The 107,500-nt window shown below is 43.5% G+C and overlaps 2 protein-coding genes across 2 annotated transcripts in view; both read left to right on the forward strand.

Moving 5' to 3' along the window:
* Positions 1-4,251, forward strand: part of LOC115178138 (collagen alpha-1(XI) chain-like) — a 7,893-nt gene extending 3,642 nt beyond the window's left edge. The window contains exon 6 of the mRNA XM_029739174.1: positions 3,306-4,251. Within this exon, the coding sequence (XP_029595034.1) occupies positions 3,306-3,452 (147 nt within the window). The 3' untranslated portion in view covers positions 3,453-4,251. The remainder of the gene's footprint in view (positions 1-3,305) is intronic.
* Positions 4,252-22,338: 18,087 nt separating this feature from the next.
* On the forward strand, positions 22,339-101,190 carry LOC115178367 (noelin-2). The gene is made up of 8 exons (XM_029739525.1): positions 22,339-22,587; positions 40,624-40,773; positions 42,867-43,022; positions 60,339-60,558; positions 62,515-62,621; positions 96,801-96,977; positions 98,808-98,981; positions 100,858-101,190. The coding sequence occupies exons 1-8, from the start codon at positions 22,450-22,452 to the stop codon at positions 101,176-101,178; spliced, it is 1,443 nt and encodes a 480-aa protein (XP_029595385.1). The 5' UTR covers positions 22,339-22,449; the 3' UTR covers positions 101,179-101,190.
* The last annotated feature ends 6,310 nt before the right edge of the window (positions 101,191-107,500 follow it).

A 107,500-nucleotide genomic window follows, 5' to 3' on the forward strand; every position in this document is an offset into this window, starting at 1 on the left:
GACAGTAACCTGTCCTAACGCCATCACTATATCACCAAACACTGTTGACACAACCTGTCCTAACGCCATCACTATATCACCAAAACACTGTTGACACAACCTGTCCTAACACCATCACTATCACCAAAACACTGTTGACACAACCTGTCCTAACAGCATCACTATATCACCAAAACACTGTTGACACAACCTGTCCTAACACCATCACTATCACCAAAACACTGTTGACACAACCTGTCCTAACAGCATCACTATATCACCAAAACACTGTTGACACAACCTGTCCTAACACCATCACTATCACCAAAACACTGTTGACACAACCTGTCCTAACGCCATCACTATATCACCAAAACACTTGACACAACCTGTCCTAACGCCATCACTATATCACCAAACACTGTTGACACAACCTGTCCTAACAGCATCACTATATCACCAAAACACTGTTGACATAACCTGTCCTAACGCCATCACTATATCACCAAAACACTGTTGACACAACCTGTCCTAACGCCATCACTATATCACCAAAACACTGTTGACACAACCTGTCCTAACGCCATCACTATATCACCAAACACTGTTGACACAACCTGTCCTAACACCATCACTATATCACCAAAACACTGTTGACCTAACCTGTCCTAACGCCATCACTATATCACCAAAACACTTTTGACACAACCTGTCCTAACACCATCACTATCACCAAAACACTGTTGACCTAACCTGTCCTAATGCCATAACTATATCACCAAAACACTGTTGACACAACCTGTCCTAACGCCATCACTATATCACCAAAACACTGTTGACACAACCTGTCCTAACGCCATCACTATATCACCAAAACACTGTTGACACAACCTGTCCTAACACCATCACTATCACCAAAACACTGTTGACACAACCTGTCCTAACACCATCACTATCACCAAAACACTGTTGACACAACCTGTCCTAACGCCATCACTATATCACCAAAACACTGTTGACACAACCTGTCCTAACGCCATCACTATATCACCAAAACACTGTTGATACAACCTGTCCTAACGTCATCACTATATCACCAAAACACTGTTGACACAACCTGTCCTAACACCATCACTATCACCAAAACACTGTTGACACAACCTGTCCTAACGCCATCACTATATCACCAAAACACTGTTGACACAACCTGTCCTAACGCCATCACTATATCACCAAAACACTGTTGACACAACCTGTCCTAACACCATCACTATCACCAAAACACTGTTGACATAACCTGTCCTAACGCCATCACTATATCACCAAAACACTGTTGACACAACCTGTCCTAACGCCATCACTATATCACCAAAACACTGTTGACACAACCTGTCCTAACGCCATCACTATATCACCAAAACACTGTTGATACAACCTGTCCTAACGTCATCACTATATCACCAAAACACTGTTGACGAACCTGTCCTAACGCCATCACTATATCACCAAAACACTGTTGACACAACCTGTCCTAACACCATCACTATCACACTATCACCAAAACACTGTTGACACAACCTGTCCTAACACCATCACTATCACCAAAACACTGTTGACTGAACCTGTCCTAACACCATCACTATCACACTATCACCAAAACACTGTTGACACAACCTGTCCTAACGCCATCACTATATCACCAAAACACTGTTGACACAACCTGTCCTAACGCCATCACTATATCACCAAAACACTGTTGACACAACCTGTCCTAACACCATCACTATCACCAAAACACTGTTGACACAACCTGTCCTAACACCATCACTATCACCAAAACACTGTTGACACAACCTGTCCTAACGCCATCACTATATCACCAAAACACTGTTGACACAACCTGTCCTAACGCCATCACTATATCACCAAAACACTGTTGATACAACCTGTCCTAACGTCATCACTATATCACCAAAACACTGTTGACACAACCTGTCCTAACACCATCACTATCACCAAAACACTGTTGACACAACCTGTCCTAACGCCATCACTATATCACCAAAACACTGTTGACACAACCTGTCCTAACGCCATCACTATATCACCAAAACACTGTTGACACAACCTGTCCTAACACCATCACTATCACCAAAACACTGTTGACATAACCTGTCCTAACGCCATCACTATATCACCAAAACACTGTTGACACAACCTGTCCTAACGCCATCACTATATCACCAAAACACTGTTGACACAACCTGTCCTAACGCCATCACTATATCACCAAAACACTGTTGATACAACCTGTCCTAACGTCATCACTATATCACCAAAACACTGTTGACGAACCTGTCCTAACGCCATCACTATATCACCAAAACACTGTTGACACAACCTGTCCTAACACCATCACTATCACACTATCACCAAAACACTGTTGACACAACCTGTCCTAACACCATCACTATCACCAAAACACTGTTGACCCAACCTGTCCTAACACCATCACTATCACACTATCACCAAAACACTGTTGACACAACCTGTCCTAACGCCATCACTATATCACCAAAACACTGTTGACACAACCTGTCCTAACGCCATCACTATATCACCAAAACACTGTTGACACAACCTGTCCTAACGCCATCACTATCACCAAACACTGTTGACACAACCTGTCCTAACACCATTCCTAACAGTTACCATTTCTGTGTCTGTGGGAAGAATTCCAAAAATGCTCATTCTAAATCGAAAAGAATCTGTTTGTCATTTTGAGATGTATTGTTGTTGTATGTCTGTGCATCTTGAGCAGTGACCTGTTGACCTTTGAGAAGGCGGAAGTTTCCATACGTTTTATTAAACAAATTCTGCTCTAATACAATTGAATGGCAGATGACTTCTATGGAGCTTCTGAGGGCCTAGCCAATGGTGAGCTATCTAGCTAGATTTATCTCCCCGGAGACCACCAAAGACAAATCCTCCTCAGGTTTTAAATCAGAATATCATTGAAAATAAGAATATAATCAAAGAATATCATTGTAATATTACTGAAATTTGGAAATAATTATATTTAAAAAAATACAACAATTATTTAACAAATCTTTGGTGTTTATCAACATCTCTCCGCTGTGTAGTCTCCTTCAGGTCAGGAACGGACACACACACTACACACAAACACACACTACACACACACACACACACCACACACACGCTACACACACACACTACACACACGCACAAACACACACTACGCACACACACAGAAGTACATGTGTAATATCTGTTGATGAAATGTTTCCCTCCATCTCTCCCTGTAGTCTGGTTCAGGTCAGGAGAGGACAGTGTTAGAGTTTGATGCCCCTCAGTCAGACTCTCTCCCCCTCATCGACGTCTCTGTCTCCGACTTCGGACACAACAACCAGAAGTTTGGCTTCCAGCTAGGTCCCGTCTGCTTCAACGGTTAACGGCAGCCCTCCCCAGCCGGTAACCGGGATGAGACGGCCGGTAACAGGACTAACATGCCTGGTAACGGGGTTGAGATCCACGGACATTTACACAGGGAAAACCAGGAGACTGGCTGATGCCACCAGAGAGATATTTATATACCTTTACACCAGGACTCATCCATTCATACTAACAGACACTCATTTATTCATTCATTCATACAGACACACATTCATTCATTCATCCATTCCTACTAACAGACACTCATTCATTAATTAATTCATCGATTCATCGATTCATACTTAGACACTCATCCATTCATCCATTCATACTAACAGACACTCATTAATTCATCCATTCATACTAACAGACACTCCATTAATTCATCCATTCATACTTAAACACTCATCCATTCATACTGACAGCCTGGTAACGGGGTTGAGATCCACGGACATTTACACAGGGAAAACCAGGAGACTGGCTGATGCCACCAGAGAGATATTTATATAGCTTTACACCAGGACTCATCTATTCATACTAACAGACACTCATCCATTTGTCATTCATTCATACTTACAGACACTCATTCATCCATTCATACCAGCAGACACTCATTCACTCATCCATTCATACTTACAGACACTCATTCATCCATTCATACCAGCAGACACTCATCCACTCATCCATTCATCCATTCATACTTACAGACACTCATTCATCCATTCATACCAGCAGACACTCATTCACTCATCCATTCATACTTACAGACATTCATCCATTCATGCTTACAGACACTCATCCATTCATTCATACTTACAGACACTCATTCATGAATTCATCCATTCATACTAACAGACACTCATTCACTCATCATCCATTCATTCATTAATTCTTACAGACACGCATTCATTAATTAATCCATTCATCCATTCATACTTAGCCACTCACCCATTCATACTTACAAACACTCATGCATCCATTCATCCATACCTACATTCATTTATCCGTACATTCATCCATTCATCCATACCTACATTCATTCATCCATACCTACATTCATTCATCCATACCTACATTCATTCATCCATACCTACATCCATTCATTCATTCATCCATACCTACATTCATTCATCCGTACATTCATTCATCCATTCATTCATACCTACATTCATTCATTCATTCATTCATACACACAGTACATTGTCCATTCACTCAGTTGCTCACTCATTTATTCATCCATCATTCCTACACTCACTCCTTCCTATATTCACTCATTCATCCTGAAGCCAAAGAAGCACCTCTATATCTGGGAAACATTTCCACAACGTGTAACTAACATTAATTAGATGCTGTATTCAAACCTCATGTTGTCCCAATTCTGTGTTGTTGATGTGTGTGTTTTTATATGAACAGTTTTCTGTTGTGTTCTAATGTATATTTGTGTGATACTCAACTATGGTGCTACAGTCTTTTACTTGAGTATGTTTCATTTCTTTTACGTCTTCCTTGTCAAAGGGAAAGGGAAGGCAGCCATTTTGTTTTTGTATTTGTAACATAATGATGATGATGAACAAAATTCTTGTCAGGACATTAGAGGATTATGATTTCACAATGCCATTTTATTCACACTTGTGGGAAAATGAAATAATGAATAACCTGTTTTAATAAAAGTACAGAACTGTTCACCCAACTTAATGAAGCAGAAGTCTAAATGTGTTGACATTAATATTGTAGAGCAGGACCACACACATCCGGAAACACATACACACAGAGGATCACACACACACACACACACAGATGATCACAAAAACACAAACAAACAAACACACACACACACACACACACACACACACACACACACACACACACACACACACACACACACACAGATGATCACAAAAACACAAACAAACAAACACACACAAACACACACACACACGCACGCACACACACACACAGAAGATTACACACACACACGCACACACACACACGCACACAGAGGATTACACACACACGAACACAGACGCACATATAACATTATAACTGTGATTAATAATTTTGATATGAACATCAATCAAGCAGACACAATGGTGATTACACTGTCTGCTTACTGCATAATGCATTCTCTCTCCCTATGTCTCTCTCTGCCTTTCTCTCTCTCTTCCCTTATCTGTTTATCTCTGTCTCACTCTGTATCTGTCTGTCTCTCTCTCTATCTCTCTCTTTCCCTATCTCTCTCTCTTTCCCTATCTGTTTATCTATGTCTCTCTCTCTCTTCCCCTACCTGTTTCTATCTCTCTATCTCTCTCTCTTCTCCTATCTGTTTCTCTCTCTTCCCCTACCTGTTTCTGTCTCTCTATCTCTCTCTCTTCTATCTGTTTCTCTCTCTCTCTTCCCCTATCTGTTTCTTTCGCTCTCTCTTCCCCTATCGGTTCTCTCTCTCTCTCTCGTCCCCTATCGGTTTCTCTCTCTCTCTCTCTCTTCCCCTATCTGTTTCTCTCTCTCTCTCTCTCTCTCTCGCTCTCTCTCTCTCTCGTCCCCTATCTGTTTCTCAATTCAATTCAATTCAAGGGTCTTTATTGGCATGGGAAACATAAACAATGAAAATTAACAGTAAACATTACACTCACAAATAGTTACAAAAGAATAAAGTCTCTCTCTCGCTCTCTTCCCCTATCTGTTTATGTCTGTCTCATGCTGTCTGTCTCTCTTGTTTCTCTCTCTCTCTTCCCCTATCTTTCTCTCAGTTTCTCTGTCTCTCTCTGTCTCATGCTCTCTGTCTCTCTCTCTCTCTCTTTCTGTCTGTCTCTCTCTCATACACTCACATGGCACACACACAAACACCTCACGCCCTCCTACAAAAATGAGTGGACCTCATTTCCCATGAGTCTGTGCTCTGTGATATTAAGTCAGTTTTGTCCTTGACTTCTCTCTGCCTCCCTCATTCGGTTATCTTTTCTCCTCTATAGTTATCTCCCTCCCTCTCTCTCACCACTCCCCGCCCTCCGTCACTCTCACTACTTCCCTTCCTCCCTCCCTCCCTCCCTCCCTCTCCCTCCCTCCCACCATCCCTCCCGTTCCTCCCTCTCTCACTCACCACTCTCATTCCTCCCTCTCTCATCATATTTAGTCATTTGTTGATCATTTAACCTCCTAGTCTCTGATGAGAGGATAGGAGGAGGAGGAGGAGAGAAGAGGAGAGAGGAGGAGAAGAGGAGAGGAGAGGAGGGAGAGAAGAGAATAGAAGAGAGGAGAGGAAAGGAGAGGAGAGGAGAGGAGGAGAAAAAGAGGAGAGGAGGAGAAAAAGAGGAGAGGAGGAGGGGAAGAAAAAGAGGAGAGGAGGAGGAGGAGAAAAAGAGATGAGAGGACAGGGGAGGAGAGGAGGGGAGGAGGAGAGGAGGAGGAGAGGAGGAAGAGAAGGAGGAGGAGAAAAAGAGGAGAAAGGAGGAGAAAAAGAGATGAGAGGACAGGGGAGGAGAGGAGGGGAGGAGGCGAGGAGAGGAGGAGGAGGAGAAAAAGAGAGGAAGAGAGGATAGTGGTTTGTGAATCCCTCAAAACAATTTACACTGCAGATGGAGAATGGACAAACATCACACACACATCATTAAACACGTGTTCTGATGTGTGTGTATGTTTGTTTGTTGGCTTGCATGTTGTATTGTGTCTGCAGAATCAATGCGTGCAGTAAATTGTGTGTGTGTGTGTGTGTGTGTGTGTGTGTGTGTGTGTGTGTGTGTGTGTGTGTGTGTGTGTGTGTGTGTGTGTGTGTGTGTGTGTGCATGTAAGGCACTCCGTATTCATTGAGCTCAGTAGAGTCAAATCATAAATCATTCATACAATGACAAGACCTCTCCTTCTGCCCTTTATGCTTTCTCTCCTCCTGCTCCTCCTCCACTCTTCCTCTCTTCACTCATTTCTCCCTTCTCTGTCACTTCCTTTCTTCCGTCTGCTTCTATCCCTCACAATGTCCCCTTATCTTCCCTTTCTCTCCCTCTAGATACTCGCTCACTCTCAGCGGGGATTTTAACATGAGCACATTGGTGGGTCAAGCTCATGTGATACCAGCACACGGTAGTCATTACACTGGCTACACATTGAATGCACTAATAACCAATCCCAGAAATTTGTTTTCAGCCACACACACAAGTATTCGTGCATTTGGGTTATGATCAGTTTTTTTGGTTACTTCCCATATCTTTAAGTCTTACTGCTCAGAAGACCATGGTAGGGGAGCATACTTTTATAGTGTAAACTAGCTAGTAATAAAGTAAACTATATAGTAATAAAATAAACTAGCTAGTAATAAAGTAAACTATATAGTAATAAAATAAACTAGCTAATAATAAAGTAAACTAGCTAGGAAAATAATAAACGAGATAGGAATTGAGTAAACTAGATAGTAATATAGCACACTAGATAGTAATTTGGTAAAATAGATAGTAATACAGTAAACTAGATAGTAATTTGGTAAAATAGATAGTAATTGAGTGAACTAGATAGTAATATAGTGAACTAGATAGTAATATAGTAAACTAGATAGCAATTGAGTAAACTAGATAGTAATTTGGTAAACTAGCTAGTAATTGAGTAAACTAGATAGTAATATAGTAAACTAGATAGTAATTTGGTAAACTAGCTAGTAAAATAGTAAACTAGCTAGGAATAGAGGAAACTAGATAGTAATACATTTAACTAGATAGTAATTGAGTAAACTAGCAAGAAATAGTGCAAACTATCTAGTAATAAAGTAAACTAGAAAGTAATTGAGTAAACTAGATAGTAATATAGTAAACTAGATAGTAATATAGTAAACTAGATAGTAATATAGTAAACTAGATAGTAATATAGTAAACTAGATAGTAATTGAGTAAACTAGCAAGTCATTGACTAAACTAGATACTAATTTAGTAAACTAGCTAGCAATAGAGTAAACTAGATAGTAATATAATAAATTAGATAGTAATTAAGTGAACTAGCTAGTAATTGACTAAACTAGATAGTAATATAGTAAACTAGATAGTAGTTGAGTAAACTAGATATTAATATAGTAAACTAGATAGTCATATAATAAACTAGATAGTAGTTGAGTAAACTAGATAGTAATATAGTAAACTAGATAGTAGTTGAGTAAACTAGATAGTAATATAATAAACTAGATAGTAATATAGCAAACTAGATAGTAATTAAGTGAACTAGCTAGTAATTGACTAAACTAGATAGTAATATAGTAAACTAGATAGTAGTTGAGTAAACTATATATCAATATAGTAAACTAGATAGTCATATAATAAACTAGATAGTAGTTGAGTAAACTAGATAGTAATATAGTAAACTAGATAGTAGTTGAGTAAACTAGATAGTAGTTGAGTAAACTAGATAGTAGTTGAGTAAACTAGATAGTAATATAGTAAACTAGATAGTAGAGTAAACTAGATATTAATTTAGTAAACTAGCTAGCAATAGAGTAAACTAGATAGTCATATAATAAACTAGATAGTGATATAGTAAACTAGATAGTCATATAATAAACTAGATAGTAGTTGAGTAAACTAGATAGTAATATAGTAAACTAGATAGGAATATAGTAAACTAGATAGTAGTTGAGTAAACTAGATAGTCATATAATAAACTAGATAGAAATTGAGTAAACTAGCTAGTAATATAGTAAACTAGATGGTAATTGAGTAAAATAGATAGTAATGTAGTGAACTATATAGTAATATAGTAAACTAGCTAGTAATTGAGTAAACTAGCAAGTAATAGTGCAAACTATAAAATAGATAGTAATATAGCAAACTAGATAGTAATTAAGTGAACTAGCTAGTAATTGACTAAACTAGATAGTAATATAATAAACTAGATAGTAGTTGAGTAAACTAGATAGTAATATAGTAAACTAGATAGTAGTTGAGTAAACTAGATAGTCATATAATAAACTAGATAGTAATATAGTAAACTAGATAGTAATATAATAAACTAGATAGTAGTTGAGTAAACTAGATAGTAATATAGTAAACTAGATGGTAATTGAGTAAAATAGATATTAATGTAGTGAACTATATGGTAATATAGTAAACTAGATAGTAATATAGTAAACTAGATAGTAGTTGAGTAAACTAGATAGTCATATAATAAACTAGATAGTAGTTGAGTAAACTAGATAGTCATATAATAAACTAGATAGAAATTGAGTAAACTAGCTAGTAATATAGTAAACTAGATGGTAATTGAGTAAAATAGATATTAATGTAGTGAACTATATAGTAATATAGTAAACTAGCTAGTAATTGAGTAAACTAGCAAGTAATAGTGCAAACTATCTAGTAATAAAGTGAACTAGAAAGTAATTTAGTAAACTAGATAGTGATATAGTAAATTAGATAGTAATAGAGTAAAATAGCTAGTAATACAGTAATCTATCTAGTTTTTGGGTAAACTAGCTAGTAATTTAGTAAACTAGATAGTGATATAGTAAACTAGATAGTAATAGAGTAAAATAGCTAGTAATATACTAATCTATCTAGTATTTGAGTAAACTAGTTAGTAATTTAGTAAACTAGATAGTAATATAGTAAACTAGATGGTGATATAGTAATCTATCTAGTATTTGAGTAAACTAGCTAGTAATTTAGTAAACTAGATAGTAATATAGTAAACTAGATAGTGATATAGTAAACTAGATAGTAATAGAGTAAACTAGCTAGTAATTTAGTAAACTAGATAGTGATATAGTAAACTAGATAGTAATATAGTAAACTAGCTAGTACTTTAGTAAAGTAGATAGTGATATAGTAAACTAGATAGTAATAGAGTAAACTAGCTAGTAATATAGTAAACTAGCTAGTAATAGATAAAACTGGATAGTAATATAGTAAACTAGCTAGTAATTTGTCTGAAATGTTTTGACACTGAATGCGTCTGCCTGCCTGTTGCAAAGGGCCCGGTTACCAATATGCAACATTTATAACATTATTCCCTAGCTTCATGTATTGCACAGTTACGTTTCCATCAAAGAGACGTGTAACTACCCTTCCTGCTACGTGTGGTTCCATGGTTATTACAGTGTGCCGTCAAACATCAACAATAAAACATCTAGCCTCCAAACAGCTGTTAGCCACTGCTCCACGATCCACCAACAACCACTCCACTTGAATCTTTCATTTCCAGCTTGCTTCATTTTAATGGATGGCCAAATGTTCAAGTTTAGGTGGCTAATGAGCCCCGAGACGTTTTATCTCTACATTTCCTTCATAACGCTACTTTTGAAAATGATTTGCTAGGAGATAGCTAAGCGTTCTAGTTTGAAGATGTGGCGACAGTGCGTGGTAAACCACTAGCTATCTATTAACTTGGCACGTCAGTCCAATCAAAGTTACCGGGCATGAGACGTTGATTTATCTGTGGCCAATGACAATGAGCCTTCTTGGGCGGGCACTACTATTGTAAATCAATGGAGCGCCGAAGAACGGGCTTTTGCTGACGAGCAGGTGCTGCGGTGACGTGGTGTCCCCATGAGTGACAGACAGCACCCTGAGCCAATCAAGTACTCTCTGTAATGTCTCTGTCTGCCCCTCCTGCTCAGAGAGAGAAACAAACAGCTGCATCATGGATCTGCTTTACTCAATGATAACTGACCAGAACAACAATACAACGGCAAAACAACCACGTATGCTTTATTAGATCAACAACATCAAAAAAAATGACATTGTTTGCTAACTGATATGATATATTGTTGTGACATGAAATAACATAATTTGCATGCACATCTCCTGGATATCCCCATCTGCCCCACATGACACATCACCACTGTTCACCACATCACATCACCCCATCTCTGTCTGTCTGTCTGTCTGTCTGTCTGTCTGTCTGTCTGTCTGTCTGTCTGTCTGTCTGTCTGTCTGTCTGTCTGTCTGTCTGTCTGTCTGTCTGTCTGTCTGTCTGTCTGTCTGTCTGTCTGTCTGTCTGTCTCTCTCTCTCTCTGTCTGTCTGTCTGTCTGTCTGTCTGTCTCTCTCTCTCTCTCTCTCTCTCTCTCTCTCTCTCTCTCTCTCTCTTCCTCTGTGCCTAAGTTTCTCTCTCTTTCTCTCTTTCTCTCTGCTTCAGTTTCTCTCTCTCTTCCTCACTCTCTCTCTCTTCCTCTGTGCCTAAGTTTCTGTCTCTCTCTCTCTCTCTCTCTCTGAAAACGTTTTACTGACCATCAACATGTCTGTGAAAGTGAGCCGGGAGAGGTCCAAACGTTTTACTGACCATCAACATGTCTGTGAAAGTGAGCCGGGAGAGGTGGGGACCTTCTATCGCCTTCTACATCAAAGAGAACAGTAAAAAGAGAGAAATGAAAAGTCATGCATCCCTCTTCCTCTGCCTCTTTCCTTTTCTATTTATGACCTTGTTAGATATATTCTACCACCCTCTTCCTCCCTCTTCCTCCCTCTTCCTTCCTCTTTCTCTCTTTCTCTCCCTGATTTGATCCATTGTTCTCTTCTGGTCATTACCTCTGATTCCTGCCACTATACTTCCTGTCCCTCCTTCTCTCCATCCTTCTCGACCTCCCTCCCTCCCTCCCTCTCTCTCTAGTGCCAATCACATCACTCATTCTTCTTTCAACTACACTCACCGCAGAGAAAGAAGAGAGGAGAAGAACAATTTGCTAGAAGAGGGAGAGAGATCTGGCTGACAGTGTGATAAGTCTGAAAGGCAGAGAGAGGGAAGGACAGACAAAGGGAGACAGAGAGTTAGATATACAGTACCAGTCAAAAGTTTGGACACACCAACTCATTCAAGGGTTTTTCTTTATTTTTACTATTTTCTACATTGTAGAATAATAGTGGAGACATCAAAACTATGAAATAACACATATCATATAGTAACCAAAAAAGTGTTAAACAAATAAAAATAGATTTTTGATTTTAGATTCTTCAAAGTAGCCTTGGGGACTCTGTTCATTTTTTATTGTTTGTTTCACTTTTGTTTATTATCTATTTCCCATGCCAATAAAGCCCTTTGGATTGAAGCGAGAAAGAGAGAAAGAGAGAGAGAGAGAGAGAGAGAGAGAGAGAGAGAGAAGAGAGAGAGAGAGACAGAGAGACAGAGAGAGAGTGAGAGAGAGTGAGAGAAAATGAGGAGCTCAAACAGGACATTCAAGTAGCTCTACATTAAAGACCCAGAGTATAGACCCTCCCTCCTTCTCTGTAGTAACTCCCCTTCGTTTACCGGACAGACAGATCGTATATTACACCTCCAGGCTCTGCTGTTAGAGCAGGGACAGGCACCAGAGCCCTGCGGGAGAAGACACACTCAGGCTGGGCAGACAGCAAACAGCAGCCCGCTATTGGTCATGGATCTCAGCAGGATAGAGTCAGAAAAAAATGGAATAAGAACAAATAATGTTATATAGTATAATATATACAGTATATACTTAGTACAGTTCAGATGTTGGGAAAAAATAATTGACAATTACCTTTAACAACGGGGTGGCCGGTGATTCGGTTCGGGTCTAGGCTAGGAGACGGTTATCCACGGAAAGACAGTCTCGCTCTCGTATCCGCGGGGTATCACTATCAAAGGGGAGAAGAAGGGATCCAACGCACGCGCAGCCAGGCTCCGGGAAAGCAGGATGGTCCTGTTACGTGCCTCCCGCGTGCAGCTGCTGATGTCGCTACTAACCCTCGTGCCGTGCGAGGTAGGGAAATCAACTATGCATCTATTTATCCATCATTCATTTTCCCCTTTTCCTCTGGACGGTTTGTTGTGGTCGCATGGTGATGGAAAGAGAGAGAGCGAGCCAGCGAGACTGTATGTGTGTGAACAGGGCGCACGCGAGTAGAGTTCCCAAGTGCCGTTCATGAGTGATTTGATCAACTTCTCCTGGTTCTCCTCTTATAAAGGGTAAACGGAGTTGGTAGAGCTGCTGCATGTGTCACAGTGTGTGTGTGTGTGTGTGTCTATGTGTGTGTGTGTCTGTGTGTATTTGTGTCTATGTGTGTGTGTGTGTGTCTGTGTGTGCAAGTGTATGTGTGTTTGTGTGCATGTCTGTGTGTTGTGTGTGTCTGTGTGTGTGTGTGTCTGTGTGTGTTTGTGTCTATGTGTGTGTGTGTGTGTGTGTGTGTGTGTGTGTGTGTGTGTGTGTGTGTGTGTGTGTGTGTGTGTGTGTTCAAGTGTATGTGTGTTTGTGTGCATGTCTGTCTGTTGTGTGTGTTTGTGTCTGTGTGTGTGTGTGTGTGAGTGTGTGTGTGTGTGTCTGTGTGTGTTTGTGTCTATATGTGTGTGTGTGTGTCTGTGTGTTCAAGTGTATGTGTGTTTGTGTGCATGTCTGTCTGTTGTGTGTGTTTGTGTCTGTGTGTGTGTGTGTGTGTGAGTGTGAGTGTGTGTGTGTGTGTGTGTGTGTGTGTGTGTGCACATGTGTGTGCACGTGTTTGTGAGTGTGTGTTTGTACATGTGTGTGTGTGTTACGTGGTGTCACTGTTAGTTGATGTATTCATCTTGTTCTCCACTACCATCTAACAGCCTCTGGTTCTGTCTGTTGGATATGTATCCTGAGGCTATGGCTTCCACTGAACACACACACACTCACACGTACAAACACACACTCACAAACACGTGCACACACACACACACTCACCCACACGCACGCACACACACACACAACACACACACACACACACGGACGCAGACACATGCGCACACACACACACTCACACACGTACACACGTACACACACCACTGATGATAATGTGTTGCATTGTGCTGTGTTATACACACACACACACACAGACACACACACACAGACACACACTCACAAACACGTGCACACACACACACACACACACACACACACACACACACACGCACAGACACACACACACACGCACACACACACACACACACACACACACACACACACACACACACACACACACACACACACACACACACACACACACACTGCTGACGTTACACTTTGCTGTGCTGCTGTCTCTGAACTCCTGGAGTATCCCATCTATCCTAATGTAGTGGTAATAGTAGTAGTAATGATGTGGGAGGCCCCAGAGAAAACATGCATTCACTTACTGCTCCTCAAGCTGCCAGCAAGACAGCTCTAAGATCAGGTCTACAAACTCAGTTGACAGGTATTCGTTAATTTAACTACAGCTCTAGGATCAGATTAGTAATGACCGTATCACCCCATCAATATGGAAGTAATGGTTTTGAGGACAAGGTGAAGCAAGAGGAATTTGCTCTCTGTCTGTCTCCCTTTTTCTCTCAGTCCAATTTCAATTACCTTTCTATTTAAAGGGCTTTATTGGCCTCTATGTAAACTGGAAACCAATTACCTTTCTATTTAAAGGGCTTTATTGGCCTCTATGTAAACTGGAAACCAATTACCTTTCTATTTAAAGGGCTTTATTGGCCTCTATGTAAACTGGAAACCAATTACCTTTCTATTTAAAGGGCTTTATTGGCCTCTATGTAAACTGGAAACCAATTAATTACCTTTCTATTTAAAGGGCTTTATTGGCCTCTATGTAAACTGGAAACCAATTACCTTTCTATTTAAAGGGCTTTATTGGCCTCTATGTAAACTGGAAACCAATTACCTTTCTATTTAAAGGGCTTTATTGGCATGGGAAACATGTTTTTAAATTGCCAAAGCAAGTGAAATAGATATTAAACTCTCTCCCCTTCTCTCGCTCTCTGTGTATCTGCTTCTCTCTGCTGGGTGCTGGCTGTTACTGCTACACCTTCAGGAATTCAGAAATGGACAGAGATTGTCCTAATGCCAATATGGATAAAACAGATAACAAAACCCACCAATCAAAAATGTACAAATGAATGCTCACAGCTGCATAGGACATAATGTCTAAGGCAGCGCTGCCCAAACTCTGTCCTGGGCCCCCCTTGGGTGCACATTCTGGGTTCTGCCCTAGCTGATTCAAATCATCAGAAATGGAATGAAAATGCTGTGTAGTGCTCGGACAAAAACAGTAACTAGTAGAGATACTAGATGTCAGGTAACCAGTAAGTAGTACTACCAGGTGACAGTAGCAGGGAGTCTGTAGTACTACCAGGTGACAATAGCAGGGAGTCTGTAGTACTACCAGGTGACAGTAGCAGGGAGTCTGTAGTACTACCAGGTGACAGTAGCAGGGAATTTGTAGTACTACCAGGTGACAGTATTAGGGAGTTTGTAGTACTACCAGGTGACAGTAGCAGGGAGTTTGTAGTACTACCAGGTGACAGTAGCAGGGAGTCTGTAGTACTACCAGGTGACAGTAGCAGGGAGTCTGTAGTACTACCAGGTGACAATAGCAGGGAGTCTGTAGTACTACCAGGTGACAGTAGCAGGGAGTTTGTAGTACTACCAGGTGACAGTAGCAGGGAGTCAGTTAGCCAGTCTGTAGTACTACCAGCTGACAGTAGCAGGGAGTCTGTAGTACTACCAAGTGACAGTAGCAGGGAGTCTGTAGTACTACCAGGTGACAATAGCAGGGAGTCGGGTAACCAGTCTATAGTACTACCAGGTGACAGTAGCAGGGAGTCTGTAGCACTACCAGGTGACAATAGCAGGTAGTCTGTAGTACTACCAGGTGACAATAGCACGGAGTCAGGTAATTAGTCTGTAGTACTACCAGGTGACAATAGCAGGGAGTCTGTAGTACTACCAGGTGACAGTAGCAGGGAGTTTGTAGTACTACCAGGTGACAGTAGCAGGGAGTCAGTTAGCCAGTCTGTAGTACTACCAGCTGACAGTAGCAGGGAGTCTGTAGTACTACCAAGTGACAGTAGCAGGGAGTCTGTAGTACTACCAGGTGACAATAGCAGGGAGTCGGGTAACCAGTCTATAGTACTACCAGGTGACAGTAGCAGGGAGTCTGTAGCACTACCAGGTGACAATAGCAGGTAGTCTGTAGTACTACCAGGTGACAATAGCACGGAGTCAGGTAATTAGTCTGTAGTACTACCAGGTGACAATAGCAGGGAGTCTGTAGTACTACCAGGTGACAGTAGCAGGGAGTCTGTAGTACTACCATGTGACAGTAGCAGGGAGTCAGGTAGCCAGTCTGTAGTACTACCAGCTGACAGTAGCAGGGAGTCTGTAGCACTACCAGGTGACAATAGCAAGGAGTCAGGTAGCCAGTCTGTAGTACTACCAGGTGACAGTAACAGGGAGTCTGTAGTACTACCAGGTGACAATATCAGGGAGTCAGGTAACCAGTCTATAGTACTACCAGGTGACAGTAACAGGGAGTCTGTAGTACTACCAGGTGACAATATCAGGGAGTCAGGTAACCAGTGTATAGTACTACCAGGTGACAGTAGCAGGGAGTCTGTAGTACTACCAGGTGACAATAGCAGGGAGTCAGGTAATCAGTCTGTAGTACTACCAGTTGACAGTAGCAGGGAGTCTGTAATACTACCAGGTGACAGTAGCAGGGAGTCTGTAGTGCTACCAGGTGACAGTAGCAGGGAATCTGTAGTACTGCCAGGTGACAATTGCAGGGAGTCAGGTAACCAGTCTGTAGTACTACCAGGTGACAGTAGCAGGGAGTCTGTAGTACATCCAGGTGACAGTACCAGGGAGTCTGTAGTACTACCAGGTGACAATAGCAGGGAGTCAGGTAACGAGTCTGTAGTACTACCAGGTGACAGTAGCAGGGAGTCTGTAATTCTACCAGGTGACAATAGCAGGGAGTCTGTAGTACTACCAGGTGACAGTAGCAGGGAGTCATGTAACCAGTCTGTAGTACTACCAGGTGACAGTAGCAGGGAGTCTGTAGTTCTACCAGGTGACAGTAGCAGGAAGTCTGTAGTGCTACCAGGTGACAGTAGCAGGGAGTCTGTAGTACTACCAGGTGAGAGTAGCAGGGAGTCTGTAGTACTACCAGGTGACGATAGCAAGGAGTCAGGTTACCAGTCTGTAGTACTACCAGGTGACAGTAGCAGGGAGTCCGTAGTACTACCAGGTGCCAATAGCAGGGAGTCTGTAGTACTACCATGTGCCAATAGCAGGGAGTCAGGTAACCAGCCTGTGGTACTACCAGGTGCCAATAGCAGGGAGTCAGGTAACCAGCCTGTGGTACTACCAGGTGCCAATAGCAGGCAGTCAGGTAACCAGTCTGTAGTACTACCAGGTGACAATAGCAGGGAGACAGGTAACCAGTCTGTAATACTACCAGGTGACATTAGTAGGGAGTCTGTAATTCTACCAGGTGACAATAGCAGGAGTCTGTAGTACTACCAGGTGACAGTAGCACGGAGTCTGTAGTACTACCAGGTGACAATAGCAGGGAGTCTGTAGTACTTCCAGGTGACAATAGCAGGCAGTCAGGTAACCAGCCTGTTGTACTACCAGATGACAATAGCAGGGAGTCTGTAGTACTACCAGGTGCTAATAGCAGGCAGTCAGGTAACCAGTCTGTAGTACTACCAGGTGACAATAGCAGGGAGACAGGTAACCAGTCTGTAATACTACCAGGTGACATTAGTAGGGAGTCTGTAATTCTACCAGGTGACAATAGCAGGGAGTCTGTAGTACTACCAGGTAACAGTAGCAGGGAGTCTGTAATACTACCAGGTAACAGTAGCAGGGAGTCTGTAGTACTACCAGGTGACAATAGCAGGGAGACAGGTAACCAGTCTGTAATACTACCAGGTGACATTAGTAGGGAGTCTGTAATTCTACCAGGTGACAATAGCAGGGAGTCTGTACTACTACCAGGTGACAGTAGCACGGAGTCTGTAGTACTACCAGGTGACAATAGCAGGGAGTCTGTAGTACTTCCAGGTGACAATAGCAGGCAGTCAGGTAACCAGCCTGTTGTACTACCAGATGACAATAGCAGGGAGTCTGTAGTACTACCAGGTGACAATAGCAGGCAGTCAGGTAAGCAGTCTGTAGTACTACCAGGTGACAATAGCAGGGAGTCTGTAGTACTACCAGGTGACAGTAACAGGCAGTCAGGTTACCAATCTGTATGCTACCAGGTGACAATAGCAGGGAGTCTGTAGTACTACCAGGTGACAATAGCAGGGAGTCTGTTGTACTACCAGGTGACAGTAGCAGGGAGTCTTTAGTACTACCAGGTGCCAATAGCAGGGAGTCTGTAGTACTACCAGGTGACAATAGCAGGCAGTCAGGTAACCAGTCTGTAGTACTACCAGGTGCCAATAGCAGGGAGTCTGTAGTACTACCAGGTGCCAATAGCAGGGAGTCAGGTAACCAGCCTGTGGTACTACCAGGTTCCAATAGCAGGGAGTCAGGTAACCAGCCTGTGGTACTACCAGGTGACAATAGCAGACAGTCAGGTAAACAGACTGTAGTAGTCATTCCTAGCCACAAGGGGGCAGTGTGGTCTCAGACATGGTGTAAGTAGGCTCTGGGTAGTCTCATATCATGTAGTACTGTGTGGATACTCAAGGGGGCGGTACTGAGTTATAATATATTCTGATTTTAGGTGTTCACACAGGGACACTTACACTTACACAACCACACACACACATGCACACACACACACACACACACACACACACACACACACACACACACACACACACACACACACACACACACACACACTGGAGACTCATATCTCCCTCACTAGCTTTAGAAGCTGGGAAAATACCATTAAATGGAACATTTTGTAAGAAGGAGAGCAGATAATGAAGAAGAGAGAGGCAGAGAGAGAGAGGAGAGAGGGAGAGGAGAGAGGAGAGAGAGAGAGAGAGAGAGAGAGAGAGAGAGAGAGAGAGAGAGAGAGAGAGAGAACCACTGCACAACAGCAGAACCTGAGACGGAGCTGCATTTCCTGACAAAATGTCAAAAATATAAAACAATTAGAGAGTGTCATTTCCCCAAATTTGAAATCCTTATTCAAGGTTTTAAAGACCTCTCTGATGAGGATAGGCTACCCATCCTGTTGGGGGAGGACGCAGAGAGCTGTGGGTTGGCAGTGCACTACATTGCTGCCTGCCATAAGTTGAGGGACAGTGTCTGACAGACCAATAAACCTGCACATGTCCTCAACTGTATGATTATTGTTATTGTTGAATGTATGGTTATATTGACCGTTGGTTATTGTTGTTACTGTTGTCCCGTTGACAATTTTTGATTCTCATTTTTATTTATATTGTAAATATCCAAAGTAAGCTTTGGCAATATGTACATTGTTACGTCATGCCAATAAAGCGAATTGAATTGAATTGAATTGAATTGAGAGGAGAGAGGAGAGAGAAAGGAGAGAGGAGAGCGAGATGAGCGAGAGAGAGAGAGAGAGAGAGAGGGTAGAGAGAAAGGAGAGAGGAGAGAGAAAGGAAAGATGAGAGCGAGAGAGAGAGAGAATGAGAGAGAGAGGAGAGGGAGAGAGAGAGAGAGAGAAAGAGAGAAGAGAGAGAGAAAGGAGAGAGAGCGAGAGAGAGAGAGAGAGAGAGAATGAGAGAGAGAGGAGAGGGAGAGAGAGAGAGAGAGAAAGAGAGAAGAGAGAGAGAAAGGAGAGAGAGCGAGAGAGAGAGAGAGAGAGAGAACCACTGCACAACAGCAGAACCTGAGACGGAGCTGCATTTCCTGACAAAATGTCAAAAATATAAAACAATTAGAGAGTGTCATTTCCCCAAATTTGAAATCCTTATTCAAGGTTTTAAAGACCTCTCTGATGAGGATAGGCTACCCATCCTGTTGGGGGAGGACGCAGAGAGCTGTGGGTTGGCAGTGCACTACATTGCTGCCTGCCATAAGTTGAGGGACAGTGTCTGACAGACCAATAAACCTGCACATGTCCTCAACTGTATGATTATTGTTATTGTTGAATGTATGGTTATATTGACCGTTGGTTATTGTTGTTACTGTTGTCCCGTTGACAATTTTTGATTCTCATTTTTATTTATATTGTAAATATCCAAAGTAAGCTTTGGCAATATGTACATTGTTACGTCATGCCAATAAAGCGAATTGAATTGAATTGAATTGAATTGAGAGGAGAGAGGAGAGAGAAAGGAGAGAGGAGAGCGAGATGAGCGAGAGAGAGAGAGAGAGAGAGAGGGTAGAGAGAAAGGAGAGAGGAGAGAGAAAGGAAAGATGAGAGCGAGAGAGAGAGAGAATGAGAGAGAGAGGAGAGGGAGAGAGAGAGAGAGAGAAAGAGAGAAGAGAGAGAGAAAGGAGAGAGAGCGAGAGAGAGAGAGAGAGAGAGAGAATGAGAGAGAGAGGAGAGGGAGAGAGAGAGAGAGAGAAAGAGAGAAGAGAGAGAGAAAGGAGAGAGAGCGAGAGAGAGAAATAGGTACATTTTGTCACTCGTTTTGTTCAATATCATGAAGTCATTTCACTTGGCAGAACGTCAGCCTGTTGGCCATTCCAATTAAGCAAATTGAGAAGGTGGTGTGTGTCTTTAGTCAGTCTCTGTGCTCAGTCAGTGTGTGGGAGTGTATACCAGCAGGAGGGAGGGAGGATAAAACCCAGAGCATAGCTGGCTCTGTCTCAGTCTTTCTCTGGCAAGCTACAGAGTACAGACCTTAGGATTACACTCCACACTCCTATTTTCAATCTCTCTCTCCTCTCTCTCTCCTCTCTCTCTCCTCTCTCGCTCCTCTACCTCATTCTCTCTCTCCTCTCTCTCTCTCTCTCTCTCTCCTCTCTCTCTCTCCTCTCTCTCTCCCTCTCTCTCCTCTCTCTCTCCTCTCTCTCTCCTCTCTCTCTCCCTCTCTCTCCTCTCCCTCTCTCTCGTTCCCCCCTCTCTCTCTCCTCTCTCTCTCTCTCTCTCCTCTCTCTCTCGTCTCTCTCCGTATGTGACTCTCTCAGTACTGGGATCTATAGGTTGCTACTGTTAGAAGACACTGTGGAAGCGGTAGAGGGAGTAGCTGGGACTTTTGCATCGATGCCTTCATAAGGACTGGAGCTCTATCGTTGTCTAGTGGATCGCTACCTGGACTGCACTAAGCTCTGGGACGTGGTTGAGGAACTGTTGGGACTTGGTTGAGGGACTGTTGGGACGTGGTTGAGGAACCATTGGGACGTGGTTGAGGGACTGTTGGGACGTGGTTGAGGAACCGTTGGGACTTGGTTGAGGGACTGTTGGGACGTGGTTGAGGAACCGTTGGGACTTGGTTGAGGGACTGTTGGGACGTGGTTGAGGAACCGTTGGGACTTGGTTGAGGAACCGTTGGGACGTGGTTGAGGGACTGTTGGGACGTGGTTGAGGAACCGTTGGGACTTGGTTGAGGGACTGTTGGGACTTGGTGGAGGGACTGTTGGGGACTTTAGCAGGTCTTCCAGGCAGATTTGTAGACTCTTTTGGAGCAGAGTGTTAAGGATCCGGTCCTGTCCTCAACGTGTGAGCATCTCTCTGTGGGTTCATGAGTGGATAGCAGGTCTGTGTGATTTGGTGTGTGTGAGTGAGTGTGTGACTTGGTGTGTGTGACTTGGTGAGGGTGACTTGGTGTGTGTGACTTGGTGAGGGTGACTTGGTGTGTGATTTGGTGTGTGTGTGAACGTTCCTGTGTGTGTGTGAGTGTGTGACTTGGTGTGTGTGTGACTGTGTATGTGATTCGGTGTGTGAGCGTGTGTGTGATTTGGTGTGTGTGAGCATTCCTGAGTGTGTGTGTGTGTGTGTGTGTGAGTGTGTGATTTAGTGTGTGTGAGTGAGTGTGTGACTTGGTGTGTGTGAGCGTTCCTGTATGTGTGTGTGTGTGTGTGTGTGAGTGTGTGATTTAGTGTGTGTAAGTGAGTGAGTGACTTGGTGTGTGTGAGCGTTCCTGTATGTGTGTGTGTGTGTGTGAGTGTGTGATTTAGTGTGTGTGAGTGAGTGAGTGACTTGGTGTGTGTGAGCGTTCCTGTATGTGTGTGTGTGAGAGTGTGAGTGTGTGATTTAGTGTGTGTGAGTGAGTGACTTGGTGTGTGTGAGCGTTCCTGTATGTGTGTGGGTGTGTGAGTGTGTGACTTGGTGTGTGTGAGCGTTCCTGTATGAGTGTGTGACTTGGTGTGTGTGAGCGTTCCTGTATGTGTGTGTGTGTGTGTGTGTGCTAGCTCAGCCAGGATGAGTGTTCCCATGTTAAAGATTGGAGCGGTGCTGAGCACCATGGCCATGGTGACTAACTGGATGTCCCAGACACTGCCCTCTCTAGTGGGGCTCAACGCCACCAGTCCTGATGGAAACCACCAGAGGATCATCAGCGTACGTACACACACACACACACACACACACACACACACACACACACACACACACACACACACACACACTCACACTCACACACACACACACACACACACACACACACACACACACACACACACACACACACACACACACGTACACACATACGCACGCACGCACACACACACACTTACGCACGCACTCACGCACACAAACACACACACACACACTCACTCACACACACATACACACACATACATACACGCACACACACACACGCGCACACTCACACGTACACGCGCACGCGCACACACACATATGCACGCACTCATACATACACAGACACACACACACACATACACACGCACACAGCGATGGACACAGAGTAATGGACACACAGGGACGCAGACAGAGACATACATAAAGACACAGACCTGAACCAGAAATCTCTCCTGCTGTGTGACTGGGTGGGACAAACACAGACCTGAACCAGACATCTCTCCTGCTGTGTGACTGGGTGGAACAAACACAGACCTGAACCAGACATCTCTCCTGCTGTGTGTGACTGGGTGGGACAAACACAGACCTGAACCAGACATCTCTCCTGCTGTGTGACTGGGTGGGACAAACACAGACCTGAACCAGACATCTCTCCTGCTGTGTGTGACTGGGTGGGACAAACACAGACCTGAACCAGACATCTCTCCTGCTGTGTGACTGGGTGGAACAAACACAGACCTGAACCAGACATCTCTCCTGCTGTGTGACTGGGTGGAACAAACACAGACCTGAACCAGACATCTCTCCTGCTGTGTGACTGGGTGGGACAAACACAGACCTGAACCAAAAATCTCTCCTGCTGTGTGACTGGGTGGAACAAACACAGACCTGAACCAGACATCTCTCCTGCTGTGTGACTGGGTGGAACAAACACAGACCTGAACCAGACATCTCTCCTGCTGTGTGTGACTGGGTGGGACAAGCACAGACCTGAACCAGACATCTCTCCTGCTGTGTGTGACTGGGTGGAACGAACACAGACCTGAACCAGACATCTCTCCTGCTGTGTGTGACTGGGTGGGACAAACACAGACCTGAACCAGACATCTCTCCTGCTGTGTGACTGGGTGGAACAAACACAGACCTGAACCAGACATATCTCCTGCTGTGTGATTGGGTGGAACAAACACAGACCTGAACCAGACATCTCTCCTGCTGTGTGACTGGGTGGAACAAACACACACCTGAACCAGACATCTCTCCTGCTGTGTGACTGGGTGGAACAAACACAGACCTGATCCAGACATCTCTCCTGCTGTGTGTGACTGGGCGGAACAAACACAGACCTGAACCAGACATCTCTCCTGCTGTGTGACTGGGTGGAACAAACACAGACCTGAACCAGACATCTCTCCTGCTGTGTGTGACTGGGTGGAACAAACACAGACCTGAACCAGACATCTCTCCTGCTGTTTGTGACTGGGTGGAACAAACACAGACCTGAACCAGACATCTCTCCTGCTGTGTGACTGGGTGGGAAAAACAAGCTTTGCATTTGTGTCGGTTCGATTTTGTGCTCTTTGTCTCCTGTGTATGAGAGACAGAGGAGAGAGAGAAAGAGAGAGAGAGAGGAGAGATGGGGAAGACAGACAGGATAGAAGGACGAGAGGGAGGGAGTCAGAAAGCGAGAATGAAAGAGTGACAGAAAGAGGGGGAAGGAGAGATCATGCATCTAAATATCTCAGGAAACACAACCATCCATCTGTGAGAGATACTATTACAGTTATGAGTCACACACACACACACACACACACACACACACACACACACACACACACACACACACACACACACACACACACACACACACACACACACACGCACGCACACACACAGAGCCAACGAAACGAGGTTTCTGTCCCCCTGAGGAATGGTGACTAACCCACATGGACTGGGTCGTCCTGGCAACCCCAGACCTGGCCGGTGGTCCTGTTGAACTCAGTTGGGAGAGCAGGGCACTTGCAATGCCAGGGCAGTGGATCTGAGTCCTATTACAACCCAGAAATAACATGCACACATGACTCTATGTCTCCTTGGATTAAAGTGTCTGCTAAATGGTATCTATTATTATGTTTCTGGTCACTGGCTGTAACACACACACACACACACGAACACACACGAACACACACACACACACACACACACACACACACACACACACACACACACACACACACACACACACACACACACACACACACACACACACACAGTGGATTCATAGTAATGCTATAGTGGTGTTATAGTGGTGTTATGGTGATGTTATAGTGGTGTTATAGTGATGTTATAGTGGTGTTATAGTGATTTTATAGTGGGGTTATAGTGATGTTATGTTATTGTGGCGTTATAGTGATGTTATAGTGATGTTATAGTGGTGTTATAGTGATGTTATAGTGGTGTTATAGTGGTGTTATAGTGATGTTATAGTTATGTTATAGTGGTGTTATAGTGATGTTATAGTGGCGTTATAGGGATGTTATGTTATAGTGGTGTTATAGTGGTGTTACAGTGATGTTATAGTGGTGTAATAGTGATGTTATAGTGATGTTATGTTATAGTGGCGTTATAGTGGCGTTATAGTGGTGTTATAGTGATGTTATGTTATAGTGGCGTTATAGTGGCGTTATAGTGGTGTTATAGTGATGTTATGTTATAGTGATGTTATAGGGATGTTGTTGTGGTGTTATAGTGGTGTTATGTTGTCCTGGTATTATAGTGGTGTTATAGTGGTGTTATAGTGGTGTTATAGTGATGTTATGTTTTTGTGGTATTATAGTGGTATTATGTTATAGTGGTTTTATAGTGATGTTATAGTTGTGTTATAGTGATGTTATAGTGGTGTTATAGTGATGTTATGGTGGTGTTATAGTAGTCCCGTGTGGCTCAGTTGGTAGAGCATGGTGTTTGCAACGCCAGGGTTGTGGGTTCGATTCCCGCGGTGTACCAGTATGAAAAATAAGAGAAAAAAAAAGTATGAAATGTATGCATTCGCTACTGTAAGTCGCGCTGGATAAGAGCGTCTGCTAAATGACAAAAATTTATGAAAATGAATAGTGATGTTATGTTATAGTGATGTTATGGTGATGTATAGTTATGTTATAGTGATGTTATGTTATGGTGGTGCTATAGTGATGTTATGTTATAGTGGTGTTATAGTGATGTTATGGTGATGTTATAGTTATGTTATAGTGATGTTAAGTTATGGTGGTGTTAGAGTGATGTTATAGTATTGTTATGTTATAGTGATGTGAGAGTGGTGTTATAGTGATGTTATGTTATAGTGGTGTTATAGTGGTGTTATAGTGGTATTATAGTGATGTTATGTTATAGTGGTGTTATAATGGTGTCATAGTGGTGTTATAGTTATATTATAGTGGTGTTACAGTGGTGTTATAGTGATGTTATGTTATAGTTATGTTATAGGGATGTTATTGTGGTATTATAGTGGTATTATGTTATAGTGGTTTTATAGTGATGTTATAGTTGTGTTATAGTGATGTTATAGTGGTGTTATAATGATGTTATAGTGGTGTTATAGTGATGTTATGGTGGTGTTATAGTAGTCCCATGTGGCTCAGTTGGTAGAGCATGGTGTTTGCAACGCCAGGGTTGTGGGTTCAATTCCCACGGGGGACCAGTACGAAAAATAAGAGAAAAAAAAGTATGAAACGTATGCATTCGCTCCTGTAAGTCGCTCTGGATAAGAGCGTCTTCTAAATGACAAAAATGTATGAAAATGAATAGTGATGTTATAGTTATTTTATAGTGATGTTATGTTATAGTGATGTTATAGTGATGTTATGTTATAGTGATGTTATAGTGATGTTATGTTATAGTGGTGTTATAGTGGTGTTATAGTGATGTTATGGTGGTGTTATAGTGATGTTATAGTGGTGTTATATTGGTGTTATTGTGATGTTATAGTGGTGTTATAGTGGTGTTATGTTATAGTGGTGTTATAGTGATGTTATAGTGATGTTATTGTGGTGTTATAGTGGTGTTATAGTGATGTTATAGTGGTGTTATAGTGGTGTTATAGTGATGTCATGTTGCAGTGGTGTTATAGTGATGTTATGGTGGTGTTATAGTGGTGTTATAGTGATGTTATGTTATAGTGGTGTTATAGTGATGTTATGGTGATGTTATAGTTATGATATAGTAATGTTATGTTATGGTGGTGCTATAGTGATGGTATAGGGATGTTATGTTATAGTGGTGTTATAGTGATGTTATGGTGATGTTATAGTTATGTTATAGTGATGTTAAGTTATGGTGGTGTTAGAGTGATGTTATAGTATTGTTATGTTATACTGGTGTTATAGTGATGTGAGAGTGGTTTTATAGTGATGTTATGTTATGGTGGTGTTATAGTGGTATTATGGTGATGTTATGTTATAGTGGTGTTATAGTGGTGTTATAGTGGTGTTATGTTATAGTGGTGTTATAGTGGTGTTATAATGGTGTCATAGTGGTGTTATAGTTATATTATAGTGTTTTTACAGTTGTGTTATAGTGATGTTATGTTATAGTTATGTTATAGGGATGTTATAGTGGTGTTATAGTTACATTTACATTTAAGTCATTTAGCAGACGCTCTTATCCAGAGCGACTTACAAATTGGTGCATTCACCTTAAGATATCCAGTGGAACAACCACTTTACAATAGTGCATCTAAATCTTTTGGGGGGGGGGGGGGGGCGTGGTGAGGCGTCGTGAGGGAGCTTGTTCCACCATTGGGGTGCCAGAGCAGCGAACAGTTTTGAATGGGCTGAGCGGGAGCTGTGCTTCCTCAGAGGTAGGGAGGCGAGCAGGCCAGAGGTGGATGAACGCAGTGCCCTTGTTTGGGTGTAGGGCCTGATCAGAGCCTGAAGGTACGGAGGTGCCGTTCCCCTCACAGCTCCGTAGGCAAGCACCATGGACTTGTAGCGGATGCGAGCTTCAACTGGAAGCCAGTGGAGAGAGCGGAGGAGCGGGGTGACGTGAGAGATCTTGGGAAGGTTGAACACCAGACGGGCTGCGGCGTTCTGGATGAGTTGTAGGGGTTTAATGGCACAGGCAGGGAGCCCAGCCAACAGCGAGTTGCAGTAATCCAGACGGGAGATGACAAGTGCCTGGACTAGGACCTGCGCCGCTTCCTGTGTGAGGCAGGGTCGTACTCTGCGAATGTTGTAGAGCATGAACCTACAGGATCGGGTCACCGCCTTGATGTTAGTGGAGAACAACAGGGTGTTGTCCAGGGTCACGCCAAGGTTCTTAGCACTCTGGGAGGAGGACACAAGGGAGTTGTCAACCGTGATGGCGAGATCATGGAACGGGCAGTCCTTCCCTGGGAGGAGGAGCAGCTCCGTCTTGCCGAGGTTCAGCTTGAGGTGGTGAGCCGTCATCCACACTGATATGTCTGCCAGACATGCAGAGATGCGATTCGCCACCTGGTTATCAGAAGGGGGAAAGGAGAAGATTAATTGTGTGTCGTCTGCGTAGCAATGATAGGAGAGACCATGTGAGGATATGACCGAGCCAAGTGACTTGGTGTATAGTGAGAATAGGAGAGGGCCTAGAACAGAGCCCTGGGGGACACCAGTGGTGAGAGCACGTGGTGCGGAGACAGATTCTCACCACGCCACCTGGTAGGAGCGACCTGTCAGGTAGGACGCAATCCAAGCGTGGGCCGCGCCGGAGATGCCCAGCTCGGAGAGGGTGGAGAGGAGGATCTGATGGTTCACGGTATCAAAGGCAGCAGATAGGTCTAGAAGGATGAGAGCAGAGGAGAGAGAGTTAGCTTTAGCAGTGCGGAGAGCCTCCGTGACACAGAGAAGAGCAGTCTCAGTTGAATGCCCAGTCTTGAAACCTGACTGATTAGGATCAAGAAGGTCATTCTGAGAGAGATAGCAGGAGAGCTGGCCAAGGACGGCACGTTCAAGAGTTTTGGAGAGAAAAGAAAGAAGGGATACTGGTCTGTAGTTGTTGATATCGGAGGGATCGAGTGTAGGTTTTTTCAGAAGGGGTGCAACTCTCGCTCTCTTGAAGACGGAAGGGACGTAGCCAGCGGTCAAGGATGAGTTGATGAGCGAGGTGAGGTAGGGGAGAAGGTCTCCGGAAATGGTCTGGAGAAGAGAGGAGGGGATAGGGTCAAGTGGGCAGGTTGTTGGGCGGCCGGCCATCACGAGACGCGAGATTTCATCTGGAGAGAGAGGGGAGAAAGAGGTCAAAGCACAGGGTAGGGCAGTGTGAGCAGGACCAGCGGTGTCGTTTGGCTTAGCAAACGAGGATCGGATGTCATCAGCCTTCTTTTCAAAATGGTTGACGAAGTCATCCGCAGAGAGAGAGGAGGGGGGGAGGGGGAGGAGGATTCAGGAGGGAGGAGAAGGTAGCAAAGAGCTTCCTAGGGTTAGAGGCAGATGCTTGGAATTTAGAGTGGTAGAAGGTGGCTTTAGCAGCAGAGACAGAAGAGGAAAATGTAGAGAGGAGGGCGTGAAAGGATGCCAGGTCCGCAGGGAGGCGAGTTTTCCTCCATTTCCGCTCGGCTGCCCGGAGCCCTGTTCTGTGAGCTCGCAGTGAGTCGTCGAGCCACGGCGCAGGAGTGGAGGACCGAGCCGGCCTGGAGGATAGGGGACAGAGAAAATCGAAGGATGCAGAAAGGGAGGAGAGGAGGGTTGAGGAGGCAGAATCAGGAGATAGGTTGGAGAAGGTTTGAGCAGAGGGAAGAGATGATAGGATGGAAGAGGAGAGAGTAGCGGGAGAGAGAGAGCGAAGGTTGGGACGGCGCAATACCATCCGAGTAGGGGCAGAGTGAGAAGTGTTGGATGAGAGCGAGAGGGAAAAGGATACAAAGTAGTGGTCGGAGACTTGGAGGGGAGTTGCAATGAGATTAGTGGAAGAACAGCATCTAGTAAAGATGAGGTCAAGCGTATTGCCTGCCTTGTGAGTAGGGGGGGAAGGTGAGAGGGTGAGGTCAAAGGAGGAGAGGAGTGGAAAGAAGGAGGCAGAGAGGAATGAGTCAAAGGTAGACGTGGGGAGGTTAAAGTCACCCAGAACTGTGAGAGGTGAGCCATCCTCAGGGAAGGAACTTATCAAGGCATCAAGCTCATTGATGAACTCTCCAAGGGAACCTGGAGGGCGATAAATGATAAGGATGTTAAGCTTGAAAGGGCTAGTAACTGTGACAGCATGGAATTCAAATGAGGAGATAGACAGATGGGTCAGGGGAGAAAGAGAGAATGTCCACTTGGGAGAGATGAGGATTCCATTGCCACCACCCCGCTGGCTCGATGCTCTAGCGGTATGCGAGAACACGTAGGCAGACGAGGAGAGAGCAGTAGGAGTAGCAGTGTTATCTGTGGTAATCCATGTTTCCGTCAGCGCCAGGAAGTCTAGGGACTGGAGGGTAGCATAGGCTGAGATGAACTCAGCCTTGTTGGCCGCAGACCGGCAGTTCCAGAGGCTGCCGGAGACCTGGAACTCCACGTGGGTCATGCGCGCTGGGACCACCAGGTTAGAGTGGCAGCGGCCACGCGGTGTGAAGCGTTTGTATGGCCTGTGCAGAGGGGAGAGAACAGGGATAGCCAGACACATAGTTGACAAGCTACAGAAGAGGCTACGCTAATGCAAAGGAGATTGGAATGACAAGTGGTCTACACGTCTCGAATGTTCAGAAAGTTAAGCTTACGTTGCGAAAATCTTATTGACTAAAATGACGAAAATGCTAGCTAACTAACACAACACTACACTAATCAAGTCGTTCCGTTGTAATGTAATAGTTTCTACAGTGCTGCTAGTCGGTAGAGGTTGGCTATTATACAAAAGCAACTTTGTAGCTAGCTAACATAACACTAATCAAGACGTTCCTTTGTAACGGATTTAGTTTCTACAATGCTGCTCGTCGGTAATAGTTGGCTGGGTATGGAACAATGGCGTCGCGGGGGACGGAAATAGCTGGCTAGCTAACCTAGCTAGCCTCGATAATTACTAAACTACACAATTATCAAGCTATGACAAAGACAGCTATGTAGCTAGCTAGCTAACACTGCACTAGTCAAATCGTTCCGTTGTAATGTAATAGTTTCTACAGTGCTGCTAGTCGGTAGAGGTTGGCTATTATACAAAAGCAACTTTGTAGCTAGCTAACATAACACTAATCAAGACGTTCCTTTGTAACGTATTTAGTTTCTACAATGCTGCTCGTCGGTAATAGTTGGCTGGGTATGGAACAATGGCGTCGCGGGGGACGGAAATAGCTGGCTAGCTAACCTAGCTATTACTAAACTACACAATTATCAAGCTATGACAAAGACAGCTATGTAGCTAGCTAGCTAACACTGCACTAGTCAAATCGTTCCGTTGTAATGTATTAGTATCTACAGCGCTGCTAGTCGGTAGCGGTTGGCTAGCTAGCGGTGTTGACTAGCTAGCAGCTAGCAGCCAGCAGTGTTGACTACGTTAGGAGGACGAAAAAATAGCTGGCCTCGATAATTACTCTAATTACTCTAAACTACACAATTATCTTTGATAGCTAAGAAAAAATTGTTCAGATCAAACAAACCAAACCGTTGTAATGTAAAGAAGTGTAATATTACCTGTGGAGCGAAGCGAAATGCGACTGCTCGCTCCGGACCGGAAGTAGAAGTGGTGTTATGTTGTTCTGGTATTATAGTGGTGTTATAGTGGTGTTACAGTGATGTTATGTTTTTGTGGTATTATAGTGGTATTATGTTATAGTGGTGTTATATTGATGTTATAGTGGTGTTATAGTGGTTTTATAGTGATGTTATAGTGGTGTTATAGTGATGTTATGGTGGTGTTATAGTGATGTTATGGTGGTGTTATAGTAGTCCCATGTGGCTCAGTTGGTAGAGCATGGTGTTTGCAACGCCAGGGTTGTGGGTTCGATTCCCATGGTGGACCAGTACGAAAAAAAAGAGAAAAAAAAGTATGAAATGTATGCATTCGCTACTGTAAGTCGCGCTGGATAAGAGCGTCTGCTAAATGACAAAAATTTATGAAAATGAATAGTGATGTTATTGTTATTTTATAGTGATGTTATGTTATAGTGATGTTATGTTATAGTGGTGTTATAGTGATGTTATGGTGGTGTTTTAGTGGTGTTATAGTGATGTTATAGTGGTGTTATATTGGTGTTATTGTGATGTTATAGTGGTGTTATAGTGATGTTATGTTATGGTGGTGTTAAAGTGATGTTATAGTGATGTTATGTTATAGTGGTGTTATAGCGGTGTTATGGTGGTGTTATAGTGATGTTATGTTATAGTGGTTTTATAGTGGTGTTATAGTGATGTTATAGTGGTGTTATTGTGATGTTATGTTATAGCGGTGTTATAGAGATGTCATATTATTGTGATGTTATGTTATAGTGCTGTTATAGGGATGTTAGAGTGGTGTTATAGTAGTGTTATGTTATAGTGGTGTTATAATGGTGTTATAGTGATGTTATAGTGGTGTTATAGTGGTGTTATAGTGATGTTATAGTGGTGTTATAGTGATGTTATAGTGATGTTATGGTGGTATTATAGTGGTGTAATAATGGTGTTATAGTCATGTTATAGTGATGTTATAGTTGCCTTATAGTGGTGTAATAGTGATGTTATAGGGATGTTATAGTGGTGTTATAGTGATTTTATGGTGGTGTAATAGTGTTGTAATAGTGATGTTATAGTGATGTTATAGTGATGTTATGTTATAGTGGTGTTATTGTGGTGTTATAGGGGTGTTATAGTGGTGTAATAGTGGTGTTATGGTGGCGTTATAGTGATGTTATAGTGGTGTTATAGTGATATTATAGTGGTGTTATAGTGGTGTTATAGTGATGTTATAGTGATGTTATGGTGGTGTAATAGTGGTGTAATAGTGATGTTATAGTGATGTTATAGTGATATTATGTTATAGTGGTGTTATTGTGGTGTTATAGTGATTTTATAGTGGTGTTATGGTGGTGTAATAGTGGTGTTATGGTGGCGTTATAGTAACGTTATAGTGGTGTTATAGTGGCGTTAAATTGTTCTGGTATTATAGTGGTGTTATAGTGGTGTTATAGTGATGTTAAGTTTTTGTGGTATTATAGTGGTATTATGTTATAGTGGTGTTATGGTGGTTTTATATTGATGTTATAGTGGTGTTATAGTGATGTTATAGTGGTGTTATAGTGGTGTTATAATGATGTTATAGTGGTGTTATAGTGATGTTATGGTGGTGTTATAGTAGTCCCGTGTGGCTCAGTTGGTAGAGCATGGTGTTTGCAACGCCAGGGTTGTGGGTTCGATTCCCACGGGGGACCAGTACAAAAAAATAAGAGAAAAAAAAATATGAAATGTATGCATTCGCTACTGTAAGTTGCTCTGGAAAAGAGCGTCTGCTAAATGACTAAAATTAATAGAAAATGAATAGTGATGTTATAGTTATTTTATAGTGATGTTATGTTATAGTGATGTTATAGTGATGTTATGTTATAGTGGTGTTATAGTGGTGTTATAGTGATGTTATGGTGGTGTTATAGTGGTGTTATAGTGTTGTTATAGTGGTGTTATATTGGTGTTATTGTGATGTTATAGTGATGTTATAGTGATTTTATAGTGGTGTTATAGTGATGTTATGTTATGGTGGTGTTATAGTGATGTTATAGTGATGTTATGTTATAGTGGTGTTATAGTGGTGTTATAGTGATGTTATAGTGATGTTTTTGTGATGTTATGTTATAGTGGTGTTATGGTGGTGTTATAGTGATGTTACGTTATAGTGGTGTTATAGTGGGGTTATAGTGGTGTTATAGTGATGTTATGTTATAGTGATGTTATAGTGCTGTTATACTGATGTTATAGTGGTGTTATAGTGATGTCATGTTATTGTGATGTTATGTTATAGTGATGTTCTAGGGATGTTATAGTGGTGTTATAGTGGTGTTATGTTATAGTGGTGTTATAGTGGTGTTTTCGTGATGTTATAGTGGTGTTATAGTGGTGTTATGGTGATGTTATAGTGGTGTTATTGTGATGTTATAGTGATGTTATAGTGGTGTTATAGTGACGTTATAGTGATGTTATGGTGGTGTTGTAGTGATGTTATAGTGGTGTTATAGTTATGTTATGGTGGTCTTATAGTGGTGTTATAGTCGTGTTATAGTGATGTTATAGTTGTCTTATAGTGGTGTTATTGCGGTGTTATAGTGATGTTATAGGGATGTTATAGTGGTGTTATAGTTATGTTATGGTGGTGTAATAGTGGTGTAATAGTGATGTTATAGTGATGTTATAGTGATGTTATTTTATAGTGGTGTTATTGTGGTGTTATAGTGATGTTATAGTGGTGTAATAGTGGTGTAATTGTGGTGTTATAATGGTGTTATAGTGATGTTATAGTTGTGTTATAGTGGTGTAATAGTGGTGTTATAGTGGTGTTATAGCGATGTTATGGGGATGATATAGTGTTGTTATAGTGGTGTTATAGTGACATACTATCATTGATGGTCCTGTTATATAGGGAACTACATTGAGTGTTTTTATGAACATAGGTTAGAATCGCGGGCCCTCTGTGGTTAATTGTTATTTTCTGTGTTCATATTGGTTCACATGCACTGATTGTACCAAACATTAAGAACACCTGCTCTTTCCATGACATAGACTGATCTGGTGAATCCAAGTGAAAGCTATGATCCCTTATTGATGTCGCTTGTTAAATCCAGTTCAATCAGTGTAGATGATTACATTTACATTTAAGTCATTTAGCAGACGCTCTTATCCAGAGCGACTTACAAATTGGTGCATTCACCTTATGATATCCAGTGGAACAACCACTTTACAATAGTGCATCTAAATCTTTTAGGGGGGGGGTTAGAAGGATTACTTTATCCTATCCCAGGTATTCCTTAAAGAGGTGGGGTTTCAGGTGTCTCCGGAAGGTGGTGATTGACTCCGCTGTCCTGGCGTTGTGAGGGAGCTTGTTCCACCATTGGGGTGCCAGAGCAGCGAACAGTTTTGACTGGGCTGAGCGGGAACTGTGCTTCCTCAGAGGTAGGGAGGCGAGCAGGCCAGAGGTGGATGAACACAGGGGGTGGAGACAGGTTAAAGAACCATTTTTAAGCCTTGACACAACTGAGACATGGATTGTTCATTTGTGAATGGGCATGACAAAATACACAGTATTTAAGTGCCTTTGAACAAGGTATGGTAGTAGGTGCCAGGTGCACCGGTTTGTGTCAAGAACTGCAACCCTGCTGGGTTTTTCATGCTCAACAGTTTCCTGTCTATCAAGAATGGTCCACCACCCAAAGGGCATTCAGCCAACTTGACGTAACTGTGGGAAGCATTGGAGTCAACATGGGCCAGCATCCTTGGGTTTTTGACACTTTGTAGATTCCATGCCCCTACTAATTGAGGCTGTTCTGAGGGAAAAAGGTGGTGCAACTCAATATTAGGAAGGTGTTCTTAATGTTTAGTATACTCAGAGTTTGAATGGTTTGAATGCCAGGTTTGCTGTTGATAAGTGGCCTAATGTGAGAGCGTGTTGTGTGTGATGGTTCATTCATTGCATGGAAACACATTTTTGTAAGGGAAAAGAGAGGAGACAAGGAGAGGAGAGTAAAGGAGAGAAAGAAGGGGAGAAGGTGAGAGGAGAGTAGAGGAGAAGAGAAAAAAGAACAGGGAGTAAGGAGAAGAGGAGCAGAGGATATAGAGAGGAGGATAGATAGAGGACAGGAAAAGGAGAGGAGAGGTAGAGGAGAAGAGGGGTTGAGGAGAGGTAGAGGAGAGTAGAGGTAAAGGAGAGGTAAAGTATAGGTAAAGGAGAGAAAAAGGAGGGGTAATGGAGAGTTATAGGAGAGGTAAAAGGAGAGGTAATGGAGAGATTTTACGAAAGGTAGAGGAGAGGTAAAGGAGAGGAGAGGTAAAGGAGAGGTAGAGGAGAGGAGAGGTAGAGGGGGAGAGGTAGAGGAGAAGTAAAGGAGAGGTAAAGGAGAGGAGAGGTAAAGGAGAGGTAGAGGAGAGGAGAGGTAGAGGAGAGGTAGAGGAGGAGAGGTAAAGGAGAGGAGAGGTAAAGGAGAGGTAGAGGAGAGGAGAGGTAGAGGAGAGGTAGAGGAGGAGAGGTAAAGGAGAGGAGAAGTAAAGGAAAGGTAAAGGAGAGGTTTATGAAAGGTAGAGGAGAGATAAATGAGAGGTAAAGGAGAGGAGTGGTAAAGAAGAGGTAAAGGAGAGGAGAGATAAATGAGAGGTAGAGCGATAAAAGAGAGGAGGGATGACCCTGTGGAGATTCTCTCCCTCCAATTCAAGGGGCTTTAATGGCATGGGAAACATATGTTGACATTGCCAAAGATGTAACGGTCGTCATATGAAAGGGACCAAGGCGCAGCAGGTTGAGTGCTCATTTTAACTTTTAATTTAGAACACTGAAAATTCAAAACAAGAAAACGCACAAACGCACAGTAATGCATGCTACGCACAGCAATGCACAAACAACTTCCCACAAAGGGACAGGCGAAACAGGGCTACCTAAGTATGACTCTGAATCAGCAACAACGATGTACAGCTGTTCCTGATTGAGAGCCATACCAGGCCAACACAAGAAATACACAACCTAGAAAACCATAGAAATACAAAACATTACCCAAAAACCCCGGAACACATAAATCAAACACCCCTCTTACATAAATACATATCCCATTAAACACCGAACCACATAAAACAAATACCCCCTGCCACGTCCTGACCAAACTACAATAACCAATAACCCCTTATACTGGTCAGGACGTGACAAAAGCAAGTGAAGTAGTTAATATACAAAAGTGAAATAAACAATAAAAATGAACAGTAAAAACATTAAATTCACAGAAGTTCCAAAAGAATAAAGACATTACTGTCACGTTCGTCGTATGAAGGAGACCAAGGCGCAGCGTGCGTAGAGTTACACATTCTCTTTAATAGTGAAACTTACAACCAAAACAACAAAGATATAACAAATGTGCAGTAATGCAGTGCACAAGCCAACAATACAAAAACAAGATCCCACAAAAAACCCAGTGGGAAAAGGCTGCCTAAATATGATCCCCAATCAGAGACAACGAAAGACAGCTGCCTCTGATTGGGAACCATATCAGGTCAACATAGAAATCCAAACATAGATATACATAATCTAGAATGCCCACCCAAATCACACCCTGACCTAACCAAATAGAGAAATAACAAGGCTCTCTACGGTCAGGGTGTGACAATTACAAATGTCATATTATGTATATATACAGTGTTGTAACGATGTGCAAATGGTTAAAGTACAAAAGGTAAAATAAATAAGCATAATATGGGTTGTGTTTACAATGGTATTTGATCTTCACTGGTTGACCTTTTCTTGTGGCAACAGGTCACACATCTTGCTGCTGTGATGGCACACTGTGGTATTTCACCCAATAGATATGGAACCTTTTTTGGAACACAATTATTTTTGTCTTACTGAGATTTACTGTCAGGCCCAGGTCAGGCAGAACCTGAACAGAAGATCTAGGTGCTGCTGTAGGCCCTCCTTGGTTGGGGACAGAAGAACCAGATCATCAGTAGACATTTGACTTCAGATTCTAGTAGGGTGAGGCCGGGCGCTGCAGGCTGTTCTAGAGTTTATGATGTCGTATGTTTTTCCCCCAACACCACTTTCCATCAATTTATATAGCAGACCCTCATGTATAGCAGACCCTCATATATAGCAGACTCTCATGTATAGCAGACTCTCATGTATAGCAGACCCTCATGTATAGTAGACCCTCATGTATAGCAGACCCTCATGTATAGCAGACCCTCATATATAGCAGACTCTCATGTATAGCAGACCCTCATGTATAGCAGACCCTCATGTATAGCAGACTCTCATGTATAGCAGACTCTCATGTATAGCAGACTCTCATGTATAGCAGACCCTCATGTATAGCAGACCCTCATGTATAGCAGACTCTCATGTATAGCAGACTCTCATGTATAGCAGACTCTCATGTATAGCAGACCCTCATGTATAGCAGACCCTCATGTATAGTAGACCCTCATGTATAGCAGACTCTCATGTATAGCAGACCCTCATATATAGCAGACTCTCATGTATAGCATACTCTCATGTATAGCAGACCCTCATGTATAGCAGACTCTCATGTATAGCAGACCCTCATGTATAGCAGACTCTCATGTATAGTAGACCCTCATGTATAGCAGACTCTCATGTATAGTAGACCCTCATGTATAGCAGACCCTCAAGTATAGAAGACCCTCATATATAGCAGACTCTCATATATAGCAGACCCTCGTGTATAGCAGACCCTCATATATAGCAGACTCCCATGTATAGCAGACCCTCATGTATAGCAGACTCTCATGCCAAATTGAGTCAAAGGCTTTTTTGAAATCAACAAAGCATGAGAAGACTGTGCCTTTATTTTGGTTTGTTTGTTTTGTCAATTAGGGTGTGCAGGGTGAATATGTGGTCTGTCGTACAGTAATTTGGTAAAAAGCCAATTTGACATTTGCTCAGTACATTGTTTTCACTGAGGAAATGTACGAGTCTGCTGTTAATGATAATGCAGAAGATTTTCCCAAGGTTGCTGTTGACGCATATCCCACAGTAGTTATTGGGGTCAAATTTGTCTCCACTTTTGTGGATTGGGGTGATCAGTCCTTGGTTCCAAATATTGGGGAAGATGCCAGAGCTAAGGATGATGTTAAAGAGTTTTAGTATAGCCAATTGGAATTTGTGGTCTGTATATTTGATCATTTCATTGAAGATACCATCAACACCACAGGCCTTTTTGGGTTGGAGGGTTGTATTTTGTCCTGTAGTTCATTCAATGTAATTGGAGAATCCAGTGGGTTCTGGTAGTCTTTAATAGTTGATTCTAATATTTGTATTTGATCACGTATATGTTTTTGCTGTTTGTTCTTTGTTATAGAGCCAAAAAGATTGGATAAGTGGTTTACCCATACATCTCCATTTTGGATAGATAATTCTTTGTGTTGTTGTTTGTTTAGTGTTTTCCAATTTTCCCAGAAGTGGTTAGAGTCTATGGATTCTTCAATTACATTGAGCTGATTTCTGACGTGCTGTTCCTTCTTTTTCCGTAGTGTATGTCTGTATTGTTTAGTGATTCACCATAGTGAAGGCGTAGACTCTGGTTTTCCGGGTCTCTATGTTTTTGGTTGGACAGGTTTCTCAATTTCTTTCTTAGATTTTTGCATTCTGCAAAAAAACATTTGTCCTTGTTGTTAATTTTCTCCGGTTTTCTATTTGAGATTTTTAGATCTGTTAGGGAAGCTGAGAGGTTAAATATACTGTTAAGATTTTCAACTGCCAAGTTTATACCTTCACTATTACAGTGGAATGTTTGTCCAGGAAGTTGTCTAAAAGGGATTGAATTTGTTGTTGCCTAATTGTTTTTTGGTAGGTTTTCAAACTACATTCCTTCCATCTATAGCATTTCTTAAAATTATTCAGTTCCTTTTGCTTTGATGCCTCATGATTGAGTATTGATCTGTTCAAGTAGACTGAATTTGCTGTGGTCTGATAGGGGTGTCAGTGGACTGACTGTGAACGCTCTGAGAGACTCTGTTTTGAGGTTAGTGATAAAGTAGTCTATAGTACAACTGCCAAGAGATGAGCTATAAGTGTACCTACCTTGGGAGTCCCCTCGAAGCCTACCATTGACTATGTACATACCCAGCGTGCGACAGAGCTGCAGGAGTTGTGACCCGTTTTTGTTGGTAATGTTGTCATAGTTGTGCCTAGGGGGGCATATGGGGAAGGGTGTGTGCTGAGGGTGTCAGGTTCTTGTCCGGTATTGTAAACTGTGTGTATTGAGAACTAGTGAAACCCCCTATTGTTTGCCAGAGATAGCAAAGACCCTCTCAATATGGTACCAATGCCTGCTGACAAAGTTAGGTGTGTGTGTGCTGCCATAGCAACTCTTTGCAAGTTCATCAAGTTCACACACACAGACACACAGACACACACACACACACACACACACAGACACACACACACACACACACACACAGTAATTGATGAGGAGCAGATGGAGAAGGTGTGAGAGGTGCTGTTTTATTAATTATAGACAGCGAGGAGAGAAATAGAGAGCACAACAACACCGTCTGCTTTCTATTCTAGTTTGACCTTTACACCTGAAATGATGAGAGAGATGTTTCAATACAACCCTTGGATATTGTCATTGAATAGGTTTGATTTTAAGGGTCGAGTTCTTCCTTTCTGGGTTTGAATCCGCTGAGCTAAAAGCTACAGATGAAGGATCTTAATTTGAGCCAGTTTGCAACAGCAAGAAAATAATCCTGCAGCAAGGAGGATTATTATGTGGATCATAATTAATGGACATTTTTGGAGGGGTTGATCAATTAAGGGAAAATCAAGTCTGAAATTTAAAATGTAAATTACTAACTTCAGAAGTTGTTTTTTTAACCTCAACTACACTACAAGTTTTAAATGTCCTGTTGTCCTGCAACAGGGTGATCAAATTAAGATCCTACATCTGTATGTCCAGTTGTCTTCTGTCATCAGTGTGATTATCAGGAATCAGAAGACATCATGACACACACAGTGACCTGTGTGTGTGTGTGTGTGTGTGTGTGTGTGTGTGTGTGTGTGTGTGTGTGTGTGTGTGTGTGTGTGTGTGTGTGTGTGTGTGTGTGCGGGGCCATCACAAAAGATACAGTATGTTCCCAAAACACAATTGTAGAATCATCCACACAACTGGACAGTTTTTTGTTTGTTTTGGGAACATATATGTTGTGATGTCCCCACAATGTGTGTGAGTCGAGGTATTAGCCTAGCCTATCCTTAGGTATTAGCCTAGCCTTAGGTATTAGCCTAGCCTAGCCTTAGGTATTAGCCTAGCCTAGCCTTAGGTATTAGCCTAGCCTTAGGTATTAGGACCGCAGTTTTCAGGCAAGGTTATCGCCTCAATTATCTATCTCTCTGTCTGCAAGTTTATAGCTCTAACTCTCTCCCTCCCCCCAGGCGTTGTATCCGGGTCCAGATGAAGGTTGGCAGGTGTACAGCTCGGCGTCAGACCCTGATGGGAAGTGTGTGTGTACAGTGGTTGCTCCCGCTCAGAACCTCTGCAAACGAGACCCCCGCAGCCGACAGCTACGCCTACTCACAGAACAGGTGTGTGTGTGTGTGTGTGTGTGTGTGTGTGTGTGTGTGTGTGTGTGTGTGTGTGTGTGTGTGTGTGTGTGTGTGTGTGTGTGTGTGTGTGTGTGTGTGTGTGTGTGTGTGTGTGTGTGTGTGTGTTTGGGATGGAAGCTCATGTCCAGAATCACAATGCAGAGAGGAAAGGGCAGTGGACTGGAATAAGATATTCACGGGTCTGAGTGCCGTTGACATGAACACACTTACAGGCCCCTGCGTCCTACTATCGACAGCATCATAATAGAGTTAGAGAGAGATAGAAAGTCAGACATAGTTTGGGAAAGAGAGAGAGAGAGAGAGAGAGAGATACTGGAGATAGACAGAAAGACAAAGACAGAGACACTGGAGATAGACAGAGAGACAAAGACAGAGATACTGGAGATAGACAGAGAGACAAAGACAGAGATACTGGAGATAGACAGAGAGACAAAGACAGAGATACTGGAGATAGACAGAGAGACAACGACAGAGATACTGGAGATAGACAGAGAGACAAAGACAGAGATACTGGAGATAGACAGAGAGCCAACGACAGAGATACTGGAGATAGACAGAGAGACAAAGACAGAGATACTGGAGATAGACAGAGAGACAAAGAGAGAGATGCTGGAGATAGACAGAAAGACAAAGACAGAGATACTGAAGATAGACAGAGAGACAAAGACAGAGAGACAAAGACAGAGATCCTGGAGATAGACAGAAAGACAAAGACAGAGACACTAGAGATAGACAGAGAGACAAAGACAGAGATACTGGAGATAGACAGAGAGACAAAGACAGAGACACTGGAGATAGACAGAGAGACAAAGACAGAGATACTGGAGATAGACAGAGAGACAAAGACAGAGATACTGGAGATAGACAGAGAGACAAAGACAGAGATCCTGGAGATAGACAGAAAGACAAAGACAGAGACACTGGAGATAGATAGAGAGACAAAGACAGAGATACTGGAGATAGACAGAGAGCCAACGACAGAGATACTGGAGATAGACAGAGAGACAAAGACAGAGATACTGGAGATAGACAGAGAGACAAAGACAGAGATACTGGAGATAGACAGAGAGACAAAGACAGAGATACTGGAGATAGACAGAGAGACAACGACAGAGATACTGGAGATAGACAGAGAGACAAAGACAGAGATACTGGAGATAGACAGAGAGACAACAACAGAGATCCTGGAGATAGACAGAGAGACAACAACAGAGATCCTGGAGATAGACAGAGAGACAAAGACAGAGATACTGGAGATAGACAGAGAGCCAAAGACAGAGATACTGGAGATAGACAGAGAGCCAAAGACAGAGATACTGGAGATAGACAGAGAGACAAAGAGAGAGATACTGGAGATAGACAGAGAGACAACGACAGAGATACTGGAGATAGACAGAGAGACAAAGACAGAGATACTGGAGATAGACAGATAGACAACGACAGAGATACTGGAGATAGACAGAGAGACAAAGACAGAGATACTGGAGATAGACAGAGAGACAACAACAGAGATCCTGGAGATAGACAGAGAGACAACAACAGAGATCCTGGAGATAGACAGAGAGACAAAGACAGAGATACTGGAGATAGACAGAGAGACAAAGACAGAGATACTGGAGATAGACAGAGAGCCAAAGACAGAGATACTGGAGATAGACAGAGAGCCAAAGACAGAGATACTGGAGATAGACAGAGAGACAAAGAGAGAGATACTGGAGATAGACAGAGAGCCAAAGACAGAGATAAGGATGGAATGGGTGAGAAAATAGAGAGAGGAAGAACAAGACAAAAAAGGTCTGCTGTTGGTGTTGATCAGTGAAGAACGGTGAAGAACAACGACAACAAACCGTTGACGGCGTGTTTGTCTAGTCATGTTCGTGTGTGTGAGAGAGAGAGGGAGAGAGACAGTGTTGTGTGCGTGCGTGTGCGTGTGTGTATGTGTGTGTGTGTGTGTGTGTCAGAAAGAGAGTTTTTTTGTGGTTACTTCCTCATCATCTGTGTGTTGTGTTTGTATTGATCTAATTTGCTTTAAGTGTTTGTGTGTGTAACCCTGACTGTGTGTGTGTGTTTAGGTGCAGAACGTGAGTCAGTCTATGGAGGTGATGGATCTGAGGACGTCTAGAGACCTGCAGTACGTCAGAGATACTGAACCACTACTGAGAGGAGTAGACGGACACATACACACCTACACCACCAACCCACGCAGACTCACTAAGAAGGGCCTGCAGGTACACACACACACACACACACACACACACACACACACACACACACACACACACACACACACACACACACACACACACACACACCACCACCACCACCAACCCCCAGAGCTTCCCATCTAAGGGACTGCTGGTAAACATACACGCTGGTAAAGCTAAGTGGTGTGTAATGACTGCTGTTGGCTCTACAACAACATCTCTCCATTTGACCAGTTTGACTTCAGATTCTGAAGTTCATCCACGTTTCTCCAAAACATCAAATTTCAAAAGTTTTTATCGACTGTCACGTTGGTATAAAGGGTCGGGAGACAGGTGCAGGAATGCGTAATAGTTTTTTTTTATTTCATCCAAATTACAGCGTGCCGTGTAAAGGCACGGGGACGAAGACCAAACAAACACGTAACAAAACACAGGGTTGAAACCCAAACAAAAGAGCGAGGAGAACCTTGAATAAATAACACCAGCGCACAATGATACCACACGAGACCCGTAATCATCTGCACAATACACATGGCACAAAAGCCAAAACAACACAGGTACTCAACGCACATTGGAACAATAATCGACCGGACAATGGTGAACCAAAGGGCACATTTATACAAATACAATCAGGGGAAATGGGAACCAGGTGTGGGTGATGAAACAGTTCAGTGACTAGAGGCCGGTGACGTAGACCTCCGTAACTGGTGCACGGAATGAGCAGCAGTAGCGCAGGGATCCGTGACATCCGTGCTGCGGTTTTGCCGCTCCTCCTTTCTGCGTCTCTCTCTGCATTCTGAATGGTTCATGTTTGGGGTTAAAAAAGAATCCTAATGAGTGTCTACCACTGGAACACACGACCATCGGAGCTCACGCCTATCCACCATCCCCGTCCACAACGCTCTAGCAAAACCCAGGTCTACTAGATGTAATACAGCTCACGCCTATCCACCATCCCCATCCCCAACGCTCTAGCAAAACCCAGGTCTACTAGAGGTAATACAGTTCACGTCTATCCACCATCCCCGTCCATAACGCTCTAGCAAAACCCAGGTCTACTAGATGTAATACAGCTCACGCCTATCCACCATCCCCATCCCCAACGCCCCAGCAAAACCCAGGCCTACTAGATGTAATACAGCTCACGCCTATCCACCATCCCCGTCCACAACGCCCCAGCAAAACCCAGGTCTACTAGAGGTAATACAGCTCACGTCTATCCACCATCCCCGTCCACAACGCTCTAGCAAAACCCAGGTCTACTAGAGGTAATACAGCTCACGTCTATCCACCATCCCCGTCCACAACGCTCTAGCAAAACCCAGGTCTACTAGATGTAATACAGCTCACGCCTATCCACCATCCCCAACGCTCTAGCAAAACCCAGGTCTACTAGATGTAATACAGCTCACGCCTATCCACCATCCCCGTCCACAACGCCCCAGCAAAACCCAGGTCTACTAGATGTAATACAGCTCACGCCTATCCACCATCCCCATCCCCAACGCCCCAGCAAAACCCAGGTCTACTAGATGTAATACAGCTCACGCCTATCCACCATCCCCATCCACAACGCTCTAGCAAAACCCAAGTCTACTAGATGTAATACAGCTCACGTCTATCCACCATCCCCGTCCACAACGCTCCAGCAAAACCCAGGCCTACTAGATGGTAATAACGCTCACCGTTGCCCTTACTGGCTGTTTGTTTAACATTTCTCATTTAGCCGACGCTCTTATCCAGAGCGACTTGTAATAGTGAGTGGATACATTTTCGTACTGGTCCCCACGTGGGAATCGAACCCACAACCCTGGTGAAGCAAGCGCCAGCTGAGGCATCTCCCAACGTCCTGGGTACATGGACGTACGTCGAACTTCCAAGTGGATCTTGAGCGACCTGGCTGCACACACACACACACACACACACACACACACACACACACACACACACACACACACACACACACACACACACACACTAACACACACACATCACTCCTGTTCTCCTCAGCGACAAAAACACTGCTTTCACATAATCCCTCTCCCATCTCACTTTCCCATCTCACTTTCCCATCCCTCTCTCCCATCTCTCTCTCCCCTCCCTCTCTCCCCTCCCTCTCTCCCCTCCCTCTCTCCCATCTCTCTCCCCTCCCTCTCTACCCTCCCTCTAGCCCATCCCTCTTCAAGCTCTCTCCCATCCCTCTCTCACATCTTACCCTCATGGGGTGTGTGTGTGTGCGCTCTGCGTGTGTGTGTTTGTGTGCATTTAAGTGTTTGTGTGTCTCATCGACCCCTTTGGTGGTCTGACAGTCCTAAAGTTACCCCACTGCCCACAGACACTAGCTGAACTGAATATTTATAACATGGAATAAAGCTTATCAATATGCAAAGACTAACCTGAGGGATTGAGAGAGAGAGAGCGAGAGAGAGAGAGAGAGAGAGAGAGAGAGAGAGAGAGAGAGAGAGAGCCCAGCAAACCAGAATTGGTTCTGTGAAAGTTCCCAGAACATTTGTTAGGTTGCAGCAAAGGTTCTCATAACACAAAAACTGTCTAGTCGTGGTGATGATTATAGAATGTTTGTATAAAACCTTCACCTGACGTTGCAAGAACATTCATAGAACACATTTATTCTGTTCTTTAAAGGTTCCCAGAATGTTTCATTAGGTGTGTGTGTGTGTGTGTGTGTGTGTGTGTGTGTGTGTGTGTGTGTGTGTGTGTGTGTGTGTGTGTGTGTGTGTGTGTGTGTGTGTGTATGTGTGTGTGTGTGCGGGCATGTGTGCGTGCGTGCGTGTGTGTGTGTGTGCGGGGACATCACAAAAGATACAGTATGTTCCCAAAACACACTTGCAGAATTATCCACACAGCTGGACAGTTTTTGTGTTTTGGAAACATATTTTGTGATGTCCCCACAATGTTCTGACCAGACTGTTCCCACAACCTAATGAAACATTCTGGGAACCTTTAAAGAACCGATTAAATGTCTTATAGGAATGTTCTTGTAACACCAGGAAAATGATCTATACACGTTTTATACAAACATTCTACAATCATCTCCACGAATGGACAATATTTGTGTTATGAGAACATTCACAGAACCAAATGTTGGTTTGCTGGAAAACATTACTGGTACATTGTGTTATTACACTTCCTGGAAACACAATGAGAACTTGGTGGTTGTTACAGATGTTGTGAAACCTAGGCTGCAGTCCAAACACGGTTTTTATTTTTCCACCTCAGCCCTCACGCGTAGCCACTTTCCCTTGGGAACTGGATGCAGTTTGATTGTTATCTCAGGTGGAGGTCCAGTTCACTAACGTTAACCTCTCTAGGGTAGGTGGGACGCAATCGTCCCACACTATTCAACAGCCAGTGAAAAATCAGAGCGCCAAATTCAAAACCACAAAATGTCATAATTCAAAGTTCTCAAACATAGGACTATTTTACACCATTTTATAGATACACTTCTCCTGAATCGAACCACGTTGTCCGATTTCAAAAAGGCTTTACAGCGAAAGCAAAACATTAGATTATGTTAGGAGAGTACATAGACACAAATAACCACACAGCCATTTCCAAGTAACTAGCATGCATCACAAATACCCAAAACACAGCTAAATGAAGCACTAACCTTTGATGATCTTCATCAGATGACACTCCTAGGACATCATGTTACACAATACATGCATTTTTTGTTCTATCAAGTTCATATTTATGTCTAAAAACAGCCTTTTACATTGGCGCGTGACGTTCAGAAAATATTTTGCCTCCAATACTGCCGGTGAATCAGCACTACAATTTACAAAAATACTCGTCATAAACGTTGATAAAATATTAAACTGTCATTCAAAGAATTATAGATGAACATCTCCTTTATGCTAATGCTGTGAAAGATTTCTAAATAACTTTACTGGGAAAGCACTTTGCAATAATCTGAGTACTGCGCTCAGAAAAATACACTAGGCTATACAGATAGCCGCCATTTTGGAGTCATCTAAAAATATTAAATAGCATTAGAAATATTTACTTACCTTTACATTTACAATTACATTTACGTCATTTAGCAGACGCTCTTATCCAGAGTGACTTACAAATTGGTGCATTCACCTTATGATATCCAGTGGAACAACCACTTTAGATCTATATATTTTTTGGGGGGGAGGGTAGGGGGGGAGGGTTAGAAGGATTACTTTATCCTATCCCAGGTATTCCTTAAAGAGGTGGGGTTTCAGGTGTCTCCGGAAGGTGGTGATTGACTCCGCTGTCCTGGCGTCGTGAGGGAGCTTGTTCCACCATTGGGGTGCCAGAGCAGCGAACAGTTTTGAATGGGCTGAGCGGGAACTGTGCTTCTGCAGAGGTAGGGAGGCGAGCAGGCCAGAGGTGGATGAACGCAGTGCCCTGCTTTGGGTGTAGGGACTGATCAGAGCCTGAAGGTACGGAGGTGCCGTTCCCCTCACAGCTCCGTAGGCAAGCACCATGGTCTTGTAGCAGATGCGAGCTTCAACTGGAAGCCAGTGGACTGTGCGGAGGAGCGGGGTGACGTGAGAGAACTTGGGAAGGTTGAACACCAGACGGGCTGCGGCGTTCTGGATGAGTTGTATGGGTTTAATGGCACAGGCAGGGAGCCCCGCCAACAGCGAGTTGCAGTAATCCAGACGGGAGATGACAAGTGCCTGGATTAGGACCTGCGCCGCTTCCTGTGTGAGGCAGGGTCGGACTCTGCGAATGTTGTAGAGCATGAACCTACAGGATCGGGTCACCGCCTTGATGTTAGTGGAGAACGACAGGGTGTTGTCCAGGGTCACGCCAAGGCTCTTAGCACTCTGGGAGGAGGACATAATGGAGTTGTTAACCGTGATGGCGAGATCATGGAACGGGCAGTCCTTCCCCGGGAGGAAGAGCAGTTCCATCTTGCCGAGGTTCAGCTTGAGGTGGTGATCCGTCATCCACACTGATATGTCTGCCAGACATGCAGAGATGCGATTCACCACCTGGTTATCAGAAGGGGGAAAGGAGAAGATTCATTGTGTGTCGTCTGCATAGGAATGATAGGAGAGACCATGTGAGGATATGACCGAGCCAAGTGACTTGGTGTATAGTGAGAATAGGAGAGGGCCTAGAACTGAGCCCTGGGGGACACCAGTGGTGAGAGCACGTGGTGCGGAGACGGATTCTCGCCACGCCACCTGGTAGGAGCGACCTGTCAGGTAGGACGCAATCCAAGAGTGAGCCGCGCCGGAGATGCCCAACTCGGAGAGGGTGGAGAGGAGGATCTGATGGTTCACAATATCAAAGGCAGCAGATAGGTCTAGAAGGATGAGAGCAGAGGAGAGAGAGTTAGCTTTAGTAGTGCGGAGAGCCTCCGTGACACAGAGAAGAGCAGTCTCAGTTGAATGACCAGTCTTGAAACCTGACTGATTTGGATCAAGAAGTTCATTCTGAGAGAGATAACAAGAGAGCTGGCCAAGGACGGCACGCTCAATAGTTTTGGAGAGAAAAGAAAGAAGGGATACTGGTCTGTAGTTGTTGACATCGGAGGGATCGAGTGTAGGTTTTTTGAGAAGGGGTGCAACTCTCACTCTCTTGAAGACGGAAGGGACGTAGCCAGCGGTCAAGGATGAGTTGATGAGCGAGGTGAGGTAAGGGAGAAGGTCTCCGGAAATGGTCTGGAAAAGAGAGGAGGGGATAGGGTCAAGCGGGCAGGTTGTTGGGTGGCCGGCCATCACAAGTCGCAAGATTTCATCTGGAGAGAGAGGGGAGAAAGAGGTCAAAGCATAGGGTAGGGCAATGTGAGCAGGACCAGCGGTGTCGTTTGACTTAACCTCCCTTGGCAAGGTGGGACGTTTGCGTCCCACCCTAGTCAACAGCCAGTGGAATCGCGTGGCGCAAAATACAAATACCTCAAAAATGCTATAACTTCAATTTCTCAAAATATGACTATTTTACACCATTTTAAAGACAAGACTCTCGTTAATCTAACCACATTGTTCGATTTCAAAAAGGCTTTACAGCGAAAGCAAAACATTAGATTATGTCAGGAGAGTACCCTGCCAAAAATAATCACACAGCCATTTTCAAAGCAAGCATATATGTCACAAAAACCAAAACCACAGCTAAATGCAGCACTAACCTTTGATGATCTTCATCAGATGACACTCCTAGGACATTATGTTATACAATACATGCATGTTTTGTTCAATCAAGTTCATATTTATATCAAAAAACAGCTTTTTACATTAGCATGTGATGTTCAGAACTAGCATACCCACCGCAAACTTCTGGTGAATTTACTAAATTACTCATGAATAATGTTCACAAAATACATAACAATTATTTTAAGAATTATAGATACAGAACTCCTTTATGCAATCGCGGTGTCAGATTTTAAAATAGCTTTTCGGCGAAAGCACATTTTGCAATATTCTGAGTACATAGCCCGGCCATCACGGCTAGCTAATTTGACACCCACCAAGTTTGGCCCTCACCAAACTCAGATTTACTATAAGAAAAATTGGATTACCTTTGCTGTTCTTCGTCAGAATGCACTCCCAGGACTTCTACTTCAACAACAAATGTTGTTTTGGTTCCAAATAATCCATAGTTATATTCAAATAGCTCCGTTTTGTTTGTGCGTTTAGTTCAGTACCCGAAGGGTGACGCGCGAGCGCATTTCATGACAAAAAAAATCAAAAAATTCCATTACCGTACTTCGAAGCATGTCAAACGCTGTTTAAAATCAATTTTTATGCAATTTTTCTCGTAAAATAGCAATAATATTCCAACCGGGCGACGTTGTATTTATTCAAAGGCTGAAAGAAAAAAATGGAGAATTCTCACGAACGCGCATCTCCAGTGTCACTGTCCCTTGCCTGACCACTCACAAACAGTGAACCCTGTTTGCTAACCCTTCCCCTAACCCTAACTTTAACCCTTTAGGTAATCTTCCCCTAACCCTAACCCTAACCCTAACCCTGTTAGCTAACCCTTCCCCTAACCCTAACCTTAACCCTTTAGCGAATCTTCCCCTAACCCTAACCCTGTTAGCTAACCCTTCCCCTAACCCTAACCTTAACCCTTTAGCTAATCTTCCCCTAACCCTAACCCTGTAAGCTAACCCTTCCCCTAACCTTAACCCTTCAGCTAATCTTCCCCTAACCCTAACCTTAACCCTAACCCTAACCTTAACCCTGTTAGCTAACCCTTCCCCTAACCCTAACCTTAACCCTTTAGCTAATCTTCCCCTAACCCTAACCTTAACCCTGTTAGCTAACCCTTCCCCTAACCCTAACCCTGTTAGCTAACCCTTCCCCTAACCCTAACCTTAACCCTTTAGCTAATATTCCCCTAACCCTAACCCTGTAAGCTAACCCTTCCCCTAACCTTAACCCTTTAGCTAATCTTCCCCTAACCCTAACCTTAACCCTGTTAGCTAACCCTTCCCCTAACCCTAACCTTAACCCTGTTAGCTAACCCTTCCCCTAACCCTAAACTTAACCCTGTTAGCTAACCCTTCCCCTAACCCTAACCTTAACCCTGTTAGCTAACCCTTCCCCTAACCCTAACCTTAACCCTGTTAGCTAACCCTTCCCCTAACTCTAACCTTAACCCTGTTAGCTAACCCTTCCCCTAACCCTAACCCTGTTAGCTAACCCTTCCCCTAACCCTAACCTTAACCCTGTTAGCTAACCCTTCCCCTAACCCTAACCCTGTTAGCTAACCCTTCCCCTAACCCTAACCTTAACCCTAACCCTAACCTTAACCCTGTTAGCTAACCCTTCCCCTAACCCTAACCCTTCCCCTAACCTTAACCTTAACCCTGTTAGCTAACCCTTCCCCTAACCCTAACCTTAACCCTGTTAGCTAACCCTTCCCCTAACCCTAACCTTAACCCTGTTAGCTAACCCTTCCCCTAACCCTAACCTTAACCCTGTTAGCTAACCCTTCCCCTAACCCTAACCTTAACCCTGTTAGCTAACCCTTCCCCTAACCCTAACCTTAACCCTGTTAGCTAACCCTTCCCCTAACCCTAACCTTAACCCTGTTAGCTAACCCTTCCCCTAACCCTAACCTTAACCCTGTTAGCTAACCCTTCCCCTAACCCTAACCCTGTTTGCTAACCCTTCCCCTAACCCTAACCTTAACCCTAACCCTAACCCTAACCCTGTTTGCTAACCCTTCCCCTAACCCTAACCTTAACCCTAACCCTAACCTTAACCCTAACCCTAACCCTTCCCCTAACCCTAACATATTGTATGTTTAGCAAATTCATAACATATAATACGAATTCTACTTCGTAACATCCACAAACGAATACATACCGTACGAAACGTAACATATCATACTAAATGGAGTGATTCAGATTTACGTACAAAATAATACTAAATGCTCTGCGACCAGGTTGGGGAGAGAGAAAGAGAGGGAAGGAAGAAGAGGGAGAAGAGACGGGAGATTGAGAGGGCTGGAGTGAGAGAAAGTCAGAGAGAAAGAGAGATCTAATGCTTTTCAATGTTTTTGCTGAGGAGAACTGAAGGGCAGACAGAGAGAGAGAGAGAGAGAGAGAGAGAGAGAGAGAGAGAGAGAGAGAGAGAGAGAGAGAGAGAGAGAGAGAGAGAAAGAGAGAGAGAGAGAGAGAAAGAGAGAAAAGAGAGAGAGAGAGAGATGGATTTAGCAGAGGGAGCATTAGAGTGATAAAGAGGGTGAGAGATTAGTGTGAGGAGGAGAGAAGAGAGATAGTTGAAGGAGAGAAGATAGCAGGAGAGGGATTATCCACCAAACGCTGTTTTACTGACAGCAGGGTTTAGCCTTTAAGTGTGTGTGTGTGTGTGTGTGTGTGTGTGTGTGTGTGTGTGTGTGTGTGTGTGTGTGTGTGTGTGTGTGTGTGTGTGTGTGGGTGGGTGTGAATGATTTACTGTTCTCCTGGGGTGATGATATCTTCATCTAATATTTCACCTAAATAATTCTCTCTTCATCCCTCTTTCTCTATTTCCATCCCCTTTTCTCTCTCTCTCTATCCCTCTTTCTCTCTCTATCCCTCTTTCTCTCTCTCCATTTCAGTGGCGATTTAAGCATGTATATCTTGGTGGGGCAAACAAATATTAATGTTAGATGCATGCCAGCAAAGCCACAACACAACACAACACTAAACAATACATGAATTGCACTATAACGGTGACAAACTGTGCCCATAAACTGTTAGGGCCTACATTAAGCTGTCAGGAGAGCTTTGTTTTCAGCACCATGTAGTGAAGCTTTACCACTGCTACACCTGCCTAGTTAAATAAAGGTTAACTAAACAATATTAGCGGAACCTTGTCTGGCAGCGAAACAGTTCCATCAGCATCATTTACTGCCTTTTAAAAAAACAACATAGCTGATATGGCTGACTTGCTTAAACAAATGTGGTTTCTACTGACAATTGAGATGTACAAACTATGGCATAAGGGGACGACAAGCGGATAAAAGGCAATCCGCAGTTTAAATTAAGTGTCACGGTTGTCGTCGGTGAAGGAGGACCAAAACGCAGCATGTATGTGTTTTCTCATCTTGATGATTATTTATTTACAAAATGAATACCAAAATAACAAAACACGAAAATGAACGAACGAACAACAAACAGTCTGGTAAAGCATAATGCTGAACACAGAACAATCACCCACAAATAACAACCACAAACACACCCTAATATATGGGACTCTCAATAAAAGGCAGATAGACAACACCTGCCTTCAACTGAGAGTCCCAACCCCAATCAACACAACATAGAAACACACTCACCAGACTACACATAGAAATACATAAACATAGACTATAAACCAAAACCCCAGAAATACTAAATCAAACACCCTTTAAACAAACACACCACCCTGAACCACATAAAACAAATACCCTCTGCCACGCCCTGACCAAACTACAAAACAATTAACCTTATACTGGCCAGGACGTGACATTAAGACATTAATGAGCGTGCTAGGATGGACGTAGTCAATATAACTATTTGTTCAGCTCTTTTGAAATGTACAGCGACAGAATTCAGAACATGGGCCGTTCTAACAGTGCTCTCCCTGTACACCAAGTTAGAACCATAGTATAAATTAAGGGGGCATATAAGCAGACAGTGAAAGCTGTTACAATATTCAATGATTACATTTCTCTAAAACAGGCTATAGGCTACATGTGCACCACCAAGTCAGAACAGTAGGCTAAATTATGAGGGTGAAAGGGACCAAATTATTAGGGTGAGGCACATGGTCTACTAACAGCTTACTACACAACATACACTTAGTATTACTTTCTTAGCAACAGTATACATACAGTGAGGGAAAAAAGTATTTGATCCCCTGCTGATTTTGTACGTTTGCCCACTGACAAAGAAATGATCAGTCTATAATTTTAATGGTAGGTTTATTTGAACAGTGAGAGACAGAATAACAACAAAAAATCCAGAAAAACGCATGTCAAAAATGTTATAAATTGATTTGCATTTTAATGAGGGAAATAAGTATTTGTCCCCCTCTAAATCAGAAAGATTTCTGGCTCCCAGGTGTCTTTTATACAGGTAACGAGCTGAGATTAGGAGCACACTCTTAAAAGGAGTGCTCATAATCTCAGTTTGTTACCTGTATAAAAGACACCTGTCCACAGAAGCAATCAATCAGATTCCAAACTCTCCACCATGGCCAAGACCAAAGAGCTCTCCAAGGATGTCAGGGACAATATTGTAGACCTACACAAGGCTGGAATGGGCTACAAGACCATCGCCAAGCAGCTTGGTGAGAAGGTGACAACAGTTGGTGCGATTATTCGCAAATGGAAGAAACACAAAAGAACTGTCAATCTCCCTCGGCCTGGGGCTCCATGCAAGATCTCACCTTGTGGAGTTGCAATGATCATGAGAACGGTGAGTAATCAGCCCAGAACTACACGGGAGGATCTTGTCAATGATCTCAAGGCAGCTGGGACCATAGTCACCAAGAAAACAATTGGTAACACACTACGCCGTGAAGGACTGAAATCCTGCAGTGCCCGCAAGGTCCCCCTGCTCAAGAATACATATACATGCCCGTCTGAAGTTTGCCAATGAACATCTGAATGATTCAGAGGACAACTGGTGAAAGTGTTGTGGTCAGATGAGACCAAAATGGAGCTCTTTGGCATCAACTCAACTCGCCGTGTTTGGAGGAGGAAGAATGCTACCTATGACCCCAAGAACACCATCCCTACCGTCAAACATGGAGGTGGAAACATTATGCTTTGGGGTTGTTTTTCTGCTAAGGGGACAGGACAACTTCACCACATCAAAGGGACGATGGACGGGGCCATGTACCGTCAAATCTTGGGTGAGAACCTCCTTCCCTCAGCCAGGGCTTTGAAAATGGGTCGTGGATGGGTATTCCAGCATGACAATGACCCAAAACACACGGCCAAGGCAACAAAGGAGTGGCTCAAGAAGAAGCACATTAAGGTCCTGGAGTGGCCTAGCCAGTCTTAATCCCATAGAAAATCTGTGGAGGGAGCTGAAGGTTCGAGTTGCCAAACGTCAGCCTCGAAACCTTAATGACTTGGAGAAGATCTGCAAAGAGGAGTGGGACAAAATCCCTCCTGAGATGTGTGCAAACCTGGTGGCCAACTACAAAAAACATCTGACCTCTGTGATTGCCAACAAGGGTTTTGCCACCAAGTACTAAGTCATGTTTTGCAGAGGGGTTAAATACTTATTTGCCTCATTAAAATGCAAATTAATTTATAACATTTTTGACATGCGTTTTTCTGGATTTTTTGTTGTTAGTCTGTCTCTCACTGTTCAAATAAACCTACCATTAAAATTATAGACTGATCATTTCTTTGTCAGTGGGCAAACGTACAAAATCAGCAGGGGAACAAATACTTTTTTCCCTCACTGTATTTCTCTCTCATATTACATCATTTTTGGACTCAACTTGTTGTTTGTATTTATTAATTTTTTATTTAATCTTTATTTAACTGGGCAAGTCAGTTAAGAACAAATTCTTATTTACAATGACGGCCTACCAAAAGGCAAAAGGCCTCCTGCAGGGACGGGGGCCTGGGATTAAAAATATATAAAATATAAATATAGGACAAAACACACATCATGACAAGAGAGACAACACAACACTACATAAAGAGAGACCTAAGACAACAACATAGCAAGGCAGCAACACATGACAACAACATGGTAGCAACGCAACATGGTAGCAGCACAAAACATGGTACAAACATTAATGGGCATGACAACAGCACAAAGGGCAAGAAGGTAGAGACAACAATACATTAAGCAAAGCAGCCACAACTGTCAGTAAGAGTGTTCATGATTGAGTCTTTGAATTAAGAGATTGAGATAAAACTGTCCAGTTTGAGTGTTTGTTGCAGCTCGTTCCAGTCGCTAGCTGCAGCGAACTGAAAAGAAGAGCGACCCAGGGATGTGTGTGCTCTGGGGACCTTTAACAGAATGTTACTGGCAGAATGGTGTTGTATGTGTAGGATGAGGGCTGCAGTAGATATCTCAGATAGGGGGGAGTGAGGCCAAAGAGGGTTTTATAAATAAGCATCAACCAGTGGGTCTTGCGACGGGTATACAGAGATGACCAGTTTACAGAGGAGTATAGAGTGCAGTGATGTGTCCTATAAGGAGCATTGGTTGCAAATCTGATGGCCGAATGGTAAAGAACATCTAGCCACTCGAGAGCACCCTTACCTGCCGATCTATGAATTATTATTAGTTATTTATTTATTTATTTCACCTTTATTTAACCAGGTAGGCCAGTGGAGAACAAGTTCTCATTTACAACTGCGACCTGGCCAAGATAGAACAAAGCAGTGCGACACAAACAACACAGAGTTACACATTGGGTAAACAAATGTGCAGTCAATAACACAATAAAAAAGTCTATATACAGTGTTTGCAAATGTAGTAAGATTGGGGAGGTAAGGCAATAAATAGGCCATTGTGGCAAAATAATTACAATTTAGCAATTAAACACTGGAGAGATAGATGTGCAGAAGATGAATGTGCAAGTAGAGATACTGGGGTGCAAAGGAGCAAAAAAATAAATAACAATATGGGGATGAGGTAGTTTGGTGGGCTATTTACAGATGGGCTATGTACAGGTGCAATGATTGGTAAGCTGCACTGACAGCTAATGCTTAAAGTTAGTGAGGGAGATATAAGCTTTAGTGATTTTTGCAATTCGTTCCAGTCATTGGCAGCAGAGAACTGGAAGGAAAGGCGGCCAAAGGAGGAGTTGGCTTTGGGGGTGACCAGTGAAATATACCTGCTGGAGCACGTGCTATGGGTGAGTGTTGCTATGGTGACCAGTGAGCTGAGATAAGGCGGGGCTTTACCTAGCAAAGACTTACAGATGACCTGGAGCCAGTGGGTTTGACGACGAATATGAAGCTAGGGCCAGCCAACGAGAGCATACAGGTCGCAGTGGTGGGTAGTATATGGGGCTTTGGTGACAAAACGAATGGCACTTTGATAGACTACATCCAATTTGCTGAGTAGAGTGTTGGAGGCTATTTTGTAAATGACATCGCAGAAGTCAAGGATCGGTAGGATAGTTAGTTTTACAAGGGTATGTTTGGCAGCATGAGTGAAGGATGCTTTGCTGCGATACAGGAAGCTGATTCTAGATTTAATTTGGATTGGAGATGCTTAATGTGAGTCTGGAAGGAGAGTTTACAGTCTAACTAGGCACCAAGGTATTTGTAGTTGTCCACATATTCTAAGTCAGAACCGTCCAGAGTAGTGATGCTAGACAGGCGGGAGGATGCATTTAGTTTTGCTTGCATTTAAGAGCAGTTGGAGGCCACGGAAGGAGTGTTATAGGGCATTGAAGCTCGTCTGGAGGTTTGCTAACACAGTGTTCAAAGAAGGGCCAGAAGTATACGGAATGGTGTCGTCTGCGTAGAGGTGGATCAGAGAAACACCAGCAGCAAGAGCGACATCATTGATGTATACAGAGAAAAAAGTCAGCCCGAGAATTGAACCCTGTGGCACCCCCACAGAGACTGCCGGAGGTCCGGACAACAGGCCCTCCGATTTGACACACTGAACTCTATCTGAGAAGTAGTTGGTGAGCCAGGCGAGGCTGTTGAGGCTGCCGATAAGAATGTGGTGATTGACAGAGTCAAAGCCTTGGCCAGGTCGATGAATACAGCTGCACAGTACTGTCTTTTATCGATGGCGGTTATGATATCATTTAGAACCTTGAGCGTGGCTGAGGTGCACCCATGACCAACTCGGAAACCAGATTGCATAGCGGAGAAGGCACGGTGGGATTCGAAATGGTCGGTGATCTGTTTGTTAACTTGGCTTTCGAAGACTTTAGAAAGGCAGGGTACGATAGATATAGGTCTGTAACAACTTGGGTCTAGAGTGTCACCCTCTTTGAAGAGGGGGATGACCGTGGCAGCTTTCCAATCTTTAGGGATCTCAGAAGATACAAAAAAGAGGTTGAACAGGCTAGTAATAGGGGTTGCAAAAATTGCGGCGGATAATTTTAGAAAGAGAGGGTCCAGATTGTCTAGCCCAGCTGATTTGTAGAGGTCCAGATTTTGCAGCTCTTTCAGAACATCAGCTATCTGGATTTGGGTGAAGGAGAAATGTGGGAGGCTTGGGCAAATTGCTGTGGGGGGTGTAGAGCTGACCGGGGTAGGGTAGTGTGGGGGATGAATCAGAATTAGTTGGGTAACATAGATAATTAAGATGTTTTTTTAGTATAATATGCTTATGTGAGATACTTGTCATTAGAAAGTGTCCTTTGGAATCTGGTATGTTTCAGTTACACATTTCCCTTAGCTGGGGCTCAGTCACCTTGGGCCCAGAGAGGGGAGAATTCAGACTTGTCTTTTACTTGTCTCTTTTGCTATGCAGAATATCAGCAAGAGAGGAGGACAAAATAAAATATTGTCTTCATATGTGAATATCTCTTTACCTATTCTTAAACCATGTGAAGGGATGGCGTGATTAATGGGGAACCAATGACTTGTCTCCACAATGTCTGTGAGCAAGTCACTCCCTCCTTTTCTTTATTGTGGGGAGGTTTATGGCAGTGTCTGGGACCATGGTCTCTTAGATCTCGCACTTATCCTGTGGTAGTATATGGCCTAGAGGCTCACTCCCCCCAGTGATCCTGTCCAGGAGTGGAGTCAAGAGGGGGTTTGCTTGAGATGGGAGTATCTAGAGTTGACAATTGATTTATGCCATTGGATGAAATTGTGTTTTTGTGCTATGAAGTACCAGGGACGAGATTAGAACCTCGTCATTAGGGATCAAACTGAACGATAATTTATAGCGAATGTTATCTAGCTGTGGATACTCCTCTCTAAAGTAAACAGTCTTTCTTTCTGAACCGTTCCTAACTATCTGTGGTTTGTCATGTCAAAAAGGGGTTGGATCTTACTATAAAGATCTCAGTAGTCATTGTGTTCAACACTCTCAACGGGTCATTAGAAATGGTGAATCGTTGAAAGTCAACTGCTAATGCAAAGCTCTTATAATTAAAATTGTAGTTTAAGTATAAACTCTGACTGGTGTGTGTGAAGTTTGTCTCTCCTCATTTGGTAATACAGAAATTAGCAACCACAGTAGCCAGGTGGAAAGCATGGCCAGCCGTAGAAAAATGCTTATTGAAATTCTCGATTATCGTAGATTTATCGGTGGTCACAGGAGAAATAGGGGAGCTTGGAGCAGGTGCTCTTATTCTCCATTGACTTTACAGTGTCCCACAACCTTTTGGAGTCTGTGCTACAGAATGCAAATTTCTGCTTCAAAAAGCTAGTCTTTGCTTTCCTAACTGCCTGTGTATATTGGTTCCTAACTTCCCTGAAAAGTTGCATAAAGGGGCTACTCGATGCTAATGCTGTACGCCACAGGATGTTTTTTGTGCTGGTGGAGGGCAGTCAGGTCTGGAGTGAACCAAGGACTATATCTGTTCCTGGTTCTATTTTTTGGGGAATGGGGCATGCTTATTTAAGATGGTGAGGAAAGCACTTTCAAAGAATAACCATGCATCCTCTACTGGCGGAACGAGGTCAATATCCTTCCAAGATACCCGGGCCAGGTAGATTAGAAAGGCCTGCTCGCTGAAGTGTTTTAGGGAACGTTTGGCAGTGATGAGGGGTGGTCGTTTGACCGAGGACCCATTACGGACACATGCAATGAGGCAGTGATTGCTGAGATCCTGGTTGAAGACAGCGGAGGTGTATTTAGAGGGAAGGTTGATCAGGATGATATCTATGAGGGTGCCTGTGTTTACGCATTTAGGGTTGTACCTGGTAGGTTCCATGATAATTTGTGTGAGATTGAGGGCATCTAGCTTAGATTGTAGGACGGCTGGGGTGTTAAGCATATCCCAGTTTAGGTCACCTAGCAGCACGAGCTCTGAAGATAGATCGGGGGCAATCAGTTCATGAATGGTGTCTAGGGCACAGCTGGGGGCTGAGGGGGGTCAACAACAAGCTACAACAGTGAGGGTGGGCTGAGGGGGGTCAATAACTTGCTAGAACAGTGAGAGACTTATTTTTGGAAATGGTGGATTTTTAAAAAGAGTTCGAACTGTTTGGGCACAGACTTGGATAGCATGACAGAACTCTGCAGGCCATCTCTGCAGTAGATTGCAACTCCACCCCCTTTGGCAGTTTTATCTTGGCGGGAAATGTTGTAGTTGGGGATGGACATTTCTGCATTTTTGGTGGCTTCCTAAGCCAGGATTCAGACATGGCTAGGACATCAGGGTTGGCGGAGTGTGTTAAAGCAGTGAATAAAACAAACTTAGGGAGGATGCTTCTAATGTTAACATGCATGAAACCAAGGCTTTTACGGTTACAGAAGTCAACAAATGATAGCGCCTGGGGAATGGGAGTGGTGCTGGGGGCTGCAGGGCCTGGGTTAACCTCTACATCACCAGAGGAACAGAGGAGGAGTAGGATAAGGGTATGGCTAAAGGCTATAAGAACTGGTTGTCTAGTGTGTTGGGGACAGAGAGCAAAAGGAGCAGATTTCTGGACGTGGTAGAATAGATTCAAGGCATAATGTACAGACAAGGATATGGTAGGATGTGAGTAGAGTGGAGGTAAACCTAGGCATTGAGTGATAATGAGAGAGGTTTCGTCTCAGTAGGGACAAGTTAAGCCAGGTGAGACTAAAGAGCTATCTAAGGCATTTTGAGCGGGACTGTCTATGTGTCTCTGTAATCTAGCATGGGTATGATGGTCTCCTCTTTCTCTTCTTCTCATCTCCCTCTCCGCTCCTCTATCTCTCTTTCTAATCTGCCTCTCCTCTCCTCTCCTTCTCATCCTCCTCTCCTCTCCTCCCTCCTTTAGGAGTTGAAGGGTCAGATGTCTCAGCTGCGCCCCTTGTTGTCGGTGATTGACCAGTACAGGTTAGACCTCCAGACCCTGGCCGTGCTCCGAGGGGAGGTCCTTAACCTGTCAATCATCCTGACAGCCATTCAGGAGGAGGTGGGGGCCTACGACTATGAAGAACTACAACAGAGAGTGCTACTGCTGGAGACTAGGCTGCACGCCTGTATGAACAAACTGGGTAGGATGGAGAGGAGGGGAATGTACACGCCTGTATGAACAAACTGGGTAGGAGGAGAGGAGGGGAATGTGTGTGTTAAGGTGCAGTATGTGTGTGTGTGTGTGTGTGTGTGTGTGTGTGTGTGTGTGTGTGTGTGTGTGTGTGTGTGTGTGTGTGTGTGTGTGTGTGTGTGTGTGTGTGTGTGTGTGTGTGTGTGTGTGTGTCCCAGGCTGTGTGTATATATCCTGTTATATATCCAATGGTAGAGCGTGGCGCAAAATACAAATACCTTAAAAATGCTATAACTTCAATTTCTCAAACATATCACTATTTTACACCATTTTAAAGACAAGACTCTCGTTAATCTAACCACATTGTCCGATTTCAAAAAGGCTTTACAGCGAAAGCAAAACATTAGATTATGTCAGGAGAGTACCCTGCCAAAAATAAATCACACAGCCATTTTCAAAGCAAGCATATATGTCACAAAAACTAAAACCACAGCTAAATGCAGCACTAACCTTTGATGATCTTCATCAGATGACACTCCTAGGACATTATGTTATACAATACATGCATGTTTTGTTCAATCAAGTTCATATTTATATCAAAAAACAGCTTTTTACATTAGCATGTGATGTTCAGAACTAGCATACCCACCGCAAACTTCCGGTGAATTTACTAAATTACTCACGATAAACGTTTACAAAAAACATAGCAATTATTTTAAGAATTATAGATACAGAACTCCTTTATGCAACCGCGGTGTCAGATTTTAAAAGAGTTTTTCAGCGAAAGCACATTTTGCAATATTCTGAGTAGATAGCTCGGCCATCACAGGCTAGCTATTTTGACACCCACCATGTTTGGTGCTCAACAAACTCAGATTTACTATAAGAAAAATTGGATTACCTTTGCTGTTCTTCGTCAGAATGCACTCCCGGGACTTCTACTTCAACAACAAATGTTGTTTTGGTTCGAAATAATCCATAGTTATATCCAATTAGCTCCGTTTTGTTCGTGCGTTCATGTCAGTATCCGAAGGGTGACACGCAGGCGCATTTCGTGACAAAAAAATGCAAAATATTCCATTACCGTACTTCGAAGCATGTCAAACGCTGTTTAAAATCACATTTTATGCTATTTTTCTCGTAAAATAGCGATAATATTCCAACCGGGCGACGTTATATTCATTCATAGACTGAAAGAAAAACATGGAGTCGTCTCGTGCACGCGCACTCCAGTGTCATTGTTCCCTGCCTGACCACTCACAAAATCTCCTGCTTTTTTTCGCCCAAAGATTGCAGAGACGTCATTCCGCTTTCTGGCGCCTTCTGAGAGCCAATGGAAGCCTTAGAAAATGTCACGTTACAGCAGAGATGCTGTATTTTTGATAGAGATGCCCTAGAAGGAGAACAAATTGTCAGACAGGGCACTTCCTGTATGGAATCTTCTCAGGTTTTGGCCTGCTATATGAGTTCTGTTATACTCACAGACACCATTCAAACAGTTTTAGAAACTTTAGAGTGTTTTCTATCCAAATCTACTAATAATATGCATATTCTAGTTTCTGGGCAGGAGTAGTAACCAGATTAAATCGGGTACGTATTTTATCCGGCCGTGAAAATACTGCCCCCTATCCCAAACAGGATATAGTGACCTGTGTGTGTGTGTGTGTTTCCCAGGCTGTGTGTATATATAGTGACTTGTGTGTGTGTGTCCCCCAGGCTTTGTGTATATATAGTGACCTGTGTGTGTGTGTGTCCCAGGCTGTGTGTATATATAGTGACTTGTGTGTGTGTGTGTGTCCCAGGCTTTGTGTATATATAGTGACCTGTGTGTGTGTGTGTCCCAGGCTGTGTGTATATATAGTGACCTGTGTGTGTGTGTGTGTGTGTGTGTGTGTGTGTGTGTGTGTGTGTGTGTGTGTGTGTGTGTGTGTGTGTGTGTGTGTGTGTGTGTGTGTGTGTCTCCCAGGCTGTGGGCGATTAACAGGGGTGAGCAACCCTATCACTGTTAGAGCGTCGGGCTCCCGCTTCGGATCCTGGATGACCGACGCCATGATACCCAGCTCCGACAGCAGGGTGAGTGTGTTTGTCTGGTTGGGTGGGTCCAGGTGACAGGTGATGTCAGAAAGCCTTAGTATCAGCTGAGACGTTCACTTGAACCACTCTCTCTGTTGGACCTTCTCAATATCATTTTCTCCCTCTCTTCTTCTTCTCTCTCTCCATCTCATATCACCCTCTCTCTCCTCCTTGCTCTCCCTCCCTCTCTCAATTCGATTTCAATTTCAATTCAGTTCAATTTAAGGGGCTTTATTAGCATGGGAAACATATGATTACATTGCCAAAGAAAAGTGAAATATATAATAAACAAAAGTGAAATAAACAATAAAAAATGAACAGTAAACATTACTCTCACAAAAGTTCCAAAAGAATAAAGACATTACATATTATGTCCATATACAGTGTTGCAATGATGTGTAAATAGTTAAAGTACAAAAGGGAAAATAAATAAACATAAATATGGGTTGTATTTACAATGGTGTTTGTTCTTCACTGGTTGCCCTTTTCTTGTGGCAACAGGTCACAAATATTGCTGCTGTGGTATTTCACCCAGTAGATATGGGAGTTTATCAAAATTTGATTTGTTTTCAACTTCTTTGTGGGTCTGTGTAATCTGAGGGAAATATGTGTCTCTAACATGGTCATACACCGCTCACTTTCCACCTCATTTTGTGGACAGTGTACATAACCTTTATTTAATCTTTAACCGAAAGGTTGCAAGATCGAATCCCCGAGCTGACAAGGTAAAAATCTGTTGTTCTGCCTCTGAACAAGGCAGTTAACCCACTGTTCCTAGGCCGTCATTGTAAATAAGAATTTGTTCTTAACTGGCTTGCCTAGTTAAATAAATAAAAAATAAAAAATAAATGTAACTAGGCAAGTCAGTTAAGAAAAAATTGTTATTTACAATGACATCCTACCGGGGAACAGTTGGTTAACTGCCTTGTTCAGGGACAGAACTACAGATTTTTACCTTGTCAGCTCAGGGATTCAATCCAGCAACCTTTCAGTTACTGGCCCAATGCTCTAACCACTAGGCTACCTGCATAGCCTGTTTACTTTTGAAAGCCAGGTCTGCCTACGACGGTCTTTCTCAATAGCAAGGCTATGCTCACTGAGTCTGTACATAGTCAAAGTTTTCCTTAAGCTTGGGTCAGTCACAGTGGTCAGGTGTTCTGCCACTGTGTACTCTCTGTTTAGGGCCAAATATCATTCTAGTTTGCTCAGTTTTTTTGGTGATTTCATTCCAATGTGTCAAGTAATTCTCTTTTTGTTTTCTCATGATTTGGCTGCGTCTAATTGTGTTGCTGTCCTGGGGCTCTGTGGGGTGTGTTTGTGTTTGTGAACAGAGCCCCAGGACCAGCTTGCTTAGGGGACTCTTCTCCAGGTTCATCTCTCTGTAGGTGATGGCTTTGTTATGGAAGGTTTGGGAATTGCTTCCTTTTATGTGGTTGTAGAATTTAACGTCTCTTTTCTGGATTTTGATAATTAGCAGGTATCGGCCTAATTCTGCTCTGCGTACATTATTCAATGTTTTACGTTGTACGCAGAGGATAGTTTTGCAGAATTCTGCATGCAGAGTCTGAATTTGGTGTTTGTCCCATTTTGTGAATTCTTGGCTGGTGAGTGGACCCCAGACCTCGCAACCATAAAGAGCAATGGGTCCTATAACTGATTAAAGTATTTTTTGCCAGATCCTAATTCGTATGTTGAATTTTATGTTCCTTTTGATGGCAAAGAAGGCCCTTCTTGCCTTGTCTCTCAGATCGTTCACAGCTCTGTTGAAGTTACCTGTGGAGCATGTTTATGCCTAGGCATGTATAGTTTTTTGTGTGCTCTAGGGCAACGGTGTCTAGATGAAATTTGTATTTTTTTATAACACCATTATTTTTGTCTTACTGAGATTTATTGTCAGGGCCCAGGTCTGCCAGAATCAGTGCAGAATATCTAGGTGCTGCTTTAGGCACTCCTTGGCTCTCTCTCTCTCTCGCTCTGGTCCTCCTCACTCACTCACTCACTCACTCACTCTCCCTCTCTCGCTCTCTCCCTCTCTCGCTCTTGCTCTCTCTCTCTTTCTCTCTCTCTCTCTCTGTCCCTCTGGTCCTCCTCACTCACTCACTCACTCACTCACTCACTCACTCTCCCTCTCTCGCTCTCTCCCTCTCTCGCTCTTGCTCTCTTTCTCTCTCTCTGTCCCTCTGGTCCTCCTCACTCACTCACTCACTCACTCACTCACTCTCTCTCTCTCTCTCTCTGTCTCGGTCTCTGTCTCAGGGGAATGTATATGAAGCTGGTTGTCAGGGCGACTGTCTCCCGGTTGCCAGGTGTGATTAAATTGGCATGGTAACCCACGTCTGTTCACCATTAGACCCTCTCCTTGGAGACGGGAGGGTTCTATATACGGCAACGGTATCCCAGTTACCGTAACCCGTGACAGCAGGCCCTGTAACCCAGTTCCAACTGTTGCCATTGTTACCTTATCCTGGTTACAGGTACACGTTGTGTAACAGTTATATATAGCAACACATCCATTAGAGAGAGCGAGAGAGAGAAAGATTTAAAAAATACTTTAATTGGCCCAAATAGTTACCTCTTTAATAACACACAACTTTATTTCATTTTAACAGACAAGAAAGACTGAACCAAGCCCCCCTCCTCGTCCTCGCACCCCCATAACGTCCCACATCGCCGGAAAACCCCCCAGGCCGTTCACCAGCCCCACATATACATGCTCCAGTTTCAGACCACAAGGAATGGATGTTTGGTTCTTAGATTGCTCTCCTTCCTTTCCTCTCTCCGTGTTCTCTCTCTCGCCATGCAGTGACAGTAAGCTAGTTTTACATGGTACATTTCCCCTCTCGGTCTGGCGTCATTGTAGCTGACCAGAGAGAGCAGGAAAGAGAAAGGAAAGGGGGGATACCTAGTCTGTTGTACAACTGAATACATTCAACTGAAATGTGTCTTCCACTTTTAAACCCAACCCCTCTGAATCAGAGACAGAGGGAGAAAAGAGAGAGAGAGTGCACTGAGTATTTGGAGAGAGAGATTAGGGATGGAGAGAGAGAGACTAAGGGAGAGAGACAGAGAGAGAGACAAATTAAAGGATTTATTGGCATGGGAAACATATGTTAACATTGCCAAAGCAAGTGAACTAGATAATAAACAAAAGTTAAATAAACAATAAAAATGTACAGGAAACAGTACACTCACAAAAGTTCCAAAAGAATGAAAACATTACAAATGTCATATTATATGCAAATAGTTGAAGTACAAAAGGGAAAATAATTAAACATAAATATGGGTTGTATTTCTAATGGTCTGTCGTACGGTAATTAGGTAAAAAGCCAATTTGACATTTGCTCATTACATTGTTTTCACTGAGGAAATGAACTAGTCTGCTCTTAATGATACAGAGGATTTTCCCAAGGTTGCTGTCGTATCCCCCGGTAGTTATTGGGGTCAAATTTGTCTCCACTTTGTGGATTGGTTCCAAATATTGGGGAAGATGCCAGAGCCAAGGACAATGTTAAAAAGTTTAAGTATAGCCAATTAAAATTTGTGGTCTGTATATTTGATCATTTCATTGAGGATACCATCAACACCACAGGCCTTTTTAGGTTGGAGGGTTTTATTTTGTCCTGTAGCTCATTCAAGGTAACCGGAGAATCCAGTGGGTTCTGGTAGTCTTTAATAGTTGGTACTAAGATTTGTATTTGATCATGTATATGTTTTTGCTGTTTGTTCTTTGTTATAGAGACAAAAAGGTTAGAGAAGTGGTTTACCCATACATCTCCATTTTGGATAGATAACTCTTTATGTTGTTGTTTGTTTAGTATTTTCCAATTTTCCCAGAAGTGGTTAGATTCTATGGATTCTTCAATTACATTGAGCTGATTTCTCACGTGCTGTTCCTTCCTTTTCCGTAGTGTATGTCTGTATTGTTTTAGTGATTCACCACAGTGAAGGTGTAGACTCTGGTTTTCTGGGTCTCTATGTTTTTGGTTGGACAGGTTTCTCAATTTCTTTCTTAGGTTTTTGCATTCTTCATCAAACCATTTGCCATTGTTATTTTTCTTCAGTTTTCTGTTTGAAATGTTTAGATTTGAAAGAGAAGTCTCTCTCTCTCTCCTCTCTCTTTCTTGCACTCTTTCTCACTGTCACATCCTGACCAGTAAAGGGGTTATTTGTTCTTATAGTTTGGTCAGGATGTGGCAGGGGGTATTTGTTTTATGTGGTTCAGGGTGAGTTTGTTTATGTGTTCATGTAGAGGGGGTATTTGATTTATTAGTCCAGGGTTTTGGTCATTGTTCTATGTTAGTTTAATTCTATATTCAGTCTTGTCGTTTGTATTTCTATGTTTAGCTAATTGGTGTTGTAGCCTTCAGTTGGAGGCAGCTGTCTATCGTTGCCTCTGATTGAAGGTCCTATAAATAGGAATGTGTTTGTCATGGGATTTTGTGGGAGATTGTTTCTTGTTTTGCTGTATGCCTGATGAGACTGTCTAGTTTGTTTGTTTTTTGTATACATTGTTTGTGTTTTTCCTTCTTCACAAATAAAAAGAGGAGTATACATTTTCCCGCTGCGTTTTGGTCTTCACGCTACGACACCTGTGACACTCACTCTCAATTAAATTAAATTTAAGGGGCTTTATTGACATGGGAAAATATGTTTACATTGCCAAAGCAAGTGAAATGGATAAACAAAAGTGAAATAACAATAAACAGTGAACAGTAAATATTACACCTTAGGCCAGTTAGTCAGGCATTCTGAGTCAATTACCATTCATTCTGGTAATTGACTCTGACAACATCGTCTATATCAGTGGTCACCAACTTTTTCTGAGTCAAGATCACTTTGAGACAAAATGCAAAATCCAAGATTTTTTTTTAACATGACTTAAAACGAAATCATCCTATGCAACATTAACCTATTCAAAACACTACTGCAGTAATTAGGTTGTGCAGTAGGCTATAGGTCCAATACATTATCACTGCATATTGGCTTTGCTTGAATTGCCCTGCTAATACATTGTTGTTTAGACCATTTTTCAAGAAACATTTAATCACACCGGTACTAGGTCAGTTGTTGTTTTACTGGTACTGGGTCTGTTGTTGTTTTACCAGTACTAGGTCAGTTGTTGTTTTACTGGTACTAGGTCAGTTGTTGTTTTACCGGTACTAGGTCAGTTGTTGTTTTACTGGTACTAGGTCAGGTGTTGTTTTACTGGTACTAGGTCAGTTGTTGTTTTACCAGTACTAGGTCAGTTGTTGTTTTACTGGTACTAGGTCAGTTGTTGTTTTACCAGTACTAGGTCAGTTGTTGTTTTACCAGTACTAGGTCAGGTGTTGTTTTACCGGTACTAGGTCAGTTGTTGTTTTACGGTACTAGGTCAGTTGTTGTTTTACCAGTACTAGGTCAGTTGTTGTTTTACCAGTACTAGGTCAGTTGTTGTTTTACCGGTACTAGGTCAGTTGTTGTTTTACTGGTACTAGGTCAGTTGTTGTTTTACGGTACTAGGTCAGTTGTTGTTTTACCGGTACTAGGTCAGTTGCTGTTTTACGGTACTGGGTCAGTTGTTGTTTTACCAGTACTAGGTCAGTTGTTGTTTTACCGGTACTAGGTCAGTTGTTGTTTTACCAGTACTAGGTCAGTTGTTGTTTTACCAGTACTAGGGCAGTTGTTGTTTTACCAGTACTAGGTCAGTTGTTGTTTTACCAGTACTAGGTCAGTTGTTGTTTTACTGGTACTGGGTCAGTTGTTGTTTTACCAGTACTAGGTCAGTTGTTGTTTTACCAGTACTAGGTCAGTTGTTGTTTTACTGGTACTGGGTCAGTTGTTGTTATACCAGTACTAGGTCAGTTGTTGTTTTACCGGTACTAGGTCAGTTGTTGTTTTACCAGTACTAGGTCAGTTGTTGTTTTACCAGTACTAGGTCAGTTGTTGTTTTACCAGTACTAGGTCAGTTGTTGTTTTACCAGTACTAGGTCAGTTGTTGTTTTAAGGTACTAGGTCAGTTGTTGTTTTACCGGTACTAGGTCAGTTGTTGTTTTACCGGTACTAGGTCAGTTGTTGTTTTACCGGTACAAGGTCAGTTGTTGTTTTACCAGTACTAGGTCAGTTGTTGTTTTACCGGTACTAGGTCAGTTGTTGTTTTACCAGTACTAGGTCAGTTGTTGTTTTACCAGTACTAGGTCAGTTGTTGTTTTACCGGTACTGGGTCAGTTGTTGTTTTACCAGTACTAGGTCAGTTGTTGTTTTACCAGTACTAGGTCTGTTGTTGTTTTACCAGTATTAGGTCAGTTATTGTTTTACCAGTACTAGGTCTGTTGTTGTTTTACCAGTACTAGGTCAGTTGTTGGTTTACCGGTACTAGGTCAGTTGTTGTTTTACCAGTACTAGGTCTGTTGTTGTTTTACCAGTACTAGGTCAGTTGTTGGTTTACCGGTACTAGGTCAGTTGTTGTTTTACCAGTACTATGTCAGTTGTTGTTTTACCAGTACTAGGTCAGTTGTTGTTTTACCGGTACTAGGTCAGTTGTTGTTTTACGGTACTAGGTCAGTTGTTGTTTTACCAGTACTAGGTCAGTTGTTGTTTTACCAGTACTAGGTCAGTTGTTGTTTTACTGGTACTAGGTCTGTTGTTGTTTTACCGGTACTAGGTCAGTTGTTGTTTTACCAGTACCAGGTCAGTTGTTGTTTTACCGGTACAAGGTCAGTTGTTGTTTTACCAGTACTAGGTCAGTTGTTGTTTTACCGGTACTAGGTCAGTTGTTCTTTTACCAGTAGTAGGTCAGTTGTTGTTTTACCAGTACTAGGTCAGTTGTTGTTTTACCGGTACTAGGTCAGTTGTTGTTTTACCAGTACTAGGTCAGTTGTTGTTTTACCAGTACTAGGTCAGTTGTTGTTTTACCGGTACTAGGTCAGTTGTTGTTTTACTGGTACTAGGTCAGTTGTTGTTTTACGGTACTAGGTCAGTTGTTGTTTTACCGGTACTAGGTCAGTTGCTGTTTTACGGTACTGGGTCAGTTGTTGTTTTACCAGTACTAGGTCAGTTGTTGTTTTACGGTACTAGGTCAGTTGTTGTTTTACCGGTACTAGGTCAGTTGCTGTTTTACGGTACTGGGTCAGTTGTTGTTTTACCAGTACTAGGTCAGTTGTTGTTTTACCGGTACTAGGTCAGTTGTTGTTTTACTGGTACTAGGCCAGTTGTTGTTTTACGGTACTAGGTCAGTTGTTGTTTTACCGGTACTAGGTCAGTTGCTGTTTTACGGTACTGGGTCAGTTGTTGTTTTACCAGTACTAGGTCAGTTGTTGTTTTACCGGTACTAGGTCAGTTGTTGTTTTACCAGTACTAGGTCAGTTGTTGTTTTACCAGTACTAGGGCAGTTGTTGTTTTACCAGTACTAGGTCAGTTGTTGTTTTATCAGTACTAGGTCAGTTGTTGTTTTACTGGTACTGGGTCAGTTGTTGTTTTACCAGTACTAGGTCAGTTGTTGTTTTACCAGTACTAGGTCAGTTGTTGTTTTACTGGTACTGGGTCAGTTGTTGTTATACCAGTACTAGGTCAGTTGTTGTTTTACCGGTACTAGGTCAGTTGTTGTTTTACCAGTACTAGGTCAGTTGTTGTTTTACCAGTACTAGGTCAGTTGTTGTTTTACCAGTACTAGGTCAGTTGTTGTTTTACCAGTACTAGGTCAGTTGTTGTTTTACCAGTACTAGGTCAGTTGTTGTTTTAAGGTACTAGGTCAGTTGTTGTTTTACCGGTACTAGGTCAGTTGTTGTTTTACCGGTACAAGGTCAGTTGTTGTTTTACCAGTACTAGGTCAGTTGTTGTTTTACCGGTACTAGGTCAGTTGTTGTTTTACCAGTACTAGGTCAGTTGTTGTTTTACCAGTACTAGGTCAGTTGTTGTTTTACCGGTACTGGGTCAGTTGTTGTTTTACCAGTACTAGGTCAGTTGTTGTTTTACCAGTACTAGGTCTGTTGTTGTTTTACCAGTATTAGGTCAGTTATTGTTTTACCAGTACTAGGTCTGTTGTTGTTTTACCAGTACTAGGTCAGTTGTTGGTTTACCGGTACTAGGTCAGTTGTTGTTTTACCAGTACTATGTCAGTTGTTGTTTTACCAGTACTAGGTCAGTTGTTGTTTTACCGGTACTAGGTCAGTTGTTGTTTTACGGTACTAGGTCAGTTGTTGTTTTACCAGTACTAGGTCAGTTGTTGTTTTACCAGTACTAGGTCAGTTGTTGTTTTACTGGTACTAGGTCTGTTGTTGTTTTACCGGTACTAGGTCAGTTGTTGTTTTACCAGTACCAGGTCAGTTGTTGTTTTACCGGTACAAGGTCAGTTGTTGTTTTACCAGTACTAGGTCAGTTGTTGTTTTACCGGTACTAGGTCAGTTGTTCTTTTACCAGTAGTAGGTCAGTTGTTGTTTTACCAGTACTAGGTCAGTTGTTGTTTTACCGGTACTAGGTCAGTTGTTGTTTTACCAGTACTAGGTCAGTTGTTGTTTTACCAGTACTAGGTCAGTTGTTGTTTTACTTGTACTGGGTCAGTTGTTGTTTTACCAGTACTAGGTCAGTTGTTGTTTTACGGTACTAGGTCAGTTGTTGTTTTACCGGTGCTAGGTCAGTTGTTGTTTTAAGGTACTAGGTCAGTTGTTGTTTTACCGGTACTAGGTCAGTTGTTGTTGTTTTACCGGTACAAGGTCAGTTGTTGTTTTACCAGTACTAGGTCAGTTGTTGTTTTACCAGTACTAGGTCAGTTGTTGTTTTACCAGTACTAGGTCAGTTGTTGTTTTACCGGTACTAGGTCAGTTGTTGTTTTACGGTACTAGGTCAGTTGTTGTTTTATGGTACTAGGTCAGTTGTTGTTTTACCAGTACTAGGTCAGTTGTTGTTTTACTGGTACTAGGTCTGTTGTTGTTTTACCGGTACTAGGTCAGTTGTTGTTTTACTGGTACTGGGTCAGTTGTTGTTTTACCAGTACTAGGTCAGTTGTTGTTTTACCGGTACTAGGTCAGCTGTTGTTTTACTGGTACTGGGTCAGTTGTGGTTTTACCAGTACTAGGTCAGTTGTTGTTTTACCAGTACTAGGTCAGTTGTTGTTTTACCGGTACTAGGTCAGTTGTTGTTTTACCAGTACTAGGTCAGTTGTTGTTTTACCAGTACTAGGTCAGTTGTTGTTTTACCGGTACTAGGTCAGTTGTTGTTTTACCGGTACTAGGTCAGTTGTTGTTTTACCAGTACTAGGTCAGTTGTTGTTTTACCAGTACTAGGTCAGTTGTTGTTTTACCGGTACTAGGTCAGTTGTTCTTTTACCAGTAGTAGGTCAGTTGTTGTTTTACCAGTACTAGGTCAGTTGTTGTTTTACCGGTACTAGGTCAGTTGTTGTTTTACCAGTACTAGGTCAGTTGTTGTTTTACCAGTACTAGGTCAGTTGTTGTTTTACTTGTACTGGGTCAGTTGTTGTTTTACCAGTACTAGGTCAGTTGTTGTTTTACGGTACTAGGTCAGTTGTTGTTTTACCGGTACTAGGTCAGTTGTTGTTTTAAGGTACTAGGTCAGTTGTTGTTTTACCGGTACTAGGTCAGTTGTTGTTGTTTTACCGGTACAAGGTCAGTTGTTGTTTTACCAGTACTAGGTCAGTTGTTGTTTTACTGGTACTGGGTCAGTTGTTGTTTTACCAGTACTAGGTCAGTTGTTGTTTTACCAGTACTAGGTCAGTTGTTGTTTTACTGGTACTGGGTCAGTTGTTGTTATACCAGTACTAGGTCAGTTGTTGTTTTACCGGTACTAGGTCAGTTGTTGTTTTACGGTACTAGGTCAGTTGTTGTTTTACCAGTACTAGGTCAGTTGTTGTTTTACCAGTACTAAGTCAGTTGTTGTTTTACTGGTACTAGGTCTGTTGTTGTTTTACCGGTACTAGGTCAGTTGTTGTTTTACTGGTACTGGGTCAGTTGTTGTTTTACCAGTACTAGGTCAGTTGTTGTTTTACCGGTACTAGGTCAGCAGTTGTTTTACTGGTACTGGGTCAGTTGTGGTTTTACCAGTACTAGGTCAGTTGTTGTTTTACCAGTACTAGGTCAGTTGTTGTTTTACCGGTACTAGGTCAGTTGTTGTTTTACCAGTACTAGGTCAGTTGTTGTTTTACCAGTACTAGGTCAGTTGTTGTTTTACCGGTACTAGGTCAGTTGTTCTTTTACCAGTAGTAGGTCAGTTGTTGTTTTACCAGTACTAGGTCAGTTGTTGTTTTACCGGTACTAGGTCAGTTGTTGTTTTACCAGTACTAGGTCAGTTGTTGTTTTACCAGTACTAGGTCAGTTGTTGTTTTACTTGTACTGGGTCAGTTGTTGTTTTACCAGTACTAGGTCAGTTGTTGTTTTACGGTACTAGGTCAGTTGTTGTTTTACCGGTACTAGGTCAGTTGTTGTTTTAAGGTACTAGGTCAGTTGTTGTTTTACCGGTACTAGGTCAGTTGTTGTTGTTTTACCGGTACAAGGTCAGTTGTTGTTTTACCAGTACTAGGTCAGTTGTTGTTTTACCAGTACTAGGTCAGTTGTTGTTTTACCAGTACTAGGTCAGTTGTTGTTTTACCGGTACTAGGTCAGTTGTTGTTTTACGGTACTAGGTCAGTTGTTGTTTTATGGTACTAGGTCAGTTGTTGTTTTACCAGTACTAGGTCAGTTGTTGTTTTACTGGTACTAGGTCTGTTGTTGTTTTACCGGTACTAGGTCAGTTGTTGTTTTACCAGTACTAGGTCAGTTGTTGTTTAACTGGTACTAGGTCTGTTGTTGTTTTACCGGTACTAGGTCTGTTGTTGTTTTACCAGTACTAGGTCAGTTGTTGTTTTACCGGTACAAGGTCAGTTGTTGTTTTACCGGTACTAGGTCAGTTGTTGTTTTACTGGTACTGGGTCAGTTGTGGTTTTACCAGTACTAGGTCAGTTGTTGTTTTACTGGTACTGGGTCAGTTGTTGTTTTACCAGTACTAGGTCAGTTGTTGTTTTACCAGTACTAGGTCAGTTGTTGTTTTACTGGTACTGGGTCAGTTGTTGTTTTACCAGTACTAGGTCAGTTGTTGTTTTACCGGTACTAGGTCAGCTGTTGTTTTACTGGTACTGGGTCAGTTGTGGTTTTACCAGTACTAGGTCAGTTGTTGTTTTACCGGTACTAGGTCAGTTGTTGTTTTACCAGTACTAGGTCAGTTGTTGTTTTACCAGTACTAGGTCAGTTGTTGTTTTACCGGTACTAGGTCAGTTGTTCTTTTACCAGTAGTAGGTCAGTTGTTGTTTTACCAGTACTAGGTCAGTTGTTGTTTTACCGGTACTAGGTCAGTTGTTGTTTTACCAGTACAAGGTCAGTTGTTGTTTTACCAGTACTAGGTCAGTTGTTGGTTTACCGGTACTAGGTCAGTTGTTGTTTTACCAGTACTAGGTCAGTTGTTGTTTTACCGGTACTAGGTCAGTTGTTGTTTTACGGTACTAGGTCAGTTGTTGCTTTATGGTACTAGGTCAGTTGTTGTTTTACCAGTACTAGGTCAGTTGTTGTTTTACTGGTACTAGGTCTGTTGTTGTTTTACCGGTACTAGGTCTGTTGTTGTTTTACCAGTACTAGGTCAGTTGTTGTTTTACCGGTACAAGGTCAGTTGTTGTTTTACCGGTACTAGGTCAGTTGTTGTTTTAAGGTACTAGGTCAGTTGTTGTTTTACCGGTACTAGGTCAGTTGTTGTTGTTTTACCGGTACAAGGTCAGTTGTTGTTTTACCAGTACTAGGTCAGTTGTTGGTTTACCGGTACTAGGTCAGTTGTTGTTTTACCAGTACTAGGTCAGTTGTTGTTTTACCAGTACTAGGTCAGTTGTTGTTTTACCGGTACTAGGTCAGTTGTTGTTTTACGGTACTAGGTCAGTTGTTGTTTTATGGTACTAGGTCAGTTGTTGTTTTACCAGTACTAGGTCAGTTGTTGTTTTACTGGTACTAGGTCTGTTGTTGTTTTACCGGTACTAGGTCAGTTGTTGTTTTACCAGTACTAGGTCAGTTGTTGTTTTACTGGTACTAGGTCTGTTGTTGTTTTACCGGTACTAGGTCTGTTGTTGTTTTACCAGTACTAGGTCAGTTGTTGTTTTACCGGTACAAGGTCAGTTGTTGTTTTACCGGTACTAGGTCAGTTGTTGTTTTACTGGTACTGGGTCAGTTGTGGTTTTACAAGTACTAGGTCAGTTGTTGTTTTACCAGTACTAGGTCAGTTGTTGTTTTACCGGTACTAGGTCAGTTGTTGTTTTACCTGTACTAGGTCAGTTGTTGTTTTACCAGTACTAGGTCAGTTGTTGTTTTACCGGTACTAGGTCAGTTGTTGTTTTAACAGTAGTAGGTCAGTTGTTGTTTTACCAGTACTAGGTCAGTTGTTGTTTTACCGGTACTAGGTCAGTTGTTGTTTTACCAATACTAGGTCAGTTGTTGTTTTACCAGTACTAGGTCAGTTGTTGTTTTACTGGTACTGGGTCAGTTGTTGTTTTACCAGTACTAGGTCAGTTGTTGTTTTACGGTACTAGGTCAGTTGTTGTTTTACCGGTACTAGGTCAGTTGTTGTTTTAAGGTACTAGGTCAGTTGTTGTTTTACCAGTACTAGGTCAGTTGTTGTTTTAAGGTACTAGGTCAGTTGTTGTTTTACCGGTACTAGGTCAGTTTTTGTTGTTTTACCGTTACAAGGTCAGTTGTTGTTTTACCAGTACTAGGTCAGTTGTTGTTTTACCGGTACTAGGTCAGTTGTTGTTTTACCAGTACTAGGTCAGTTGTTGTTTTACCAGTACTAGGTCAGTTGTTGTTTTACCGGTACTGGGTCAGTTGTTGTTTTACCAGTACTAGGTCAGTTGTTGTTTTACCAGTACTAGGTCTGTTGTTGTTTTACCAGTATTAGGTCAGTTATTGTTTTACCAGTACTAGGTCTGTTGTTGTTTTACCAGTACTAGGTCAGTTGTTGGTTTACCGGTACTAGGTCAGTTGTTGTTTTACCAGTACTAGGTCTGTTGTTGTTTTACCAGTACTAGGTCAGTTGTTGGTTTACCGGTACTAGGTCAGTTGTTGTTTTACCAGTACTAGGTCAGTTGTTGTTTTACCAGTACTAGGTCAGTTGTTGTTTTACCGGTACTAGGTCAGTTGTTGTTTTACGGTACTAGGTCAGTTGTTGTTTTATGGTACTATGTCAGTTGTTGTTTTACCAGTACTAGGTCAGTTGTTGTTTTACTGGTACTAGGTCTGTTGTTGTTTTACCGGTACTAGGTCAGTTGTTGTTTTACCAGTACTAGGTCAGTTGTTGTTTTACTGGTACTAGGTCTGTTGTTGTTTTACCGGTACTAGGTCTGTTGTTGTTTTACCAGTACTAGGTCAGTTGTTGTTTTACCGGTACAAGGTCTGTTGTTGTTTTACTGGTACTAGGTCAGTTGTTGTTTTACCGGTACTAGGTCAGTTGTTGTGTTACTGGTACTAGGTCTGTTGTTGTTTTACCGGTACTAGGTCAGTTGTTGTTTTACCAGTACTAGGTCAGTTGTTGTTTTACGGTACTAGGTCAGTTGTTGTTTTACGGTACTAGGTCAGTTGTTGTTTTACGGTACTAGGTCTGTTGTTGTTTTACCGGTACTAGGTCTGTTGTTGTTTTACCGGTACTAAGTCAGTTGTTGTTTTACCAGTGCTAGGTCAGTTGTTGTTTTACCAGTACTAGGTCTGTTGTTGTTTTACGGTACTAGGTCAGTTGTTGTTTTACCAGTACTAGGTCAATTGTTGTTTTACCAGTACTAGGTCAGTTGTTGTTTTACGGTACTGGGTCTGTTGTTGTTTTACGGTACTAGGTCAGTTGTTGTTTTACGGTACTAGGTCTGTTGTTGTTTTACCGGTACTAGGTCAGTTGTTGTTTTATTAGTTGTGAGGCACAGCTGAGTGAGCATACATTTAAATAATTTGCTTTTTATTTGTATTTATTTTTCTGTGCTGACGGTGCCTGCATCTGATGGTCAGTCTCCGCGGAAGGAGAGAGCAGCAGACTGAGGGTCCGTCTCTCAACATCCCTCTGCTCTCCCTTTCCTCCACTGACACTGACCAAAAAGGGACACTGTCTTCCAGCTGATGGCAAAACTGGAGTCACACCACATTACTTCTGCCTCATGCACAAATTCATGTTGTTACTCCTATGAACAGAGAAATTGAAATATTCCTTGATATTAAAAAAGACCCAAGCAGCTAATAATGACAACAACGCAAGCCTATAGATACACCTTCCTACTCATTCATTACTGCTACACTGCTTGTTGTAGCGCTGAGTGGAAATAGGAAAAGGCACATTTTATGGCTTATAAAAGTGATGAATACAAAGTGTTGACAGTGCTGAGTAAGAACTTAAACAATGACTCTCTCATTACAACAGCAGCTCTTGGCTGTATTCATTGGTTTAAAACATTTTGAAATCTCACCACTTTGCTGTATTCATTGGTTTAAAACGTTTAGAAATCTCACCACTTTGCTGTATTCATTGGTTTAAAACGTTTAGAAATCTCACCACTTTGCTGTAGCTTTCTTTTATGCTAAATTACTACAGACACGGTAATCTGAGCTATCCGATTGGCCAGCGGTAGGCCTATGGTGCACTTGATTTGCTCTCTGGGCCCGCCTGGGAATACAGCGTTTGTACCTTCAGACACATGAAATGGTTCAAAATGGGAACACTTGGCCTACCTGGCGAGCAGGGCAGCTGAATCAGGTGCACCTACCGTCATCAGCGCCAGACGAGTAAAATAAAATACGAACCCAAGGCTTTTTTTACCGAAATGTTTGCCGATCGACTAGAAATGCCTTGGAGATCAACCGGTTGATCGCGATCGACTGGTTGATCTCCGAGGCATTTCTAGATGTAGGCACCATCAGCCTGGTGACCACTGGTCTATATCAGCCCTGTGACCACTGGTCTATATCAGCCCTATGACCACTGATCTATATCAGCCTGGTGACCACTGGTCTATATCAGCCCTATGACCACTGATCTATATCAGCCTGGTGACCACTGATCTATATCAGCCCTATGACCACTGATCTATATCAGCCTGGTGACCACTGGTCTATATCAGCCCTATGACCACTGATCTATATCAGCCTGGTGACCACTGATCTATATCAGCCCTGTGACCACTGATCTATATCAGCCTGGTGACCACTGATCTATATCAGCCTGGTGACCACTGATCTATATCAGCCTGGTGACCACTGGTCTATATCAGCCTGGTGACCACTGGTCTATATCAGCCTGGTGACCACTGGTCTATATCAGCCTGGTGACCACTGATCTATATCAGCCCTATGACCACTGATCTATATCAGCCCTATGACCACTGATCTATATCAGCCTGGTGACCACTGGTCTATATCAGCCCTATGACCACTGATCTATATCAGCCTGGTGACCACTGATCTATATCAGCCTGGTAACCACTGATCTATATCAGCCTGGTGACCACTGGTCTATATCAGCCTGGTGACCACTGGTCTATATCAGCCTGGTGACCACTGGTCTATACCAGCCTGGTGACCACTGGTCTATATCAGCCCTGTGACCACTGATCTATACCAGCCCTGTGACCATTGGTCTATATCAGCCTGGTGACCACTGGTCTATATCAGCCTGGTGACCACTGGTCTATATCAGCCTGGTGACCACTGGTCTATATCAGCCCTGTGACCACTGGTCTGTATGAATGCAGCTGCCACTGTATTGAAGCCATTGGATGCAGTTTATCATAGAACATTCCGCTATATTACGGGCGATAGGTTCAGGACACGTCATAGCATTTTGGATCTGAAAGTAGGCTGGCCCTCTTTGAAGTCTTGTAGATTGACGGATTGCTATCTTTTGGTCTATAAAGCCCACTTGCATAAACTTCCGCCATACCTTACCTCATTGTTATCCTTCGGAAGTATGAGTTACCAGACCCAGACTCAGGCATGGCTAACCCTGGGGATCCCTTCCATCTTCACCCAGTTAGGGATATCTGGTTTTAGTTATTTTGCACCATGTGGAATGATCTCCAAAAGTTGGTGGAGTTGGTGCCTCTAGGGCGGTGGTTCCCAAAACTTTATATAGTCCCGCACCCCTTCAAACATTCAACCTCCAGCTGTACCCCCTCTAGCACCAGGGTCAGTGCACTCTCAAATGTAGTTTTTTAGCATCATTGTAAGCCTGCCACACACACACTATACGATACATTTATTAAACATAAGAATGTGTGGTGTAATGAGAAATGTATTATGTGTTAATGAGTTTAGATGTAAAGTGGTTGCAAATAGCCAATGGGATTTGTATGCAGGGGTTGAGTTATTTGAATGAACAAATGATAATGGGGTTTCTGTTCTTGCATTGAAGTGATTGGATTAGGAGATGCAAGGGCGGTAAAAGTTCAATGACGTATTGGAGAGTTGGGCTGAAGACACTGTAGAAAGTAGTCGACTGTAATGTGTTAAGGAGAACATTAAATAAATATGTTCCATTTATTATTAATTCTCTTGGAGTCTTCAGTGAAATAACCCAGCGTCTTAGGATGCAACAACTGGTTATGGGGATAACGGAATTCTGAGGCAAAATCCTCAGACTACTGATGACCAACTGAGTGAACCAGCTAGAAAGTTAGCTAGTAACTAACGTTAGTAAATTAACTGGTCAGCTGGGAAGAAACGGCTGCGTGGGCTAATGAGAGCTTTGGCACTTTTCCGTAGTTTAACCAGTTTGTGTTTCCAGGAGACTAACGAGAGCTTCAGCACATATGAGGTGCGATTTTTTTTTGCAGTTTATGGAGGCCAACGAGATAGCTGACGACCGCAGAAGAGCGGTGTTTCGATCAGTCTTGGGTTCAAAGACGTTTACGTTTGCTGAAAGATTTGGTAGCGCCGAAGAAGCCGGGAGAGGCTAGTTTCCAGGAGCTCATTTCAGCTCTGAGAGACTTTTATGTGCCAAAACGGAACGCGTTGAGCGAGAGGTATGTTTTTCGGAATAGGAAACAGTTGGCGGGAGAGACTTTAGCTGAGTATATAGCATCGCTAAAGGGACTTGTGGCTACATGTGAGTTTGGGTCTGCACTAGAGGAGCAGCTGAGGGACCAGCTAGTTTATGGAGTTGCCAGTAAGGAGCTGCTGAGGGACCAGCTAGTTTATGGAGTTGCCAGTAAGGAACTGCTGAGGGACCAGCTAGTTTATGGAGTTGCCAGTAAGGAGCTGCTGAGGGACCAGCTAGTTTATGGAGTTGCCAGTAAGGAGCTGCTGAGGGACCAGCTAGTTTATGGAGTTGCCAGTAAGGAACTGCTGAGGGACCAGCTAGTTTATGGAGTTGCCAGTAAGGAGCTGCTGAGGGACCAGCTAGTTTATGGAGTTGCCAGTAAGGAACTGCTGAGGGACCAGCTAGTTTATGGAGTTGCCAGTAAGGAACTGCTGAGGGACCAGCTAGTTTATGGAGTTGCCAGTAAGGAACTGCTGAGGGACCAGCTAGTTTATGGAGTTGCCAGTAAGGAACTGCTGAGGGACCAGCTAGTTTATGGAGTTGCCAGTAAGGAGCTGCTGAGGGACCAGCTAGTTTATGGAGTTGCCAGTAAGGAGCTGCTGAGGGACCAGCTAGTTTATGGAGTTGCCAGTAAGGAGCTGCTGAGGGACCAGCTAGTTTATGGAGTTGCCAGTAAGGAACTGCTGAGGGACCAGCTAGTTTATGGAGTTGCCAGTAAGGAGCTGCTGAGGAACCAGCTAGTTTATGGAGTTGCCAGTAAGGAGCTGCTGAGGGACCAGCTAGTTTATGGAGTTGCCAGTAAGGAGCTGCGTGGCAAGATGTTAAGCACTCCATACAGGGAGAATTTAACCTGGGTAAAAGTATTGGACATTGTCAACAACTTGGAGTACACAGCCCAGAGGATGCAGAAATTCCAGCAGACACCGACTCAGTTGAGAACCGATCAGTGGACCACAAAACGGGAGGGGCATCGATCTGACGGAGAAACAGTGGATGTCAGACCAGAGGGGGGAGACCTCAAAGCCCCGTTTTTGCTGTTTGGAGACAAGAAATTCATAGCAGACCTGCCATTACAAGGAGTTCCAATGCAGAGCGTGCCAGAAGACTGGCCATCTTGAAAGGGCTTGCAGGGGGAGAGTATCTGCGGGGAACAGTGCGGTGTCTAAGTAACGCTCTCAAACAGCGCACTCTAATCCAGTGAAGGGGACACGCTACTGGACAACAGATCAAGTTGAGGAGGCCGAACTGCTATTGCCTGCAGGCTCCAGCACAGTCGGAAATCACCAGTCAGAAAAGAGCTTGGGACTTTTTACTGTGTGTAGTGATTGTTAGTACGTGAAACCTTACATGGTCATGGTGAGATGTAACGGGGGAAAAGATAAAGATGGAGGTAGATACTCGGGCCGCCATGTCTATTATCTCAGAGAAGCTGTACAACAGCAGATTTAAGAAGCATAAACTATAATCATGTGATGTCGTTTTGAGAACTTACTCAGCTCAGCCGATTCAGTAATTAAGACAGCTGGAGGTTAAAGTGAAATGTGGTGCTCAGGTGTTACCACTACCTCTATTAGTGTCAAAAGGGAAGTGTCTTACGCTAATGGGGAGGAACTGGATTCAGCACCTCAAATTAGATTGGTCAATGTGAACCATGTGTCAGACCCAGTTGCGCAGCTGTGTGATAAATATGCTGAGGTGTTTAGTGGTGAACTCAGTGTGGTAAATGGAGTTAAAACCAAAATGCAAGTGTCAGAGTAAGATGTTCCAAAATTTTGTAAGGCTAGACCTGTGCCTTCTGCACTCAGAGAGGCAGTAGACAAACAGCTTACAGAGCTAGAAAAACAAGGAGTGATCACACCCATTGAATACAGCGAACCTATAGTTTGCATTCCAAAGACAAACGGGGGGGTGTCAGAATATGTCATGATTACAAGGTGACTGTAAATGCATGGGTGGATGTGGACCAGTACCCCTTTACCAAAGACACAGGACTTGTTTGCTACTTCAGCCGGGGGTTGTCACGTCCTGACCAGTAAAAGGGTTTACTTGTCATTGTAGTTTGGTCAGGGCGTGGCAGGGGGTGTTTGTTTTGTGTGTTTCGGAGTTTTTGGTTTAGGTTCTATGTTTTCTATTTCTATGTTTAAATCTAGTTTTCTATTTCTATGTTGGGTTTTTGGTAGGACCTCCAATTAGAGACAGCTGGTTGTCGTTGCCTCTAATTGGAGGCCATATTTAGTTGAGGTTTGTTTCACTTGTGTTTTGTGGGTGGTTATTTTCTGTATAGCCTGTGTGCCTTATGGAACTGTTTTTCGTCGTTTGTTCATTTTAAGTGGTTTCATCGAATAAATTAAGTATGAGCACTTTACCCGCTGCGCCTTGGTCCAATCCTTACGACGCCTATGACAGGGGTAAACAGTTCACAAAGTGGTAGACCTTACACAGGCCTACCAGCGAGTGGAGGTAGATCAAGAGTCAAAGCATTTCCTGACTCTAAACACGTTGAAAGGTTTATACCAGATGAATAGACTGCCTTATGGAGTATCCAGCGCTCCGGCTATATTCCAGCGTATTATGGACCAGGTCTCACAGGGTTTACCTGGTGTTGTGTGCTTTCTAGATGACATTCTTATCACAGGGCAATTGGCAGAGGACCCCTTACAGAACGTAGAAGCTGCAAGAGCATGGGTTAAGAGTAAACAGGGACAAGTGTGCATTATTTCAGTCTAGTGTCACTTACTTAGGTCACAGGATAGATGAACAGGGGCTACATCCAGTGCAGGACAAGACTGAAGCCATAGCAAAGGCTCCAGAGAGCAATCCAAACTATCGAGTGTCATTTTTAGATGTACTTCCCATTTTAGCTAAGGACATAGCCAGGGAAACTACCAAGGACAAGGGTTTGGCAAAGGTGAAGTGCTTCACACTTACAGGGTGGCCTAACCAATGTTACTGATCCTGAACTAAAGCCTTATTGGGGGAGAAGGGATGAGCTCCCTATAGAAAGTGATTGTGTGTTATTGGGTATGTAAGCGGTGGTGCCGGTCTACTCTACAGAGGGACCTACTGAAGGAGCTACAGGAAAACCACTGGGCCATATGGTCAAAATGAAAACTCTTGCAAGGAGCCACTTTTGGTGGCCCAGGTTAGACTCAGACATAGAAGACATGGTAAGGAGATGCCAGGTGTGTCAGTCTAATAGACATATGCCCAACCTTGCACCAGTGCATCCTTGGAAATGGCCTGAGAGGCCCTGGCAGCGCATCCATATAGATTTTGCTCAAAAGGGAAAGCACCAGTTCTTAGTAGTTACAGATGCATACTCATACTGGCCAGAAGTAAATTGTATGAGTAATACTTCAGCTACAGCCATGGTAGAGACACTCCGGGGTATGTTCTCAGCCTACGGGTTAGTTGAGGAGTGTGTTTCAGACAATGGCCCACAGCTGGTGTCAAAAGAGATGGAGACATTGTTCCAGTTGAATGCTTGAAATGGCGCAGCAGAGCGACTTGTACAGAATCTAAAACAGGCTCAAGAGAAGGACAAGTCATCAGGACGGTCTGCACAGCATAGTGTGGACAGCTTTCTGTTTGCCTACAGGAATACGCCACATGACACTACTGGAAAAAGTCCAGCAGAGTTGTTCGTTAAACGACAGGTTAGAACAAGGTTATCACTGGTGAAACCCAGTTTTTCAGCTGACATGCAGTCTAAGATACAGGACAAGGGGATGAGCAAACGTCTTGGTTTTTTTCAATCGGAAACAAACAATGCTTGTCCGAGTTTACCGGAGAGGAGAGAGAGAGAGAGAGAAATGGGTACCCGGGGTTGTGAAAAGGGTACTTGGTCCTGTAACTTACTTAGTGCAGACTGAGGGAAAATTGTGTAGGAAGCATGTGGATCAAATGATGATGTAACACAAGTGATTGGATTAGGAGATGCAAGGGCGGTAAAAGTTCAATGACGTATTGGAGAGTTGGGCTGAAGACACTGTAGAAAGTAGTCGACTGTAATGTGTTAAGGAGAACATTAAATAAATATGTTCCATTTATTATTAATTCTCTTGGAGTCTTCAGTAAAAGAACCCAGCGTCTTAGGATGCAACAGAATGAGTGACAGTTTGTGTCACAACCCGGCTCGTGGGAAGTGACAGAGAGCTCTTATAGGACCAGCACACAAATAATAATATAAATATAATAATTCTGCTCTTTATTTAGCCATCTTACATATAAAACCTTGTTTGTTTATCAAAAATTGTTAATAACTCATCACAGGTTAATGAGAAGGGTGTGCTTGAAAGGATGCACATAACTCTGCAATGTTGGGTTGTATTGGAGAGTCTCAGTCTTAAATCATTTCCCACACACAGTCTGTGCCTGTATTTGGTTTTCATGCTAGTGAGGGCCGAGAATCCACTCTCACATAGGTACATGGTTGCAAAGGGCATCAGTGTCTTAACAGCGCGATTTGCCAAGGCAGGATACTCTGAGTGCAGCCCTATCCAGAAATCTGGCTGTGGCTTCTGATTAAATTCAATTTTCACAGAACCGCTTGTTGCAATTTCGATGAGGCTCTCTTGTTCAGATACCGGTAAGTGGACTGGAGGCAGGGCATGAAAGGGATAATGAATCCAGTTGTTTCTGTCATCCATTTTGGGAAAGTACCTGCGTAATTGCACACCCAACTCACTCAGGTGCTTCACTATATCACATTGACATTGTCCGTAAGCTTGAGTTCATTTGCACACAAAAAAATCATAGATTGATGGAAAGACCTGTGTGTTGTCTTTGTTAATGAAGACAGAGAAGAGCTCCAACTTCATAATCATTGCCTCAATTTTGTCCAGCACATTGAATATACAGTTGAAGTTTACATACACCTTAGCCAAATACATTTAAACTCAGTGTTTCACAATTCCTGACATTTAATTAATCCTAGTAAAAATTCCCTGTCTTAGGTCAGTTAGGATCACCACTTTATTTTAAGGATGTGAAATGTCAGAATAATAGTAGAGAGAATTATTTATTTCAGCTTTTATTTCTTTCATCACATTCCCAGTGGGTCAGAAGTTTACATACACTCAATTAGTATTTGGTAGCATTTGCTTTAAATTGTTTAACTTGAGTCAAACGTTTCGGGTAACCTTCCACAAGCTTCCCACAATAAGTTGGGTGAATTTTGGCCCATTCCTCCTGACAGAGCGGGTGTAACTGAGTCAGGTTTGTTTGCCTCCTTGCTCGCACACACTTTTTCAGTTCTGCCCACAAATGTTCTATAGGATTGAGGTCAGGGCTTTGTGATGGCCACTCCAATACCTTGACTTTGTTGTCCTTAAGCCATTTTGACACAACTTTGGAAGTATGCTTGGGGTCATTGTCCATTTGGAAGACCCATTTGCGACCAAGCTTTAACTTCCTGACTGATGTCTTGAGATGTTGCTTCAATATATACACATAATTTTCCTGCCTCATGATGCCATCTATTTTGTGAAGTGCACCAGTCCCTCCTTCAGCAAAGCACCCCCACAACATGATGTTGCCACCCCCGTGCTTCATGGTTGGGATGGTGTTCTTTTGCTTGCAAGCCTCCCCCTTTTTCCTCCAAACATAACGATGGTCATTATGGCCAAACAGTTCTATTTTTGTTTCATCAGACCAGAGGACATTTCTCCAAAAAGCACTATCTTTGTCCCCATGTGCAGTTGCAAACCGTAGTCTTGCTTTTTATGGCAGTTTTGAGCAGTGGCTTCTTCCTTGCTGAGCGGCCTTTCAGGTTATGTCGATATAGGACTTGTTTTACTGTGGACCTTTGTACCTGTTTCCTCCAGCATTTTCACAAGGTCCTTTGCTGTTGTTCTGGGATTGATTTGCACTTTTCGCATCAAAGTATGTTCATCTCTAGGAGACAGAACGCGTCTCTTTCCTGAGCGGTATGATGGCTGCGTGGTCCCATGGTGTTTATACTTGCGTACTATTGTTTGTACAGATGAACGTGGTACCTTCAGGCATTTGGAAATTGCTCCCAAGGATGAACCAGACTTGTGGAGCTCTACAGTTTTTTTCTGAGGTCTTGGCTGATTTTCCCATGATGTCAAGCAAAGAGGCACTGAGTTTGAAGGTAGGCCTTGAAATACATCCACAGGTACACCACCAATTGACTCAAATGATGTCAGTTAGCCTATCAGAAGCTTCTAAAGCCATGACATCATTTTTTGGAATTTTCCAAGCTGTTTAAAGGCACAGTCAACTTAGTGTATGTAAACATCTGACCGTCTGGAATTGTGATACAGTGAATTATAAGTGAAATAATCTGTAAACAATTGTTGGAAAAAATACTTGTGTCATGCACAAAGTAGATGTCCTAACCGACTTGCCAAAACTATAGTTTGTTAACAAGAAATGTGTGGAGTGATTGAAAAACAAGTTTTAATGACTCCAACCTAAGTTTATGTAATCTTCCGACTTCAACTGTAGTTGCGGAGAGTCCCTGTAATCCTAGATTCAGATCATTCAGGAGAGATAAAACATCACCCAGATAGGACAGTCGTGTGAGAAACTCCTCATCATGCAAGCGGTCAGACAAGTGAATATGATGGTCAGTAAATAAAACTTTAAGCTCGTCTCTCAATTCAAAAAAACGTGTCAATACTTTGCCCCTTGATAACCAGCACATATGTTGTAAAAGCGTTACATGGTCGCTGCCCATACCATTGCATAGTGCAGAAAATACACAAGAGTTCAGGGGCCTTGCTTTACCAAAGTTAACCATTTTCACTGTAGTGTCCAAAACGTCTTTCAAGCGGTCAGGCATTCCCTTGGCAGCAAGAGCCTCTCAGTGGATGCTGCAGTGTACACAAATGGCATGGGAGCAACTGCTTGCATGCACGTTACTACTCCACTATGTCTCCCTGTTTTGGCTTTTGCGCCATCAGTACAGATATGAACACATCTTGACCATCAAAGTAAGCCCATTTGATGTCACAAAGCTCTCCAGTACTTAAAAATATCCTCTCCTGTTGTCCTAGTTTCCAGTGGTTTGCCGAAGAGGATGTCTTGCTTAATTGACCCCGATGAACGTACCTGACATATACCAGGAGCTGTGCCAGGCCCGCCACGTCTGTTGACTCATCCAGCTAGAACGCATAGAATCCTAGCCACTCGGTAGCTCACCATATAAGATGCTTCCAGACCCTTCTTATTAATGGTATCTGTTGCTTTTATACATGTCTTATTACTCAAACGTCGTCTTAATTCTCACTCAAAAAACTCCCGTGGCTTATTTTTCAAATTGACATGTTTTGTATCTAAATGTCTGCACAAGAGTGAAGGTTTCATTGAGTTGTGAGATAGTTATTTTGCACATATAACACACTGTGGCTGAGGAAAGGCACTACTCCCAATATAAGTGAACCCCAAATCAATGTAGTTCTCGTTATATTTGGCGTTCCCCCCTACGGCATTGCTCGTACCCCTGTGGGTACGCGTACCCCAGTTTGGGAATACCTGCTCCAGGGCATCAGTTGGATGTTACAGGGCCTTTTACTGAACAATGTGGGTTTTTATATGATTGGGTTTTGCTTTTGGTGTTTTGTAATTGATGTGTTTATGGATATGTTTTTGTAATGATGTGTTTATAGATATGTATAGTGTGATTGATGTGTTTATAAATATGTATTGTGTAATAATGTGTTTATAGATATGTATAGTGTAATTGATGTGTTTATGGATATGTATAGTGTAATTGATGTGTTTATAGATATGTATAGTGTAATGATGTGTTTATAGATATGTATAGTGTAATGATGTGTTTATAGATATGTATAGTGTGATTGATGTGTTTATAGATATGTATAGTGTGATTGATGTGTTTATAGATATGTATAGTGTGATTGATGTGTTTATAGATATGTATAGTGTAATTGATGTGTTTATAGATATGTATAGTGTAATGATGTGTTTATGGATATGTATAGTGTAATTGATGTGTTTATAGATATGTATAGTGTAATTGATGTGTTTATAGATATGTATAGTGTGATTGATGTGTTTATAGATATGTATAGTGTGATTGATGTGTTTATAGATATGTATAGTGTGATTGATGTGTTTATAGATATGTATAGTGTAATGATGTGTTTATAGATATGTATAGTGTAATTGATGTGTGTATAGATATGTATAGTGTGATTGATGTGTTTATAGATATGTATTGTGTAATAATGTGTTTATAGATATGTATAGTGTAACTGTTGTTTAGTGATGTGTTAATGCAGGGCTCATTTGGGAAAGAGGTCTCAGCATGAATCCCTGGCTAAATAACACACACAGAGAGACAAAGACCCACACACCTCCATGTCACTGTCATTTCCCCTCGGTCTCCATGACTACAGTCACATTGCAGAACCCCGGCTTGGCATTTATGAATTTGTCTTCAGCCTGTGTGTGTGTGTTTCAGTAGGTAATTGAGACTGTAAGGCATTCCTACTATTGATTATTGATGCATTATGAAATACATAGTCCTTACACACTAACACAATCAGGTTATATCAATTACACACACACACACTGTAACGGCTGTCTTCTGAAATGAACCAAGGCGCAGCAGGTATGTGAATACTCATGGTCATTTATTGCCAAAAAAGGAGTAGAGCATTCACTTAACAACAAAAAAGGGTGACAACAGTGACAGTTCTACAGGCTATACAAGCAGTGTAAAAAACAACCACCCACAACCCCACAAGGCAAAGTAGGCACCTTATGTGTGACTCCCAATCAACCACAACCCTCTACAGCTGTGCTTGATTGGAAGTCACACGGCCAAAATCAATGAAACAATAAAAAACACACACTCCCTTCTGCCACGTCCTGACCCAACTACCCCCTCTACTGGTCAGGACGTGACACACACACACACACACCTGAACAGGGAAAGTGGGAGGAGGAGAGAACAGGGGAGGAGTGAATAGGGGAGGAGAGAATAGGGGAGAAGAGAATAGGGGAGGAGAGAACCGGGGAGGAGAGGAGAGGGGATATGCGGAGGAAAGGAGAGTGAGAGGAGATAAAAGAGAGAGACAGAGGTGGAGAGGGACAGGGAGAGAGACAGGGAGAGAGACAGAGGTGGAGAGGGACAGGGAGAGAATGCCCACAGGGAGGAGGTCGTAGGAAGAGTTTTTGTGTTATGAGAACATTTGCTGCAACCTAACGAATGTTCCGGGAACTTGCACAGAACCAATTTTGGTTTTCAGTGAAAACATTACTGGTAAGCTGTGTCATTACATTACCAGGAAACCTAATAAGACGTTTTGAGGAATGTTCTGTGGTGGTTGTTACAGATGTTGTGCACAACATTTAGTGAATCTTCAGGAGAAGATTTATTTTAAAACATTTTTTTTTTAGATGTTGATATCAAAAACATTATTTGAATGTTTTCGTGATGTTATAATCCTTAGATAAAACCCTATCTAGAATTTAATGGGGAATCTTAGCTAACGTTATGGGAATGTTCCCGGTTTGCTGGGCTCACACTCAGCTATCCCTCTCCAAACACACCATGAAACTCATCCCTCTCTCTTCTCATCTCTCTCTTCTCATCCCTCTCTCTTCTCATCCTTCTCTCTTCTCATCTCTCTCTTCTCATCCCTCTCTCTTCTCATCCCTCTCTCTTCTCATCCCTCTCTCTTCTCATCCCACTCTCTTCTCATCCTTCTCATCTCTCTCTTCTCATCTCTCTCTCTTCTCATCCCTCTCTCTTCTCATCCTTCTCTCTTCTCATCCCTCTCTCTTCTCATCCTTCTCTCTTCTCATCCTTCTCTCTTCTCATCCTTCTCTCTTCTCATCTCTCTCTCTTCTCATCTCTCTCTCTTCTCATCTCTCTCTCTTTTCATCCCTCTCTCTTCTCATCCTTCTCTCTTCTCATCCCTCTCTCTTCTCATCCCTCTCTCTTCTCATCCTTCTCTCTTCTCATCCTTCTCTCTTCTCATCCTTCTCTCTTCTCATCCTTCTCTCTTCTCATCTCTCTCTCTTCTCATCTCTCTCTCTTCTCATCTCTCTCTCTTCTCATCTCTCTCTTCTCATCCCTCTCTCTTCTCATCCTTCTCTCTTCTCATCCTTCTCTCTTCTCATCTCATCTCTCTCTCTTCTCATCCTTCTCTCTTCTCATCTCTCTCTCTTCTCATCTCTCTCTCTTCTCATCTCTCTCTCTTTTCATCCTTCTCTCTTCTCATCTCTCTCTCTTCTCATCTCTCTCTCTTTTCATCCCTCTCTCTCCTCATCCTTCTCTCTGTCTTTACAGTGCTAATACCATCAACCTCTTTTCTCTCCTTTATGTGTATAATGAGCTTCTCTTAATCCAAGAATGTTCTCTCTCACTCTCTCTCCCTCCTCTCGTTACCTCCCCATCTTACACTCCTTTCATCTTTGTCTCCTTATTTCAACTTTAGGTAATTAAACCTCATTCCTGTCTCTTTTCCGTTTTCTTCTGCTCCTACATACTGTTCTTCTTGGTTCCTCTTCTCTCTCTGTCTTTCTGTCTATGTATTCCTCTCTTGGTTTCTCCTTCCATTTCCTCTCTTCACCTTTTTCCAACCATCCCCCTCCCCATATACCCTCCACATCTCTTCTCACCGTCCCCCATATACCCTCCACATCTCTTCTCACCATCCCCCATATACCCTCCACATCTCTTCTCACCATCTCCCTCCCCATATACCTCCACATCTCTTCTCACCGTCCCCCATATACCCTCCACATCTCTTCTCACCATCCCCTCCCCATATACCCTCCACATCTCTTCTCACCATCCCCCTCCCCATATACCCTCCACATCTCTTCTCACCATCTCCCTCCCCATATACCCTCCACATCTCTTCTCACCATCCCGCTCCCCATATACCCTCCATATCTCTTCTCACCATCTCCTCCCCATATACCCTCCACATCTCTTCTTACCGTCCCCCTCCCCATATACCCTCCACATCTCTTCTCACCATCCCGCTCCCCATATACCCTCCATATCTCTTCTCACCATCCCCTCCCCATATACCCTCCACATCTCTTCTCACCATCCCCTCCCCATATACCCTCCACATCTCTTCTCACCATCCCCTCCCCATATACCCTCCATATCTCTTCTCACCATCCCCTCCCCATATACCCTCCACATCTCTTCTCACTGTCCCCCCATATACCCTCCACATCTCTTCTCACCATCCCCCTCCCCATATACCCTCCACATTTCTTCTCACCGTCCCCCCATATACCCTCCACATCTCTTCTCACCATCCCCTCCCCATATACCCTCCATATCTCTTCTCACCATCCCCCTCCCCATATACCCTCCACATCTCTTCTCACCATCCCCCTCCCCATATACCCTCCACATCTCTTCTCACCATCTCCTCCCCATATACCCTCCACATCTCTTCTCACCATTCCCCTCCCCATATAGCCTCCACATCTCTCCCCATATACCCTCCACATCTCTCCCCACATACCCTCCACATCTCTCCCATATACCCTCCACATCTCTCCCCATATACCCTCCACATCTCTCCCCATATACCACTCCTCATCTCTCCCCTTATACCCTCCACATCTCTCCCCTTATACCCTCCACATCTCTCCCCATATACCCTCCACATCTCTCCTCTTATACCCTCCTCATCTCTCCCCACATACCCTCCACATCTCTCCCCACATACCCTCCATATCTCTCCCCACATACCCTCCACATCGCTCTCCATATACCCTCCACATCTCTCCCCATATACCCTCCTCATCTCTCCCCATATACCCTCTTCATCTCTCCCCATATACCCTCCACATCTCTCCCCATATACCCTCCACATCTCTCCCCATATACCCTCCACATCTCTCCCCATATACCTTCCTCATCTCTCCCCATATACCTTCCTCATCTCTCCCCATATACCCTCCTCATCTCTCCCCATATACCTTCCTCATCTCTCCCCATATACCCTCCACATCTCTCCCCATATACCCTCCACATCTCTCCCCATATACCCTCCACATCTCTCCCCATATACCACTCCTCATCTCTCCCCATATACCCTCCACATCTCTCCCCTTATACCCTCCTCATCTCTCCCCATATACCCTCCTCATCTCTCCCCATATACCCTCCACATCTCTCCCCTTATACCCTCCACATCTCTCCCCATATACCCTCCTCATCTCTCCCCATATACCCTCTTCATCTCTCCCCATATACCCTCCACATCTCTCCCCATATACCCTCCACATCTCTCCCCATATACCACTCCACATCTCTCCCCATATACCTTCCTCATCTCTCCTCATATACCCTCCACATTACATTTACATTTAAGTCATTTAGCAGACGCTCTTATCCAGAGCGACTTACAAATTGGTGCATTCACCTATAATATCCAGTAGAACAAACACTTTACAATAGTGCATCTAAATCCTTTAAAGGGGGGGGGGTTAGAAGGATTACTTTATCCTATCCCAGGTATTCCTTAAAGAGGTGGGGTTTCAGGTGTCTCCGGAAGGTGGGGATTGACTCCGCTGTCCTGGCATCGTGAGGGAGATTGTTCCACCATTGGGGTGCCAGAGCGGCGAACAGTTTTGACTGGGCTGAGCGGGAACTGTGCTTCCTCAGAGGTAGGGAGGCGAGCAGGCCAGAGGTGGATGAACGCAGTGCCCTTGTTTGGGTGTAGGGCCTGATCAGAGCCTGAAGGTACGGAGGTGCCGTTCCCCTCACAGCTCCGTAGGCAAGCACCATGGTCTTGTAGCGGATGCGAGCTTCAACTGGAAGCCAGTGGAGAGAGCGGAGGAGCGGGGTGACGTGAGAGAACTTGGGAAGGTTGAACACCAGACGGGCTGCGGCGTTCTGGATGAGTTGTAGGGGTTTGATGGCACAGGCATCAAACCCCACATCTCTCCCCATATACCCTCCACATCTCTCCCCATATACCCTCCACATCTCTCCCCTTATACCCTCCTCATCTCTCCCCATATACCCTCCACATCTCTCCCCATATACCCTCCACATCTCTCCTCTTATACCCTCCACATCTCTCCTCTTATACCCTCCTCATCTCTTCCCATATACCCTCCACATCTCTCCCCATATACCCTCCACATCTCTCCCCATATACCCTCCACATCTCTCCCCATATACCCTCCACATCTCTCCCCATATACCCTCCACATCTCTCCCCATACACCCTCCTCATCTCTCCCCATATACCCTCTTCATCTCTCCCCATATACCCTCCACATCTCTCCCCATATACCCTCCACATCTCTCCCCATATACCTTCCTCATCTCTCCCCATATACCCTCCTCATCTCTCCCCATATACCTTCCTCATCTCTCCCCATATACCCTCCACATCTCTCCCCATATACCCTCCACATCTCTCCCCATATACCACTCCTCATCTCTCCCCATATACCCTCCACATCTCTCCCCTTATACCCTCCACATCTCTCCCCATATACCCTCCACATCTCTCCCCATATACCCTCCACATCTCTCCCCATATACCACTCCTCATCTCTCCCCATATACCCTCCACATCTCTCCCCATATACCCTCCACATCTCTCCCCATATACCACTCCTCATCTCTCCCCATATACCCTCCACATCTCTCCCCTTATACCCTCCACATCTCTCCCCATATACCCTCCTCATCTCTCCCCATATACCCTCCACATCTCCCCCCATATACCCTCCACATCTCTCCTCTTATACCCTCCTCATCTCTCCCCATATACCCTCCACATCTCTCCCCATATACCCTCCACATCTCTCCCCATATACCCTCCACATCTCTCCCCATATACCCTCCACATCTCTCTTCTTATACCCTCCACATCTCTCCTCTTATACCCTCCTCATCTCTTCCCATATACCCTCCACATCTCTCCCCATATACCCTCCCCATCACTCCCCATATACCCTCCACATCTCTCCCCATATACCCTCCACATCTCTCCTCTTATACCCTCCACATCTCTCCTCTTATACCCTCCTCATCTCTCCCCATATACCCTCCACATCTCTCCCCATATACCCTCCACATCTCTCCCCATAAATCCTCCACATCTCTCCTCTAATACCCTCCACATCTCTCCTCTTATACCCTCCACATCTCTCCCCATATACCCTCCACATCTCTCCCCATATACCCTCCACATCTCTCCTCTTATACCCTCCACATCTCTCCTCTTATACCCTCCTCATCTCTCCCCATATACCCTCCTCATCTCTCCCCATATACCCTCCACATCTCTCCCCATATACCCTCCACATCTCTCCCCATATACCCTCCACATCTCTCCTCTTATACCATCCTCATCTCTCCCCATATACCCTCCTCATCTCTCCCCATATACCCTCCACATCTCCCCCCATATACCCTCCACATCTCTCCCCATATACCCTCCACATCTCTCCTCTTATACCCTCCTCATCTCTCCCCATATATCCTCCACATCTCTCCCCATATACCCTCCACATCTCTCCCCATATACCCTCCTCATTTCTCCCCATATACCACTCCACATCTGTCTTCATATACCCTCCTCATCTCTCCCCATATACCTTCCTCATCTCTCCCCATATACCCTCCTCATCTCTCCCCATATACCCTCCACATCTCTCCCCATATACCCTCCTCATCTCTCCCCATATACCCTCCACATCTCTCCCCATATACCCTCCTCATCTCTCCCCATATACCCTCCACATCTCTCCCCATATACCACTCCACATCTGTCTTCATATAACCTATCTTCTTACCATCTCTTCTTACGATCTCTCCTATCTCTTTTACCTCCTGTCTCCCTAACCCTGTCCTCCTCTCACCCCTCCTGTCTTGCATACTGCACTCTCTCCTCTTCTTTCTCTCAAACTTAATTAATCTCTCAGTAACATTTTACTGTAGGTGTCCTTAGTCATGCACTCATAAATCCTTTATGACAGCTATGTAACACATTACAATTTTTGTCCTACACCTTCAAAAGTAATGGCATAAGATGTTATGAAAGTAGTTATAATGAGTGTTACAGATGACTGTTCATCCTGTTGTCATTTACCAAATCTCTAACATTCTGGTAGGTAGTCTACACCTCTAACATACTGGTAGGTAGTCTACATCTCTAACATACTGGTAGGTAGTCTACATCTCTAACATACTGGTAGGTAGTCTACATCTCTAACGTACTGGTAGGTAGTCTACACCTCTAACATACTGGTAGGTAGTCTACATCTCTAACATACTGGTAGGTAGTCTACACCTCTAACATACTGGTAGGTAGTCTGCATCTCTAACATACTGGTAGGTAGTCTACACCTCTAACATACTGGTAGGTAGTCTACATCTCTAACATACTGGTAGGTAGTCTACATCTCTAACATACTGGTAGGTAGTCTACATCTCTAACATACTGGCAGGTAGTCTACATCTCTAACATACTGGCAGGTAGTCTACATCTCTAACATACTGGTAGGTAGTCTACATCTCTAACATACTGGTAGGTAGTCTACATCTCTAACATACTGGCAGGTAGTCTACATCTCTAACATACTGGTAGGTAGTCTACATCTCTAACATACTGGTAGATAGTCTACATCTCTAACATACTGGTAGGTAGTCTACATCTCTAACATACTGGTAGGTAGTCTACACCTCTAACATACTGGTAGGTAGTCTACACCTCTAACATACTGGTAGGTAGTCTACATCTCTAACATACTGGTAGGTAGTCTACATCTCTAACATACTGGTAGGTAGTCTACATATCTAACATACTGGTAGGTAGTCTACATCTCTAACATACTGGTAGGTAGTCTACATCTCTAACATAATGGCAGGTAGTCTACATCTCTAACATACTGGTAGGTAGTCTACATCGCTAACATACTGGTAGGTAGTCTACACCTTTAACATACTGGTAGGTAGTCTACATCTCTAACATACTGGTAGGTAGTCTACATCTCTAACATACTGGTAGGTAGACTACACCTCTAACATACTGGTAGGTAGTCTACACCTCTAACATACTGGTAGGTAGTCTACATTTCTAACATACTGGTAGGTAGTCTACATCTCTAACATACTGGTAGGTTGACAAGCTACAGAAGAGGCTACGCTAATGCAAAGGAGATTGGAATGACAAGTGGACTACACGTCTCGAATGTTCAGAAAGTTAAGCTTACGTTGCAAAAATCTTTTTGACTAAAATGACGAAATTGATACAGTACTGCTGGCTGGTGGAGTAGACTAGCTAGCAGTGGCTGCGTTGTTGACTTTGTTTGAACGTGTAGCTAGCTAGGTAACCTCGATAGTTTCAGTACTACACCTTGTCATGATACAAAAGCAACTTTGTAGCTAGCTAACATAACACTAATCAAGACGTTCCTTTGTAATGTATTTAGTTTGTACAATGCTGCTCGTCGGTAATAGTTGGCTAGGTTTGGAAAAAATGGCGTCGCGGGGGACGGAAATAGCTGGCTAGCTAACCTCGATAATTACTAAAATACACAATTATCAAGCTATGACAAAGCTATGACAAAGACAACTATGTAGCTAGCTATGTTGTTATGCAGACTGTGTAATAGCAGTTGTTATTAACAGTTGACATAAGAGCCTATGACAACAGTCTGATCAGTCATCTAACACCCGTTATAACTAGTTTTATGACATCTTATGCCATTACTCATAACTATTTAAAACCACTTATGACAGCTTTTGACGCATGTTAAAATGTGTTATATAGCTGTTATAAAGACTTTATGAATGCATGAATAAGGACACCTACAGTAAAGTATACCAATCTCGCTCTCTTCCTCTTTCTCTCTCTCTCCCCCTTCTTTCTTGCTCTCACCCTCTCTCTCTCTCTCTCTCTCTCTCTCGCTCTCTCTCCCCCTTCCCTCTCTGTCTCTCCCTCTCCTCTCTCCCTCTCCCTCCCCCTCTCTCTCTCTCTGTATGGATGGGTACTACCAGTGTGTTAGAGTACTGAACCATAGGGGACTTCATTTGAAGACAGAACTTAATTCTCTCTCTCTTCTCTCTTTGTCTCTCTCTCTCTCTCTCGCTCTAGTCTCTCCTCTATCTTCTCTCTCTCCTCTCTCCTCTCTCTCTCTCCTCTCTCTCTCTCCTCTCTCTCTCCTCTCTTTCTCTAGGTGTGGTCTATGGATGGTTACTATAAGGGGAGGCGTGTATTAGAGTACAGGACCATGGGAGACTTCACTAGAGGACAGAATTTTGTCCAGCACCTCTTACCTCACCCCTGGGCCGGGACAGGTCATGTGGTCTATAACGGATCACTGTACTACAACAAACACCAGAGCAACATACTGGTATGTTACACACACACACACACACACACACACACACACACACACACACACACACACACACACAAGTGCAGACCGCCGTGAGGTGTAGGACAGGGAGACAGAGAGAGAGGGGGGACAGGGAAAACACAGAGAGAGGGGTAACTGGAGTCAAGGAGAGAGGAGACAGGGGAGACAGGGACACAGAAGAGGGGTCAGTGTGTATGTCCCTCTGTTTCCCCTGTCTCTGTGGTCTCTCTTTCCAATCTCTCTGCGTCCTACGGTTTCCATTCTCTCTGTGTCCCCCTGTCTCCCCTCTATCTGTGTCCCCCTGCCTCCCCTCTCTCTGTGTCTCCCTGCCTCCCCTCTCTCTGTGTCTCCCTGCCTCCCCTCTCTCTGTGTCTCCCTGTCTCCCCTCTCTCTGTGTCTCCCTGTCTCCCCTCTCTCTGTGTCTCCCTGCTTCCCCTCTCTCTGTGTCTCCCTGTCTCCCCTCTCTCTGTGTCCCCCTGCCTCCCCTCTCTCTGTGTCTCCCTGCCTCCCCTCTCTCTGTGTCTCCCTGCCTCCCCTCTCTCTGTGTCTCCCTGCCTCCCCTCTCTCTGTGTCTCCCTGCCTCCCCTCTCTCTGTGTCTCCCTGTCTCCCCTCTCTCTGTGTCCCCCTGCCTCCCCTCTCTCTGTGTCTCCCTGCCTCCCCTCTCTCTCTGTCTCCCTGTTTCCCCTCTCTCTGTGTCTCCCTGCCTCCCCTCTCTCTCTGTCTCCCTGTTTCCCCTCTCTCTCTGTCCCCTGTCTCCCCTCACTCTGTGTCCCCTGTCTCCCCTCTCTCTGTGTCCCCTGTCTCCCCTCTCTCTGTGTCCCCTGTCTATCCTCTCTCTGTGTTCCCCTGACTCCCCTCTCTCTGTGACCCCTGTCTCCCCTCTCTCTGTGTTCCCCTGTCTCCCCTGTTTCTGTGTCCCCTGTCTATCCTCTCTCTGTGTTCCCCTGACTCCCCTCTCTCTGTGTCTCCCTGTCTCCCCTCTCTCTGTGTCTCCCTGCCTCCCCTCTCTCTGTGTCCCCTGTCTCCCCTCTCTCTGTGTCCCCTGTCTATCCTCTCTCTGTGTTCCCCTGACTCCCCTCTCTCTGTGTCCCCTGTCTCCCCTCTCTCTGTGTTCCCCTGTCTCCCCTGTTTCTGTGTCCCCTGTCTATCCTCTCTCTGTGTTCCCTGTCTATCCTCTCTCTGTGTTCCCCTGACTCCCCTCTCTCTGTGTCTCCCTGTCTCCCCTCTCTCTGTGTCCCCCTGCCTCCCCTCTCTCTGTCTCCCTGCCTCCCCTCTCTCTGTGTCTCCCTGCCTCCCCTCTCTCTGTGTCTCCCTGCCTCCCCTCTCTCTCTGTGTTCCCTGTCTATCCTCTCTCTGTGTCTCCCTGCCTCCCCTCTCTCTGTGTCTCCCTGTCTCCCCTCTCTCTGTGTCTCCCTGCCTCCCCTCTCTCTGTGTTCCCCTGTCTCCCCTGTTTCTGTGTCCCCTGTCTATACTCTCTCTGTGTTCCCCTGACTCCCCTGTTTCTGTGTCCCCTGTCTATCCTCTCTCTGTGTTCCCCTGACTCCCCTCGCTCTGTGACCACCTGACTCCCCTGTCTGCCCTTTCTCTACATGTCTCTCCTGTCTCCCCTCTCTCTACATGTCTCTCCTGACCCCCCACTCTCTCTGTCCCCATGTCCTCTCTCTGTCCCCCTGTCCACTCTCTGTCCACTTGTCCTCTCTCTCTGTCCCCCTGTCCTCTCTCTGTCCCCCTGTCTTCTCTCTCTGTCCCCCTGTCCTCTCTCCGTCTCCCTGTCCGATCTCTGTCCCCATGTCCTCTCTCTGACCCCCTGTCCTGTCCCGCAGGTGCAGTACCACTTCCGTTCCCGTAACGTGGTGATCCAGAGGAGTCTGAGTGGAGCGGGTTACAACAACACCTTCCCCTACAGCTGGGGGGGGTCTTCTGATATAGACCTGATGGCTGATGAGACCGGCTTCTGGGCAGTCTACGCCTCCATACCTAACGCTGGGAACATACTGGTAGGTAGTCTACATCTCTAACATACTGGTAGGTAGTCTACATCTCCAACATACTGGTAGGTAGTCTACATCTCTAACATACTGGCAGGTAGTCTACATCTCTAACATACTGGTAGGTAGTCTACATCTCTAACATACTGGTAGGTAGTCTACATCTCTAACATACTGGCAGGTAGTCTACATCTCTAACATACTGGTAGGTAGTCTACATCTCTAACATACTGGTAGGTAGTCTACATCTCTAACATACTGGTAGGTAGTCTACACCTCTAACGTACTGGTAGGTAGTCTACATCTCTAACGTACTGGTAGGTAGTCTACATCTCTAACATACTGGTAGGTAGTCTACACCTCTAACGTACTGGTAGGTAGTCTACATCTCTAACGTACTGGTAGGTAGTCTACATCTCTAACATACTGGTAGGTAGTCTACATCTCTAACATACTGGTAGGTAGTCTACATCTCTAACATACTGCTAGGTAGTCTACATCTCTAACATACTGGTAGGTAGTCTACATCTCTAACATACTGGTAGGTAGTCTACATCTCTAACATACTGGTAGGTAGTCTACATCTCTAACATACTGGTAGGTAGTCTACATCTCTAACATACTGGCAGGTAGTCTACATCTCTAACATACTGGTAGGTAGTCTACACCTCTAACATACTGGTAGGTAGTCTACACCTCTAACATACTGGTAGGTAGTCTACACCTTTAACATACTGGTAGGTAGTCTACATCTCTAACATACTGGTAGGTAGTCTACATCTCTAACATACTGGCAGGTAGTCTACATCTCTAACATACTGGTAGGTAGTCTACACCTCTAACATACTGGTAGGTAGTCTACACCTCTAACATACTGGTAGGTAGTCTACACATCTAACATACTGGCAGGTAGTCTACATCTCTAACATACTGGCAGGTAGTCTACATCTCTAACGTACTGGTAGGTAGTCTACATCTCTAACATACTGGTAGGTAGTCTACATCTCTAACATACTAGTAGGTAGTCTACATCTCTAACATACTGGTAGGTAGTCTACATCTCTAACATACTGGTAGGTAGTCTACATCTCCAACATACTGGCAGGTAGTCTACATCTCTAACATGCTGGTAGGTAGTCTACATCTCTAACATACTGGCAGGTAGTCTACATCTCTAACATACTGGTAGGTAGTCTACATCTCTAACATACTGGCAGGTAGTCTACATCTCTAACATACTGGCAGGTAGTCTAAATCTCTAACATACTGGTAGGTAGTCTACATCTCTAACATACTGGTAGGTAGTCTACATCTCTAACATACTGGTAGGTAGTCTACATCTCTAACATACTGGCAGGTAGTCTACATCTCTAACATACTGGTAGGTAGTCTACATCTCTAACATACTGGTAGGTAGTCTACATCTCTAACATACTGGCAGGTAGTCTACATCTCTAACATACTGGTAGGTAGTCTACATCTCTAACATACTGGTAGGTAGTCTACATCTCTAACATACTGGTAGGTAGTCTACACCTCTAACATACTGGTAGGTAGTCTACATCTCTAACATACTGGTAGGTAGTCTACATCTCTAACATAGTGGTAGGTAGTCTACACCTCTAACATACTGCTAGGTAGTCTACATCTCTAACATACTGGTAGGTAGTCTACATCTCTAACATACTGGTAGGTAGTCTACATCTCTAACATACTGGTAGGTAGTCTACATCTCTAACACACTGGTAGGGAGGATGTGTGTGTGTATATCTGAGTGTGTCCCAGGTCACATTTCTCTCTCTCTCCTTTATCTCGCATCCTCCCTCCCTCACCCCCTCGTTCCCTCCCTCCTTCAACCCCTCGTTCCCTCCCCCCCTCTCTCCAGGTCAGTCGGTTGGACCCTCGTTCTCTCGACGTTCTCCAGAGTTGGGACACAGGGTTTCCTAAACGCAGTGCAGGGGAGACCTTCATGATCTGTGGTACCCTGTACGTCACCAACTCCCATCTTGCCGGAGCTAAGGTCCACTTTGCTTACCACACCAATTCCTCCAGCTATGAGTACACAGACATCCCCTTCCACAACCAGTACTCCCACATCTCCATGATGGACTATAACCCCAGAGAGAGGGCCCTCTACACATGGAACAATGGACATCAGGTCATCTATAACGTGACCCTGTTTCATGTTATACAGAGCGATGGATAGAGGAGGAGAGGAGAGGAGGGAAGGAGAAAGAAGAGAGGAGAGGAGAGGAGAGAGACTGACAGACTATATCTCTATACAGAGAGAGGAGGAGAAGGAGGAGGAGGAGGAGGAGGAGGAGGAGGAAGAGAAGGAAATGAAGTGGAGTGGGAGAGGAGTGGGTGAGAGACTGATGACTATATCTATAGCAAGAGAGAGGAGGAGAAGGAGAACTGATGGACTATATCTCTATACAGAGAGAGGAGGAGAAGGAGAACTGATGGACTATATCTCTATACAGAGAGAGGAGGAGAAGGAGGACTGATGGACTATATCTCTAGAGAGAGAGAGGAGGAGAAGGAGGACTGATGGACTATATCTCTATACAGAGAGAGGAGGAGAAGGAGGACTGATGGACTATATCTCTATACAGAGAGAGGAGGAGAAGGAGGACTGATGGACTATATCTCTATACAGAGAGAGGAGGAGAAGGAGGACTGATGGACTATATCTCTATACAGAGAGAGGAGGAGAAGGAGGACTGATGGACTATATCCCTAGAGAGAGAGGAGGAGAAGGAGGACTGATGGACTATATCTCTGTAGAGAGAGAGGAGGAGAAGGAGGACTGATGGACTATATCTCTGTAGAGAGAGAGGAGGAGAAGGAGGACTGATGGACTATATCCCTAGAGAGAGAGGAGGAGAAGGAGGACTGATGGACTATATCTCTGTAGAGAGAGAGGAGGAGAAGGAGGACTGATGGACTATATCTATAGAGAGAGAGGAGGAGAAGGAGGACTGATGGACTATATCTCTAGAGAGAGAGAGGAGGAGAAGGAGGACTGGTGGACTATATCCCTAGAGAGAGAGGAGGAGAAGGAGGACTGATGGACTATATCTCTGTAGAGAGAGAGGAGGAGAAGGAGGACTGATGGACTATATCTATAGAGAGAGAGGAGGAGAAGGAGGACTGATGGACTATATTTCTAGAGAGAGAGGAGGAGAAGGAGGACTGATGGACTATATCTATAGAGAAAGAAAAGAAGAAGGAGGACTGATGGACTATATCTATAGAGAGAGAGGAAGAGAAGGAGGACTGATGGACTATATCTATAGAGAGAGGAAGAGAAGGAGGACTGATGGACTATATCTATAAAGAGAGAGAGGAGGAGAAGGAGGACTGATGGACTATATCTATAGAGAGAGAGGAGGAGAAGGAGGACTGATGGATTATATCCCTAGAGAGAGGAGGAGAAGGAGGACTGATGGGCTATATCCCTAGAGAGAGGAGGAGAAGGAGGACTGATGGACTATATCTCTGGAGAGAGAGGAGGAGTAGAAGGAGAACTGATGGACTATATCTCTGGAGAGAGAGAGGAGGATAAGGAAGACTGATGGACTATATCTAGAGAGAGAGAGAGGAGGAGAAGGAGGACTGATGGACTATATCTATAGAGAGAGAGGAGGAGAAGGAGGACTGATGGACTATATCTATAGCAAGAGAGAGGAGGAGAAGGAGAACTGATGGACTATATCTATAGAGAGAGAGAGGAGGAGAAGGAGGACTGATGGACTATATCTATAGAGAGAGGAGGAGAAGGAGGACTGATGGACTATATCTATAGAGAGTGGAGGAGAAGGAGGACTGATGGACTATATCTATAGAGAGAGAGAGAGGAGGAGAAGGAGGACATGGACTATATCTATAGAGAGAGAGGAGGAGAAGGAGGACTGATGGACTATATCTATAGAGAGAGGTGGAGAAGGAGGACTGATGGACTATATCCCTAGAGAGAGAGGAGGAGAAGGAGGACTGATGGACTATATCTATATAGAGAGAGAGAGGAGGATAAGGAAGACTGATGGACTATATCTATAGAGAGAGAGGAGGAGAAGGAGGACTGGTGGACTATATCTATAGAGAGAGAGGAGGAGAAGGAGGACTGATGGACTATATCTATAGAGAGAGAGGAGGAGAAGGAGAACTGATGGACTATATCTATATAGAGAGAGAGAGGAGGAGGACTGATGGACTATATCTATAGAGAGAGAGAGAGAGGAGGAGGACTGATGGACTATATCTATAGAGAGAGAGAGGAGGAGAAGGAGGACTGATGGACTATATCTATAGAGAGAGGAGGAGAAGGAGGACTGATGGACTATATCTCTGGAGAGAGAGAGGAGGAGAAGGAGAACTGATGGACTATATCTCTGGAGAGAGAGAGGAGGAGAAGGAGGACTGATGGACTATATCTATAGAGAGAGAGAGGAGGAGAAGGAGGACTGATGGACTTAATCTATGAGAGAGGAGAGGAGAGAGGAGAGAGGAGGAGAAGGAGGACTGATGGACTATATCTATAGAGAGAGAGGAGGAGAAGGAGGACTGATGGACTATATCTATAGAGAGAGAGGAGGAGAAGGAGGACTGATGGACTATATCTATAGAGAGAGGAGGAGAAGGAGGACTGATGGACTATATCTATAGAGAGAGGAGGAGAAGGAGGACTGATGGACTATATCTATAGAGAGAGAGAGAGGAGGAGAAGGAGGACTGATGGACTATATCTATAGAGAGAGGAGGAGAAGGAGGACTGATGGACTATATCTCTGGAGAGAGAGAGGAGGAGAAGGAGAACTGATGGACTATATCTCTGGAGAGAGAGAGGAGGAGAAGGAGGACTGATGGACTATATCTATAGAGAGAGAGAGGAGGAGAAGGAGGACTGATGGACTATATCTATAGAGAGAGAGGAGGAGAAGGAGGACTGATGGACTATATCTATAGAGAGAGAGGAGGAGAAGGAGGACTGATGGACTATATCTATAGAGAGAGAGGAGGAGAAGGAGGACTGATGGACTATATCTATAGAGAGAGGAGGAGAAGGAGGACTGATGGACTATATCTATAGAGAGAGAGAGAGGAGGAGAAGGAGGACATGGACTATATCTATAGAGAGAGAGAGGAGGAGAAGGAGGACTGATGGACTATATCTATAGAGAGAGAGAGGAGGAGAAGGAGGACTGATGGACTATATCTATAGAGAGAGAGGTGGAGAAGGAGGACTGATGGACTATATCCCTAGAGAGAGAGGAGGAGAAGGAGGACTGATGGACTATATCTATAGAGAGAGGAGGAGAAGGAGAACTGATGGACTATATCTATAGAGAGAGAGAGAGGAGGAGGACTGATGGACTATAACTATAGAGAGAGAGTGGAGGAGGACTGATGGACTATAACTATAGAGAGAGAGAGGAGGAGAAGGAGGACTGATGGACTATAACTATAGAGAGAGGAGGAGAAGGAGGACTGATGGACTATATCTATAGAGAGAGGAGGAGAAGGAGGACTGATGGACTATATCTATAGAGAGAGAGAGAGGAGAAGAAGGACTGATGGACTATATCTATAGAGAGAGAGGAGGAGAAGGAGGACTGATGGACTATATCTATAGAGAGAGGAGGAGAAGGAGGACTGATGGACTATATCTATAGAGAGAGGAGGAGAAGGAGGACTGATGGACTATATCTATAGAGAGAGAGAAGAAGGAGGACTGATGGACTATATCTTTACAGAGAGAGAGCCTGTATCTGGGACAGTTGGTGTGTCAATATATTTGAGGAAAATACATTCTGACTGAAGATGGAAACAGTCTGGGGTTGTGGAGAAAAGAAAGAGACACAGAAGTTTAATACAGTGAACTACTTTATGACCAGAGCCCAAAGTAGTGCACTATATAGGGAATAGGGCTCTGGTCTAAAGTAGTGCACTATATAGGGAATAGGGCTCTGGTCTAAAGTAGTGCACTATATAGGGAATAGGGTTCTGTTCTAAAGTAGTGCACTATATAGGGAATAGGGCTCTGGTCTATAGTAGTGCACTATATAGGGAATAGGGCTCTGGTCTATAGTAGTGTACTATATAGGGAATAGGGCCCTGGTCTATAGTAGTGCACTATATAGGGAATAGGGCTCTGGTCTAAAGTAGTGCACTATATAGGGAATAGGGCTCTGGTCTATAGTAGTGCACTATATAGGGAATAGGGCTCTGGTCTAAAGTAGTGCACTATATAGGGAATAGGGTTCTGTTCTAAAGTAGTGCACTATATAGGGAATAGGGCTCTGGTCTATAGTAGTGCACTATATAGGGAATAGGGCTCTGGTCTATAGTAGTGCACTATATAGGGAATAGGGTGTCATTTGGGCCTCTATATAATATTGATGATGTGTTGAGAGAGATAGCATGGTTCTTTATGTTAAAACTGAAATAAATGTCCCTGTTTACCATCTAACCGTCTGCTGTTGTTTCTGGAACAGTGGAGAGGAGAGGAGAGGAGAGGAGAGGAGAGGAGAGGAGAGGAGAGGAGAGGAGAGGATAAATGTTCCTGATTACCATCTAACTCTCTGCTGTTGTTACTGGAACAGAGGAGAGGAGAGGAGAGGAGAGGAGAGGAGAGGAGAGGAGAGGAGAGGAGAGGAGAGGAGAGGAGAGGATAAATGTTCCTGATTACTATCTAACTCTCTGCTGTTGTTACTGGAACAGAGGAGAGGAGAGGAGAGGAGAGGAGAGGAGAGGAGAGGATAAATGTTCCTGATTACCATCTAACTCTCTGCTGTTGTTACTGGAACAGAGGAGAGGAGAGGAGAAGAGAGGAGAGGAGAGGAGAGGAGAGGGATAAATGTACCTGTTTACCATCTAACTCTCTGCTGTTGTGAAACCAACATCAGTGTAATGCTAACAGCTTCTCTTCCTCCACTGTCCCTGTCCCCTTACTGGGCTCCAGCCGGTGGTCCTCTGATCCCAAACACACCCGACCGCCCTCCTTGACAACCTACCAACCAGTTGAGCTATAGAACACCATTGGCGACCTTTCAACCTCTGTTACATCTGTACACACTGGAACAGATTAGAGGAGAAGAGAGGGAGGAAATGGGAGATGAAGGAGAAACAGTAGAGGAGGGGAGGAGGAGAGGAGATGAGGGGAGGAGGCAGATGAAGGAGAAGCAGTGGAGAAGAGGAGGGACATGCATAACGAAATAAACAAAGAAAATAAGATGTGAAAAAATAGTCTGAAAGAGTCTAAAAAGGGGAATGCATGGGAAGTGTGTGTGTGTGTGTGTGTGTGTGTGTGTGTGTGTGTGTGTGTGTGTGTGTGTGTGTGTGTGTGTGTGTGTGTGTGTGTGTGTGTGTGTGGTGTGTGTGTCTGTATTTGTGTGTGGCATTAGACTATGACTCACAATAATTGGGTCTTATTATTTCCAAGTCACGACCCCCAATGTCCTGAATTCATGATAAACACACACATAATGAACAGACTACTAGCATTGAGTGAGATGGATGGAGGGAGGGAGGATGAGATAAAGGGGGAGATGGAGGGAGGGAGGGAAGGAGGAGATGGAAGGAAGGAGGCGATGAAAGGAGAGATGGACGGAGGGAGGAGGAGATAAAGGGGGAGATGGCTCACCGCCATGTGTCTGTCCTCTATTTTGTGACGTTGGAATATGGTTATATTATATTGATGTTGTTATGTTGGAATATGGTTATATTATATTGATGTTGTTGTGACGTTGGAATATGGTTGTATTATATTAACATTGTTGTGACGTTGGAATATGGTTGTATTATATTGACGTTGTTGTGACGTTGGAATATGGTTGTATTATATTGATGTTGTTGTGACGTTGGAATATGGTTGTATTATATTAACATTGTTGTGACGTTGGAATATGGTTGTATTATATTGACGTTGTTGTGACGTTGGAATATGGTTGTATTATATTGACGTTGTTGTGACGTTGGAATATGGTTGTATTATATTGATGTTGTTGTGACGTTGGAATATGGTTGTATTATATTAACATTGTTGTGACGTTGGAATATGGTTGTATTATATTGACGTTGTTGTGACGTTGGAATATGGTTGTATTATATTGATGTTGTTATGTTGGAATATGGTTGTATTATATTAACATTGTTGTGACGTTGGAATATGGTTGTATTATATTGATGTTGTTGTGACGTTGGAATATGGTTGTATTATATTAACATTGTTGTGACGTTGGAATATGGTTGTATTATATTGACCTTGTTGTGACGTTGGAATATGGTTGTATTATATTGATGTTGTTATGTTGGAATATGGTTGTATTATATTAACATTGTTGTGACGTTGGAATATGGTTGTATTATATTGATGTTGTTATGTTGGAATATGGTTATATTATATTGACATTGTTGTGATGTTGGAATATGGTTGTATTATATTGACATTGTTGTGATGTTGGAATATGGTTGTATTATATTGACATTGTTGTGATGTTGGAATATGGTTGTATTATATTGACGTT

Source organism: Salmo trutta, chromosome 38, assembly GCF_901001165.1.
Source record: "Salmo trutta chromosome 38, fSalTru1.1, whole genome shotgun sequence".
Taxonomy (NCBI): Eukaryota; Metazoa; Chordata; class Actinopteri; order Salmoniformes; family Salmonidae; genus Salmo; species Salmo trutta.

Excerpts from the sequence above, each read along its gene's own strand:
- LOC115178367 (XM_029739525.1), top strand. The coding sequence starts at position 22,450 with ATGAGTGTTCCCATGTTAAAGATTGGAGCGGTGCTGAGCACCATGGCC. Across the intron at positions 60,559-62,514 it reads CGCCTGTATGAACAAACTGG|GCTGTGGGCGATTAACAGGG; the intron begins GTAGGATGGAGA and ends TGTGTCTCCCAG. Across the intron at positions 62,622-96,800 it reads TACCCAGCTCCGACAGCAGG|GTGTGGTCTATGGATGGTTA; the intron begins GTGAGTGTGTTT and ends CTCTTTCTCTAG.